The 136,020-nt window shown below is 42.1% G+C and overlaps 4 protein-coding genes across 7 annotated transcripts; 2 read left to right on the top strand and 2 right to left on the bottom strand.

The window, feature by feature from the left end:
* Window positions 1–60,449: 60,449 nt before the first annotated feature.
* Window positions 60,450–62,397, bottom strand: BAG5 (BAG cochaperone 5). The gene is made up of 2 exons (XM_088539629.1): window positions 62,331–62,397; window positions 60,450–61,836 (listed from the first exon to the last, which is right to left on the bottom strand). Exon 2 carries the CDS (start codon window positions 61,806–61,808, stop codon window positions 60,456–60,458), a length of 1,353 nt encoding a protein of 450 aa, XP_088395755.1. The 5' UTR covers window positions 61,809–61,836; window positions 62,331–62,397; the 3' UTR covers window positions 60,450–60,455.
* A 92-nt stretch (window positions 62,398–62,489) lies between these two features.
* Window positions 62,490–69,985, top strand: COA8 (cytochrome c oxidase assembly factor 8). Its single transcript, XM_088539755.1, has 5 exons — window positions 62,490–62,620; window positions 62,843–63,179; window positions 64,362–64,425; window positions 66,766–66,856; window positions 69,561–69,985. The coding sequence occupies exons 1-5, from the start codon at window positions 62,490–62,492 to the stop codon at window positions 69,664–69,666; spliced, it is 729 nt and encodes a 242-aa protein (XP_088395881.1). The 3' UTR covers window positions 69,667–69,985.
* An 11,885-nt stretch (window positions 69,986–81,870) lies between these two features.
* On the top strand, window positions 81,871–120,521 carry KLC1 (kinesin light chain 1). Of its 4 annotated transcripts, none has more exons than XM_088539624.1 (16): window positions 81,871–82,004; window positions 95,208–95,469; window positions 97,137–97,367; window positions 99,502–99,580; window positions 101,324–101,549; window positions 102,077–102,164; window positions 102,885–102,986; window positions 103,658–103,831; window positions 103,997–104,096; window positions 104,992–105,041; window positions 105,128–105,195; window positions 105,992–106,100; window positions 109,493–109,627; window positions 114,946–115,076; window positions 118,759–118,825; window positions 120,202–120,521. In XM_088539624.1, the coding sequence occupies exons 2-16, from the start codon at window positions 95,209–95,211 to the stop codon at window positions 120,265–120,267; spliced, it is 1,887 nt and encodes a 628-aa protein (XP_088395750.1). In that variant the 5' UTR covers window positions 81,871–82,004; window position 95,208; the 3' UTR covers window positions 120,268–120,521. The 4 variants fall into 4 exon arrangements, with proteins under 4 accessions (XP_088395750.1, XP_088395749.1, XP_088395751.1 ...); XM_088539623.1 differs by having other exon boundaries at window positions 109,493–109,654; XM_088539625.1 differs by lacking the exon at window positions 118,759–118,825 and having other exon boundaries at window positions 109,493–109,654.
* Window positions 120,522–127,824: 7,303 nt separating this feature from the next.
* XRCC3 (X-ray repair cross complementing 3) lies at window positions 127,825–135,603 on the bottom strand. Its single transcript, XM_010225171.2, has 7 exons — window positions 135,473–135,603; window positions 134,984–135,121; window positions 134,221–134,433; window positions 129,615–129,769; window positions 129,156–129,368; window positions 128,499–128,545; window positions 127,825–128,102 (listed from the first exon to the last, which is right to left on the bottom strand). The coding sequence occupies exons 1-7, from the start codon at window positions 135,558–135,560 to the stop codon at window positions 127,847–127,849; spliced, it is 1,110 nt and encodes a 369-aa protein (XP_010223473.2). The 5' UTR covers window positions 135,561–135,603; the 3' UTR covers window positions 127,825–127,846.
* Window positions 135,604–136,020: the final 417 nt, after the last annotated feature.

Below are 136,020 nucleotides of genomic sequence, written 5' to 3'. Positions count from 1 at the left end.
GGCAGCAGGCTGGGGGAGCTGTGCCCTCCCCCGGGGTCCCTGCTGCCAAAACGTAAGGGAGAAGGGGGGGATCTACCTGGGCAGGCAGCAGGACACTGATTCAGCGTGTCCCTGCGCGGAGCAGAGCGTCCCCGGGGCCGTGCCACCTGCAGGACAAGCGGCAGTGACCAAGAGGAGCCTTGTGAAACACTCAGAGGGCTCCTACGCCTCGCTCTTTAGCTGCGCTTTAATTAAAGCCTTGCAGATCTGTATCTTTGTGGCTGTCTCTTGCTTGCCCGTTGGCACAACAAGGTTGTTTTCCTCTGAGGGTGGTGATCACAAATCCTGCTTTCACACCTTAAAGGGGCAAAGCAGCAGAAATGCTAAGCTCACTATTCTCCATTTCCTGGCCCAGCTTTGGTGCTCGGGGAGAGGCGCTGGGGAGGAGATGATCCTTCCCGGGCAGCCCTGCGGTGCTGCCCAGCGCATCTGTGCTCCAGGAATGCTGCTGAGCGGGATGGCAGCGACATCCCGGTGACTGGAGAGGAGGGTCTCGGCGAGGCGCGGAGTCTGCACCTGCCTGTGGATGGAGCGGCCTGTCAGCAGAGCGCACAGGGCTGCGGGGGCGCGTGCGCTGGGCACGGCGTGCGGTCGTGCCTTGGAAGGTCCTTCTGGACAAACGCTGGGGAAAACTACCCCCGTGGCTGCAGTTAGCAGAGGTTGGTGCCCCAGGCTCCCCTGTGATGCCTGCAGGAGCTGTGCGGCCTCCAGGAATGAGGGTAGGGAAGGGAGTGCTCTCGGAGGCCCCATTCCAGGGCTTTGCCCCCTCTTTGCCTGCACAGAAATGAGAGGTGCAGTAAGAGCAAAATGGGAGAGCTGGTGTTGTAGAGCCGTGGTGTTGCACCAAGGTACCGGCAGCAGTGATGAGTCAAGGAAAGGAAGGGGTTACACAAGTACCACAAAGTCCTGTGGCACCATGAGGGAAAGCACTGAACGTGCTGCTGGCCTCCCCAGCGATGTGAGGAGCTCTGCTGCTCGGATGGCAGGAGAGCCAGATTGTGTTATTTCCTCTCTCCCTACGTGATAGCTTCTGAACTGGAGTGAGTTCACATGAGTATCAATGCAGGGAACAAATAAACCTTGAACTAAATTGCTAAATAAAAAATAATCCTCCCCGTTGATATCCAGCCCTTTACCTGTGTTATCTCGCCCAGGAGCTCTGTGTCCTGTGCCTGCTCGGCACAGTTCGCAGGAGAGCAGCAGCTCTGAGCCCAGGTTAGCTGGCTGAAAGCTGGTGGAAATGCATGCGGAATCCAGCGGGGAGCACCGGCCTGTGGTGGCTTCAGGCTTCCTCCATGTTTCTGCCTGGTGGCCTGGGCAGATGGACTGCGCCTCTGGTCCCACCTTCTGCCCTGCAGCTCAGAGCAACAGAGCTGCAGTGTTCACGTGCATGAGCTCCAAGGCTCTTCCCGGCTCTCCAAAATGACTGTTTGCACGACCACGTTTTTGGCTGTTGTGGGCACTTTTCTCTCCATGCAACTGGTGTCCAGCAAGATGGGGAGAAGGGCTGTCGTTTGGCACCATGTTGGACATGAGGACACAACCGTGGTGGCTCTGCAGGTCAGGCCGCTGTGAGCAGCCGGCGTGGGCCGTGCTGAGCAGCTGCACAGCATCCTTCATCCCTCACGCCGACGAAGACCTCGGCCGGAGTTACTCCAGTGGGGGCTGAGTGGGCTGATACTAAATAGTGTATATAAATCCCTGGGTGGTTCTTGAGGAGGAGGGTCTCAGGAATGGTTCCCCTGGAGCAGGGGAGAGGTCCTCACAAGGGGTCCCCGTAGCCACAGGAGAGCACCAGGACCTCACAAGGGGTGAGTTACCGCTCCCAGAGTCGCTGGCTGAGTAGTCAAATTAGGGAATTATCTTTTTCCACATAGCATTGATATCACTTCAGCATGAAGCCCGGATGCCTGACTTCCTGTGGTCATCCAGAAGAAACCATGATCCAAGTGACTTCCTTTGGATTAGGCCCCATGCAGAGCAGGAAACCCACAGTACCGTTTTTGCCTCTCTCTCATGCTCTGGGTGGCTGCTGTGTTCCCCCCGTCCTTGAGGCAGAAGCACAGAAGTACATTAGGAGTCGCTGCCCCAGAGCGGGGTGCTGGGGATGCAGCCTGAGCGGTCCCTCAGCACGTGGAAGGAAAGTTTGTGGTGCCAAAAGGCTGAGCTTCTGGCATTCTCAGCAATGGGGATAACTGCAGTGTTTCTGTGGCGCAGGGAGCTATGGCGTGGGTTCTTCTTTAAAAGCAGCTTGGTTGAAGCTGCAATTCCCAGTCAACTTGCGCTCAAATATTAATGGAAATCCTTTCCCAGGCTCTCTTGCCACCTTCCTGCTAGCCTCCCTCCCCTCTGCAGGACCACGTCTGGCCAAGGAGAAGCTGCAGGAGGAAGACACAGGAGCCCCGAAGCTCTGCTCAAGCTGGAGGGAGCAGGAAGGCGCTTGTGGGGCAGGACAGGCGCTTGTGGAGAAGGCAGGAGCAGCCTGGGGGCAGCAAGGAAAGAACGAGGAACCTCTGCTTCTCCCTGCATCACCTGCACTGCTGCTATGCGGGTCTTGTAAGGGAGGCCTGGAGCCCTTAGTAGCCGAAAATCACGCTCCAAAAGCCACATACTACCTGTTAGAAAGTGCTTTTTACATCAATCCCCACCATGCCTTAGAAACTGTCCATGAAATACTGCTTCCAAACAAAAACTCAGGAGCCACTTGTTAACAGGATCAGCTGGATTTGCGAATCAAGTCTGCGTGGAGGAAGCAGAGAGAAGCAGTAAAAGGGCAGAGAATGATTCCCAGGAGAAGGCTCCTCCGCTCTTAAATTTTTTTTCAGAGAAGAGAAAGTTCTCCAGCAGGTTCCAGCTGTTCCCCTTAAAAAACATAGATCAGAAATGCTTGTTATTCTATGTAGTCTGGTTACCTAGTCCATTAGTCTGTACATCTATATTCTTTGCCTTTCAGTGCCTCAGTTAATCGGGCTGCTCTAACAGGCAACAGCATCTCTGGGATCCGTCCAGATGGTGTGAAAAGGAGCCAAGGAGAGCAAAAAAGATGTGTTTCGTTCAGCCCTAGGCAGCTCCTTCACAGCTTCCAGCTCCTTCTGGGGAGAAAGGGCATGGGCTCAGAGGCAAGGTGCATGCCATGTGCCTCCCTAGGAGAAGAAATGCGATTTTCTTGCATGATAAATCTCCACACAGGGCATTATTTCTGCTTCCTTGTTCCTCCTGGAGCTTGATTTTGATCCTGCGAACGTTTCCTTGGGGAGAAGGAGGGTGTTTGTAGAAGCGCTGTGGTAGGAGACGGGAGCGCAGCGCTGCACGTGGCACCGCGCTCGCCTGCCTCCCTGCTGCGTCGCTGCCGCGTGCGGGCGGGCAGAGGCGGCCCCATCCTGGCGACCCGGCCATTTGGTGTCCCTGCAACCTGTGGTTTTCCTGAAGCAATGCAGAGCATCTTTTAAAGATGAAAGAAGAACGATTTCTCAAAGAAAAATGGATCGACATCAACTGACTTCCCTAAGCGACCGCCCGTGTGTCCATGGCTGGTTCTGGGCGGACTGCGCAAGTCGCGGGCCAGGTGGAAAACAGGAGCAGAAGTCCTGGATCCAGGCCCTGCTCTGAGGTTTACGCTTCCTTCCTAAACACCAGTGCTTTTTCCAGGCTGGGCAGTGATCCTAAAGTCAAACGTCCTCCCACTCCCAGGCAGCTTCTTCCAGTACCTGAGCGCAGACAGAGCGAGGTAACGTTCACTGTGTCCCAACTCATTACGGCTCCGGAGCGTGCAGCCTTATCAATGCCTAATGGTTTTCTGAAACTCTAATTCATTTCACTCTGTAGCCATTTTCACTAATTAGCTGAATTAGTATTATACAGATTAAAAAATGTAAATCCACCTCTTTGAATTAGAAAAGTGGCTTTTCTTTTTTTAATCCATATTCTATCCCAAGCCTACAAATACACATGCTTCATAAAAAGCAGCTGCTTATGGTTGATCTTATAGCAGAGAGGATGATTTAAAGAGGCTTATATGCTTCATTGTTTTTACCAGGGCTGGAAAAAAAAACAAGTTCCGTGTGAATTAGAAGGGTCCCTGCGAGCTGAGGTTGCAGGGTTTCAGGTAGTTTCTGTATCCAGAGCATCCCTCGTGGTAGCTAGCGGAGCTTTTGGGGAGTCCCTCTACTCAACGATCCTGCTCCACTTTTCTGGCAAAGCTGCAGAGCTCCTGGGCTCTTCCCCAGAGCCAAGGGCTGCTTGGTGCGAGCCAGGCTCGAGCCCTTGTTTGTGCTTCCAGCCCGGCCGGGAGAGTCTTCCCGCCAGCTCCAGGTGCCCGTCATGGCACATTTGCCTACTCGCGACATGGGAGGTTTTGGCTTGGATGTTGTTTCCTAAACATTCAAAAGCCTTTGAAAAGCCGAGAGCTTGCTCAGCTGTGCCCATAAGCATCCAAACGAGGCTTGACTCGTTCTCTACCCCGTATTTATCCTCCACGTGCACTTGTTGCTATTCCACAAGTGCTGCAGCCCACGAGAGCAGAGCTGTGCGAGAGGGAGCTGCTCACCTACCACACAGCCGCGAACGAGGCCTCTTGGTGCCCCTTCCCAATTTGTTGTCAACCAAAAGGCCAGGATTTTGCACTCCTCGCACTTGCACTCCTCCTTTTCCTCCCCAAATACGAGATGGGAGAATGGGAGACTACTCCTAAAATGCCTTTTTTTTTTTTTTAATTTACTTATACACATTAGGATTTTAAGCCATCTCTCTGCCTCTGGAGCCGTCAGTGTCACAATAGTTGATGACACTGCTCTTCCCTGAAAGGCCCCACAAAATTGCAAATCTGTTTTGCTGCTCTTGACTACAGCTGTCACTGGCATTGCAGCTTTATATCTAGTTACTAATAAATACCAATCTTCCACTTTATATATATATATATATACACACACATATATATATATATAAAGCAAGAAACATACACCACAATTTTGATGAGATTTTCAACAACCCAGGCTAAAATTGGTGTTTATGTGCTCGGAGTTTATTAAAAATAATTGCTATTTATGCACTTTTTTTGGCCTTTTTACCAATGTAATCAGCATAATATGATTGTGCTGTAAAAAATTTTCAAGACTCCAGAACTTCTCTGCCTTTCATGCAGAATAAGCATGAATAAATTAGTAGATTTCTGAATCTCTTAAGTCAACAGCATTGGAAAAAAAAACTGGGAATGCCCATCAGTTTTCCCACAAGAAGAGAGAGACAAAACCCAGACACAGAAGAAAAATGGCTGTAGATGTAGACACAGGTGAGAAGTCTTGACTGAAGAAAAACAAAGCAACTGAGCTCTAAATTTACTTTTTCTTCTAAACACTTCAAGAATAGAGGCCCTATTCTAGCTTTATCTTGATCTTCTGCAGGAATCAAACATCACTCTGTTAGAACTAGTGATATAAGCCGCTCTGGGGTAAAAAGAAAAATGTAATGTAAGTAAGTTATGAGGATTAATACTGAATTTCCCCACAAGTTAGTTCAAGTACATCCCAGAGCTATGACGTCAGTAAAAGGGAAAAACTGTGACTATCTTACTGGGAACGGAACCAAAAGTCACTCTGCCAGTATTGGAAGACTTCTTCATTCTCAAAGGCTTCTAAAAGCTTCCTCAAGGGACAACAATAATGCTCTAATAAATATTCTAGCAGATGATGGAGAACAATAACAGCTGGTCCGAAGATCACTGCAAACAATGGAAAGTCCCAAGCTGATTTATTCAGTCTTGAACCAAGTCCAGGATTCACAGAATTTCTGAGAAGAGGTAAAACCAGCCGGATGCTTGCGACAGTGGTGTCAGTGCAGGAGGAAGCTTGAACGGCCCCGTAGCTCAGGTGCCTTCCAGCAGCAGCCGAGTGTTTACAGGCTGTGCTAGAAAAGTCTCTTCGGTCGTGGTGCTGCAGAGGCTGCTGCCCTCCCAGTGAGACCTGAGGTGAGGGAGCAGCGTGGGCAGCCCTGGGGAGCTGTCTGCAAGCTGCTCTGCAGGCATCTTCTCGCTTAAACCATGATACCGCCGATGACATCGCAGCTTCATTGAAGAGGTGTCTTCATGTTCCCTTTTGCTTAGTCATAGGCAATCAGGGCACCGCTCTGACCCCACGGCCGCCGGTTTTATGTGAGGTCTCTTGGTTGAGTTCCCCGGCGCTGAGCTAGTCAGGCTGCAAACGGGGCCTTTTGGGCCGGCTCATGCTCTGCTTTCTGATCAGATCTGATTAACGTCCACTCTCAGGGCGCACTTGGGGAGAGACCCGGGCGCCAGATTGGTCTAATTATTCCCCCTTATAATCTTTGCACAAGGCCTTTCTTGTTGTGCAAGAGCAGGAAGCTGTCACGTCCCTCCCCTCAGACCTTGTTTTCATACCCAGCGCAATTAGTGTTAATGAGGAGATTTCACCCATGGCATCAGACGTACTCTTGGCTCATCATCTTCAAAACATGGATTTCAAAGGAAAGGAAAGGCAGCTTTAGAAATGTCTGAAGAACATCCGGGAGCTGGAGGCTCCTTTTGGCTACACCGGGGGCTTTCGCCGCTGCTCCGAGTGGAAAGGGCTTACACCATAGTGCAACCACAGGGGAATGCAATCAGGAACTAACCAAATCTTAATATCTACTTTACTTTCGTATCTGTGTCCCCCTTCTCCATAAAAAAGTATTTGGGAAGGCAGACAAGCTAACCAGTGTCATTTCCTGGAGGCTCCTTCCCCAGTGATGCATCTCAAAATCTATTTCAAAACAAAACAAAAATCCTAATTTACATGCGACCGGAGTTCTAACAGTAGAATTGTTTCTTTATTCAGAAAATCCAGCTGGAGAAAACATAAAATTCATCCTGTTCCTGAGCTTCTCACTAGGTACGTGCTTATTTTATCACATTGCAGAAAACTACACAACCTTTTCTTCTTGGACGGAGGGTGTCTGTGTGTATGTTGCATCAAACTCTTTTGCCTAGTTACAAGAAATTCTCCTTAAAATAATCCTAATAACCCTTGTGCAGGCATGTATATTTTAAGTGCAGCCCTGTCCCAAATTCCCCAGCCTCCACCATGTAGCTGCATTAGCTGAAATAAAGCTTTTCCCACTGCGTGGCTAAACCCTGCTCACAGGGCGAGCAGAGCGCCTGATGCCTTCTCCGTGTTGGATACCAAATCCCTCTGGAATTCACATTAATTTATGCAAAGAGTCACTTGGAAATACAGCATTGGGCTAACAGCCCTTGCTCCCCTGTTATTTCCATGCACAGGCTCCAGCAGCTATGGAGCGTTTATTTAAATCTCACCCACAACTTTGCATTTTGGTTTCATTTTGATGTGCCTGTTTTCTGATTGTTTGTTTGTTTTGTGTTTGTTTTTTTGTCCTTTTGCCCCTTTCTTGGGCACCCTCCCTGCTGTGTGATGCTACCTGCACCCTGAGGCTCCGCGTCATCCCCGGCTCCACACGTCTCCCTAAGACCAGGGCAGGTCACTTTGTGCCCCAAAAGGCACGTTGGCACTTGGGAGTGCAGTCAGCAGCCTTTTCTTTATCTCCTTAATCACCTTTATAGTCCTACCTGGCTGCATCATGTGCTGCAAATTCATTACACATTACTTAGGAATGAGGGGGCGGGGTATTTTTGCATCTAAAGGTTTTATTTGGGGAGAACAAAGTGACTGTAACTTAAGCACAAACAATCCGTCTCCATGATGGGTTTGCGCTTGCAAGCAAAGGATAGAGCAGTGACAAGTGCAAGCAAAGGATAGAGCAGTGACACAAGGTCGTCACCTGAGGTGGAGCGAAGTCTGCGTCGTCCTCCTGAGCAGAAGGAGCTCAGTGCTCCACGCGTAATCTGTCACCCTGCGGGAACTGATAAAAGATTGTGTCAGCAGGGGACAAAAGGCTGCCACGTTTGCTCAGGTAGCGCTCGCCAGGTGAGCGTAGGTCCCTGTGCACACAGGGACTCGCGTGTGTCCCTGGCACCGCCTGGGACCCTGCAGGACACGGGTTCGAGCAGCAGAAAGCAAAGCCAAGGGGGCTTTATAAAACCAGCGTAAGGTTGGTTTATTTAATAACTTCATGTGTTTTAGAATGCTTGTTTAGGCTGAAATTAGGGTCTGGTGTAAGTAGCTCAGGCCTATGAAGAACATTCAAACTTTTTGGAAGACAGGGCATGATCTCATAGAATTCAGCCTTATCTCTGCAAGAAATATGCACTCGGCGTTCTTTATCCTTTTGGTAAATGGAAAGTAAACTATTGAGAGGCCGCTGAGTTGCAGCAGCCGAGCTCAGTCGTAACGCAGACGAGCTGGAGGCCAAATCAGCTTGTGTGAGGCCAGGCTAAAGAAGGAGCCGTGCGGCCCCGTCCAGCGCACGTCCTGCGGCCTTCACCCGCGCCAGCCGCCTGCGTCGCCGCAGGGGCCCTGGCCAGAGAAAAAGCTAAGGATGTTCGGCATGCTCAGCTCTCACCTGCTAGACCAGTTATTAGAGGGCCATAGAAAACCCTGTCATGGCTTTTATTTGGTTTTAACTCATTGTGCTTCCCAACCTTCCTATAAATCAGTCTTGATTCTTCTTTCTTACCATTTGTAAGGACCTTATATAAACCCAACTGAAAAAATACTAAAGTTCCTCAGATTTCAATGAGCACTGGATTGGTCCCAGGAAGTTCAGTGGCAGGTCTGGGTCTCGGTTCCATGATTGTCATCAAATCCTGGCATTTCAGGTCCCCAAATGGATGTTTAAACTGTTGACCAAGAGTTACTGCTCAGCTTGTTCCCAGGTGTTATGGAGCTGCCAGACCACAACCTGAGTATCTGTTACCGTCTGACACTGCAAGTTAATGAACAAACTGTTCAGCCATTTTCCTCCAAATCTTTACAAGATACAGCCTGTTCTCAATGCAAATAGCAAGAATCTCAATTTTTTTTTTCTCACAGCATGCAGAACTACATGAAAATATCTCTTCCTTAGAGCTGGAACTATGAGGAAATATCAGCAGGAAATGTTAACTTTAATTAGAAGAAAGGAAAAAAGCCCAAAAAAGAAAGTTTGCATCTTTTCAAAAAGGAAAATTTCTTCTTCCATGGGACCCATAAGCATCAGACCCAGAAGACTCAACTCCATATAGGCAGCTTTGCTGGATTTTCTTTCTATGTTCTTCTTTTAAGGTCCAGTCCAGCATCTAGTAGCATGGACAAAGTGCTATAAACCTCTGAATTCTGCCGGCCTGCAAAACCTTGAAGATTTATCATTCTCAATGTATTTTTCTCAGCAAGAACTGTACTTTTCATTGTAGGTTTTAATGAGCTATAATGTCGCTTGTGTTTTCGGACACCCTGCTGCGTGCTCAGCAGAACAAAAGCAGTATCCAGGATAAGATCTTTATAAACCTGTTCCCCTTGTTAAACAAAGAGGACTTTGATTCTACTGTGACATTGCATTTGGTGAAAACTTTATTTGCATATGGGCCTTTCCCTTTAGCCTAATAGAAAACTCTATCGTTGACCTTCAAAGGCTTTTGAATTCATGTACAGTGCAGAAATGGCAGGGAGAGCACCTGACTGGCAGTCTGTTTACTAGACCTGCCACTCCTGGCCCGGCCTCAGTTCATAACCTTCATTTATTTCCTGCACACTCGTGGCTTGGAGTTTCACCACCAGCTCTCAATGATTTGAAAGCCTCACAGCCCCAGTGCAAATGGAGGGAGAGGTGAGGGAGATGGATTAAAGGACGTTGTGGGATGTCATCGGAACTATGATATCTCATTCTCTGCCAATATTTTATAGGGGGCTATTTCCTCATCTGTTTGCCCTATGCAAATACTTGCTATCAGCAGATAAACTAGCCTGCACCTCCAGACTGTGATTAAGGTGCTGGTGCTCAAGGTGGCACAGAGGTAGCATGTGGCACCACGCAGAAAAACAGGTGGATTCCTTCTGCATAAAAAAATCATTTGTACTATGTGTAAGGAATGCCCTGCTCAACTCAAGTGAATGATTTAGCACAACGCTTTGCAGAGCACCACAGCCTGGACCCTCCAAGCTAGTCAAAATGAGCCCAGTTCAGGACTGGCAGGGAGGCAGGGTTGGAAATGTGGCCATAATCCCTTAAACCCCCGGGATGCCTAATGGCCATGGCAGGTCTGGGAGGATGGTGAATTAAAGCAGTCCCAGAGAAACCTAGTACAAACCTGGATGCTAATGTTGCATACAAGAGATGCTGAAGGTCACCAGTTTCCTCTCTTCTGAAGACAATAATTGGGGACCAACTTCCAAAGCTGCCTTGTATTAACTGTTTCTTTCAGTGGAAATACGCCCAGGATACAGGGGTTGGATCTAACCCACTGATGTCCTTGGAAATCTTCCCGATTTTATAGCTTCTGCAGAAATGGGGATAGGCAGTGCTCTGCAGCAATCTTTTCCATGTGTCTTTGGGATTGTACCTCCCCCTGGCAAGGGTACCCCCTGGTAGAGGTACCTCCCCCTACCTTTAGTTTGGGATCTTAATCATTAGGCAGGAACAAGACTAGCTGAAAGATCTTTCACCTTCTTGCAAGGAGTTAATTTTCTCCTCGTCTAGGGTAGACGTCACCCATGAATTGTCATCAGCTTCTTACCCTCCTCCCGGTCAGAGAGAGGCTTAATCACTGCTTGTCAAGTCCTGTCTCTCCATATTTCAACGTGCTAAATTAAAACGCTGTTATTTGCTCCCTGGGCAGCCAGTAATAAACCAGAGCAGCAATCAATAAACCTCCTTAGCTGGAGCCCAGGCTGCGGGCGGAAGCGTTGCCTAAAGCAACGGCGGCAGGAGGATAAATCCTTGTCCCCGCACCGCGTGTGCGCGTGGCAGCGTGCTGGGAGCCCCACCAAGCCGCAGCTCCGCAGCTGTGGTCAGCAAACACTGCCCGGGCACGCGCCATGTCCCCCTCATCCCTGTGCTTGCTCCGGCTGCTTCATTAGACCGCTTTGGAAGCGAGCAAATGTCATCATTCTCCCACCAGCCGTCCCCCTGGAAGCCGGAGGCCGCTGTTCTTACAGGCACTTGACCTTTGGTCAAGGCTACTTGGCTGTAATAAAGCGAAAGTGGGAGTTTCTCCGCAGCGTTCCCTGCTGCGGTTAAGCCCAAAGGCGTTGGCTGGACGGGGCAGCTGCCTCGTGTTGCAGCTTGCTGATTAAAGTGAGGTACCCAATGCTTCTGCAGGCAGCAGCCTAAATAAAGTTAATTCTGCTGGTGACACCACCAGTAACTGGTGTGGAAAAGGGGTGGTGGGTGGCAAAAACTACCATGTGAAAACGAATTTTTTAAAGAAAGGAGAAAAGGTAATCTGACCCTGACTTGTGCAAAAGGCTGATCAATAAATGCTGTTTTCTTTACCTGCTCTGAGCGAATCAAAGGATGGTTGTGCTCAGGCCTGGGCTGAGGCCACACTCTGCACTGGACATGGAGGGTCCGTCCTGGTGCAAAGGCAGCAGCCTTTGCCTGGAAAACGGGACAGCAGGCATCAGCTCCACGACTTCCAGCCCAGAGGTGTCTGTGCAGCATCACTCCTCATCGCGTGCACTGACCGGCTCAGGGCTCTGCTCCGGAATGGCTGCGTTGAGCACCGCTGCCCGGGATGCGCAGGCACATCCCGAGGTGAAGGCCACCCGCTGAACGGGGTGACATCGCTCCCTCGTCCCTCCCCAGCTCCGGGCCCTGCCGCAGTCCCCTCCTGTGCCGCCTCCAGCGGTCGTCAGCCTGTCCGTGGGTAACTTCAGCTCACTGCAACAGCAGAAAACTACCCCAGGGTGGGCTTTTCCCTTTTCCCTGGCATATTTAGGAGCTAAAGCAAATCACGGCAGGGCTCTGAGCCTGGCACAAGGAGAGCTGTGGGGACACGAGCCAGCAGCAGGAGCTGCCCCTTGGGGGACAGTGAGCTGCCCACAGCAGCTCCTGGAGACCAGGGTCGTGCTGGGCAGAGCAGCAGTGCAGCCCCTGCACCGCCGCCTCCAGCACAAGAGCAGCTTGTTCCACAGCCTGCGATGGAGAAGGGAAGCCCCATACGGTGCACGTCCCCACGGTCACTGCTCCGTTTTCTGCCCACGTCGGTGGCCCTTGCCAGCCCGGGGATGGATGCCCGCTCAGCTTTAGGAACGGTGTTTCAGAAAAGCTGGTACTGTGCCAACAGCAAGCATTTGAGGGCTTAGGCCTTGTATTTATCTGGTTCCCAAAGCTTAATGTTGGTGTCTCATTAGACACAATAAAAAGGCATCAGCCATGTGGAACAGGGTTGCGTGACAGCTGATTTACCCCAGAGGCATTTGGGTAATCTCTATATTAATTACATCCTGGTTTGTACATTTTTGCCCAGTGAAAACTAAAAAGAGTATCTATCCTAAGCCCATGCAGAGGCGTTTTAACTCCCCTTGAACACCCAGAGCAGTGAGAAGTGGTTTTCTTTCCTGTTCTCTCTCTTTGGGTTCCTAAATGTGCCTGCAAGTACTTCCATTTGCTCCCCTTAATCCCCATACCTTTTTTGATACTGTGAGGTTTGATAGCAGTCTGGAGGAAGTGTGTTTTTCAGTTCTTGCCTTATCTTTCTCTGTAAGCCCTAAAAATAAGTACTCAAAAAGTCCTTGACTTGGTCTGTACAGCAGAACAAGGCAAATTAAGATTGTGGAATGATGCTCTGCTCATAGGAAGCTTCAGGCTTAAAATCATATGCTATTAAACATGCAACTGTCCTGTGGGTAAATAAGGCACTTCTTAAAGGTAAAAGCTGAAAGGATTCAAAATTGAAGAATACAGCTGAGATATACTCTCCTGACTGTGTCTCTCACTTCATTTTGATAGCCTGAAATGGCTCGATGGACTTCTTTTAGGAGTCTGTTTTGGTCTGTGTTGAGCTCTGTCGATGCATCTGCCACTTAGTCATTATTATTTTATTTTGCCTTCATTATTTTCACTCTGATTATCCCTGTTGGCCCAAACCTAACATGACAATTGTCTTACAAACTGAAGAGTCAGGTCAGAAGTCCTTTCCAAAGGTCTCTTCAGCAGAAGAGGGATCTCTGGGGGGCTTTGAAGCAGATCCTAAGCAGATATGTGATACAACAGCTGCAAGTATTGGAAGGAAAAAAGATTGTAGGGAAAGAGAAAAGGAAACAGAAGGTTATACAGACTGCCCAAAATATCCTCTCATTCCTGCCAGATTTTAAGTCAGTTTTGTCTCTAAGTGTAATACATGTACTAGTGCAATTCTAAGAAGCGCTTTTTCTTGGCCTCCTTTTCCCGTTGTGCTCTGATCTCTCTTGCCTTGACACTGGAAGCTGGGAGCAGGTGTTGAGAGTTTGCGTTTGCAGCTGCCAAGGTGGACAGAATAAAATAAAGACAATCCTGGCTGATCTACTCGTATTGCACAGTGATCAGCTGTTAGTGAAACACGTGGCTGGTTGCAGAGTGCTGCCCCATGCACACCCCGAAACCAGAGACCTGCACACACGCGTGGAGCCCCCCACGCTCTGAACCAAGCTTTCCTTCTGCCTCCATCTTCTCTTGCAAACAACCTCCAGGAATTTCCAGTTCACATGACAGAAATATTCCACTGTGACAGCTCTCAGATACAGCCCAAAGCCTGCGAGGTGCTACCATGGTGCTGACTGGAAGAAAATATGCCTTGTCAACTCAGTTCTCAGGTGACAATAAGTGTCACATGAATCACAGAGATACCAGTCGGAGAGCTTTATTAGTGTCAAGGAGAATAATGCAGAAGAGAAGGAGTGTGGAATAGCACGTGCAGCCCACTCTAATTACTCCTGTCAGAAATAAGTAAATGAATCGAAGCAAGAAAGCGAACGTGTGCAAAAAAAGAATAAAGCTGAAAAAAGCACTCCTTAGTCCTTGATGGAGAGGGAGGCAACCCGTATTGGCAGACAGGAGCATGAGCATCAGCAAGGAAAGCTGAGTCTGAAGTTGTGTTGGCCACACACTGCCCTGTGTGTCTTGGGCTGCGGTCAGTCTCTCCTATGGAAAGCAGGCACGGTGCTTCTTCCTTTCTTGGGGTTTCTTGGGCCAGCGGTGCTCTGCCAGGCAGTTGCCTCCTGCAATATCTGCATCTGCTTGTCCATCTCCTGCAGGGCTCAGCGTTTCCCCCATTCCCTTGAAAGCGGTGGGAATGCACCTCCAGACACGTGTGCTCTCGTTGGGGTGCTGCTTGACTATTACTACTATCCATGCAGCAACTAGCTGGCTGCTTCCTGTAACCCTGTTTCCCAGGGAAGCATTTCCTATGCAAATATCCCAATAAATTAGTGTTTTTTTAAACAGATGTTCTGTGCCATGAACCTTTTCTAAGATGCTCTCTTAGCCCCTGCAACTCCTGACCTGAGAGAACTTCTGGGAGAGCATTACAGCTGAATGAACATATACGTACATATATCTCAGGGAATGAGAGACAACAGCTGTCGTGGCAGTGTTCAGAAGACTGACTAATCAGGCCAGTTTTATTTTTACAAACTAAACTTTTCTGATTTTGTTTGTAACAGAACACTTCTTGCCAACGGTTCATTCTTACACATTAGTAGTCATCATCACTGCATCCAAAACCTTTAGTCTTTAACATGTGTACCCTAAAATAGCTGTGAGTGCACAGTTTCATGCAGCTGATGCCATGGAGCTGCTGACTTCGGTCATTGGTGATTGCTAGTCACAGAGATTGAGGTTTGAGAAGGGCAAGGTGGTCCTGTCTTCTATCTGTTTGGATTTTCCACAGTGTGCCTGGTGATTTTATGCTATTTCCTCACCTGATCCCTCAAAGAGAGATCTTCTCTACTTCTGATCTTGCTTATTTGGCTATTGGATTTGCCAGTCACTCCTTGTGCGCATTTGGGAGAAGATCCATCACACATGTGACTCCTGTTCCTGTGTTGGAACAGCCTGTAAAAACATCATATCACAGTATTATTCATGAATGCTCCTCTTTCTATCCCACCATATTCTCCTCACTTAAAAGGGTCTCTGACATTATTGCAAACCTTCTAGCTGAGAACTAGCACGGCTGTAGCCCATCCAGGAGAGTTTTAATTAAACCACATGACCAGGCTCTTTTACTCCTCATTCTGGCAGCAGAAATACCATCATGTTCTGCTAATACCCTCTGCTCTGGAACAGCAGCAACAACTTGGATTCTGATTCAGACTCCCCACATCCAGGAAGGAAGGAGTTTTTCACAATCTGATTCAGAGCCTCCTGATGCGCAGGAGAAGGGCTTGTTCCAGCCTTGATTCATGCTGTTGTGATCTGATTCAAACCCTCCTGGCCCAGCACGCATCTAGGACTGTGACTCACTTGTCCGTGTTCAGAGTAGGGTAACTTAAGACCTCCAGGGATCATCGCTGGTCTGACCTCTCCAAAAACACTTCTGTTCCTCTCGCTACCTACTGGGGTGACATGCTACTGCCCAGACACTTGGGATGAGGTGTTTTGAGATGAACTGTGTATCAGACCAATGCAAAGAAGCTGTAAGTTCAGAGAACATTAGGATATGAGGATATCCAGGTTGAAGTTGCTCCATGAGTTGGTGCTAACCCATCTTCGGTCCTTGCCGCACTGACAAGCTGTTGCAAGAACCTGCCTGACATGGTGTCAGGTTTGTTCCGTAGTCTCTGCTGGACTGATGCCATTTGTGTCCTGCCTTGAAGGGTTTGATGAGCTTTTTCAGTGGTGCAGGATTGCTGGGTTTTGTACATCTTGCTTACATTTATGTGACCAGAGAGAGGGTCTTTAACTCATAATACTTCAGAGAAGCAGACTGAATGTTCCTTCCAATTCAGATCAGTCTGGGCCTCATGAGTTCCTCTAACAACTCGAGCGTATCTAGAGCGGCAGCAGACACACAGACCCAGGCAAAATTTCAGTTCTTTACTACAGGGTTACTGGAGTCAAGGCTAGTGAATTGTACGATAAAATGGAACAGAATTTATTGGCAAAGTCCCTTTGGCTTCCCCAAGACTTTCCCCAACTCATAGCTACTCATAGCAGAAATAATGAGAGAAGTCTGTGAACTTCAGCAGCTGAGCCAGGACAACTGGAACTACTTGGATACCAGCAAGTACCAGGACTACAGCTCGGGCTTGTGGAAACTGTTAGCCGGCAGGTTCTCTAAAAGGACCAATACTGCTCAAAATCAAATACACGTAAAAAATGTCACTAAATGTCAAGATATCTGAACTGTCCCCCTGGGGGACTTGGAGTCAAGAAGCAAAGAAGAAAGAAAAGGGGATGTCTAATGTCAGCTGTCTCTGGCTGTTTGCAGAAGGCAAGGGTGAGTGATTCAGCCCTCTCGCTCTTGACGCTCTCGCAACGCTGAGGGCTAAAACCTCCTGAGCAGAGAGATTTGCCTTCTGAAGCCCAGGTCATAGCAGAACCCAAGACGTGATGAGACTAGTAAGCACTTTTAAGATAGAATTTCTTATCAAGAAATACACAGTTTCTCTCCGCTCTTTGATTTTGCTTATGTAGAGTAGTTTCTATTTCAGAAAGGGAAAAAATGCCTGGCACGCCTGGACGCACTGTTCTGGGCTCTGGCTGAACACTCATCATGGAAAGAGGCCGAGCTTCTCCTGGGCACTGGAGCCCCGCGATTGTTTGCCTTGCTAAAAAAAGGGATCGTAACTTCTCTTAACCCTGAGGTCTCTGGCATTTTCCACAGACAAATCCGAGGAAGCCGAGGCCGCGGAGCTCTCCGGCGTGTTTATCCCTCGCTGAGCAGGAACAATGCGCTCACTGTCGTGCAACGCGCAGAGCAAGGCACTGTCTCCGCTCACGGAAAGGACAATTCCCACTCTATGGGAGCGGAGAACAGACGGGCCCGTGTGTCGAGGGTGGGCTTGCTGGTGGAGCCGGTGTGCCTAGGAGCACCGAAACGCCACCCACCAGCATCGCCTCAGAAACCCCATCCCGGCTAAGATTCGGGAAACTCCTTACAGATCCTTGCCCTTTCCGTCCTGGCCACGTTTCACTATATGTGGCAGGACCACGGAAGAGGCAAAACTGCATGTCAAGGGGAGGTATGAAAACACACTTAAGGTCTCAGGAGGTGTGTTTCTCCCTTGCTGAATAGCCTGTGGGATTTCAAAACATGACAGAGCCTTTGAGACTTACTCCCAGTCTCCAAACAGTTAATGCGAAACAAACTGCGGCCTGGTTAAGCAATTCCTTTTTACACGATGCAGCTGCAATTTGTTATTCACTGGCATTAGAACCAAACAACTTGGAAGTAAAATTTTTAGTCAAATCAGGACAGAGCTAAACGGCCAACTATCCCGCTACTATGTCTGCCTTAAATGCACTTTTTTCCAGATACTGACGCAGGCTTAGATATTTGCATTTGCCCGCTCTTTCTTAGGCGCCCAGCATAGTTTTGCTCCCCCAGCTTTCAACACGAGAGCTGTATTAGCAAGCATGCTATATTAGCAATCTATGCAGTTCTGTTACCATTTTCCTCACTGAAAGGACATGTGCACTGCAACAAATCACTAATGCAGCTGGAGTACATCCATACCTCAGGGCCTCATCAACAGCAGGAGTAGCAGCGCAGCTCGGTAGTAGTTGCCGCACTTCCAGCTACATTCGACAACCTTGGGTGACCTTGCTAACATTTTAAGCCATGCACTCAGTCCCTCTGAGCAATCTGCAGACTAAAGGTGAGCTGTATGTGGTGAACAGGTTTGCAGAGCTTTAGTGCCAGCCATGGTATTTTGGGGTAATTTTTTTCCTGAACCTTTTTTCAATGGCTTCAAAACTGGAAGTTCGGGTAGAGCCGAGCTACAGACAGTCAACCTGAACAGTCAGACAAGTGACTGATGGTGGGTCTGGGCTGAATTCACAGGCTGCAACTCCATCGATTTATCCAAGTGTAGCACCACTGCTTTCACTGCACTATCTGCCTGTTCATGCTGATTTTCTTTCTGGCCCATGCACTCAAACCCATTCTGTTTAAAGGGAAACACACAGCAGCCCTCCATCCCCATTGCAGCTGCATCCCAGCCTGTCTATACTTACACCTGAGTCCTGAGCTCAAGTACACTGAAATCAAGGGGGTCTGCACCCTGCGGAGGTCTGCCGGCTTGAATTCACTGCCAGGGTGCTTTTTAAACTAAGAAAACTGAGATTGGAGTATGTTAATGATGGTGCTTGGCATCAACTGTCCATCTCTGGAGGTTTGAAGGTATGAGAAAAATCTTGCTTTTTTTTTGTTTGTGTGAAATAAGAAGCAATCTCACCATGAGCGTTAGCTAAGGAGGGATTAGACTCCTCTTCTTGGAGGAGAAAAGTCCAAGTTTAGTTAGTAAAGTCACTGTCATCTGCGTCTCCTTCTGCTTCTTTTGGTCCGTTAGATGCAGCTTTCCAGCCCTCTGCTCCAGCCTGACCTTCACCAAACGACCCTTGCTCAGAGCTGACTACTCTGGATCACGCTGTCAGAGATCTCCTTCCTTCACCAGCTGCATAGGAGCTGATTTATTTGCCCTTCAAGAAAACCTTCTTCCTCTGGACATTTTTTCTTCCCATTATCCAAACCTTTGTTTCCTCTACCCTGCCTGGTAAATGCTATTTATAGCCACAGCTGCTGATGTATCTTCTTCCCAATAGCAGGTGAAGAAGATTCTTGTCACAACACATGCTCTAAAAAATCCTAAGAGAGAATCTGTTTTCTGAAGCCATTTGATGCTACCTGTTTTTTGCCTTGCAGAAATTTTAGTGGCATGCAAGAAATGACCGGAATTTTCCTGGGAGGAGGGTAAAGCAATGAAAATTAAAGGAAAGAGACCGTGCGAGATTAACTTTCTTATGGGTCATCTCCTTGAAGCATCTCACATCATGGGCACAAGAGAAAGAGCACAAGTGGGAAGGAGGAGAAGAAACACCCCTTCCAGCAACAGCTATCCCAAGCATGGCTTTGAGGCGCCTCTCTTAGCCCGGCACACTGGAGGTCTGTCCACATTTGGAGAGCTCTGGCCGAGGGCCGTTAGTTTGATGTAGCTCTGACACAGCTCCAGATTCGAGGTGACATGGTGTGGCCACGCAGCAGGTCTGGTATCCGGCCTTCAGCCCATACTGCAAACCTCCCGCTCTCCCATCCCTGCATCTACCCCTGGGCAAACTCTTACAGTGTCAGCCAAACCCACGTTGCAAAGCCCAGAGTTCAGCTCTCTGCCCACCCCGAACTGGCATCACGTCTGCAGGGTTTGAGCTCTGCCCTTCTGGGTCTTCCTGCCGCAGAGCTGTGCTCACTTCTGAGTTTAGGCTGCACTTCCTTCCTTTTCTGCACAGGTCCATCTTCAAAGCAAATGCAATTAAAATTGAGCCGTGTGCTAAAACTGACTGTCTTGTTCGCAATTGCACTGCAATTATTTAGAACTTTTTAAATTTAACCTAGCACAACAGGGCCTGTAGGCTCAGCTGCATGACAAATGTCTGAAATTAAGAAGTCTGTCATTGGCAAATTAAGACGTTTAACAACGTTAATGACTGGACTGAGAAAGGAGAGCAAACCTAACTCGTCTTAGCTTTAAGGGATCACTTTTGCCACGTGGAAATTTGCCAATGCAAGGGCAAGGGCTCTGTATGAGCACCCTACCTACCCGCTCCAGCTTCAGCCAGACGGCACCGCTCAGTCCAACTGGTCACCAGCAAGGTCAGACCGGGGCCCAGGTCAGCCCAGAGCTCAGCCTTCCCATGCACTGATTGCACGAGTGTACTGAGGAGCAACCTGCTGCACAGCGAGCTGTTCTCAGGCCTTAAAAGCTTTGCAATTGCTCATAGTGTCCAGGAAGGAGGGAATGAGCTGCAATGCTGTCAGGAGAAGGGTCAATAAATCGTGCTCAAGCAAATGGCCAATCTGATTACGTCCTCCACTGGCTGCGGTGTTATGAGCTTCATTCCAGGTACTAATGCGCTACAGCAATTAGTTTTAGTTCAAGTGCCAGGCTTTGTGCTCAGGTTCAATGTGCTGGGATCTCGAGTGAGACTGACAAGATGTATCATAGCTCTGGGAGCTATCTTAATAACACTCCACTGCCAAATATTTTAAAGGGATGGTCATGCTAAGGAGATGCCCCAAGGTATTTGCTCTAGAGATAACTTTTAGAAGACCCTGGACCTAATGTTCCACAACATACATGGGGGCAACCCTAAAAATAACAATGAAAAGAGCAAAGCATATAAAGATATGGTGCAAAAGAACAAAAAGGAGACATTGCCCTGTTTCCTGAGAGACCAGCCATAAAGAAGAGCAATACACTCCATATAAAACAGTAGCAAGTTTATTCTAGAGGGAGAAGTCAAAACAGAGCCTGTTCCTGTACACTGTTAAGAAAAGGTCTCCAGAGTGAGATAGTCCATCAAGAGCAGATGAATCTCTAGACAGGGGCTGAAACCACAGCCAGTGTATTCAATAGGCCACACAAATGTGGGATTCTCTAGGTAGCAGTGCCAGTCGTGCGCAAGCAGCCCTGCCAGGACACATTTATCAGACATTTTAGCCTACAGAGCCAAGCCAGCATGCCAGTCTGCAGGCATCACCGGCTGATATCAATTAGGCAGCAGTTGTAAAGCACTCTGTGCCCGGGAATGCTACCACGGATAAGCACTCACGTGCACGGCTGTGCCTGTGACATATCTGCTGCTGGTACTGGCTGAGGTGATGGCCTCAGCTTCCAAAAGCTGCTCTGCTTTTGGGGCCTTTCTGCTTTGAAAAAGCAAGCCTAACATATGAAAAGGTCCTGAGAAATACCTGGGAAAATATAAAGTCTTTAGTGTCATCTTGTGCTGGAGTCCTGAAGCCAGAAGTGACAAGACTCACCACCCACTTTCAGCACCAACGCGGCCCCAGCGAGAGGGGCTGTGAACTGCTCCTCGGCAGCGGGGAGGGGACACAAATGTCCCCCGGCCGCCACGGGAGCAGGACGGGGCGCAGCGTGGGCCGGGGAGGCCTGTGCCCTTTGCCTTCCCTCCGTGCAGCGCCGGGACAGGCGGCGCTTGGCCAGCACGTTGGGTGCAGGCGCTTCCCACCCCGCTGGCAGGAGCTGCCCCAGAGCACACGTCTGTTGTGCCCAGCACCGGCCCCACCAGCGGATTGGGGGCACTTTGCTGTTCCTTGGAAAAGGTCCATACGCCCGGAGGGGCTGCAGAAAGCACAGCTCTGCCGCGCAGCTGGGTCCACCTCGGTTGGCATCACCTCTCCCGGCTCCTTGGGGCTGGCACGGGCTCCTCGCCTGCCTCCAGCCCTTTCCCAAAGGAGACGCTTGTCCCTTGCTCCTCAGAGCATCCCTCGCTGCACCTCAGCTCCAGCAGCGACCCTGAAGGTGACACACGAGGAGGCCTCCGGCCGTGATGAGCAGCTCCTGGCAACCAGCCCTGCGCGGGCGCCGGCCCCAGCCCGGGGCCAGGCAAGAGAAATTCCTGCTCCCCTCTCCTTTCCCAGGCCTGATTTGCATTTTGGGTCAGGCAAGTGTTTCCAGCAGCCTCATTTCCACAGGGGAGGATTTTATTCAGCCCCAAAGTCCTTCCCTGCCGTTTATTTACTTCTTTCTCTGCGCCCTCCTCCCCTCCCAGCCCTTTCCTGCATTTTGCCCATCCCCTTTGGCTTGTGTGGCTGCAAAGGAAACAGTTTCACTTGGCTGTACTTTCACTAGGACATTTCAAAGTCAGGCTGAGATTGGTTGTAAATGAGGGTAGATGCCAGGCTCCTTTTTACTACATGCAAACCTACTAGAATAGCAGTGAAAGCTGTAAATTAGGTCACCTTTGCACAGGAGCTTCCCTAGCCTCTGCTCGAAGCAATGCTGTGCAAAACTTTGCTGACTATCACTTTAAACCTATCTGGTGCACTTTTACCCCAGGGACTCAAGTGATGCAGTTGGAGCTCTCCCAGGGCTGCCCCGTCTCCTATATAGACACAGGGTTTGCACTCTGGATCCTCTGAGGCTGCACAGCCTGAGGCAGGAGCGGCTGCACTGCTGCACCCCAGCGCGGGGGCCTGCAAGCCAAAGGAAAGAGTGAGTGTGAATATGGGGCAGGATCCCGGCCCGCAGAGGAAAGAGGCTGCAGCCAGCAAAGACGGGCAGGAGCAGAAGCATCTCTTGGATCGATGAGGAACAGGCTGAGTTGCAATGCCAAGGACTGAGGTGGCCCGATGGGTCTCCCCTTGGAGTACAGGGGTCTATAGAGGCTCAGAAGAGCCTTTTTGGATATAACTGATGAAGCAAGAGGGCTGCTGGTGCCAAGATGACGCATCTTGTGCCTCCAGGCAGGACAGATGTCTGGCTGCATGTGCTCTCTTGCCAGTTAAACCACTACTACCTTGGCTTGCCATTTGAAAGATGAGGCCAGGTCCCTACTCCCTGAAATGGAAGATTAGCAACATGATTTTGGAAACCTGGAAGCCAGCAAGAGGGGATAAGAGCAGGCAGTATTTCAATTCCAGCGTGAAATATTCCCATGGAAGAGACTTAGTGGTCTTGCATAACCTTTCTTACTTTGCAGAGCACTTGCTAGTACAGGAAGGCTCTCCCCCTGAAGCTGCTTCTCAAAGGCTTTTCTTAAGACACACTACCTTCAGCCAGGTCTCACCTATCACCCCAGAGCCCTGGCTCTAAAAGCGATCAGCAGTGAATTCCCAGAGAAGAGCTAAGAACAGAGCAAAAATATATGATCCTTCCCCACCCAGCTTCCACAGACATGTCCTGGTTTAGGGGTGATTTCTTTGTATTTAATAGCCCAGGGTGTATTTTCCTTTAGTGAGTTGGTCTAACTGCTTCTTGAATCCATGTAACCTTGAGGCAATGTATTCCACCCTTTAAATATGTGTCTGGTGAACGTGGCATCTGCCTCATGCCTGTCCTGAGCCTGCCTTCCCTTAGCTGCCTCTGAGGCTCCTGCGCTACGGGAGACTGCAGCTAACTCAACATTTGTCTCGTGCATGATTTTATATCCTTTGCATGGAGAAGGACATATTGCAGGTTTATGCAAGCAGCTGGGAACAAGGAAAAGGAGCCAGGCTACCTTGCAGGAGCACAGTTTGGGTCTTTTTGAAGTCAGACTCTGTTGCTATCACCTCTTTTCCTTGATCTCTTCTTCTGCGACTGCCCTGTTGCCAGTCCTTGCTCCAACCCCTAGGACTTCTCCAATCCCTCCATTTTCCCAGCCGGCACCTGCTGTCCCCATCATGGCCTCCGCCACCCCAAAGGAAAATGTGTGGATATCAGATGGAAGAGATAGGGTTGTGAGGAAGAGGCTAGAGCTGAGAGGAACGCAGATCTGCAAGGCCAGCAGCACCCATTGGCCTGGGCTCTGCCCTGGTTCTCACCTTGCCTTTATGCAGTTTTTTTCCATGACTGAGACCTCGCTCCAGGGCTGGGGACAGGTACTCGGCAGGGAGACGGAGAAGGAGGAGAAGAGTTGAGCCCACAGCCATTCGGACATTAACACAACTGCAGGAACACGAGAAAAGTAATTAGCGACTTGGCACGGTGCTTGGGAAAGCTGAAGAAGGACGTCAGGAAGAGGGGCCAGAGGATAAGCTGGGAAGCAGAGATCAGAACAGGCGAAAACAGAAAGCAAAACAGCCCGAAGTGCCTCTGGGTCTGAAGGACAAAGATGTCGCAGGGCAGGCAGCTCCTCTGCGGCTCGCGGAGCAGCTCGAGGCACCTGCGAGGCCTCGCCGTGCCTCAGGGACCGCGGCTGTGTGGCACTAAAGGCTTCTTCGGGGATCTGAAATCCCTTCCAAACGTGACTCGGCTCTGCGTGCCGCTTGTGCTGTTTCCATGGAGATGTCACGCCAGGAGCGGGAGCGAGGTCCACGCAGGGAGGGAGGGACGGGCAGATCTCACTCTCTTTGTGCATCACGGGTCTAAGCAAGCACAGGGATATAAATTAGCTGCAGAAATCTCCCCACTGTGCCAACCTGGGTCACTTCACATGTGGGCTCCCCTTGGAGCTGCAGCAACTTTGGGTGCTGTCAGGAGCTGTCAGCTCCAAGGCCGTGATGTCCCTTGCTGCTCCTCAGCTGAGCTCTCCAGAGGCAAAACTGCCTCAAACTACACGAAAGCACCCACTTTTCACCTTCAACAGCAACAGCAAAACCTTAAATTTGCTTAAACTGAAGGGGGGAGCTTCAGCACAGATTACAGAGGCTGCAGGTCCCAGCTCCCTCTTGAGCAGAGTGACCTTGTCCTCCTGGCCTACTAGAACCATGGTGGGTTGCAGTTTGCAGCTAGAGGACGGACAGCTTGGCCCTTGCAGTCGTGTTTATTTGCAAGATACTGCTCTATTTGGACGGAGCCTTGGGCAGGATGTGGTCTGTAGTAAACACAGGAAAACAGCTAAAAGTGGAGTTGAGTGGAAGGCTGGCTATGGTTTCAAGTTTTAATTAACGTGGCCTCTCCTGGGGTGGCCTGGGATCCGGTAAGTCCTGACTGATGAAGGAAGGTATGTTGCTGAGGGCTTCCTCTTCAACCTGTTGCGCGGGGACCTTGGCGGTGTTAATGTCCTATGATAAAAGGTCTACTGTCTTTCATGCCAAAGAAGACTGCAAGTAGCTCCAGGAAAACATCTGAATGCATTTAAAGGCTAAAGGAGAGCTTTGATAATTTTCTTGGACCTCAAAATCAGATGTGTATTTTAGCAGGAAACAACACTAAGCTTTGCAGTATCAGTTTTAAACAAGCCTTCGTAAATCCAAGTGCTGCTTCTCAGTCAGGGAATAGTGGGGTTACTAGACAACACCACGGGTCGTGTGTTTGCTTCTTAATTTCCAAATTCCTGTGCTCAAAATGCCTGAAAACCTGTAAATGTATTTACCATATAGCACTGCCCCCTGCTGTGAATTCATCATTCCCACACATTTCATTCGTAGCAAACCCTCCTGATCGAAACACCTGAAAACCTTTGTGAGATGGTGAGACATCAGCTCACCCACGAGATGGTGAGACTTTTAGAGCCTATTTGCCTGCTAGATGTTCTGTGGTGCTGTCACGAAACAGAGGTTTCCTCAAGATGTTAAATAGAAGAAAGGGCAAGAATAGAACAAAAGGGGTGTAACAAGGGACAAGGAATTAAGCAAATGTATCTCCTTACCTAAAAGGAATCTCTGACTGATACCTGAGAGCTGGAGGCATCCGAGCTGGTGGCAGCTGCAGATGAGGCCTCTGACCCTGGGGCTTATGCAGCCCCTGGGACACGTTCTGTGACTAACGCAGCAGCCGGCGGCACCGGCTGTGCACCCTTTGCTGATGCAACCGGGGCAAGCCAATGGGCACGTGAAGCGCTTGCCTGCTTTTAATGTTCAGTGCCAATGCAGAAAAAATGTATTTCTAATGCATCATTCTATTAGAAAGTGCATTGGATTGAATCGTGCAGCCACAGCATTCACGGAGTTGTGTTCATAGACAGTGGTGGAAGAGGCACCACCAGAAAATCTCCAGGCGCTCACTGGGAGCAGCACGGTGGGTACCATGCCCACCTGGCAGATGCCATCAGCCCTCCAGCAGTGTTTTCCCCACTGCCTGGGACATGGAAATGCGCACCAATGCCATTCCAATTGCAAGAACCAAAGCCTCCTGTGCAAGTTTACTTTTCGCTGCAAGAAACCACACCTAAGCCAAGCAAGTTTGAGGCTGGCCGTAAGCTCTTACAGTGCGCTGCTTTTCTCAGAGTAGCCAGGGCAAGTATTTACAGAGCCTTGCCTACAGTTTAGCCACATTCAGGGTAAGTCTGGTTACTCAGAACTCAGTTTTTGGTAGCTCAGTCTGTCACTGTGTGACTGATTTGTCTGCAGCTGTTTTGCTGGAATGGGTAATTTTTACGGTGGATAATGTATTTCAAAGGTGCCCTCATGTCATGGAGGTGATTCTATTTTTCTCATTTCTGCACAAGAGCACAATCATGAAAGGCTCAGTCCTCCAGCTGCTGAAGTCCATCACAGCTTTGCCCTTGACTTCAGGAGAAGCTGGAGCAATTTTTAAGGAAAGAAGAGAAAAAGATCTGTTTGCAAGAATGAAGCAAATGCACATAAAGTAATTACTCAGCGTAGAGTCCCTGTTAACATCCAAGCTGCAATTGCAATGTTTTTGTAAACAAAGGCTACGAAGAGGACAGGAAGTTTCGGAAAGTGCATATATACTAGATAAAAATGCAATTAGTGTTTGCAGGCTCTGAAGAAACTACCAGATGTCCTGGCAAAAATCTACCCTGTAGTAGATCGTGGAGTATTGTATGTCAGCCTGTAAAAAGACTAGTCAGATACTGCCCTGATGGGCAGATAAGAATAAGTGACTGTTTTAGCGATGTTCACAAAGCGAAGCCCCAGGGCACGTTTCCTGCAGAATAGCAATTCCGCCCACACCACAAAGACATGACTGGAAGCTAAGGAAGGAGAGAGAAGGGCTTCTCACACTGCTGCGACTGGCACCTTGTGCAAGTGCAGACACAGACCACTCACTCTAAGAGGGGCTTTTATACCTAGGGAGATTGGCATGGCACCACAAAGAGCACCACAAAGAGCAACGAGTCTCTCAGTGTCGATGCTTCTCCTTCAGCTGCAGCACAAGCGCCAACCTCAGATCTTCGGTCCTCCTTGAGAAGCTGGTTAACGCTGGCTCTGGAAAATCACTATTGGAGCTGGTAAGTCATCCAAGTCACCACAAGAGCCATTGTAGCATTGTAGCATTTGGGAGACTCAAAGTTTGATTTTGCTTATTGGGACAGTGACAGGTGCTGAAGAATGGCTCTGGTGGCCTGGAAAAATCACCGAGGTGACACAGTGCAAGAGATGTATTTCTATATCCTCTGTCCACTTTGCCAAACCTCTCTTTATCAGACAGTGGAAAAGAAAGGAGTTTTTTCAGCTCTTCTGTCATTTATTTTTGTTGATATGAGTCACTGCTGCCATTAAATTAAGTGCATCCAAGTTATAGGAAAGTGAATTTATTCAGGGATTAAAACAGGTTAGCACAATGCTGTTGAAAAATTACTTAGCTTGCTGCTGCATCAGAGCTCAGCGCTGACCTGCCTAAGTATTTCTGCCCAGGAATAAATACAGGCCTAAAAGTCACAAATGAGAAGACAGCTGGAAGGATGAAATGAAGAAAGCGAGACTGTCAGCTGCCTCTCCAGGGACCCGGGCAGCTTTGAGCTGAGCCCTGCCAAATGAAAGAGAAGTCTCATTGCTGGGCTGTACAAAATAGCAAAACCCAGCTCTTGTGCTCCTCCAGGGTGTATGATAGAAGTGGTAAGCAAGGGAAGGATGTGAGTGCTCCAGGTCAACACTGAGGCTCATGTGCTGCCAATCTCTGCTCCCCAGCACCAGTCCAAGGAGCAGCCAGGCCCAGACTGTGCCCAGCGCACCAGGAGACAGGCAGCACGAGTGGCCTGGCTCTGCTGGGCGGCCTGGTGACGTGGGCCTGGCTCTGCCGTGCGGCCTGGTGACGTGGGCCTGGCTCTGCCGGGCGGCCTGCTGACGTGGGCCTTCCCGCTGACCCGCCACGCTGCTAGCTGTTGGAGTTGGACTTTACACACGTATCCATACGGATCCATACTGTGTCTGCTACACAGGCAGATTAACTGCATAACTACACTCATCTTTGTGCCAGTAAGAATAAATGTTTATCCTAGTATTTGGAAACCCTACTTTAACCACTGTGTGCAGTTATATTGCCGTCTCCTTTAGTGCATCAGCTATATCTGGTATATCTGCTATACAGGTGTATCCGCTTTATGCCAGGATAACTGTTCTTTTTCTATAGAGTATCATTTATCACAGTAGAGGTTTTTTTATATGAAAAAGCTGTCCCCACTTTACCTGTAGGGATACAACTTTTTTTATGTGCACAGCTTGGCACAAGGTATCTTCCAGGTGACAGAGATATGGAAAAGCTCTTTCATTTCAAGAGAAAGATGCCTACTCATGCCCATGTGCTTTGCTGCAGGAGAGAAACATCTTCCTCCAGCAGCACCAGGGAGCGACCACAGAGCAGAGCCAGGAAAACAGGGGACCTCTGATGTGGTGAGAGATTCTTTGGAGAAGTCAGACTTCTTCTCCATCAGGGACAGTGGAGTTGTTTACTCCTTTTCTGCTCAAACAGGGAATAATTAAGGCAGCCCCAAAGCCCTGCCTGGTTTACTTGAGTCTGTGAGGGGCTGAATAGCTCCCTCGCGTCTTGTCCCGCTGCCCCAAGCCGCCCGCTCTGGCTGGTGACAGGAGGCTGGCGGATAACGGATAACAGGTGAATGGCCCCGTTGCTACGGATACCTCCCAGGTGCTGAGGAGGCATTTGCTCATTGCACTCACCTGAGGGGCCTGACCACAGCTGGGGCTGCCCTGGACAGAGATCCCAACCCCGGTCCTCCAGTGTCCTCGTGAGCCACCACTCTGCTTCAGCCTTTCCAGCTTTGGGGAAGAGTTTTGCTCATGTGGGTTTTGCCTTCACGTTATTTTGGGGAGATTTAGGCGGTGCAGCGAGTCAGTGGCGTGTTCAGCTTCTCTCTGCTTGCAGAAAGCCTCCCTGCATCACCAGCCCTCTAAGTGCTTGCTATTAAATTATCCATCAGAGCTGCTGCTGCAGGAGGGAGCTGATTGTGCCGTCTTTGCAAAGGATATAAATAGCCAATGTCGCATGAAGCAGCAGCAGAGAAGGCTGAGGTGAGGCTAGCAAAGGCAGCGAAACTTTTCCCTTGACTGCAACTGGTTTCTTCACCTTCTGATTGCAGGAATTAGTGGGAAAAAAAAAGCTCTCATTTCTGTATGATTCGACTACAAACAGTCAGACTGCAAAGAGTCTCAGTTTATACTGGTGACCTGCACCCGTTAATAGGGAAGGGGACACTAGATACCACGTGCTTCTCCTCAGCAACCCAAAAGCTCTCAATCATGAAAACCCTGCCTGTTTCCTCAAGTACTTCCAGAGAACAGCTCATTTTTTTCTTTAAATAAGAAGCCATCCAGCTACACTGAGAGCTGACAACATCACTGCTGCTCATCCCCTAGAGATGGCTGAGGCTGCTCTCCAGGATTTATTGCCGGCTGGTGTACCTAAGGGCTTCATGATAGAGGGTTAGTTCAGTGGGAAAAGCAGCAGGAGCCCCGCTCGGGGGCACGCTGCTTAGCCGAGGCTTCCCTGCAGATGTGCAAGTTCATATCATGTCTGGCCCAGGCTTCAGCTTCTCAGGGGCTGCAGCTCTGCATGGGCAGGAGGAGGCCCCCGTTCGCAGGAGGGTTTCGGTAGGCAGCAGAGAGTGAGGTGCATGAGTTTTACCAAAGTGCAGGCTTTGGGTGATTAGTTTATGCCTTTCATGTAGCGAAGATGACATGCTACCAGAGCAGAGGAAAATCACATCTCCTCCTTCTCACTGGTGGGAGGGACCCGTGGAACAAATTGCAGGGAATCTAAACCCACACCTTAGGATTCAACAGCATCTCAAAAAAGAAAAAAGGAAAAATAAGCAGTAAATCCTTTACACTTCCTTAGCACCGCGTGGGAAATCAGGTTTGGCCCAAAGCACACACCTGCTTGACGGGGAAATGTCAAACCCAACGGGAAGGTGTTTGTTTAGGGCACATTACCCCCTCGCAGTACGGAGCGTGTGAAATGGCAGCACAGCCGCAACACGCGGCCCCCGGTGCGGCTGCACGCTGCCCACAGCCCCTGTGCCCCTTCCCTGGGGCAGCGGCACCAGCCGCCCGCCTGCGCTCGTGTCCGTGCGGCCCAGGAACTCCAGCGGCCATGGAAGCACATCCCAAATGTTCGTGTCCGAAACACCGTGGACGCCACTGGAAATTGGGCCGAGCTCCCAAGTGCTTCTTGTACTTTGGCCCGCACGGCCGCACAAGCCCCGCAGCACGTCAGGCTGTGCCTCATGAGAGAAGAGCCTGTCCGGACCTGCGTGGGTGTCAGTGACGGGGCTGGACACACACACACATCTGCACTCGCAGCCCGGAGCCCCGGCACGGAGCCCGGTGCTCCCGGCACGCGGATATTTCCAGGAGAGAGGTGCTAAGGGTGCTGCGAGCCATGAGGGCCCACAGAGAGCCCGACTCCGTGTGCAGAAACTGTGGGAATCTGCCTGCTTGTTTCTGTGACTAACCAGGACTTATCCAACCCCAGGAAAGTTTCTTCGCTGATGGAGACGTTAAGCCACGGAGGAGAAAACGCAAACAGTTCAGAAAGATCCTGGTTTGCTAGAAGTTACAGCTGCAACTTGTAAAGCAAATTGCCATGGTAAATACGTATTAGTAAGGCTGAATCATCTCCCCATCCTCTGCACATTTTCACTTTGACATTTGTTGTCCTTTTTCTTCTGTTTAATGAGTGAGAAGAATACATTGGAAACTTGTGTCGGTACATCCTAGCAGTTGAAAAACTATTATGAAGAAAAGAATACTTAAAACAGCTTATAGCTTATCTAGCTAAAGATAGCACATATAATGATCCCTTTAGTGAAATGCTATCATGATTTCTGGTCTTCTTTGTAGGAAATCAAAAATAAATAAATCTGAAGAGCTAAAGCTATTAACGCCTGATTTTCTTTCTGCCTTTCATTGCCATCAGCTTACATCAGTACGTATAAATTTTGACATTTCATCTTTACATATTTTGCATAATTCTGAGATGCACTATTTGGGAGTTTAATGAGATCTGTGGGAAAGACAGTAGGCATTTGATGCAAATATATTTTACAAAGTTGGCAATTGCCATGGTTGCGCTTTCTGTTATGAGCTCTGCTGGCCCTCGCTCCAAACCATTACTAATACCAGGAAAAAATTGTCTTTCTGAATAACTTCAGTTTGGCTCCTTCTCAATCCTAAGAGCACCAGCCCTGGGGTGAGGCAAACAAGCCACCCTCTGCTGCTAACTGGGTATCTTTGCAGTGACATGTTTGTGGTGGGCAGATGACCCGGCTTCTTTTTTAAAATGGGAACGGGCTGTTGCAGAGCCAGGGCCAAAGTTACTGCTCGTAACTGAACCAGACGCTCTTCATGAGCCTAAAGGGCATTGCACCAAAATATAGTGCAACACCCAAAACCAGCCTGAGGTTGGATATGTTTAATAAAACCTTAAAGGGAAAACCAAATAAACCAAATGACGACTTTAAGAACATTTTCCTCCAGATAACATGACATAAATCACCTGGAAGATGTGATTTCCTGCAGAGCACGAGGCAGGGCCAGGAGCCACCTGTCTGGGTCTGGTCTCTTCAGCGCTCTGTGAGATGATGACTAGTCACAGCACCAAGTTAGAGGTTAATGCCACCTGCTGAATTACCCACCTGTCCTGCAATGCACCTGCAGGGCCTGAAATAATCCCAAGGCAGCCCCTGGGGCACCTGCCTTGCAGCTGTTTGCAAGGTAATAACAAATCAGACTCAGCAGAGATGCTAGTGGAAGAGCAAGGGATACGTCCCTTGTGGCAACTAATCTTCCAGCAAGCAAAAGAGCTGAGAAATCGAATGCATCAACTAAAGGGAAACATGTTCAACACAAGCAGCAGGCAGTGAATGGGGGAGGCATGGTCTGAATCAGCTTTCCCTACTTTTAAAGCAATTTTAAATAGCCCACGGGTACAAATATTAATAAACAGAGTGCACAGCTGGTAACTACTCAGATTTGGCCTGGCCCCTTTGCGCACAAGAGGAGGAAGATGGGCACAGTCATGTGTGGCTTCGAGGGAGTATTTGAGAGGGGACATTTCCCATGAGCTATTCAATTCGTTATACTCGAGTGCCCTTTTATTTACAAGGCGGGGAAAAAGGAGCACTTGCTTTCAAGCCCAAGGAAATACTGTAGTCTGGTCCTCCTTCACTGAATAGCAGAGTTCAGGTAATTCACAGCTCAGAATTATTACTCTGCTTTTTGCAGAGAAGCTCTGCACTTGCTGCTTTGCTCAGTGCTTGAGATGTCACATTTTTCCCAAGACACGGGTGCTGGCAACATATCCACCCCAGGCCTTGAAGCCGTATGAGTTGCTCTTCATAGCTCACAGGTACAACAGGCGCCCTTGGGACCTCCTGACATTTCAAGCCAACATGGAATAGGAAAAGCACATTGAACCACCCACCAGCTTAAAAAATGAAACCAGCTGCAAACTCCTTTGCAAGAGCATCCAGAAAAGAGCCACTATTAACCAGTCAGCAGTGCCATTTGTCCCCAGCCTGGTCCGTTCTCGAGCTTTCACAGCAACCCCTCTCCATCATGTCACTCGAGCAGCGAAGGGGCATCCTTTGGAGCTGAGAAAAGGCCGCAGCAGCAGTAGCCGGGGTGATTAATGCTTGGCCAAGGGCCCTCCGTGCCGGGGAAGGGGGCCCTGCCGAGGCCTCCCCCAGCGCGCCACCCTCGGGAACGCTTTGAGCTCCCATGGCGCTCGCGGCGCACAAAAAGAGAGCTGTGCGCTTGGCTGGCTCCGGACGCGGCTCTTTGTGCGCCCTCCCGTGCGCTGCTCGCATCATTCACAGCCCTCGAATAAAGACGACCTCTCACAGCACAAAACAGGGGGGGAAAAGGGCCTCTCTATTCAGCGGGCGCTTGGATTAGCATACGGACAATGAAGCCCTTCCCTGGAAGCCAGAGGAAGAGATAAATAAATAAATAAATAATCAAACCACACATTTCCTGCAAATACAGGGTCATCGAGACTTGGACCCGGGAACTTAGAAAAACAAGTTTAGCAAGAAAGTGAAGGAGCTTTCCCCACATGCAGTCACTTAATAACATCATTCGCCCCTCCAGTCCAAGCTCCCCATTGCCAAGCTGGATGTGCAGCTGGGAAAATGCAAGCCCAGAGCAAGGGGCTACCAATCGCCTCCCGTCACCCTCATCCTTCACTGAATGCACTCGGACCTAGCGGCCAGGGGCACTGCAACGTGGACTGGGGCATCCTCCAGACCCGACCTTCACATCATATTAGTTTCCAGCTGAAGTTCCCCCGCGTCTATGGCAAGAGACCTTGTGAACAGGGGTTTCTACTTGGGAAGGCTGAGCCACAGCAGAGTGAGCCCATGCCTGAAGTTAGCCGAAGGCAGCAGACAGGGGATGAGACAGGTTTTAAAATTAAATTCCAAACTGTATTTAATACAGTGTTACCACCTCCAGCAGTTTTATCAGTGCTCACAGTGCAGCTGCTGCCTTTCTGCAGGTCTCAGCTCCTGAAACCTTCTGCAGGTTATGCGGGTTATGCCAGTTCCTTTCTTGTCCCTTTCTGATGGAAAAAACTGAAAACGTGGCCTGGGTTGTCATCCGAGGGCTCCAAATAGAAGGGAACAAAGGAAAAAAAAAAAAAAAAGAAAGGCAGCATTTTAGGTCTTGTGATTTTTGAATCTGTCTCATTATTTCTTCATCTTTGAAGCTGGCTATGCAATTAGTAAGCTGAGCTTTCCACAGTCTCTGCTGTGTTACTTGAAAGTTTCATGAGTTCCTGTGAAAGCTGCAGCAGAAAAATGAATAAAAATACAAAACAAAGGGAATTGCTGAGCTGGCATCTGCTTAATCAAGTGGTCTGGAATACTTTGGGGCAGTGACTCTAACATGCATCAACTCTAGCCACAGGTTTCAAAGGTGATTGTCATTACCCTCATTCCTGGAAGCAGGAAAACTGAGAGGCAAAATGTCTTGCTCCGATGACGGGGATTGTCACTGGGAGACTGGGGAGTGGGACATCACTGTTTTATGTAAGATGTACATGGATATGCATCCACATACAAGGCTGTGGCCTATTTAAGATGTCTGGCAGTGGCTGGCCTTTCATGCTCCATGGAATGTTGCCTGAGCAAAGACATTTCCTGTCATGTGGGAAATTTGTTGTTGTGTGGACTTCAACTGGCAGAAAATGAGCCATTTCAAAGTTATTTTCATAAAAACCACTTGTATGTTCCTTCCAATTTTCCCTTCTTCTGGATCTCTTTCTGGCACCTCATGCTTATCTGATTTGTTTCTGTTTATTTCTAATGTGGAGGGAATTAGTTTAATGGTGGGGAGGGACACTAACTCATGCTTACCTGATATCAGGTATACCTGATATACATGATATCTGCTGGTCTGGACCATCAGTGGCCCTGTTTGAGATGCAGCAGATCAATAAAAGGAATTCAGGAAGAGATGAAATATGATAAAAATCTATGTATGTGACTGCAAGAAAAATCAAGTATCTAAATCGAAATGAAACAAAACTGAATACAGGGACTTCTGAGCACGGAAGCCGCTGAGAAAAGATTATCAAAAACTACTTGTTTTTAAGGAATGTTATTAATGTCAAGGAACTCTTTCCATCCTTAGAGAGATTCTGCCTTTGCTTCATTATGGAAATGCCTCCCTCAGGCCCCAGCTGTTTGGTTTTCTACCATAGATGCAGTTGGCCCAAAGGGGATTGATTCATCACCCCGTGCCTCCTATGGCAAACCAGAGCAGACAGCACAGGCTGGGGAACACTGCCCGAAGAGCAAGGCTCTCCCAAACGCGTCTCAGGCAGGACTCTGTCATCAAAAAGACGCTCATATGCCAGTTTCTGCTTCCTCCTCGAGCAGCCAGGCTTCCTGACAGCAGGCAGGAGGTTTGGGAAGGTAATTTCTCATGCAGAAAGTTTTCTGGAAACATGCTCCAACAGGAGAGAAAGCCAGCGCATGTGCTTTTATGACACTCATATGACACTAGCCAGGGTGCAGGCTGCAGATGAGAGCCACATGAAAAGGGCTTTGGAGCCTGGAAAACGAGCCAGACAAAATGCTGCGAGACTCAAAGAAGGGAGTATGCATGTATCATGACATGCCATCCATTGCTTTTCTTTGAGCATTCCTGTATTAACCACTGAGCACAGCTGGGAGTAGAAGGCAGGCTTCACTATTCTATGTCAGTAATCATGACAAAAAAAAAAAAAAAAAAAAACAGGAAAAGGAAAAAAATAAGAATAGGCCTTTCCAACTAGGAGAAAGGAAACAAGCAGAGAAAGACTTAATCAAAAAAAAAGTAAGGAAGAGAGGTGAGACACCAACCTTTAAGCAAAGGCAGTGCCCATCTGACCCTGGGTATATGGCACCTTATAAGTACTTAAGTGACTTAGACAAGATGATTAACTTCACAGCTTACATGTGCCATGACTCTGGGAGACGAGCGGCAGCAAGGAGCTGGATGTGAAGATCTGACTTTAGCAAGGAGGATTAGCACAGCACCAGGATTACCCAAGAAAACCCATCCCAGACGCAGCTGAGTTGGGTCAAGCGAGCAGTTGAAGCTGGAGGCTCTTGCCAAAAGACTCAGTCACATAAATACAGTCTGCAATGCTACACACCCATGTGACTCAGGCTCATAACATTTTAAGCTATTCCACAATAAAAAAAGAAATACAAATGTGAAACTTTTGCAACCAAGAGGCCTTTGCAGCCATTGCAGCAATTGCAGCGATGTCCAGCACAGCAACTCATCCTGCAGGTTATCCTGCCCGGCCAGCAGCTGAATTCACTGCATCTTTACTCTAGTCCTCTGTTTTCCAGTGGAGATGACTGGATACTCAGTGTTTCTGGGCAAATTTGCCCTCCCAAGCCCTGCAGCTCTGAGCTGAGCTCTGCTTCTAGCTGGAGAGCACAGGGGCCAGGCGGAGGAGACCTGGCATGTACGTGCAGGCAGCCAGAAGTATTCCCAGCAGAGGATGAGCTCAGCGCTGTGTCAGGCAGGATGTCAGGCAAAGAAAGTTGGGAGAGGTTTGGGAACGGCGATTGCTCCCATTCTGTGGCTCACTGTGAAAAACCACAGCCGTAGGAGGAGGTATTCTGGGGAAGTGGCCCAGAGCTGCTGCTATTTCTCTTTGCTCCCTCTTCAAACAATCTGCAGCCGTTGTGCCATGAGGGACTGTCTTGCAGCACCTGTCCTGAAGGGAAGGGCAGAATGAGGGGTCCTGTGGGATGAGAGCAGAGAAAGCGGTCTCTTCCCAAAGCAACAATGGTTTCCTCCACAAGGAAGAGCTGCTTCAAGCTTCAGAAGGGGCTTAAAGGCTCCCTGAGAAGGTTAGTGGTCACAGACTTTCCTGCAGGCTCCCCAGCCCTGGCCGCCGCACGCCTGAAGAGAGGGATTCCAATGCAGTGCTGTACAGCGTCAACCTCCTGATCCTGGAAAAGAATGTGCAAAATCTGTCCTTTCACTCCCCAAAAATATTCCCTGGACATTGATACCACAAAAAACAAGCAACGGAAGTCTGCTGTAGCAGGGTAAATTTGCACAGTATTTACAAACATTCATAGCCATAGCATAGCAAAACAAATGCTGTCAGTGCTCAAGAAAAACACAGGGTTTTCTTTTCCTCGTGCACAAATATTTGTACTGTCCTGCCATTGAAAGCTGCTGACTCTAAGCAGGCAAGCAGCCCTGTAGCCGGCTGTCCAGGGCAGCCCAGAACCTCCGGCTTTGCTGCATGCAGAGCTACAAGCTCTGTGCAAGCACGGAGATAACGCCCGGGCCAAACCGGGGCCAGGCTGGTCCCCACAGTGCCACGCTGTCCCCTGTGAACGCACTCTGCAGTGGCTGTTATCTTTCCAGAGGACAGCAAAGTTATGTTTATTCACGATAAAACCCCAAAGCTTGGAGGGGGGTTTTGCTAAGAAATAAAAATAGAGTTTCCACTTCATTCACTGGGCCGTATGGAATGTGCTTGTGGCGGATATACGAGGGAAACGCAGTGAAAAGCTGGTGAGCTCTGAGAACATGAGCCCGCAGAACAACCCGTTCCCCTTCCTTCTCCTGCCTCTACGGCATTAATAGGGATTTGCACTGTTTTGCACTCCTTTTCCATCAAGAATGTCACCTCGCCATCCCCCTGCGTGCTGGCTTGCTGGCAGCCCCCAGCATCTGGTGCAGGGCACTGGGATACGGCCTCTTTGAGATGCTCACGGCGACTAGGGGAGCCTGCCCTGCAGCTCCCCACTCCTGCCCGCCAGGCCGGGAGTGGAAAGGAGGTCTTGACTCCGCGGTGCCTCCATTTCTATTCCTCCCAGCCGCAAGACACAAACACTTAGCAAGGAAAAAAAAGCATCCCCCACTGCAAGCAGACCCGAGCATCATTTACACAGTGTCAAACAGCCCCAAACGATACAGAAATTAAGGACCTGGCAGCATTCGGAGGCCACTATCCAGCTGCGCCTGAAAGGGGGCCGGGAGAGATGCCGCGCCGAAACCATCCCCCTCTCTTGTCCCGGGGATAAAGGAGAGGGAACAACCAGCCCTGATTAAAAGCATTTTTCTAAAGCGCTCTCTGCATGGAAAGATTTGGTTCAAGGAGCATTAAAATCACGGCTGTCAGCTCGGAAACAAGGGGCCGAGGGAAATGCGGGCCAGGGGCACGGGTTGCCATGGCGATGCCGCAGGCCCCGCTGCCTAATGGGCTTTCTTCCCAGGAAACAGCGGCACAAAACCTGCCGGGATGAGCATCTCCAGGGAAAATCCCACCGGCTGCTTGTGGCCTGCGCACGGAAGGGCCAGTAAGGCCCTTGAAGACCACGTTTTCTCCCATATCCAATGACTCTGCACTCCTTGCTTTCCAAAAGCAAAGCACAACTGTCGCTCAGCTATTCCCCGTAACATTCACCATGCTAAAAAAAATAATGGTATTAACTAAAATAATCATGAGTGCTGGCTGATCTCCTTCTGCTCCTATCAGGGGAACCTTTAGGGAATACCAGGGATTCAGGGCTTACCTGGAAAAACCTGCAGCATTGTGGAGTAGCGAAACGTATTTTATCTTAGCAAAAAATCTAGGGATTGAAACATCAGACAGAGAGAGAGGATGTCTCTCGGCTTTGGCAGAGCTTCATTCAGTGACATCTGACAAATCACATAAATCCCTCTGTGCTTCAGTTCCTCTGCACCACCTGTAAGCTGGTAATATTATTAGAAGTAATTATTTATTTTCACAAATGCCACAAGATTTAAGAGTTTTGGGCTACATTTTAGTGATATCATCTATAATTTATTATAAAGAACTGTCAGGGAAATGTGTGCATCTGCATCTTACTGCAGAGGGTAAAAACCTGGCATATGACAGGGAAGATTTTCCTTCAGTCCAGGGGCTAGGCTTTTTATGTTCTGGAGCAGAGAGATCAGAAGTAGCTCCCTGCTAAACCCAGGAAATCCCAAGTTATCACAGTGGGTAGCCCAGAGCAAGCCCAGAAGTCTTAAAGGGTCATGAGTTCAGGTTTAACCTGCTGTATTTATTGCCATATCTGGATCCCGCAATTCTAACACTGCTCTCTCTTGATGCAGCAGTAATTAGTGCATTGGCTGAATACAACCTGCACTTATTATAAAAGACAGCTGCGTTGCTGGGAGAAAAAAGAAGTAGAACAGTTACATTATATTAAGGATAAGAAACCGTGCAGAAATGACTTCAGACGAGGCAGTAGAGGAAAACAGTAGGTGGGAGCTGAAAGTCCCGCTGCTCGTCCAGTTCACTGCCACCTGGGACAACTCTGCCCTTTCCTGGGTTATGTAAGGCGATTACTGCCCTCACCGTATTAAGAGGAGAGTCAGAGCTCCTAATTTTTGGTTTCAAAGCCAGGTTTCTGCAACTGAAATTGGAGAAGCGTGAAGACCCATGCATTGGTGACATATGTAGGCTCATCTCAGTTACAGTGAATTTTTAAAGGTTAATTTCAAAGAAAGGAAAATAAAATGACATGCATGTCTTCTGCTTCTCGCTGTTAAATTGGACCAGTCAGATTTAGAAATCCCAGGAAATCTATAACAATCCTTCCTTTGTCACTGTGGAGCGAATCTATAGTAATGTGGGATTTAATGCGAGTAATGTAGAATGTAACAATACATAAATTTTTAATGGTTGTGACGGTGAACATAGAGAGGAACAAAACAAGCTCACCAAGGTCGCGCAGGAAGCCACAAGCAAACCTGCAGTGATTTATTGAACTTCAACACCAAAGTTCGTTCTTAGACTGTTGTGCTCGGCTAACTAATATAATACTTGAAATTCAGAAGTCTGTTTAAAAATATATGAGCATGGAGGTAGAGCACAGCTGCTTCACTGTACCCAGATGTGTAGAGGGAAAGCTCATATTGGCTCAGCAACACTGTTATTGATAGCAAATGCTGCAGGACAGTGTCCTTAGATTATCTAGATGTGTTTTGGTTGGGGGGGATTAGGCCATTTCTGGCAGTTAGTACACAGACAGCATCAGTTATTTGATTTTCTGAACCAGGAGCCACACATCTTTTTATTAAAGATTTGTCCTTCAGAGCAACAGCTGGAGGAGAGACTCTACTCCCCAGCAGCTCTCCAAGCTCAGAGTTACAGGGAATCCAATTGAAAGATTCAACTTGCATGTGATTAGATCTTATTTGCATAAAAGTCAGTCTTTTCGTTGCTATTTCTGACAAAATTACAGTTCTTTCCTTCACCCTCAGATTTACACAAATGCGTTTCTCATTTTGTCACCTTCGCTTCCCTCCAGTCCTGAACGTCAGAGGATCAAGGGATTATCTATCTGCCTTACTGGTGCCTGAGGACTACCTTGGGATACTGCTTCCCTGATCCTCTCTGAAATCTTGTATTTTGAACCAAAATACAATGGTATTCTCTGAATGGCCAGGGCTTCCCTGCATTCAGAAAACCTATTCTTACAGCAGATCTGAGGACTTAATCCACTCAGTTTTACTCCCCGAAGATCCAACCCAAGGTTACGCAGCGCGGGCTCGTCTGAATGCATTCATGGACTGCCACAAAGCCTCCTTTGGCGGCGGCGAGAGCAGGGGAATGTTACAATGGATGAGCTCATGCGTTCCCTGCAACAAGCCCGGCATTGTGCAGGCACCGGGGCCTTGTGAATGGCAGCGAATTCACTGAACATCAGGGGCCGATGACGTAGGAGTTAAGAGCTGGGTTATGCAGTATATAACGTTATTTCCAGTGGCCGATTGGTTTAAAAAAAGATTAAAACATAGATTTTGCAAATATGCTGGGCAAGGAGGAGAGACTGAGCCCTTTTGTGCAAAAATCTCTCAGCCCTGTTGTTCTCCATGCATGAGCCGTATTTGCTGGGACACTGAAGAGCCTGCTCTTGCTTCCATTGAAGTCAGTTCTGAAATTCTGCCTTCAAGAAGTAAAACTGCCATTTTATAGTCTGCAGAGCTGTTCCACAGCACTAATCAGTTCTTCATTTTCATCCTTCAGTTGCCAGAGCTTCAGGCTTTTTCCATAGAAACAGTTATGCACAACCAACACACTAATAAAGTACTGCTTCACTGATAAACTACTGCTTGTATATAAAAGTAGAAGATAACTTATTGCACAGGAAAGGCATTTTAAATATTATGCTTGGTCTAGACATATAATCCTAAAAATAGGTCCATATTGAAGTACTTCCCAAGTGAAACCTCAGGCAGAACAATGCAGGGAACTGCAAATACAGTACTTAATACTTCAATTAATAAATACCACAAACTGGCTGAAGAGGTTAAGAAGGGACTTATGTGCAAAACGTGGAGACCATTAATTCAGCTTCCTATTTTGAGATTGGCTTGATGGTAGGAGATTAAAACAGAGACAGAAACAAATTCAGAACAGAAGCCAAAATATGCTCATTTACTACAGAGAACAATTTGTGGAATGAGTCTGCTTAGGCAAAAATGTAATAAATATTTAGATAAAGAAACATTATGAAAGCATGGACCTGCTGTACGTCTCTTCATGGGCCTCCTGCGTTTTGAAACAATGAAATAAATATAAATGGTTTAGGATGATTCACTCCTCAGAAATATATGAAGGGTGTCAACTTGAAATGATTGCAGCTCGTGAAGTTCTTGCATTGCTGAATTTTAGGAATTTCCTGCAGCCCATGAGTGGTTCGAGGGACACCTGAGCCAAGCAGCATACTCAGAGTGCCACCTCCTGGCAGCCTGGCTTTCCTCTCTCCATTCTCAGAAAACATCAGGGCTCTCGATGATCTCCTTAAGGATTTCTTATGCCCTTGCTTAAATTACAAATGCATATTTGCTTGCAGAGGCTTCGTTGGTTCTATAGTCCTACGAGCTGTTGCCAGGTTGGTAAAGCAGGTAGGACGATGCCGGGTCTTCAGCAGGTGTGTGTGGGGACAGAGGGGGTCACCTGGAGGGGTTGGGCGCCAGGGAGTGCCCTGGGACATGCGTTGTCCACCGAGGACACACCTGGGAGCCCATCCATTGCTCTGGGTCACTGCTCACATGGAGTGAGCTGGGTGCTTTAGGGAACTGGAGGCCTCCAGGTTTCAAAAGATATCTATTTACTAGGTGCTCTAGGTAAATTTGGTTGAGCAGGAGGGATGGACCAGATGATCTACAGATCTTGCTTCCAACCTTAACGATTCTGTGATTATGTGCCTTAAATAAAGGTAGCCTTAAATCCACTTTTGGCTGATGCCATGCACCTAGCAGCAGGTTTTGGCAGAGATGAAGGTTTGCTTTTCCCCACCAAGGGCTGCAGCCATGAACTTGCTATTTGAGAAGGGAAGTTCAGGGACATCTGGGTCCCCTTCAAGACAGAGACACAATTCACCTGATTTTTTTACAAGGATGGAACTTCACTCTGTTGTTCCACATCAACACCTGTATTGGCTAACAGCCAGTTACACGTACTGCAGTTTGGCTTTCTAACTAGAACCAGCTATCTTAATTCCAGCTATTCCCTGCTGCAGGGTGTGTAAAACAGGAATGCTGCTAGTGTATCAAATAAGAAGGCGCAGAACACTGGTTTGTCAACTTGCATATCTCTGGCTCCCAAGAGACACTGCAGGCAATGCTTATGTACGTGAAGTCATGGCTGTATCATTCCCAGAAAACACTAAGAAAGAAACTCATGTTGTATTTTTTTTTTTTGAGGAAAAAAAAAAGAGAAAACACTATATTTAGTCTTTAAAAGAGTGTTCCTCATTGTTCTAGTAGGGCATGAAGCTGGGAAGAATTCAGAATAAATATTCCTGGTGATATCATTTGTAGGAAATGAACATCTAGTATGATCTCACTGATATAAGGGTCTCTGAGGATAAAACACAGATTCCTTTAGAACCTTATAGTCTCTAAGGAAACTGGAAGAACCAGCATTCTTACAGGCAAGGCCTGTCAGAGGAAGATAAATATCCAAGCTGTCATACAAAAGGAAACGACGACAGCAGCGAAATTTTGGAGCAGAAGCCCAGAAAGGTGCAGACAAGATTTCCATCCTTTCATGGGTGGGACAGCATCATTCCACCATTCCTCTCCCACCAGGAGACAAGAAGTTTAACAAGGTCCTCTCCCCAGCAGAAGGCAGCACAAACCTGGAGCTAATGCAGTTGTGTCCAGCCAATTCAGGCAACATCAGCTCTCGAGCAGCTCCTCTGCGAGGAGCATGTGTATCATCCCACCTTCTTATAAACTCCAGAGACCATTGCCTCTAAGTAAACACAACTTTCCAAACAGCGCTGACAAAATAGTTTGGGGGGATTGTATCATAGGCCTTTTCTATTGAAAATCCTCAGTAATTTTATGCATTTCTTCATTCCCATCATGCTAACTTTCTTGCAAAACTGTCCATCTACCCACTCATCACAGCTCAGCTCCTTTTAATCCCCTAAAAACATAGTGTTTTCTTTAACAGTAGCTGCTGGCTCATCCAGCTGGGCACTAGCTCTTGTTGAGCCTATACTCACCTTCCAGGAAACTTCTTTTCTCCATTCTCTTTTGAAAATACTCCTAAGGTTCTCTTCAGGTCAATGTTCCATTTATTGTCAAAGTTATTTCCAGTTTGGCATTACACCCTATGGACATATATCCTATGAATGCAATTATATTTGCATAATGGATTCCTGCTACACATTTCGATTGTTGTTCATTGGAAAATTCCTGACCTAGAGCCTTTTTCCACTCAATTTTCACTTTAAATTTGCCTACCATCGCAGCTATTCAGAGTAAACTGCTCTGTGCTGTAGTGTCTTCTGTGGTCTTTCTCCATAGCCAAAATTCTCCCAGGCTGCCTGTGAAGAGGTACTTGGGAATGACCTAAAAGGACACTAGGTGTCCTTATGGCAGCTGGTTACCCACACAGATCTCAATGTGATGGTGTGAGAGATGGTGAGCAACTCAATAGCCCAACAGCAGGAGATGCTCTCACAGCCTGCACCAAGGTCCCTGAGCAGCAGAGCAGATGGGGACTAAAAGCATCCGCTGCCTGCCCTCCTGACCTCGTTGAAATTACTCTTGCCCTGCAATGCATTATTCATACACCAAGAAAACCTGTGGGACCCTCACAGTGCCCTGGTGTGACAAGCCTCTGGCAGCTGTGGCGGGGGGAATTGTATTTCTCTCATTATGTATGAATCTACTGGGACTCGAGCTCATGACATCCTGCGTCACACAGAGGTTACTGGCACTGAAAAAGCTATGCTGTGTGTCACGCTCTGAGATTAATTAACAGACTACTCCATAGCCCAGTTTCCTTAGCTAGCAAAAAAAAAAAATCAGGATGTAGTGGTGCTCATAGATTTCCTCCAATGTGCCTTAATATCACAGGTCACCACAGTCCCTCAATAAGGTCACCAAAATATTTGGCAAGGCTCTCGTGTGCTCAAATACCCTATGAGAAGAGTATGACCAGCACAGCTACCAGCTGACACGTTGTTCTTCTTTAAAAATCCTGAGGTTTTAATAAGGCCCTGGAGGCAAAAGGGAAGGAGGGGACGGGCCCATCCCAGTGTGTGCTGGGGAGACACGTTGTCCTGAACTCGCTGAGTGTTTCTGTTTTCTAATGTCCTCTCACCATCAAAGCAGCACTGGGAACACAACTGCCAGCTGAAACGCCTTGTCTTCATGCAAGCCAAGGCAAGTCGCAGTGATGCGAGGCCTGAATCTATGGCTGACATCATTTCTTTCCATTAGTGCATGCAAAGGGCCATAGGGCATCTCTGGAAATCACGGTGCTTACTTCAGTGGAGCTGAAAGAGAAACCTGCAGCAATCTGCTCAGGAGCCATTCACGAAATCATGCAGCACTTGCCTTAAAGGTCACCACTGGCTCCAGGGGCAGTAGGGAATACTCTAATGTACCCACACAGTAGCAAGATACTAAAGTATTTCACAAATCTTCCTACTGCAGAACATGCCTGCTGACTCTAGGCAATGAGGAGTCTGCAAGGAAACCCAGATATATCAGTCCAGCTTGGGGGCATGTGGATATATGCACAGTGAAGGTACAAGAAAATGCTGCAGACAGCTTCCAGATTAGGCATCACCAACATTTAAGTAAGCCAGCCTGAAAGTTTTCATAGAAAGGCTCTGAGAAGCCATGCTGTGATTCCCTTTAGAAAGGGAAGATTTCTCCCCTTTGCATGAGCTGTAGCAACCTTTTCTTGTCCAAGGTGCTGGCTGTTTCCCTGTTTCATTTCTCCACACAGAAAGTTAGAAGAGGAGGTATGGCAGGGTCACCCACACAATCCACACAGCCCAAGGACCTGGTGTCCTAGACCTGCAAGCTAGGCCTCGCTGCACTGTGTCTGAAGGGTCACGCTAGGCACATCCCTTCCACTTGCGCTGATGCCTTCCTGTGCTCATCCCGCCGCTTCCTCATCGGGAAGTGGAGGAAATGGCAGTGGCGTCTTTGATAAATTGCCTTGGAAAGTGTGAATGCCAAAGTGCAAGTGAAAGCTTGCTGCTGCTCACTGTTCCTGGTGCCAGCCTCATTCCTCGGCAGGTGAAGTAGGGCCACTGGATTTGTCCTTCTGGTTTGCTAGCAGCTATGCCTTCAAAGGAGAGCTAAACATATGTGAAGAAGAGGACCAGTATGCCTATCAATTACCTTTAGTTTAGTCCTCGAAATAGAGCTATCCAGCATGTAATGCTTTCAGATTCAGTCACTGGGAAAAACCCAGGCAGACTCTGTCCGTCCTTCCCACCCACACCACAGCCTGGGTCCTACAGCACCAGGAGAGAGCAAAGATGGGAATCTCTTCCCTGAGGTTTGCAGTATCTCCTCTCTGCCCCTCCACCCCAGTGACAGAATGACATTCTGCTCTCGCCATTCACCTGGTCTCCCTTACCCAGCACTCAAAGATCCCGACACACATGCAGTTTCAACCACAGCCAAAGCTCCCTTCCCTTCTGCTTCTACAACAAGTAGTCTCATTGCTCAGAGAAGGAAAACTCAGAGCAGAAAGACTGTGAGATTGCAGAGGGCATTCACTCAAAGGGCTGTCTGCCAGGCCACCAGCATCCACTCATGCAATCTGCTCCAAGCATCCAGTACCAGCAATCTAATCCAGTGAGCCTGGATTTCATTCTTTAGTCTCCTAAATCACGGCCATGCAGGATGCTGCAGGAGGCAGCTTGGAGGCCCCCATCACTCGCGAGGCACTAGAAGTGGCACTAACTTGCTACAGGACCTTTTCCAGTCCAATGGGAATTCCCATCAGAGATGATTCATGACTGTCCCTCATCCCACCTAGACCTGGGTGAGGAGCCCAGAAGCCGATGAGTGTTGGAAGAGAGGAGAAAACATCATGGTTTCCCCACTCTGCTTTTAGGTTGTTTTAGTTCAAAACAAAATGTGAGGGTGACAAAATTTGTAGAGATAGCCACAAAAGATTTTTGTTTTGTTTGAGACTGCCCAGCACAAGTTAAAAACACACTTTTTCCTCCAGAGGTATGGCTAGAAGACAAGCAGTGTTCAGCCATTCAGCTGAGCACGTTCTTATCAAACAAAAAGACATTTTTTTTACAGAGAAAAGCTCCTGAATTTGGATTTACTTTATCAAGATGCCAGCTTGCACTGGCTGCTGTAAAGAAAGTCAGAATTAAAATCCAACCTTCATGCATTAAAAGTCACACTGAGGAGGGTAGATGGTGAGGATGTAAAAATTTCAACAGTGAAGTACGAGTAAGGGGGAAAGGAGCATCGAACAATGCTGTACGTGCCCGTGTGTGACTGGGCTGCTTCCTCTGCTAAGCCACGAACAGCACTATTTTTATCACACTCCTTGGTGACCCAAATACAGCAAACACACCACCCCAGAGCGGTCTCCGCACAGGCAGGGCTGCGGTGTTTGTTTTTCACAACAACCTCCCAGCTCAAGCGTCTTCAGCACCTCCTGAGAAAACAGGGCCAATCAGAATGAGGGACTCTTGGAGAAATGGGGAGAAAGCTCTTGTCTGAGGACGGTCACCACCACAGGACCCACTTGGTCCTGCTGCGGGGGGTAGCTTTGATCTGGGCCACTGCATCCCAGTGATGCGCTGGGCCTGTCCGGGCTGGGGATGCTCCAACTCACATGGTCTTGGCACGAGAGTGCCCAGAGATAGAGGGGAACAACTCACCATAACCTGGTCCTGAACAATTTTAGTCAGGAATCTGCAAAGTTGCTCCTGGCCATGGGGTCCCAGAAGAGGGTAGTGGGAGCGAAAGCAGCTCATTTGAGGAGGGACCTTGAGAGGCTGATGGAGGAGGTTGGATGAAGCAGTGCAACAGCCAGAGCATGAGGAGCTCGGGCCACGGGCTGCATGCACATCCAGTGGCTGTGGGGCTGTTTGCTGGCGATAGCGAGGCAGTGGCGCTGGAATGGTGCCCAGGGTGTGACTGCCAGAATATCGCCCCAAATTGAGGTGTAAAATCGCCTCCTTTTACTTAAATGCTATAAAAAACAACTCCAAGTAGTGCTGCCCTTCTCCATATGTTGAACCAACTGCAGCGGAAGGAGGAAATTGGTCTCTGTGAGCACACATCAAAGAAAACTCCCCAACAAATATTTCACTGAGGCTTCCTGTCCTCTATGCATAGCCTTAGACAGACCCATGTGTGTGTCAGCTGGAGTCACAGAGTCTCATTCCTGTGGCCAGAAACTACTGAGACCAATAAAGTTTGGCTGAAATTTAGTCTTGGGATATTGAAAGGAGCTTTTTTAACCTGAACCTGCTCATGTTCACTGTGCCTCTTATTGCTTCTCCTACCAGGTACTTCTGTTAGGGTTCTTAGAAAGCTATCTCAGGCGCCAGCATTTACGTTGATGGATTGCGTCTGAGAAATCTACTCAGACCAAAATATGCAGACGCATGCCTCTGTTTCCATTTTATTTTCTCCTCTTTGCAGAGTCACAATCTTTTCTGCACTGAGAACTAAATGAGAGCAGCTGCAGGGTCCCATCTGAAGCATTTATCAGTCATCTCCCAGCCTGTCCTCTGCAGGCACTTAACACCACTGAGTTATCAGCAGCCTGTAAACATCCGCGGGTGGTTTCCTGGTGCGGTGAGCAGGCAGGCTCTCCCCTTCCTGCGTGCCCAATGCTGCTTGAAGGGAGCAGGGGCTGGAGGACTTGCAAGACGGCGCCTCTGAGAGCTTTGAAGAACCAGCAAAAGTGACGTGAGAGGGAAGTCAGGGTTGAGCCCTCACTGAATAATTGAGTTGAATCCTGAGCTTTTTCCGGATTCACAGGCAATAACCCCTCTGACTCTCATGCCTAAAAGCAACACTGCCAACATGCCATTAATGTGCATCTGATGTACTTGTTTTATTACTTTTTTTTCCTGAAGAGGTGAAGTTAATACAGGAGTTAAAACCCTGCTGTTGCAGTAAGAGAGTAGGGTCAGTTATAAGAGCACTCATGAAAGTGGAGGAGCTGTGTTTCCTTCTCAGCTCCCATGACAATACAGCAGGCACTAGGTACTGCAGCTTATTTGGGGACATGTGTCATGCGCTCCAGTTATATATAGAAAACAGCAGATTAGATGGCGCCCAGTTTCTTTCAAGACTCTCTCGGGATTTAGAGTGTAAGTTTGGAGCCCGAGCAAAATCAGCAAGTGCAGAAGAAAGGAGCCAGAATGGAATTTCCCATGTGTGTGTTTAGTTCATGCTCTTAAAGGCAGGGATCAGAAAGCACGAGGATTTGGAGCAGTGTACAGAAATAGAAGCTGGTACCATCCCTCCCCCTTCCTTCCCAAACAAAACCTACTTCCACCAAAATGGAAAAACACTGCAGCTAACAGAGCACATGGATTCGGGCTTCAAAGCAGAAACATCTTGGTGATAGGAAAAAAGACACAGCAAATATCAAATCAGAAAGAAAATCCAGGAGCTGCATGAAACACTGCTAGGTGTTGCCAGGTGTTCTTCCACCCACGGAGAGTATGAGAGATGAAACAACCGGCACAGAGAGTGATCTGCAGCCTCTGAGGAAAGAACAATTCTCCATGGAGACAAAAGACATTCCCAACAGCTGGTACAATGGCCATAAGCATCTGAGCTACCTATTGAAAATAAGTGGGGTGTCTAAATGTTGGACACACAGAAGGAGTTTGCTTTCACCCATATAACTTGCATTAAAAGACTAGAGCTATTTATATATGGACCTGGTTCCTGCAAGGGGGCCAATGACTTCCCATTCCCACGGGAGGTGGGTGCCTGCTGAGAATTGACTTTTCCTAAAGGGTGACTTCATTTAAGGGAAAGGCTGCATTTAAGCAGAAGTTGGTGAACCCAGACAGGGACTGTGGTATGGAGGTTTGTACAGGTAGTTATGTACCTTATAGGAGGCAGTTAATGAACTTAGAGAGAGAAAAGCAAACATTTCAATATCTACATTTAAAAAGTCTTTACAGAATAGACTCAGTGACCTGAAGACTGCTTTTCTCTTGGGGAGGGCTTCTCTGCTGTTTTTTTAGTGGCTTATCTTAGCAGCAGGTCCACCCAGAAGTTCAGAGCTGAGGGGCACCCACTTGCCGAGGGTCAGATCTGAAGGGAGCACTGAAATCCAAGCAGAGAGTCAAGCTCAGCCATGGGTTCAGAATAAGAGATGATCAAGTCATGCAAGGCCAACTACCATACTCTCTGGTGCCAACTCCTTAGTATCAGCTCTTTACTGTGATGGGTACTGAGCCAATACACAGACAAATACAATCCCTAACTCAATCAACTGTCAAGTCAAGGAACAGATTTCATAAGATTTTCCCAGCCTTGTAGTAGTGATCACCACCTACACCTGTGTTCTTACTTTGAAATATTACTGTCTTCTCAGCTAGAACACAAATCAGAAATATAGAGTACACAGAGGAGGCTTCACCTTAAAATACAGCCCGACACTGAGTAATTTAGGAGATGAAATGCATGGAAGAAAACGTATTCATTGCCAATGAGCTACACAAGCCTGTAAAACCCCAAAGAGTGCTTTAATAAATCAAAAGGTGAGTATGCCATAAAATAGAAGGCACTCCTATTTTCAGCAGTTGGACATGTAAAAACCTAAGGAGGGTGTGGGAACCAGGAGAAGAGTCAGCAACATAAAAAGAGCCAGATTTTCACAGGTTTCTAGTGGGTGGGGAGATCTTCATACGTGCTTTCTTAGCGCTCTATTAGAAGGGCCTGATTTTCAGGAAGTGTTTAGGAAATACTGTTGAATACAAGGCCTCTTTTGGAAGTTTCATACTGAGAAGCTTTGATTTCTTCAATGAAAGACCTTCCCTCCAGTTGCCAAGCTTTATACCTCTGTGAGGAAACGCTAGCAACTGAGCTATTTCTGCCTGTTGAATCACAAAATTAGAAAGAGAACTGAAAAGGCACTAGGGGGTTACAGGCTTTTCAAGCATCCACATAAATTAATGGCACACAAAGTGGCTAGAGATGACCCATGTGGTGAGATCCTTTCGGAGAGATCACCTTCCAGAGGGTTTTTTGTGTGTATGGGTCTATCCGGTTGGCCCAGCCTTGGTCAGTGCCTCGCGGATGGTGCCAAGGAGGCCTGCCCGGCTCGTGGGGCCGCGGTGCAGCAGGGAGGCTGAATCCCTCCAGGCCAATACGTGCGCTCTTGCTCTCGCCCTCGCTGCAGGCAGACGCCAGCAACGTGAGTCTCACCCGCACGTGTGCGATCAGACAGGTCTGGGCCACGCAGGATCGTACACCAAATATGAGTCAACAGTGTGGTGCTCTTGTAAAAAAAGGTATTCTTGGCTGCATATATAGGACCGTAATAGGTAAAACACGAAAGGCAACTACTGTGCACAACTAACTGCTAATGGCTTCCCAACTGTAGCTGTCTGTCCTTTTTTGGGAACAGAATTCAAGAAACAGGCCAGTGGTGACCATCTATAGGAGAGCCGCAAAAGCAACAGAAATCTAAATAACGTGACCTGCGATGGAAGACTAGAAGTTTCTGGATGCTTAATAGATAAAAGCAGACACTAGAATTGGATCTAGGGAAACAGGCATTTTCTAGAAATAGTAAGGGATTATTTATTTATTGCCAATTAGCTCTTAATTGTTCTCTAGATTCCTGGGGACAGATTAAGAAGGGGAAAAAAAAGTCTGTATTATTTAGGTGAGATGAGAAAAGACTCAAGCCATTAGGGAAAAACATGTTAACTATACAAATAGTAAAGACCTGGAGGATGTTGATTCTCTGGAAAGTTTAAATAAATATTGGTCATTCATGATCTGTTAATGTTAATCCTGTCTTGATACAAAGGTTTTAATGAGATTATCTCCTTAGATCTCTTACGAATTTCATTTCAAGTCTGTGACCTAGTGCCAGACATCTGCTTTCTTTTCATTTTATTAAAAAGTACCTTAATTTGGTTATTATATGGTCCTGAAGAGTGTGCTTAGACATAGTCAGTGAAGACTTGTTAGAGGAGGCCATCTAAATTTTAAGATCCTCTGCACTAAGCACAGGGCAGCCTTGTACACAGGCTGGTCTCCAAAGGCAATTAGGAGCAAGGAACAATAACAGCAGCTGAGCTCTCAAGAGTGCTCTGAAATTAAACCCAGCAATGTCAATGAAAGCTGCTGAGGCCATGATGAAATTGGCAATTTTATATTCAGCACGGGATTTGTATTATTTTCAGGAAATAATATAAATGTGGATCCAAATATTGCATGAGTTTAAAAAGAAATATTGAATAACTTTTCATTTATTGTTTTCAAAAAAAGTAATCAGCACCTCTGTGCATTAGGCAGCTGAATTAAACTACAGTTTCAAGTTTTGAGGGTATTTTGAGAGCTTTACCTAAATTAATACATTAACACTGCAGCATGCCTTCTTGTCTACAGTGGTTTGATAGGATATCACAGCTATTCTAAAGTGGATAATGTATTATTTTCTAAAGAAGAATGATATATGTATATATATGTGACATGTACTTGCACGTCCACAGAAGACTTATCAACGAAAGTACTCAAGTACTCAAAGGAACCCTTGGGATAGTCGAGTCCAGGCAACATATAACCTCCTTCAGAAGCTGACCCTTCCCATTTCCAGCCTGGCTAATTTATATCCCTTGGTGTTTCTGTCCATGACGTCCACTAGCTTAAGTAACTATTTTTTTTCTTTGATATTTTTCCTGCTATTTAGAGAGCAATCACATTATCTTTCATTTTGCTGGACTATGAAACCCAACTCTTCCAGTGGCTTCCATTAAAACATGACCTTCATTTTCTTGGTCTTTTTTGCACCCATGCTGGTCATTAGGCAGTAGCTTGTAGTGATATCTCTTTACTATGCAGGGCAGCAGCGTGTAGGAATCGTCCAGCAAGCTCTCAGCATGTTAGTGACACAGCTGAAAACAATGCTGCAATGACAGCAGAAATTTCCACAAAAAGTTCTGCGCAGCTTCTGTGACTCAAGGTGAGCTGAGTTAAATATGGCAAAGGTTATATTTAACCTTTGTTAAATATAAATATTGCACCTGCTAGTCTTCAGTCATGTAACATCACCTGTATAACATCATACTTGAGGTAACATAGTCAGCTGCGGTGAACACAACTACATCATGAACAGGTGGACGTGCTGGGATGGGGCTGTCACTGTATCGCATGACCAGAAACACTGCACTAGAAACTGGATAGTTACTGAAAGTCCAAACTTTTTCCATATTTAAGTCCTTGAGATCTTCAGTGTAGGTGACTGGTGAATGGTTTGCTGTATTTATCTGAATTCAGCCTTACAAGATGAGGTCAAGAAGAAATTTTCCACTGTATACCGATGTGCTGACTGAATCCCAGATTATTTCGTATTACCAAATCTTTAATGATGCCCTAGCTGCTTAGCAAAATCTGATTAAAATATTGTCAACTTTGACCTTTGCCATCATTGAATTTTTGGAGGAGATGCAGGCTATCACAGCTAGGAATATCTAGGCTCTGCTGTTATTTATATCAAATACGCAAAGATATATGCAAATATTCATTTGAGAAGTTAAGATTTTCCATAAGGATGTAGTTCCAGTGTCATTGTTCTCTTTACAACAACATGACAGAAATCTGTTTTCTTGTCTCTCAGGAAATTTCCTTTCTCCACCTTGTCCTTTACTTCCATCATCCTACTGGCTTTATCAGCAATAATAGTATTTTTTGACATTTTATTGGTTAATCTTTTAACTTCTCATGTTCCTTTTCTCTTCTCAGAACCTCCTAATGCCCCTCTTGTTATGTACCACATAGGAAGGTCACAAGAATTCTCCCTGCTGTCTTGAATCTCAAAGCATTTCTTTACAATTGCTGGAGTTTTGGCCCCCGAGGTCCATGAGGCAGGAGCTCATGTGGAGCCCATGCCTTTTTGGGAGGGGTCCGTGTTTGACCAAGTGAGCTCGAGCTTTGCCACTGGATAAAATCCGGTACCTTGGTTGTAAGGTGTCCAGCAGGACAGAGAGAAGATTTGGCCTTTGTTGAAGTGGGGAAAACACTGGCCATTAAGAGCACGTAAGAGCATAATGTACCCAAAAGAGCATAATGTTATGTGCTGGAGGACAAAATGGACTAGGAAAAAAATGGAAAAGTTTGCCACAGAAACAAATTAAAGTGATATAACAAAAGGCAGAGATAATATGTCAGTAACACAATAGATCTGTGACAATAACCCTGCATGCACAGCGGGATTGGACTAGATGATCTCTGAAGGTCCCTTCCAACATTAAAGGTTCCAATGATTCCAATAAGATGGCTTCTACTCCGAAAACAGGGATGCTGAGAAATGCTTCAAAGCACTGAATTGGACTGAGGAAATTCTGAGGCTCTGGTGACTCAAGCTTCGCAAAGCAGCTGCCATCTTTATTGCATTTGAGTGGAATTCTTTAGAGATTATTTGCTCTGATTGCTGTTAACTTATTTAGGCCTTGCAGAGAGCCATTTTTCTGCTTGTATTCTGTAGACTTCCAGAATTACTAACATGCTTTTAGCAGCTTCCAAAAGGCAACAGCTGTTGGTAGATTTTAATTTGCCATACGTATTGTTTTCAAGTTTAGAACTTGAAGAGGGTTGGAAACCACAGTATATTGGCCATGTGAATATTTGCATGTGTATATATGTCCAATAAGATGTTTTGAGGCTTAATAGATTTTTTTTCTTAAGTATTTTTACTCCTAATAATTAAAATCTGAAAGCACATCTATACATTGCATCAACATAAAAGGTCCTTCTAGAACAGGGGTAATCTTTCATAAGCTATATTCTGGTTTAAACTATTTCAAAATATTTGTCATGAGTTGGGATGGACTCTTTATGGGGAAGGTTTAAATTAGGTTGAGTACTATTGGACTTGCCTGAATCAATCCACGCTTTCTGTCAAGTGAAATGATCAATGTGATAGTTTCTCATCTAAAAGTCAGTCTACTTACATGTGGTTTCTTGAAATAACAATGCGTCTCCTGTAGTTGAAAAAAAAATACCAAGCAGAGGTTGAAAATATTTCCACTCTTATTCTGCAAGTCACTTAAAAGTATTGAATGTTAGAATATCGGGATGGCAAAGCCAGCCGAGGCATGAAAACAGTGCCTTGAAGAAATTTAAGTACACAGTTCAGTATTTTGCAGTTACACCGACATGAACTTTTTTAGTTTTCCTTTGGAACAATTCATTAACTTTTGCAAATATGAACTCCTACTTGATGTTAGAAGCTTTACCCTTGGATACACTTACAACTGTCAAAACTCCTCGTCCCCACCACGCGAAAAATGGAAAGACCATTAATTATTTGCTTTGGATTCACAGAGGAGATTTTCTGAGGAACTGAGACTGTCTGGATATCTTTGCTTGTTAGCCAAATATACAGGAGCTAAGAGAAAATTCAGCCATGGCCTATAAATATCTACAGACTACACACTAGGGGAGAAGAAAAGCTTCTTATGAATATGCTTATGCTGGAAATTAGAAGGTCTCTTAATCCCCACAGCAGTGATGCTTTGGAACAATATTTCACTAGAGTAATGAGTAAAACCATTTTAAGATGAGGTTTGATTAGTTGCAAGGATCATCACGTGGTTGTCTGTGACAACAAATGACAGGGTGTGTGGGTCTATTCATGGGTGCCTTTTCAAAACTCAGACTTACTTGTCACAGAGGGAACTTGGGGATACTGCGTAGTCCGGAAAGTCTGGCTTTCACTTGGTGTCTGCAAGTGAACAGAGGTCATTCATTAGTGCTAAGAGGAGCCTGAGCAATTCAAATCTGCTTTTCATGGGCTGTTGGCATGATGCATCTAGAAGGTAAAAGATGGGCATTTGCTTGATAGCAGGCTATAAATTGATTTGATTAAGAGAATTTTATGATGAAAATTCTTTAAAAATGAAATTCAGTATGAATGATTACACTAATAATATTTTACTTTTTCTACTGTGTATTTTGCCACCCCTTCCGATTATCAGATTACAGTATATAGTCTTTGTTTTTGTGTATCACCTTCTGCCAAGCACATGGATACGGCAGTACCAGAAATTTCAGAGAAATACAGCAACTATGGCATAGTGGCATTGCACTGTAGCAGTGCGATGATGCCATCCACTCCAAGGATGCATTAGGGCAAACTCCCATTAGCTAGAGCTTGAATTATACCCTGGAGTACTTAGGATAATGGTGGAAAATAATGTTGATCTCAGGGCGTAGGCTAAGTATGGCTGCAACAAGGTGAGAGGGAGCAGAATGGAGCTTTGCTTGCTTTTCTCATACCCCAAAACTAAAAAAAAAAGTTGGGCAAATAACAGCACGTCAACTTTACTAATACTTTGTTTTGCTTTCGTCTCTTTTGCGGGGGGGAGGTTAGGGGTGGTGTCATGATCACAGAGCTTTTTTCTGTATCAGTTCAAGAGCTAACACAATTTGGGAGCTAAGCAAGGCAGCTAAGGAGACTATAGTGCACCAGTGTCATGAGATGCTTTTGATTAGCTTCTTGAAATACAGGTTTCCTGACAAGCTCCTCTGGTGCAGAAATTTGTCTGGCAAAACTAACTGAGGAGAAACAGCCCAATTAGAAAAATGCATTGTAATTTTCTACGTCTAGTGGCAAACTCTATTAAGATCTATGTTCTATAGGAAGAGTTTACAGACTGTTACTTTTGGACCTGCCAGAAAAGCACCTGAAACTGATCTCTGTTTGACATCCACAGAACCAAATGCTCCAGGAAGAAAAGATAAGCCTTGTGCAAGGTCTTCTAAAAAAAAAGTCCTCATCCACCTCCTCAGGTAATGACCAGCCTTCAGCATACGTGTACATGTTTACTAATGTAACTGCAAGTGTTATGTACAGTATTGTTTCATGCAGCAAGACAGAATGACATCCAGACCAACCTACCACAAGTACTTGCCCTATTTTACTCAGCAAAACCTTTAAACACAACTTCTCGGGTTAATTTAATATTAAAAAACACCCAGTAGGCCAGCACTCCAGGGACTCTTCCACTGGGATCCCACCTCCACAATGAACGTTCACAAACAACAGGAGAATAAGCACAGAGCTGACTCACAGACATCAGCTCTGCACATTTGCTTGTGTCTCTGCTGGCAGTTTCCTCCAGCAGGATCAGATTTTCCAGAATCCTGCCTTTCAAATGGCTCCTGCTGGCAGACACGTTAAACCCCCAGGCCTTCTACTCATGAGTTCAGGAGAGTTTAAGCTCAGAAATAAAGCATAGCTCACCTGCAAGTTTCCAACTGAGCAATCTTCCAAGGGAAAATGGGTATATAGGCTATATGGCTATATGAAAATAAAACATAGATATGTCGGAGTTGTTTCAGATAAACCATTTCAAGTACTAAAATGTGCCTGTCCCAAACACAGGAAAATTCTCAGCAAACAGCTGAGGATTCTCAACAGGGACAGCTGCAAGCTAAGCAACACCTGGAGCCATTGCCCAAATGATTTTTGCACTTCAAAGAATGCATTTCCTTTAAATAAGCTATTTCTTTAAAAGGCAGAGAAAGAAAGGATAGGCGACTTGTTTCATAAAGCAACATTTGATCTTTATATTCCTCATTCTTATCAAAGGCCTTTTGCAGCTGTGAGTTCTACATTTTATGTATTGGTCCATAAAAACACCTGTGCTTTTTACTGCATGGAGTTGGTATAGAGCACATTACCACAAGGCTCACTATAAGCAACTGGTTTATTTTCCCCACATGATTCTTCTGTATTGCCTTCATCCTGTTCTCACGTCAAAGTAGAAAATTCCTGATTTGAAGGAATCTTCCTCTAAAGACTGAGCTGTGCAGAACTCTGGTCTAAGGAGTTACTGCTACTGAAAAGCTCAAAACTTGTTCCCAAACCCACGGGCAACCCACTCATTTTGCACAAGCTCTGTCCCGCAACCGACTTTGATTCATTAAAACCACAGAAAACTTTATCCTCCTTTCCTTCGCCCCTTTATTTCCTGAGCGTGTTTTCTATGTTCATTTCCTGTGGTTTATTCAGCTGAATCGCTCCCAGGAGCTGACCAAGCAGCAGCCAGCACAAAACAAGCAGCTCTACAGGCAGAAATACAACTTCTGGTCTCGGCAGCAGCTACCTTGGCTCACTGCATCTTCTGAAGCCAGGATGAGCCACATCATGTGAACATGCAACATCTACAGCCTAAAATCAGACGAGATGAACTCCTTTGGAGGGGCCTGTAAACTAACCCAAGCTACCTGGGCACCAAAGCAAAGGAAGAGATTTCTTACCATCACCTTTCACCAGTCTGAGAGAAAGTCTCCTTCAATGCAACCAGCAAAATATTCAACAGCCCTATGTGTTTTTGCAGTGATCATTTGACTGAAGCCCAGGAGTATGCAAAGCTGCCCCTGGAGAATGAAAAATGCAAACGACGATTGCCATGATTATATTAATGCCAGGTTGAATGCAGAGAAACCCAAAGACAGCACATTTAGCAAGCACAAGTAGGAGCGTTTTCCACAAAGAACTTTATTTTCAAGAACACAGCAGTAAAAAAAGCAAAGTTTGAAGGAAGAAAAGAAAGTTTTATGTTTATTTTTTAGTAAAAACGTTTTACTAGGAGGAAAGTCATTTACATTCTGAAACACACATTCAAAAATAAAGAAAGAAAGGCAGCAGGGCATAACATTCAATCAATACCTAGTACAACATAATAAGATCTGTTTATTAATGATCAGGAGAATAACACTGCAATATTTATTCTTAAATTTGTATATACAAATGCCTATCATACACAGCAATAAATGAAGACATAAACACCATAAAGATCACATACAATAATTTCCATATTTAACAAAAGTTTTCACCCGTAACAAAGATTTCAACTGTAACAGAAAGAATATTTTGAGTGGTAAACAATAAAAATTAATACTAACAAACTACTTCAAAAAGCAGCACAATAAACAAAAACTCATGATGTACAATTACCTCTCTCAAAAATATTCACTCATTTCTTTTGCTCCAAGGTAGATCACACAGCCCACAAAAGTTAATATTTCTTTTACTAAAAAGCAGGCTTTTGCAATTTGGTCCATTTACATTTTGCCAACTATCTTAGGGTACCATACCAGAAAGAAAAGAGTTGTGTCCCCCTCAGTCTTTGGATACAAAACAGGAAAATTACATTCAGTGCAAAAGCAAGATTTCTCAAAATATTCACATTCTATTGGTTTAGCCTATTTAGTTTACTATTTTCATTCATGCAAAAATTGCAAATTAATCCCATTCCAAATGAGGATTTTACCATCAATTTTAAATGCTCAATTGATTAGACTGCAGAATAATGGAAAAAAAAAAGCTTAATCCACATGATATTCTGCTACTGAACTCTATTAAGTTAATCAAAATTACACTAACCTTACACATCAGCTTCTTTAGAAATGCAGGCTTAACTATAGGTTCAGAATAGTGAAAAGATAGTGAAATTAAAATAGAATAGCTCTTAAAAATATACTTACTTATCTTTACACAAGTGTCAAACATTTCTAAAGTTTCACATGACCTCCAAAGGACACAGACACTAAAATAATTGTTAAAAAAACCACCACTTTCAACCACCGCAGACCTGATAGTAATATTGAATAAAAGTGAATAATATTATCACATTATCAAATCTTTAAACTTCCTAAAAGCTTAGGTATAAATTAGAAGTTGCAGTTCAATCATGTAGTAAAGCTTGAAATGAGTAAAATATTTTAGGTGTATAACATTAATAATCTGTGTTGGCTACATAATATGTAAATATAGATAGAAATTTCACCCCCCAAAATATTTTTTTTTTAGTAAGGAGAGATAACTTCAACAAGGGTAGATCTCTAAAGAAGCAGGAAAAATCCTCCAACAAATGTTCTGGTATTGCCAAATTGTGTCTTAGGTACTGTATTAAATAAAAAAATGACTGTTTTTGTCAAGTAAATTGCCAAGAAATAATCTGTATAATCACAAACAAAAATATTTTCATACTCTGAAGTTACACAGCCTTGTATCAATATCTGAAAGCACATTACAGAGTGAATATTCTCCTTTTCTTGGCAAAAAAAGACCTGCACAAAGTCTCCAGTCTCCACATCAATACATCCATTTTTGAATAGAATCAGTATTTCCCAATTTGGTGACGGTCTGCTGGGTCTCCAAAGAACTGTCACCTCTTATATTATGTTAACTTGCCATATATTATAGTAGAATCATACATAGGATATTTTAGTAGGTAAAGATTATAGCTCCATCAAGGTGCCAGTCAACAACTTCTATGTCTACAAATGGTGGTGCAAGTCAATGGTGTCATAAAGGCACTTGTCTCTCACAGAAAGTATTGTCTTCTCTAAGCAATTAAAAATATATCTAAAAATAGTTTTAATTTAACATCCAAAATTGTTTATACTCCTTACAATAGTGCAAGTCATCATCTACACAACAGTATTTATAAGTTCAAAATGAAAGACCTAAATGCAAAATGTCCATGACTAAATATATATTGATCCGTTATTTCATCTTAATGCCATGCTCTCAAAAACGCCGGAGAACACGCTATTGTGGAAATGTTATTGATACTTGCAGCCACAAACAAAACCGGAGGCTCACACAGCAGTATAAGCAAGCTGATTTACTAAGCTGCTAAAACAATTAAGTGATGAGTTACAAAGAGAGACATTTGCCACAAGTCCTCTCCAAGTCACGCTTGAAGCCACACCTGACCTGTATGAAATACGTCACACACATTTAAGTCATTAGGGACATTTTTATAGCTACCTAATTTTACAAAAATAATTCCAAAAGGCCCATTCATATCAGGGTGACTATTTTCTTTCCATCAAATGTGAAAAGGCCAGTCAAAAACAGATCTAACAACACAGTTTAAAAAGACATCTAATTAGTCCCTAAAGAAAGTTCAGTGCAGGTTTTGATAGTTTAGGGAGGGCAGCATGAAGCCCTAAAAATCCTGTTTATCTAATCAGATTTTGTTCTCCAGGTCTCATTTACCTCAAAGCAAGAATTTGAGGGAGGATCCATCAAGAGAAGGGGAAAAAAAAAAAAAAGAAGCAGATTTGCAAACAGAAGGGGACAAAACAGACATAATTACAAGACCAGGCATAATAGGCTTTGCTTGTGCAAATGCTAATTTGAAGTAGGCATTGTAGTTCTGCTAAGTAAGAAATCTAAAAACCCATAAAGCTGTGCTGGATGGAATAAAGTACAATTCAAAAGTCAGCTTTTTTTTTTTTTTTTTGCATTTAATACTTTCCAACTTAACAACACATTACGAGTACATCAAGACTACACTGAACTTGTTGGGTGCAGCCTCATGCTTAAACACTAATTTTTACGTCCAGTCTTCTTCAAGCAGTTTTGCCAGTCTTGTACCATAAGGAAGTTTCTGTCTCTTTGAAAAAGCTGCATTCTCTAAACACTGCACCAGATTATTACAAACAAAAGACAGAAAGAAGCCATCTGATCAAGAATTAAGTTATTCCTTCAGAGAATCGCACTTTTTGCCGGATGGCGGTGACCAGAATCGCTGACGAGGTACTGACAGTTGCCATGGCAAGTGGGTAAGTGCGTGGGAGAGCAGACATACGGCCAAGTCAAATCCTTATGCAATCGCCGTGATTTAGCAAAAACACCACACCACCTGCAGCCACGTGTTGCCAGAGGGACTATCAGTCTGCAGAAAGTGCCAAAGGGAAAAAGAAAGGTATCTACTGCTAGACTATGGCTGCGTCAGTACTCCCATTCATCTGTTTTCATGTCCAGATAGTAGAGAATATTCTGTGCCAGCTTTACTGCTTGCTTTCTGGCAGCCTTAACGCGCTCATCACCTTGTGGATCAACAGCATCAAGTGCTAGAAGTTGCTTTGTGAGAAGCTCTTCCAGCCTCATGTAGTTTTTATCCGATCTGTTTCCATCAAATGAAATCACCTCCTGCTGAATTTGAGACAAGTTTCCGAGAACGCTCCAAACTGCTTTGTGAGACTGATGTTCAGCAGCTGTTTGTTCATGATATATTTGCCTTTTTTCAAGTGCTTCCTTTAAATCAATATACGTTATGAGAGTTTGCACTTCTATTACTGCTCTTCTCCTGGCTTCTCTAATACACGGGTTTTTCTCCGGACTGACTTCATCTAACTGGGCAATTAATCCTTGCAGTTCTGCTTTGGATCTTAAATACAAATCAGAAGCATTCTCTGTTTTTAAAAGTAAAGAATTAACTTCCTTCATTTTCTTGCGGATTTCTTCTATTTTAAGAATGGACTGATTTTGGGCCAAATCATAAGCATGGGTAGACTTTGCTTCCTCTTCCAAGTCCAGGTACTTTTGCAGTTTATTGATCTCTTCAACTACTTCCTTTCTGTAGTTTCTTATTTCCGTGCGACCACAGACATCTAAGGCATCCAAATCAGCAATCAAGCCTGTGAGCACACAGGATAAGTGCCTGCAGGTATCATTACTATTCACTCCCATTAGAAGAGCAATGAGAGTTCCTCTGGCTTTGTTCACATCACACATTACAGAGTTAATTTTGGAGACAGAAGGATGCGCATCATTAGAGAGTGGCAGCGACAGTTGCTGCTTTACACAGCTTTCTATAATCTCCTGAACAGCACAGACTTTTGTCAGAGTGCGATACCTCGCTTTGCGTAATGAAATTTTCCCTCCAGTTTTCACCTGAGTAAGCCTTAGTACGATGTCCTGAATACCTTCTTCAAATTCCTCGCTTACGCAGTTGCCTCCTTTGTAGAAAGGTGTAATCTCACGCTCCACAAGCATCTGTGCTTCCTTGAAAATAGCCTCTATTTCCAGCCTGCGGGGATGGTTTGCGTTTTGCTCCAGCTCCTTGAGCAGCCTCTCTGTTTCCTGAGCCGCACGCTTCCTGGCTTGCTGAATATCGCCTTTCCCTTCCGTGTCCACAGAATCGATTTCAAAGAGCTGCTTAGTAAGACTCCTTTCCAAATTCTTATAATCTTTGTCGGAAGGCAAACCGCTGAAGACGGCGACCTGCTGCTCAATCTCCTTGACTTCCTTCTGTATTTCATGCAACCGTTTGATGGAGGGGTGTTGGTTACCCATATCCATGCTCTTCCCGCATCCACCTTCGGGCGAACTGAGGAGCAAGAACGGCGTTAGGAAGAGGCTGGGCGGGCGTTTCACGCCCTGCGCAGCGGCCCGAGCGCGGCGCCCGCTCCAGCTCCTCGACCCAGGAGGGGCAAAGCGCCGGCCTGCGTTTTGCAGCCGCCCCGCGCTTGTTCCGCGCCTCTTCCACCCGCTCGCGCCGGAGCCGGGGGGTGACACCGAGCTCTGTCGCCACCGCGGAGCGTTTGCTCCGAGGCTCCGGCCTCCCCCGCGCCGTCCCCGCGCGGACGGCGGGTCCCTGCCCGGCCCCGCGCTCTCCTCAGCCGCTGCCGCCCCCGGCCGCGACGCCCCGAACGGGGCGGGGGGAGGACCCGGGCGGCGCCCGCGGATCATAAAGGGCCGTCGCTGCCGCCGCACAGGCCCTGGGGGCCGGCGAGGGCCCCGGAGGAGCCTCCCCACCTCCCCGCGGCTCCCAGTGGTGCCGAGCCGGCCGGCCCGGCCGCCTCACCTGCTCGGCCGCCTCACCTGCTCGGCCGCCAGGCCCGCTGCCCGGCGCTGCGCCACGGGCCCAGCGCCGCACGCCCCGCCTCGCCGCGCTCCGCTCCGCCCCGCGCGGCCGGCCCCGGCCGCGAGGCCCCGGTCGCGCCTCCCCTCCGCGGCGCTGCCGTAAAGCGGCGGGCGGCGATGGCCGCGAGGGCCGCCGTGAGGGCGGCGGGCGCGCGGCGCCGCCTCTGCTCGGCCCAAGGCGGTTGTGGCGGCGCCGAGCGGTCCGAAAATGGGGTAAAGCGGCTCGGTGCGGTGCGGGGTGAAGCCGCGTAAGGCGGCGCGGTGCTGCGCGGGGCGGCGGAAGGCTCCGGGGCCGGGCGCGGTGCCCCGGGGCGCGGGCGGGGAGGTGGCGGCGCCCAGGGCCGCGGGGCGGAGCCCCCCGAGGTGCAACGTGAGTGCTGTGAACGAGCCCGAAAGCAGTTTTTTCGGAATTGTTTATCGTGGTTCGCGGCTGTCGGGAGAACTACAGGTTCCTTCGCTGTGTTTTCTAGTGGGTTTCAGTCAGCGCGAAGGCGCACTGGCCTCAGTGAGGCTTCTCCTGCCGCATGGAGGGGACTCGTGTCGCGCCAGACTCCTTTACCAGTGTCTCGCCAGGGGCTTGTAACTCCTCCATATGTGTCTTTTCTTAAGGTACCTGCATTCCGCCCGCCACCGCACTCCCGCAGCGACTGGATCGGGCCACCCGACCGGCGCTCCAACCTGCGGCCCATCGTCTTCCACGTGCCGCCCGACGAGTCGCGCCTGGAGCGGCGGCTCCGGGAGCTGCGGCAGGAGACGCAGGCCTGGAACCAGCGCTTCTGGGCGCAGCAGAACGTGTCCTTCCAGCAGGTGAGCGCCCCACGACGCCCGGCTCCCCGCGAGCCCGCGGCGCCGGCCGCACGCGCTGGCGCTCGGCACTCCTGGGCCTCGGTGGCCCTGCAGTGGGGTGACCTTGAGCCGCGCTTCCCGCTTGACAGGGCTATCCCAAACAGCCACCTTCACGAAACTACCTCATAAACTACCAAATTCTGCCTGCAGTTATTTATTTCTTGCTTTTATTTGATATTACTTATTTCAATAGGCTCTTTTTTTTTTTTTTTTTGGAGAAATTCCTTTTGTCATTAATTTTATTTTCAGTTTGTTCAGAGTGACTGAAAAAACTAGAGAGCCTGTGTGTTTTACTGCTGCTTACTGCAAAAAAAAGGCTATTTACTGTTTCATTTCCTATCTTACACTTACTAAATTATAACCTTTTGTACATGCAAGACTACAATATGTGACTAAAGCTGCTGTTGAAAAAGATCAGCTTTTTTGTGCTATCATAACTAAGAGCTGTAGAGAGTATAGGTAAGATCACCAAGGATGAGAGAGGTGTCCTGTTGCACTGACAGTGCACCCTTAACAAGGCTAAAAGTGGGGACATTATTAGTCTTGGTCTTTCTTTTAAGTAGATTGTACCAGTGGTAAGGAGACACTGAATTCTGCTGGAAGATTAGTGGACAGTACATACACCATTACTTGTGATGATTTTTGACAATCATGTCCTCCCAAAACTCACAGAGATCTCACAGTAAATGGATTTTTTATTTTTTTTAATTATATAGGACTGCTTTTTGAATTTGAAAAATTGAAATGCTCAGTAACTCTCTCTCTCTATATATATCTCAATAACTTCACTTTTTAGTGATTGCATGTTTTTCAGCATACTCAAATCCTAAGATACATAGGAAGCCATCATAGAAATTTGTCTTTTGTAAAACTTTGCAAGATCTGGATCCTGAAGTTTGGCTGTAACTTCTACAAATAAGTTGTGCATGTTTCAGTAGAAGACTTGTATGAATTAATTGATGCACACAGTAAACATCTAAGCAATAAAATTATTGGTGTAATTACTGGATTCGGGAAAATGTTTTATTGACATCTCCAAGTACAATGAGTAGTATTAAGCACTAAGCTGGCATGTGATTAAACACAATGGTTAACTTCAAGGACTGAGTACATTAAGTTCTAATGTGGGAAAACATATTTTAGGAAAAAGAAGAATTTGTTTACTCAAGACTGAAAGCCAAAGGTCTGAAAATGAAAGATGAAACAGGTTAGTGACATCTTTTTTTATAGTTTAGGATACATTCTCAATTCTATTTGCCCTTGATTTCTGCTAGTTTATTGCTGCCTGTGTCCTGTTGCAAGTAGTACACAAGTAGCAGGATCTGGAAGTGTTTTCAAGAACCCTAGCAGAGGAAAGGAGCTCTTAAAAGCTGTACAGGTCAGATGATCTGCATAGTTTCTCCCACGCCCTCCACTGGAGGGAATGTGCTGAAATCCTAGCCAAGTACTTCCACCATTCTGTAGTTAAGGGTTTTTTTGAGGTTGTTTTTTACTTTTGCACTGCATCAACCCAATGAGTTAGCTCAGCTAAACATACCCTCTTTGCCCCAAGTGCATATCGTGGTTGGGTGGGTGTATTCATGCTCTTCAGCCTCAGGTCCATAGGATATACAACACAGAGCATTTTTTCCTTGAGGGGAAAATAAGGCAGCTTCTGAGGAGACAGCAGCTGCTGCTCTCTGGCCTTCTTTGCCTTAGGAAAGCTGCCTGTAAAATATTTGCCTCTCTAATTCGTTATGTGAAACTGAAAAGAAGATGTCTTCATAATACAGTGAGATGGCCATTGTAGAATGAGCTTGAACATTTTGCTCATAGAATAAAGATCTGTTTAACAGAACATCTGCTCTGATGCTCAATATATCATAGACCTTTATGTTTCACTTTTATTTATATTCCAGTGATCAGGTTGTGAAAGTTGAGAAAGCATTTTAATTGAATTTTGTGTTATTAAGAAAAAGGTTATTTTATGTTGGTGTTCTGTTTTTATTTTTAAGCTTTTTTTTTTCCTCCCTAGAAGCAAAAGAAAAAAAAAATAATAAATTCGTACATATCTTAAAATAGTGTTTGGTGCATATGTTGGAGTAATTGTTTTGTTCTACCAAATGGGCCAGGTGATTGGGTCATACTGGAGCAAAATTAATGCTATCCACAGTCTACTAATTTGGAAGTTTTCACTGAAAACATAAGATACTTATTATGTATGTGTGTGTATCTCTCAGTAATAACCTATATGTATGTACAGTTGGAACAATAGTTATTTCTTGTATATATGTGAAGGCTTGGTCAGTTCCACTGATAGCGGAATAAAGAAGAAAAAATACATAAAGCTGTTAAGCAGGCAGCCTGCAAATAGTCGTATGAGTTTACCTCATATCCATTTTAATATTTTAGATTTGGAAATATTCATGTAGTTGTGATCAATAATTTACATTTTGATGATAAATCTCAGGAGCTTTAAAGTGAATTTTGGAACTCCACCAAGTTGAATCTCTCCTTTTTCTGTCTCCCTTATCCTATCCCCTGGGACATTCAGATTTTATTCTAATTTTGGGAATATCAAAAGTGCATGAAAGTTTATACAGGAATTATCTCGCAGAGGTCAGGATATCATCTGGTTCTCTAGCTGCTGCTTCTGTGCTATAGCTGCAGATCTTCCATCATGATCTGCAGAGAGAATCAGTTTTCTCTTATATTCAGCTTCATATATGAGCATATATATACATACATATGCTTTATATTCTTGGATTTTACATATTATATATAGTTATTATTCATGCATACATCTTCATATGCAGGACCTCTCTTGACCTTACTCTTCCACAGGAGAGTTGTCTTCCCTGTTGTTAGTAAATTAGACAACTTGGAGCATATATCCTCTGATACTTGAAATTTAACAAGAGCAACAGAAAGAGTTGTACTGCCCTGTCTGGAACTTGGGAGTGTCTTGTTAGTGATGTTCTTGGGGTTCCTTCTGCATTTATTGATTTCATCGGCGGGGGAATTCAAGTTAGTGTGAGTGTTCTCCTGGTGCTATTTAGACTTCACCCCTCTGAGAGATTAATTTTATTCAAAGTGGAAACCCTACTAGATCACTTCCCTTCTTTGACAGCGGATCACTAGCTTCCTAATTGAAGACCTTATAAATATGGTCACCTTCAGAAGCAAAAAAATGGCTTAAGGGTTGACATGCCAGTTTCAAATGATTACAATTTTTAATCTGCTGTGCTCCCTATATATGTGCTCCCTATATATATATATATATAGTAACTTTATAACTATAAAGTACTATATACTATACTATATATAAGTATACTATATATATATATATATATAGTATATATAGTAACTTTTTATCTCCCTTTTTTATATATATATATATATATATATATATATATATAAAAAAGGGAGATAAAAAGTTACTAATTTCTCCATGTTTACAGAAGAAGTCTGCAGGACAAAGGAACCAGACCTAGCTTTCCTGCCTCTGAACACAGTGTTCTCACCACAAAAGTTATCTTGACAAAGTTATGCTAAAAATTATTTACAGGTCAAAAAATGACACTGAATGCAGAAGAAATGGCTGACTTCTACAAGGATTTCTTAAGTAAAAACTTTAGAAAGCATATGCATTATAACAGGTATGTAGATGGTTTTCTTGCTGATGTGAATGGCATAAGAGCAACAGAAAAAAGGAACTTTTTTTTGCCCCTAATTGTTGAAATAGCATCTAAAGCTATCATCTTAGAATTTGCAGAAAGATTTGGGGAAAAAAAAAAAAGTGCTATTACCCTTTGAGAAACTTCTGCAGTATGATTTGGGTTCCTTTATTATCTATGTGGAAAGGTATTATCTTTTGTGGAAAGGCAAAACTGATATCATTCTTGTCTTCATGACAGAGACTTCAATGAGACAGTCAGACACAGTATTTCTTTTATGGCACAGTTTTTTTTTTCATATTGCTAATTGAAACTGATAAATATATGGGTAAAAGGATTGAGACTTCAGACCAAGGCTCTGATTGTTTTTAAAATGCATCAGTTAAGGACTAGTAAGTGTGGTTCTTCTCAATATAAAATTTTCATGAGAATAATATTTAGTATTTTTGGTTATTGTTTTTATTATTTTGCAAGCTTATATTAAAAATGAAACTGATAAACTTCAAGGTTGGAGACTGCTTGAGCCTCTGAACACTTTGGCATCATTTGGGTAGTCTCACATCCACTCTGCCTCTTCACAGTGCTTACTACATATCAGTGTAGCTGCTTGTGCAGCAACTTGAAAAACTGCCCCTGGAGATCTGAAATAACTGAGGGGAAAAAAACTTGCAAACACATTGCCCAGCAAAGGACGGGGCACTTTTGTGGGAGGGCTAGAAATGAGGAATGAAGGGGAACTAGGGAAGGATAATTCTTCCTCCAGTTTAAGCAACACAGCCCACTGAATGTGAAATAACAACCTCAGTGTCTTCTGTCTGTTGGACTGAAGGAGTTTTGGTCTTAAAGGTATTAGACATTCTTGGGTGCTTATGTTTTAACATTAGCAGTAGTTATACCACCATTCTACTTTATCTACAACAAGTTGTGGTTTAAAGTTCTTTGTGCATGTTCTAGATTTACCATAACAATATTATTAAAAAAATTAAGGGAAACATTTAAAACAAATGCATGCAATTTCCTTGCTTGTAGCAAACCCCAAAATATAAGCAACAGCATGAAACCAGTGAAAACAAACAAACCAAAAAAAGAATATGATTGTTCAAAATGGCTACGCTCTGTCACCTGATGGCTAAGCAAATAGTTCCATGTCAGAACTGGCCGTCAGAGGCCATCATAGTGCAGGCGGTTGGGCTAGGGAATCTCAGGAGGTCCTTCCAACCTCAGTCATTTCGTAGTTCTGTGAACTGATGGCTGATGTCCCATCTCGATCTGATTCAGGCTCTGTTGCTAATTCCTGATGTCTGTCTGTCCATTCATCCTCCCCCTGCCCAGCTGCTGCCTTGTTCATAAAATCGGGTAGTGCCAGTTGCATCATTGCAGCATAGCCTAGAAAACACAGGAGCTTATCGTAGGCATTCTGACTTTTGAGGAGTTATATCAAAAAAAAAAAAAGGAAAAAAGTTTACACATTTATCCTGTGTTCTTCCCCAGTGTTGTTAACTGGCCTGAAAACAGTGGCTGTGGAAGTGTAATTTCTAAAGTTTAGTTAAATTGAGACATTGACTGCTCGTAGACTCCATGAGTGCATGTCCTAGAGAGCTCGGACTAGAAGCACAGTCTGGTTAGAAAATCAGAATAAAAAATTAAGAAGGAAATAAAAAATGAGACAAAAAATGAGAAAGGACAGTTGCAATGTCATCGTGATATTTTGATTTAACGTGACTTTTTGGCGGGTAGCTCCGTGCTGCTTGTCAACATGATTCTGGATCCTGTCCTTAAGGGAGGCTGATACCTAGGGTTTATGTTAGCTCTACCCCGAGAGGTTTCCCGTTGACCTAAATCCCTGTCTAACCTTCCCTGCTAGTTCCACAATAAGCACATTCTGTTGCTTCTTGTGCAGCACTTCACAAATGGAGGGGGAGTGCTTATTGGGAACTAGAAGGACATGATTGAAACAAGCCCTCAGATGTAAAAGACTGGTATAGATTCTTATCTGTATCTCAATTTGATTCCAAAAGTCATGTGTGCTTCATTAAAACTATTTAAAGATATGAAGACTCTAACTTTAGAAATATTAAGGACATCATTTTTAAAACAGACTGAATTAGAAACCGTATGTTTGCCATAGCTGGTTATGTAAGTTAGTCTTTGAAGTGTGATTTTATTTTTCCACTCTATGGGTAGCAACCGTGTCCTTTCTGACACATACATCTTCATACACGCACAGCAAATCTTACCCGTAACACAGCACTGTATTACCAGAACAGCTTTGTAACCACCTTTCTTCCTGAAATATCTGATTTGGTTATGGTGATTTTAGCTTACCTAAATTCAAAAATAATTTATCATAATATTACTTACTCCTTTTTTAATTTTTACAGTTAAGCTCTGAATGGTTGTAGCCGCATAGTCTGCATGTCATCTGTTTGCAGACGTGGATATTTTGCATTGCATGACTAATCTACAGATTCTGTCTAGCCAGCTACGTAATAGAAAAATAGACATTTCCATGGGTTATTTGGTACTAATTAGGCCGTAAAGATGTTGCCATAGAGAATAGAAAAAAAAAATCATGTCATCATTGAATTGTTATTTGTCAATGCCAAAGGATATTTTAATATAATCATGTGCCTTTCTCCTGTTTTTGTTTTGTGCATTTGTTATTCTCCTGTCTTTGGAATAATAGAGATTGGTATAAACGTAACTTTACTATCACATTCCTCATGGGTCAAGTAGCCCTGGAGAGAGCTCTGAGATGGCTTCGCTGGAAAAAGAAAGATATTGGAAATTAGTGTTCACAGCTCCGTGAAGAACATAGTACTGTAACTGTTCATTTGTTACCTGTAGTGGTGTTCAGAACCTGAGTATCTAATGCAGTAACTACCTTCATCTGTAAATGTAAATGAAAATTGGCATCGTTCTTAATTTATAACCACTATTTACATTACCTTTGGTTTTTATTCCAAAAATACCTCATTTTTTTTCAATACAAAACATAACTATCTAAAGCTGTCCTTTATTTACATTAAACTGGATGAATCTCAACTGTCACAGTTTACCTCAAAGTCAAAACTCATTTTAAAAAAGTTACAACTGTACAAGGATATAAAAGATGTTCTGCAACAGTTATTCTCACTAATACAACATGGTCATGTAAATATGTTAATGAAGAAGGAATAAGTATGATCTGTGAATCTACATAGACGCTACGTGATTTTGTATTGTTCATCTTTCAATGTGATCAAATCCCATTGTTAAGGAATACTTAAACAATGGTTTCTTGTAAATGACTAAGGCAGTAGAATCTTCTTAAATAATTTTGTTTTCTTTGGAAGAAATGGATTCCCCTTGGACAAGAGTTCTTCAAACCTCTCTTTGGTGAAGATTTTTAGCTGTAGAGCAGTAAAGTAGATGCACTTAAAGGAAACTGATACTTGGCTGTATATTAGTACTAAAAAGCAGTGATTTCTACTGTTTCACTAGGTTCTTTAACACACTCAAGCAAGTTGTTTGAGGAAGATTTTCTAGCCTCAAGGGAGGCAACCTGTATCACCTAGATAAATGCTGATTTTAAACAAAATCTTAATATTACAGCCTTGTATCTGTCCTTTTAAAAGTCCATTTCACACAGTGAAACACATTGGTCTTCTGATGCAGTGCCTATTAAGCTGTTTCTGTTTAAAAAAAATGTGTGTTTTCAAACAAAGCATCTTTCCCTGAAGTCATGTTGTAGGGAAGGTTCTGATTTTGGAAATGTCAGGTCAGTGGCAATTGGCCTGTTTTTCATATCTAAACATGACATGATTTATTTATAGGCTTTTTCAGTTGGGGAAAAAAGAGGTTTGTAATAATAAATTGTAACAATTCTTTTGCAAAATAAAATAAACTTTAGTTTTATAGTAATGGATTACATTGATGGACAGCATTGATACAATGATGATTTTGTTAGTCACTGAATAAAAACAATCATATGTTTTCTGAGATAACCAGTATTTCTAAGAAATACTATTTTTGAATGTTATTTACTGCATCAATACTGTAAAATAAGTGCATATATATTTTTAAGTTTTCAAATGCTCTATTTACTTAGAAAAAGTAAATTATTGAAATAACTGCTGTGGGTGTGTGATGTGATTCTCCAGGACTTTAAATCATATCTTACAGCACATAAGCTTTTACCATGATGTGGGTACATGCTTTATTAAATAGTCTCAGTGTTAAAAGAATGGTTGGATAAAATACACAAATAGCTTTAATGAGGAGATGAGAACCCCAATGAACTGAGCAATGTTTATACCTTTTGACAGCCTATGCATAAAGTCCCTAAGGTACAGTTTCATATATGCTTTAAAAGGATAGAGGTCAATCAAAAGAAGCAGTTTCATCGTTTCTGAGACGTCCACTTGTATTAACACAGACATTTCTGTGTTTGCCAGCGGAATCAGATCAAGAAATGTAACCATTACTAGAACTTATCCAAGGAAAAGAGTGGTAGAATGCAGTAGGGTCGGTGTGCTTCATCGTGCAGGTATTTGAGTGCTGCTGTTGGTGTAAGGCAAGATACAGGAATCATATGTGGGTTTGAGATTAGGATTGCACTGCAGTCAACTCGCAGTGCCTGGGAAATTACTTCAGATCCCTATTCGAGTCTTGCACTGCATCTGGGCCTCGTACTGATTGTGGAGATGCAAATAGGAGCATTTTAGTAACAAAATGACAGCTGTGAAATCCTCTTGACAGTTAGAAAGAAATTTTGAGTCTCATCTGAAATTGAGTCTCATTACCAAAACTACATGCACTTACTAAGATAATTATATTTTCTGAACAGCCAAAGGCTGTATCATTTTTGCTACCATTGCATTAATTTTGGTGTTCTTTTCTTGACTCAGAGCATTTGTAATAATGCCAGGTGCTTTTAGTTATTATCGATCACAAATCTTTTATGCATCAAGCAAGAATTAGGAGCTCCCACAAACTACTGAAAATAAATTTTTTATGTATACAGAGGTCGGCTACAGTGACTGAAACGGCTAAAATAGATGAAAGAGCAACTTCACGGTGCATATTTTCTGAGTATAGGAGAAATGCTTATCATTTAGGTATTTAGCTAATCCTGTCAGAAGGAACAAGCAGTATTTCATATTTAGTATTGTCAGCATATGCCTTTTTAATCCATCTCCACTCTAAGAGCATAATAAAGCAACAGAATCCTGGAATTATTCAAATAACTTCAGATGGTTTGAATTAGTATGAGAAATGGTTATGTGCTTAGAATACATATATATATATTTTGCTGTTCATTGAACTTCTGTACTGAAGCATTAATTTTGACAGAATTAGAGAGGAGAAGGAGGAAGTGTCAAATGGGAGTTGCAAGGCAGACTAAAGGTTGGTTTGGAGTCATTGTAGCACCTGTATGTATGATTAATAGAGAAGAATCTGTACATCTCAAAATAATTTGAAATAAAATGCATTTCTCAATTTTATTATGAGTTTTAAAAGTGGTGGTAATAGCTACTGAGAAGGATTTCTCCTTCGGTTAAACCTTCTCTGTTTAAATGAAAATAAGAAATCAGTTCCATGGTCAGATTTGTTGTTTAGATACTTAATGCTTTTTGGGCCTGTTTTAAGGTGACTGTTGCTTGATTCCTATTTCCAGCTTCCACTCTCACTAAACAATGACGGTATCTAATCAGGTGTAGCCACACAGGCCAGTCAGATTTAGTCTAAAAAGAAAACCAATTAGTGTACATCCTGAACAGAGCCCAGTGGCCTTTTTTTTTTTTTTTTTTTGCATAAAAACTGGGAGATTGAAATGCTTGCAGGGAGGAATAATATGTGTCTGGAACTGTAATATGCATTAATAACGTTTTCATATTGAAATTGATGTCCATTGATTGCTGTAATCAGAACAATAATCCATTAAATGAATATTCAGCTTCATTCTTCAAAAATAATAACAGAAGTATACGTTATTTCCTTTATTAGTTTTATTACTTAAAGAGAGTTTTAAGTACATGAACTGTAATGAGGTTGAAAAGCAGTTATTAATATTCATTACTGTATAAATCACTTTTGAGCCTTACCTTTGCATTCATTGATGGGCTGTAACATTCACCCATGTATTGTGAGACTTAGCTGATTGATATCTCAAATAGCAGATGCTGTGGGAGAGCAAAAGCCGTACTGCTGGCTAGAAATAGTAAAGGTTAAAATTTCCATGATTCCTCTTTAAGTGTTACTCTATTCAAGAGAAGTAATATTTTATACTATTACCTGGAGTCAAAAGCAAATGAAGAGGTGTAGAAGGTATGTAAATGCTCGGTGAGTTGTGGTTCCTGTTCCACACAGCTTATTTTGTCTTACCAGTTCAAACCACGTGCCCGTGGAACCTAGCTGCTTGCTCTTTGAAGACACAGTATCCTGCTTTCTGGTGCACGCGGGTTCTTGCTGCTAGAACAGGGGGTGCTCCGAACGGGCTGACGCGGGCAGCGTTTGCAGGGAGGCTGGACGCGGCCTTTGGCTGCCGGGGCAAGTAGTGCTCAGCATAAAGCGGAGCAGCCCGGAGGCTGCTTACATGGAGCAGCGCGGGCAGGACGTCCAGCCGGCCCCCATGCAGCCAGGAGCTGCTGGCTCGCAGCGGTGCCCGGAAACCTGCTCGGCCAATTCGGGGCTGCGATGCCTGAGCCTACGCGAAACACAAGCTGCAGAATCAGCTCAGATTCAGATCACTCTTCATGCCTCACTGTTGAAGAGCTTCCTGGTGGCAGATTCTAGCTTTGTCTTTGTGATAAATCCCTGCCCTGGAAAATCTTTCGCATGGAGATCCATGTGTGGCTGTTTTTAAAGGCTTTCCTGAAAGGGTTTCCTGAAAGTTACAAATTTTCATTCTAGAATGATTTGAATAATTAGAAGTCTGGATTCTTCCTTTTGCTTCTTATGTTTTGCAAAACAGATTTTGTAGTCAAGTCTGTATTAGAAGGAAAGCCCATGAAGTGAATTGCAGATTTCAAGAGATTAATCTACTCCCTTGATTGCTTTCCAGCTGTTTTATCATTATTCTGGAGTGTTAACATGGAAAATAGATGGTATGTCACTGCATAAATATTCTGCCACAAACCATGTCAAAAGAGTTCTGACTTCAGTAGCTGTAGACACTATAAATCTTAAGTGAAAAAAAAAAAAAGCTTCTAGAATGGAAGGGGGACGGAAAAAGAAAATGGAAAGTTCTAATTAATACAGAAAATATTCATTGGAAGAAAATATTTTTGAATGTCTCTTACACTTAGCAAAATAATATTCTTAATATCACTGGAACACCTTCATTTTCCTCAAACCTTATAAAAATTTCCACCAGAAAAAAAAGAATACAGTACAAAATACTAAGCTGACTATGAGATGAGTAAACAGCCACAGGTGCCAATTTGTGTCAAACGAGACGTCGGCTCACTTCAAAGAGAAAACAGCTCTGCCAGAGGACATTTTAGAGCTGTTTTAACTGACAAAGAGATAACTCAGAATTAATTCATTTGCTGTGCTCCTCTCTGCTGCTGCTTCCCTGGTGTTCTTTTTTCCTGTACTGGGAAAAGGGGCATCTTTGGCTTGGCACCAGGAGCCTTGCTGAGCACGACTAACAGTTACCACCGTGCTGCAGCCCTAGGTTTAATTGAACTAGTCTGTGGTCCCGGGACTGGGTAAAGCACAGGCTGATGCCAAGAGCATCTGGCTAAGAGTAGCCACTGAACAAAGTGTATTTCCTTCCTGGGAAGATTTTCCTGAGGTTTTTGAAGCATAGAAGGCTCACATTGTTTCTCTAAAAGTGGCAAAGCAGCTTATAATTTATTGTCTTGAGTCTGTAATCTTACAGGTATTATTTAGTGGCCACTTCCAACACCATACTCAATTTAACATGTAATTAATACTGTCATTTCAATTTTTAGTTCTATTATACATTTCTACTTTGTTATTAGCAACAACTATGACCCAATGTAGCTCATAATCAAACAGTTTAAAAAGGCAAGTTGAATTAATGGGGATGCCTGCAAAAGAGCATCCCAGTTGTCTTTGGCTGCAGAACAAGTGGGATGGGAAATGACAAATGTGTGAACTTCCCTTTAAAGAACTCTAGATTGCCTCCCGCACCGATGCATTGCAATAAAAATGGCAGTCACATTCTCGTTGTTATGTAGTTAATTAAAAGAATGGAGGGGACGGTAAGTTGCTCTCCATGATAGGTAGGTTTCTGGTCACCAGCCTGTTCTGTGAGTCACGAGAGCTTTCAGATACATGGTCATGGAGCACTTTGTGGGTCTTCAGCATAGAATAAGAAGTGTAACACTGCATAGGCAGTCCATTTCACTTTCAGGTCTATTTTATATTATCCTCTTTGCTGCCAGCCCTCTCCTAAGGTTTATTGAGGCATGTTTCTGTTTCCTGTTAGTTACATTAGTTTCAATACCTAGGTTTTGATATTTCAGCTTTTATGAAAACCTAGTTATTATTTTAAATATTAAGACATTGTTTTATGCTAGAGTATACAGAAAATCTAAAAACTAAGCAAAAATATTTCTCAAATAACTGAAGAAGTAAAGAACTCATCCAGATAGGGTAAAAATCCAGGGGAGAGCTTCTTCTTCCCAGAAACCTGAACATCTTTTCTTTCCTTGTGAGTGCTCTCTGTTCCATCTAGGAGGAGGATGAGAGAGAGAAATGTGTTATGACAAGGCTTGGATGATCTTTATGGAGCACTTTGAGGGCATACTGCACACTCCAAAGTGCGTATCCGGGCTTCCAAAGGATCCTAGTCTTTTATGTCATTGGACAACTCAAAGTGTCACCAGCTGTACCTGACAACTTGTCCATTTCAGACATCCGCAGGTTCCCAAGGCCTAGCCATACTCTTATGAAGCCAACATGCCCTTCCATTCAAGGGGCCAGAATCCAAAATGAAGGAATCTGATCCATGGCCTCTGAACCTAGAATAAATGTTATCCAGAACTTAGAAAGGATGAACAGGATGATCTCAAGAATGATCTCATTACAGTACATACCCGCTGTGGGAATAGGGAGGCACTGAGGGATAATATACACCCCACCCTGGGAATAGGGTCATTTCTCCTTACCCTGAATCTGCTCTGCTTCCCAGGAGACAGGATGAGTAGGAACAAAATGCCCAGCACATTAGTTTCCAACTGATTCTCAGAGACTCTGCCCTTCTCAGCTCCATGCAATGTGAACTGTCCATTTAGCCACAGGCATATACATGAACACAGTTTCTGCAGAGATATAATGGGCCGTTGGCACAGAAGCTCCAGAAACAGTCGTCACTCAGCAAAAACATTTCCAGAGGGACAAACTGTATCACCACAATTTCCCCCATCCAATGCAACTCACTAATTATTTGGCTTCAATAGCCTCATAACCAGAGCAAGTTCCAGTAATGGAAAGTGGATGTAAAATGAGCCTCCATAATAGCTGAGAAAATCTGTCATCTCACTCTGCAAGAGCAAGACTCCGGAGAACAAATTGCAACAAACCTGATCGTTCCTCAGTAGGGTTTGTTGATTTAATAATAATAATAATAAAGGCTAAATGAAGTGGTTATTTGCAGTACTGTTGATATGTAGTTCTGTCTTGTCAGTAAATGCAAATTTCTAATTGGGCAAGGTCTCATACAGGCATCCTTTGTGGTTAGTATTCTTTGTGATTGGTATATGCATGGGCTTTAATATAAAGCAGCATCTGAAAAGTCACATATTCCTTCTTTTATAAATGTACTACGGCATCTTAGTGAGAATCAAGTGAATAAATCTTCCATGTCCCTCTGAGGAAGCACCAATTACCTTCATGCTGAGACAAGATTATGTCTTGGTCTGCACCTCTGTCTAGTGTCAATAGAAAAGCGAAATATCATTCTTATGCCTTCAAAAATTCTGGAAAAAAAATCTTATACTAGTAAATGAAATTGTCCAAGTTTTACACTGATGTGTGAGTGAAATTAAAATCTAGCACAGTGTTTTTGAAAGACTAGAGGAAAAGCAATTTTTGTAGTAAAACTCTGGAGAACTTCATGAGAAAAAAAAAAAAAACACCTAATATAAAGCCTCCTTCCTCATGCAGAAATCCCTACTGTGATTACCTCTATTACCAAAGTAAGAGCCTCACCTGATCTTATTGCAAGTAATCTGACAGCAGAGCCTGCTGAGCCAGCAAACCTTCCCAGCAGGATGCTGACAAGCCATATAGGTGACAAACACCTGGTGTTTAATGAAGGGAATGGGAAGGGGAGAATATAAGTGGTAATAATGCAGCCACTTATTGTATTATGTAGGCAATGTTCTTACTCTAGTAGCAACTAAGATTAACATGATGTTCCTCCAGTTGGGTGCTAATGTTGATTTCATGTGAAGGCTTTAGAATAATGTCTGCAATGGTTCAGTGACTATGGGAAGTGGTTAGAAAAGTAAATGTAATCTGTGACTCCTAAGCAATGATTTCTCGTTGTCCTAACCTTGAATGAGCAACTGGAACCAAGAAGAGAAAAGGGAAGAACACTGAAAAGGGAGAACATGGAGGAGGAAAGAAGGGGAGCTCCCAATAGAGTGATGCATAAGCACTCAAAGTTGTGCAGAATTAATGGGGAGGAGAGATCCTCTCTAAGAGGGGAAGGTGCTGGTGGGTGATGTAGCAAAAGTGGTGCTGACTGCAGACTGTGGAAGCAGACAACAAAAAAAGCTACTTCACCTTTGAATTAAATGACAGATATGGAAGGAGCAGAACCACCGCAAAAGCAGAGATTGCTGGTGGTGTGAAATACATATGAAGGTGTGCGCAGAGTGGGGCCCTCCTCCTTGGATACAGCGAGGGGGATACAAGGAGGGTAATGGAGAGCTTCTGAGGATAACTAAACTGATGGAAATTCTGGTGTTTAAAATATCCTGGGCAATACTGGCGCTGTTTGTGAATTCATATAGCATAGAGTGCTATGGTTTGTCCAAGGCCACAATTCTCAAGAAATCTGTGACCACTAAATGCTTTGAACATCCACAGAGTGGAAATTGGGACATAGAAATGCAGCTGTGTTGCTGAGACTGCCTAACACTTTTCTGTATGTTTATATTGACGTAGCAAATATTGACAAGCAAATTGTCTAAAAGTTTCTAGCATTCATCTGCTTATTTTAACTCAAATAACTGAAAAATTTTGTCTGGTTTTATGATGAAAATGTTTTGAAGGTAATTGACTAAGCCTTTCAGTATCCTTTGGGCTTTAATAATAGCATTGCTGTGTAATAGCTATGAAATGAACAGAATTATTGGCATTGAGTAGCAAATGTCAATGTCCACAGTGAGCATCTTACTCTCTTTAAGAAAGTAACAGAAATTAACTAACGAAATAACCTGTTAAAATTTGCATGCTTTATTTGCTTGTTATTTAACCGTGCATAGAAAATGGCAGAGAAAGGCACACTGGCTTTCACTTGTTACAGCTTTTTAGACATCCTCGTGGCTCTGAAAAAGGATTCACTTGTATGTAAATGAAGCTTATTGACTTGGGGAGCAGGATCATGAGCAGCGTTTGCTTTACTTCGTGCTTTATGCTATGTCCAACAGTCAGTTCCCTACAAGTAAGGTCAGGCATTTAATCTAATATCTAGTAATAAATCCGGGCAAAATATAGTCCTTTTACTCCAAAGTCTCTGAACTCCATGATAACAAGGTTGTTCTCCATGCATTATTTAGACTAAAACTGTCTGGAATTAGGTACCTGACACTTTCGACTCTTGTGGTCAACAAAACATTAGTTTTAGTTTGCTTTTTTCCATATGAGATTTTTTCTTTTTATGAATTATAAACTAAAAGTTTATGAACTGCCAAGTGATCATAATCAAGAAAAAAACAGGTTACTGAATCTGGCAATACTTATTTCCATATTTACTATTGCTGGTATGCTTTTACATAGTATTTTAGCAGTGGTTGAATGTATTCTAATTTAGTGCTTTATGATAGCTCATATTTACAAAATGAAAACATGGATTTTGCAGCTCTAGGATTAGACTTTAGGTTAGATTTAAACACTTTTGTCTCCCTCTTCTAGGAGGGAAGATGCTCTGAATGTAAAATTAATTTTTGGAATGACACTGGTAAAATGAAACACCCCACGCTTCTTAAATTGAGTTAATGTGAATTTCTCTATAGAGAATTTCTCTCTTCCTCTGACTGTGGATGTCAGTCAAACTGAACTTGGAGTTTGCTGTGTGTATTTCTTACACCATTGCGCCTCAAAACGTAAGAGCTTTGTGCTGCACTAGCTTAAAAGGTTGCTTTTTTCCTCCCACTGGGAATTACAAGCCTTCTTTTGGGAGAGGAAGGAAATGGCTATATTGAGGAGAGGAAAAAAAAAATCTGGCAGTGTAAATAACATGTTTGGGGGGTTAAATATCTACTGAGATGTCTGCAGAAAACCACAGTGACTTTGTTTGTGGCAGATAAAGCCTATTCTAGAGACAGCATGTCTAGATCATTCATCCTAAAAGCAGGGTACATAACTAGTTCCCTAAGAGAAGATGGAAATGTGGGCAATAATACAGTTTTGCTGCTGGAGGAACTTGTATAATTCCTATGTAGATGGGACAGGAAAAACAAGATCCAATTGAGGAGAAACTCCTATGGTATTTGCAATCGAGCAGAAGCTTGAGAAGAAATGTGCTCACCGCGTATCTCTTGCTTCCACTCTTCTACTACAAGCCATAAACAGAAGGGAGTAAAACTACACTTTGGTTCATTGAACAAATCAACCTTCCTGCACCAGGGAGCTTATAGTGCATGCTGCTTATGCAAGAAATCACAAGCGTTCGTCATCAGCCAGCAAATTATGAATCGGGGTCATAACTGGAGTAGCTGCTTTGTACAGAGATGCTTGGAGCTCCCTGGGGTAAGCAACTAATTACAGGAAATATTTTAAAGCAAATGTGTGATAGGAAGAAAGCAATGAATATTGTTTATTTAAAAGACAGGAGTGGTTCCTTTGAATCAGTTCCCTTGCATAATTATGTAAATAGGACATGTTCTATTTTTAATTAAATCTCTTGCATATTCATGGAAATGCTGAACTTGTGGACCCAAAGGCATAACTCTTATTTTTAAAATGTAGTTTGTATAAAGGAATGCCTTTAAATTCTTTCCTTTTTCCCCTTTCACATTACCGTACAATCACATACTATTACACATGGTTAGCCTGACCTGTTCCCTGACTTTCCTGTCAAAAGTACCCTATAATGCCAAACCATTAATATAAAATTGTCAGAGGAATGTTGTTTTAAATGGAGATGGGAAACACAAAACCTGCCACTCTGAAGTACTAGTATTACAACTGTTTTTGCTAGAAAGCCACATCTCTAAGATATGAATCAGCAGTGTTCTGAAGTATCCTTCAGTTCCCTCAGCTTTGCGGATCCCACAGTAACTCTGTGCTTGCAGTCTGTAGACAGTCCACTTTGTCCTGACTTTAGGAGATGCTCCTCTTAGGCATCTATGACTTTCTCTTCCTGTTCCACCTCTTTCACTACAGCATGAGCTTTGATTCCTTTTTATGTCTTCCTGCTTCTTCTCGTTCTTGCTCTGCCACTTTGTAGGTTTGTTCGGTATTATGTGCGCAGGCAAGTACATGTAAGCTGAGCTTTCCATGTATATTTTAGTGTACCGCTTAGATGACATGTTTTGATTTAACAATATACCTCCACATGGTCCCATGTTTATGCTTCATACCTGTACCTCCTGTAGGAGTTGCATATTGATGCTCAGACAATAAAGCACCATAATACCCTGTCTAGACTTTACTCCTTCATAAAGTTGTCACTGTTCTGATGATTCCTAATGCACATTTTACTCTTATGTTGTATTTGACAGTACCTTTAGTATCTTTCATCCCCAAACCTATTTTCTTAAATTTTCCTTCATTTCTGGGATCAGCTTCTACCCAGCAGAACTAAAGCAGTATGAGGAAAGCCCCCTGACCAGCCTTTCTGCTTTAGAGAAACAGGAAGTTGTAAGGAAATAGTTGTGGTGAAACTGAGCGTTACGGTGAAACTTTTTTGTTTTATGAATAAACCCATATAACTAGAGATCTCCCACTATGTTCAACATGCACTTAAGATGGTGTGGAAGTGCACTAACAGCACATGAGTCCTGGAAAGGAACACAGCTTTCACAGCACTTGTCCTTCAGCCTCTGCTGTCCATGGTGTGACCTGTGCAGTGACCGTGAGGTGCTGGTGTGATGCAGATCCTATAACGTATGTGAGCTCCTGAAGTGCTTGAGAAGGGAACAGGAACTTTGTATTTCCTACTATAACTTCTTTGCAGGTTCCTAAACCTCCTTCCAGAAGCTGTGTGACCATAACCACGGCAAACACCCACCGTGGTAGGCAGCACCGAGCCCGTGGGGTGGGAGCGCTACTCAAGTGCTGTGCTCAGCCCAGCTGCACCCTTCACACCCACAAGGTGCCCGAGCCCGGCTTAAGCGCCGGGCACAAGCGCAGAAGCGGCAGTGAGCGGCCTCGCACCTGAGCCCGTGAGCTCCTTCCCTCAGCGGCCGTTGGGCGCGCGTGACCGGCCGTTGGGCGCGCGCTCTGCCCGCGCGCGGCCGTTACCCTCCTCAGCGGGGAGAACGCATGACGTCATAGACGGCGGTTGGGGGGGGGGCTTCGAGAAAGAAGGGCGCGCGGGGCGTTGTGGGAGAAGGCGCGGCGGCGCCGCCATGTTGCGCCGGGGCGGGGCGGGGCGGGGCGCGGGCTGCGGCGGGGCGGGCACGGGGCGGCGGCGGGGGCTGCCTGCAGCTGTCAGCGCCCGCGCCTCGGGGCTGGGCCCGGCGCCGAGCTCCGCGGCCGCCGGGGCGGGCCCGCGAGCGCATCCGGAAGGGTCGCGGTACCCAGCGGCTTCCTCTCCGCCTTGCTTTTCCTCCGATTCCAAAAGAAAGGAAAAATAAAAAAAGGGGGGAAGAAAATCCCTTTTCCTTCCGCCCGCCCCTCGCTGACATCCCTCTGCGGCCGCCTCCTCTCCGCCCCCGCGGGCTGCGCGGCCGGCGCCGCCTGCGCGAGCGCTGCGCACATCGCCGAGCCGCAGCACCGAGCGGTGAGTGCGGGCGCCGCCGCGCCCGGCCGCTGACAGCGGCGCGGGGGGTGGGAGCGGGGCCTTGGGAGCTTCTTTTTGCCTTTTTCCCTGCGGCCTTCCTGCCCGCCCTTACGCGAACAACAAAAGGCTGGGCCGGGCCGGCAGCTGCTGCCCTGCGGCTCCCGCTGACAGCCGGGCCCCGTCGTGTGCGTTGGGTTTTTATTTTATTTTTTTCTTGGAGGGTTGAGGATGTTTTTCCGTGTTTGGCCTAAAACGGTGTGAGTTGTGATCACCCTGGGGGGAGGAGGGGGACACCACCCCCCCGGCGGGGATGGCGGTGGCTTCGCTTTGTCCCCTGGCTGGCGACCGTCCGCGCCGCAGCCCGGCCGGGCGCCGCCCAGGGAGGGGACCCCGGGGCGGGAGGCGGGGGCGGGGGGGTCCTCGCCCGGCTCTGCCAGGGCCACGTTTTTACACTTTATTTTGCCCATTCGAGCCCAGTCTGAGATGGGGAGTTGGAGAAGACAGCTCGGGTTTTGCGGTGATACCGGATTTATATATTGCAGGGCACCAACCCGTGCTACAGTCTGAGGCGGTTCTCGGACTTGGGTCTTGGCGCAGGAGGTATCTGCAGTTGCAAAATAACGAAGAAAAACGTAGATTACGAACATTTAATTCCTGCGCAATAACCTTAATGCGTAACTGACCTTATTGACATCTTCGTTCAGGCAGGCGTTAATTAGAAAGACCTCCCAAATATTTTCTCTTTTTGGCTTTGTGTTTTTTAATGTTGTTAGGTAGCAAAATGTCTGATCTGTAGGTCTGTCTAGCAGTTGTGTAGAGTCACAAAAAAGGACTTTTTGATTCTTTAACAAATGCTTTGTTCTAAGCGCATTGGAGCACATTTTAATGATCAAAGCAGCATCGCCTAGATTAATACTACTAACTACCTTTTTGAAGGCTATTAAATCAATTATGGTGCTTTTTTTCCCCATTAATCATTTCCTGTAGTGTTTATAACTTAAATGTAACAACAATATTAATCTGAATTTGGAACCGGAATACGGAATTGGAAAGTAAAACCAACTAGAAAAAAGTGAAATATTGTGTTTTGATTTGCCTTGAACTACAAAGAGGTGAGAAAATGTTACTTGTGATATAAAATACTTTCACAGTTGAACATAAAACAGTATTAAGTGACAACTTCTAAAATATAATTGTAGAATTCTTGCTGTTGGCAGAAGGTGCAGTAACAATTACTCTGGGAAGTAATTGTCTCTTTCTCTTCCCCTTTTGTATTTGCACTTCACTAAAATAGGAACTTATGCCCAAAGGGTGTGCATTGGAAAGTTAAAAAGGAACCTCAAGATTTTGACAGTTAAGCATTTTAATTTAAAAAAAATCTTTTTCTTGTTTTTTTTTTAATTCAGCATTGATTTTTGAACCCTTTTGGAAAATGGCTTTATTTTAATTGATTTTGAATCCTAAGCTTCAGTGAAACGTGATAGAGAATAATATAACCCTAGGATTATAGCTATAATTGGAAGTAACACATTCAGCATTTACTGGCAGCAACAAGAAAATTGATCCATTTGATGATTCTGAGCACAAAGCCTTGTATTTGTAAGCCAATGGACATTTTTTTTTTCTTTTTGTGAACACATAGTTTGTTCAAGCTATTTCCCTTAAAAAAAAAAAAAAAAAAGCTATTTCCCTTAAAAATGTGGAAATCTCTGTTTAGATATGCTTTTTATGTTACGCAGAGCCATGTGGGGAAATGCAGAGAATAGAAATTGTCAGTTCCTCAGAGTCATACAAGAATGCAGTATCACTTCTGCATCATGTTGCAGTTAAAGTAGTGGCAGCCTTTCTGTTGCCAAAGGGTGATGATGATGGGAATAAACATCCGTTAATGAGAATTCTAACAAAAATTGGGTTTAAATTCCATTCATTTTTTTCTCATTTAAAAAAAAGCTATCATATGTAATTAAAAAAGGGAATAAAAGGGTTATGCCTGTCTCCAAAACTGTGTTGATATGATCTCATTTACTGTTTATTAAATTACTGTGAGATGCTAAAAGTGGCCTATTAATAGAAAATGTTTTTCTTAAAATATAAGTCTTTGTTTGATGAAAGAATTGTGTACTAAATTGTAAATTAATTTTGCTGGAGACCAGAATAGGATCTATTGAATGCTTTCTGACAAACAAAAATCAAAAATAATGCTGTATAGACCTGTATGTGGTTTAAGGCCAGTTGCTGCTTACTCTGTTTATGAGGAACTTTTTGTGATGATAGCATAAAAACCCTCACTAGTGTGCTATTTTTAAACCTTATATCCATCTCTCTATATACTTCTCTCTATATATAGTCGTATGTGTATTGATATACATCTATACACATATATGTATGTTATTTAGTTGTGAGTTGGGGGAAATACTGTATCTTCATATTCAGTTCCAAGTCCATTTAATGCAGCTCTTGTTTCTCTTGAGACGTGGATTTCTGCAGTTCTCCTTCCATCTCTTCTTCTGCTTGGCTTCTGTGGCCAATAAATGCAGTTGAGTTTATTCTGAAATTAACAGCATATCTTCAGATGCATAGCTTGTGATTATTTTAACACTTAATTGTACAAATATTTATAAAAACAATGTTTAAGAGGAGTAGAAACAAGCAAGTTAAGCCAAATTAATCAATGAGCATATTCTGCACTTTATTTTAAAAAGTCATGGTGACAGACAGTGATGAAACAAGCATGCTAAAACGATTTATATAAACAGGTTTTTTAGTCTGTCTACCTCAAGGTAATGTTAAGTATGACATGTCTTAAAAAATGGGATGTGATCAATTCCATTGTCAGTGCCTTTGTCACTTAGTACAACCCCAAAGAAACATTTTTCACTGTTTAATGAGAGCATTGTACTTATTTTGATCAGATTTCAAAAAAAAATGTTTCTATTTCACTATATTAACTCTTATTTTGTTCCATAAAAGGGCTTTGAGCATAAAATGCCCAATAGATGACTTTATTCGTACCAAGTACCAGTCAAAGACAGTTTTTTTTTTTTTATTTTCAGAAGTTTTTTTTTGTGTGTGTTTGTTTTCAGTATTGAACCTGGTAGCAGTTATATCCTGAATCTCATACAGCTTCAGGTATTTTTGATATACAGAGGTTTTCCCATTAATTTATTGGGTGAAATGTTATTCCTTTCTGATAGCAAGCTATAAAAATAAGTGCAGTTTCTTTGAAAAGCTTAATCAGCAAGCAGAATCAATAAATGCCTGACCAGAAGAAGGTGCACTTGCGATAGCTTGCATTCGCTGAGATGCTTTTGCTGTCATCACTCATGGGATTTGAGTAGGGCACTTTGTTAGAGGATAAAGGCAGAATTATGGATCTTGTTGGTGGTAGAGGAATTTTTGCCGCAAGGTCTTGTGTGAGGTGCTTTGCAAACTATGATGACGTTGTACTTGTTTTGTATTTTGTGTGTGTGCATGTGCTAGACAGTTGATAAAATTAGTAATGACAGTCTATAGCAGATAGGCAAGCGTGAGGACGAAGAGTGTGTGCTTTCAGGAGCCACAGTCTATCTGGGACTGTGAACAAAAAGCTGCTTTTCAGAAGGCAAATGCTAAAGCACTGTTCATACTAAGTATTTTAATTTGCCTCATATAATATAAAAAATTTAATTTCGGATACTTGATACAGGTTTTTCTGGATTCAGTCAGCTAAGAAAACAGATGCAAGTAATAGTATCTGTGTGTTGACTTAGTCATTATGTTGTCTCTTTGAATCCAGCTTGTCTTCCGTGGACTCTGCTATTTAAATCTATCACTGCAGTATGAAACAATCTTTACCCTGGAAGCTGTGTTTTTACATGCAAGTGGAAGTGATTTTTTTTCCCCATTTTTATTGATCTTCTTTCTTGCTTGAAGGTAGGAAGACCTAATAATGTGTATTGGCCATTGATAGCATTTGATCGTGTGATCTTCTGTTCCAAATAAGCTTTCTCTCTTTGTCCACTGAGCCATTTCGTAGTTTGGTTCCTTTGTAAATATCTGCTATAACGCCCACTTATTATATTGAGATATTGCTCCTGGGATTACACAACAGATTTAGTAAAATTATAAAGTCAATTTAGCAAAGGATGTAACTAATCAGTAATACCAGTTTCTGTAGAGATTGGTCAGGCTGGGGTGGTGGCAAAGTGTACCATATTTTCTATGTGCTTTTAACCTTGTATTTGTGTGCACCCCAGAAAAGAACACTCTAAAAGGTAATGCTGCACTAACATTTAGAAAGTTGAGAAGTTAATTTTTTTTTGCTAATAGTTTGTATCTGCTTTTTTCATATTGTGTTTTACATATATTTCAGAAAACTTTTATAGTTATATCCAAAATCAGTCATCTTTATCCAAATCTTTATCCAAAGAATGATACTTAATCTCTTGGGGAGTGATTATACTGTTTGCATATCTTAATCCTTTGTGTTTTTGCATTATAAACACTGATTTCATGTTAGCAATACAAGATGTAAGTAGTAGTTCACCATCTCTTTAACAGAATATTATTACTAGTATTTTGTAGGAGCCTATTAATGTTCTTCGACTGGAAACAGTACAAGTTGTTAACAGAATATTAAGATGACTTTCAGCGTGACGTTATTTGTGTGTGCACCACTCCGCAGTGTAGAGGGTGGTGATTTGAAACATCCAAGGTATTTCAGCAAAAGCATCTTAGCAGTATAACTTGCAAGTTTGCTCCCTTGCAGCTGGCAGTAGCTTGAGTGATTTGCAAAGCATTTGGTTTGGTTTATGGACAAGCAGGGCAGGAAGAAAGATGGGGTCTCTGTTGAGGGTGATTATATTTTTTTCTGTTTTGTTTGTCTCTCCTTGAATAGGATATTGTACTTAAGATTGAGGGGATGTTTATGAATGTGTCTTTATCAAACAATGTAAAACTGAATGATGTATAAAAGTCACAGTTGTGTCTTCCTTTTCCAACTTGAGTAGCTTTCATTTCAGACAGACTGTAGTTACTCTCTCATCCCTCTTTCTTCAACATGTGTGGATTTTGCCATATGCTCAGCTCCAGGGACGTTGTCCTTTTGAGGGAAAAAGAATTGGTAAAAATCATGAAGTCCACTGAAATCATGATGTCCGTTTCTGGCATGGAATTCCTCTGCATGGAAGATCCAGGAATGCTTTATCATTTGTATTTAGCGTTCTTCTGGATGCACCCCAATTAAATTCACCATAATGGACCTAGCTGCTGTGAAACATGGAAGGCTACAGGAGTCATAGTACGCTAGCATACTGAGAGCAACCTGAAGGTCTTGCTGGAGGAGCAACTGAATGAATCATCAGAAAGATGTGGTGATTTTGAGGAGTGGGGTGTATTGGGTGGGCTTGGTGTGCAAGTCCAGTTGCTTTGTTAAGGCAAAATTATGTTTAACGAAGAGGATGTGAGGAAATTGTTCTGTAATGGTCTGTTTTCAGAGCTTTCTGGAGCACAGGATACTGTTGCTTACCAGGTGTTTCTGGTGACTTAAGAAATCATGCAAAGAAGACAGATAAGGTTTTTGTTAGGGTACTGCTGCATGTTTAAGCCTTGTGTCCTCATTTTTCAAAGATTTATCTGTCTCTTGTCTTTATAAAGGGCAAGAGGCATCACAGGGTGACTTTGACTAAATGTCCCAGTAATTTGCTCTTACTTAATCACATTTCCTTCCTCTTATTCAGAAAAGCAGTAAAGGCTGATTCATGATCGGATTAAATTACTCTGCTTTTAAGTCTTGTTCAGTTAGTATAATTTCTGTAACAATACTTTTATACATTCTGTAAAATCCACATGGAACATGAAATTTTAACTTAAAGTACTGCTATTAGAATAAAAGTAACTTTTTTTTTTTCCCACCTGAAGGAATCCGTGCACAGAGCAGGCAGAGAGCAAAGATGCCCAGCATATGTTTAAAAACAACAGTCAGTGGGGTTTGAATTACAACGTCTGGTTGTACCTTGTGTTAGACTCAGTTTCTTGACTCAGTTTCTTGATCCTTACCCAGTTGTTGTGCCAGCAAATGGCCTGGAAATGTGCAGACTGATTTGAGGAGGATGGGGAGAAGTCCACTTACACATGCAGTAATATTAGAATGTGCATGATAATGTTGCTTATCATGGCAAAAATGTTTTAGGGAATAACTGTTTATTTTGCCCTCAGATGAAGTAGTAAAGGGATGCTTTAAAATTTAAGTTTATCCGAATGATATGGGTTTAGGCTTCAAGAGTTTATAAGTAAGTGTTGCACGTTATGGAGTGGGTAACAAGGAATTGATTGCCAACCTTGTAACAAAGTGAGCCTCTATTGTGATATATCACATACACAGTGAATGATGTAAGGCTATTTTAGATGGTTGCATCATTTGCTACACTTCGTGTGAGATGAAATCTGCAGGGTAGAAAAGGTATTTTGTTTGGTAGTGGAGATTGCCATTGAAAGTACTAGTTTTGGTGCAATATTTAATGGGATAGAAATAATGCTCAGTATTAATGAATGCATCAGAACTATTAGTTGTGCAGCTTCTTTTCTGTAGTCATCTTGGAAGAATTTGGTTACTATTTTTGTCTATTAATAAAAGAACAGGAAAAGGAAAGTCTCTCTTCCCTAAGGCTTGAAGGCAGAGGTGTATTTTACTAAGTGTACCTCTAGTTTATCTTGCTAAGGTAACTATTATTTACTAAGGTAAACTATTAAGTGGCTTCAAAACCAGATTTAAGGTGTTTTTTTTTTTTTTTTTTTTTTTTTTTTTTTTTTTTTCATTTAAAAGCTGGTCTCTCCCAAAGCCATGTTAATGAATGTTCCTTTTATGTATGAAGAAGGAATTGCTGTTTTTCTTACTTTGATACAAACGCTCTGAAGCATGTAAGAGTAATATAACCTGTACTCAATGTAAATTGAGCCTATGCAGGAAGCTTTGCTGACAATGGTAGGAAGTAAGATATGTCCCTCTGCAATCTCCTTCCATGCCTTTTTTTAAAGGTTTGGGATATGCCATGAAAAAGTTGATTTCGTTATGATGTATAGCTCTGATATTAGGAAGTGGAAACTGATATATTCTTTAATGTTATATGGAAGTGTGGGGAACACTCCTGTGCTTTGACATAAGCGCTGTTTAGAATTAAGCTGAACTGTTGACACAGATACTTTGAATTATTGATAAAGGAATTCATGTCCCAAAGATAACAATAAAATGTAAAAGACTAAAGTCAAGTTAAAAAAGTAGATGTTTTGTCTTAACTCTTAGCTACTTAAAATGGCAAGGTAATATGTATTTAAAAGTATTTGGTTATAGCTCTGCCTTTCTATTCCAATCTGGAAGAGACTTTTTCACCAGCTGTATTTCTTCTGTGAGAAAAAGGTCTTATCAGACAAGACTAAAGATTCACTGAAAGCATGGGTGCACAGGTTGATAAGTGCATGAAGAGCCAAGTGACATTTCCGTTTAAAAACGTAGATTCATAGAGCCGTGAGAGTAAAAAGTGCAGGATTAGATAATGAAGATGGATTTGTAGCTCAAACTGTTTTGACTGTATTTATTTAAAAATATAGTCCTTTCAATCCACCTAAAATAGGTAATATATGGACCATGTCTTTATAACTACAAAATACTAAAACAATACTTTTTTCTTAGAATAATCATCTGTGTTTTTTTTCTCAATTAATTCGACATTTTAATTTTTAATGACTGTGTGACTTAGTGTAACTTTAGTGTAACTAAATATGATTTTTTTTAAATCAACTGCTGTCCAATGCATTTAGAATAATTTATTCTGCTTTTGTGTAATTATTCTGAACCATCATGATCATGCTGTTAAAATGTGTTTTTAACTTACAGTTGTCGCAGTCAGGTGTGTTTTGTAGTTATAAGCACAAGACAAATCCCGTGTTGTGCCAGTTTTTTTAGTAAACAGGCAAAATGTTCTGCTTCCTGAAGGGCTGCTTGTGACTGCTCTTTTTAGTGCTCCCAAGAAATCATAGAATCATAGAATCATAGAATGCTTAGGGTTGGAAGGGACCTCTAGAGATCATCTAGTCCAACCCCCCTGCATACGCAGGGACACCTAGAGCACGTGGCACAGGACTGCATCCAAGCGGATTTTGAAGATCTCCAGAGAAGGAGACTCCACAACCTCTCTGGGCAGCCTGTTCCAGTGCTCTGTCACCCTCACTGTTAAGAAATTTTTCCTTAAGTTCCTATGGAATTTTTGATGTTTCAGTTTCCGGCCATTTCCTCTAGTCCTATCAGTGGCCACCACTGATCCTGGTTTTGGAGAAGGGTGACACGTAGTATTCGCTGTTGACAAGGGCAGGAGACTGAGATTTGCTATCATGAGCACCTACACCTGTTCTTGGAAACTGCATGGACTTAACTAAGAAATAGGCACTAGAGCTCATTGCCCAGGACTACCAAGCAATGGAAGAGATCTGTGTATTGTTTTATTATTTCAGAAAAGAAACGTGTGTTGATGCTACTGCAGGCCTGTGGATATGAAATAAGTATATTGTTTTAAATTTAGGATGAGAAAGGTGTGTACCACCAGCTTGTAACACAGTAGCCATAGGGACCCTTCCTGTAGGAACTCCTTTTGGTGTAGGTCCTCTAGACCCCAGTTTGGTCTCCTCTACCACATTAGAATGTGCACTTGTCTGCCCTGCCACCTGCTCTAGCTCTGCTAATCTCTGATATGATTACAAATGAATAGAAAGGTCTTATTCTCATCCAGCGTAATTTGAAACCTGAGATGAGTAGAAGGACTTGGATATGTATAGAGAGAATATTTTTCTTCCTGTCTCTCTTCCACTCCCTGCCACCTTGCCTGCATGTGCTGCATGTGGACTGATGGTAGTATCCAAACAGATGCCACATCTTAAAGGCTCTCAGTGTTCTTAGGATAGACACTGTTCAGTGGTCTATGAGTCTGTTCAGAGTATTTTTAGTACTCTAGTAAGGTAAAACATAGTGGGTGAGATACCTCAGAAAGGGAAGACTTTCCTCTTACACAATTCTTACACAACTGATGGCAGAATTACTGATATTTAGGGGAAAAGGCTACCTTATCTGAGAATCTCTTTTTCTGAAGCAGTATGTAAGCAAGAATGACAAATGGGATTTGGCTGTGGTCTTGGCCATGCAGCATTACAGCTGCATCACCAAATATGATTGACTCTCAAGGAGTGTTTGGAAGTCGTGTGTTGGTAAGTCATCAGAATTGTTTGCAGTTAAAAGGGTATAGAATTAACTACCCTAGGGTGCTTGAAATGGTAGTTAAAATACATCTGTTTTAAGTACAGAGGGATTTATGCTAGAATAAGTTTTCACTTGATAGGACGGCTTATATAGTTATACGATACTTTTATGCCACTCTAAGTTTTCTGTTTTCCGGGCTTTGCTGTGGTTTCTTGAAGAGAAATGTCTGGGTTTTGATAGGTATTTTTGCATCTATTTGCAAATTAGGAAATGTATTTTACTAATCTACTTTTATTTCTATTGTTTTTTTTAATATCTTCCTAAGAGTCTGAAGAGTTCCCTGAAAAATACGACTTTTACTTTTATATCAAAGCAAATTGCATGTTAACAGTGTTCCTCAGCTAAACCAGTATCCTCTTCACTTAAAATTAGTTTAATACAGTGGATAAGCTTAATGAAAGCCCCTGGGTGTTCCTTGAATGTGTGATGCAGTGTTTTCTCAGGACATATGCGATTGACATTAAATAATGACAGATATCTTTTTTGTATTATTTGTCTTGTATATCCTTATTTTAAACCACCTCGTAGGGCAGAGTTACGTATTTAGGGTTAACTCTTGAGTTGAAGGTCAACAGGAGTACAATAAGGTTTTGTGATTCAAATGTTTAGTGGTAGGAAACAGTGAGTCCAGTGGTTAGTTCTTTCTCAAGTAATTTGTCTCCTAAAGGACTTCTCAATGCTTAAAGTTGATTGCCAGTCATGTGCAACTCCATCATCTATCTACTTTGGATGAATATTTAGGGCCTCTAATATGTGCTGCTATTTGTTCTCTTTAACTGAGTTATTTTTAAAGTAGCTTGTGTATATTTGTGCTAGACTGTTAAGACAGTTTCTAAGATTGCATATTCAGAAATTTGAAGCAGGACAGAAATGCAGCAGTTTTCTGTTCATAGAAGAGTCAGTGAGAGTACCTTCTAGCTGACCCCCACTGGTACCTGCTTCCAGGTGCACTTCAAGATTTTCTGTTCTACAGGCACGTGCGTGTGAATCCAGAGATCATGTGGTAAAGAGCATGATAGCATGACAGTACAGCTAAGTGCTAGATATGCCAAAAAAAGAGAATTGACCCTTGAACACCTACTGAACAGCTATATAGCCACTCTCTTCCAAGCTTGCTTATAATAGTGTCAGACATTAATATATTGGAATAAAATTCCAATATATTAGCAACTATTAGAAATAAAAGCCGTGAAGTAAATTAAAAGACTGCGATTAAAAATCTATTATGTATTGCAGTAGTGGAATTGTGGTAGGGGTGTGTGGTAGTAGAAATAGCCTCATAGTAAAGCAGGTATCCTAGAGTTCTTACTTTAAATATTTTATAAATTTCTTTGGAATTTGAATATTTCTGACTGCAAACCATAACAGCAATATGTTCAAACTGGAATGCTTCTTATCTGAGTCCCTTTACAAATACCTTTCTAATTATACAAGAGACATCCTTTGGTGATTCATTCTCACCATTTCTGACTAGCATATGTCACTGTGGGCTGCCTTGTTAGGAAGAGGTGGGTTAATTTAGTGCTGACATCCCTCACGGATGCCTGAGGGACCTGAGTAGTGGTTTCATTTCTTTAGTGCCATAATAACCCTCCCAGTGGACCTTCCTTGGTTGGCAATTCTCTTTTTAAGCCTGCAAAGCTTGCGAAGTTTTCAGGCTTGTCTGAGAAGGCAGGCTTCTCCTTTATGAAGAAGAGCAGCTAAAGCAGTTGGTAATTTTTCAGGATTGTGCAGCCCATGAGATAATGAACAGTGTTTGGATTTGAGCAGGGATTTAAGGACTTTTAAGTTGCAGCTAATACAAACTAAAGCAGGTGCATGCAATATTTAGGGAGCAAGTTTTTTCATGTAACTAAGGAAAAAACCCGGACTGACCATTGTTAACACAGCAGTGAACTGGACTTTAAATCTATAATTCCTTCTCTATAGCAGGTGGAATTTGCAGTGCAGTGGACAGTATGCTGATGTCAGGATAGGAGCAACAGGGATTTTGTAAAGCCTTTTTGACTATAAAGCCTCCTTCTGTAGGGATAAGTAGAGGAAGAAAGATCTAACTGCTCTAGAAGGTAAAAACAGAAAAGGTCGACAGGGAGAGGGCCTGTCTCTTTTCTTTGTAGGGTTGCATTCCGTACCTTTATATTTTTGATTCATCTTCGCCTATGTAAGATTTTCAGCTTCAGGCTACTCAAAACAAATCATAATATAATGTATTCAAATGTGATATTCTTTGATAAATTGGAATGCCTTTTTATGAAATATATATAAACATTCAAATAGCATGAAGGTGTGATGCTATTCTTAAAAGATATTATAGGTATTAATCTTATTCTAAAAATAATCAGATCTGGTAGAATAATGAATTACTCTGTTGTCTTCCAGTTTGTAAATTATTCTCCCAGTCATAGTTTTACAAAAGTGTAAACAAAATTTTCTGCAAATACTTTAAAAGATCACTTAAATGGACATCTGAGGACATTTTTGTAGAAATGTTTATTGCTTTCTTTTTTCACTAAAGGAGAATTTGCCCCATGTTTTCCATCATTAATGATCTTCCCCAAAGACTATTAAACGTTGAAACAAGCAGAAAAAAACGTTAGACAGGAACAAATGATCACATACTTTGGAAAGCTTCAGAAATAGAAAAACTCTGACTACTTAAAAGTCATATTTCTTTAAACTTCTCTAATATGAAATGAAATCATCTATTCATCAGATGTCCTCTGCTATTTCAATTTCCTTTTGATCAAGGGGTCAGTGCTTTGCATTCAGAATGGAAATTGTTAATTTAATGACATGAAAGCAGGCCAGATTATAATTAGGGGTGAGCTATTTGCTCAAGTTGGATAACTCATAACAATTTCGTCTATGACTGTACTTGTCAGGAGCGTTTATGTACAAATTTGGTTTATCTGAAAATTTCACTTAAATTGGTATACAGATTTTTTAAATTATTTTTATTTTTAGAACAATTTTAATACACATCTGTACACTTCTGGAGTTATTTTAGTCTAGCTGTGGAAGTGCATACAATTTTTTTTTGTGTGTTAAAATGTGGCAGGCCCTAGTTTGCTGCTTAGCCAGATTGCCTCCGTTTTCAGACAATAGATTATTGCAGGATAAACTCAAGTAGGATACAGCTCCATGGTGATAAATGGATGTGCTTTTTTTTTTTTTTTTTTTCCTCTTCATTTACATTGCAGGAAGCCACGGCAGAAGATAATTTGAGTGTGAGTGAGCTCATAAACAGTGAGCTACCTCTTTTTATAGACACACAGACGTGTGTGTTATCAGGCTAGGGTAAGCGTTTGCCCTTAGGTTATTGGGAAGTAGTGCGTGTGTGGATGGTTGCTCATGTGACAAAGTCCTACAGCGCTCCTACCATGGTCTAGTGCAGTTTAGCTAATTTGCTTTAAATGTTATTTTATCAAAACTTCCCCAAGTGTCTTCAGCATAGAGAAGTTGTAATTTATGGCTTTTGAAGAAATCTTGACTGCTTTACAGTCTCTTCATTTTAGTTTATATTTCCTGGTACACTTGAAGATATTTATATCATGAAGGAGTAATGCCTCTTTTTTTTCTGTTGTTGTTACGGAGCTTTTTTCTGGTAACATTGTAGAAAGGACTCAGTTATTTCCGGGTCATTTGTCTGTCTGTCTGTCCACATTGTTAGACTTGTTTGTCACTTTAGTAACAGGACATATGATGGTAATAACCTAGGTTCTTAAGCATCTTTTAGGAGGAGGATTTAAAGGAAGGATTTAAAATATTGCAAAAGTTGTGTAAAAGTACCGTTATATTATCAATATAACATTCAAATTCACATATTTGAATAACTAGTTAAAGGAAAGTTTTATTACATTATTGCGTGTTCGTCATTTTATTTTGACTTTTGGGTTAACTAATGTACTCTTTCATTTCAGAATGTATGAAAACATGTCCACAATGGTGTACCTAAAGGAAGAGAAGTTGGAGAAGCTCACACAAGATGAAATCATTGCAAAAACTAAGCAAGTTATTAATGGACTAGAGGCACTGAAGAATGAACACAATTCAATTTTACAGAGCTTACTTGAAACACTGAAATGTTTGAAGAAAGATGATGAAACTAATCTGGTTGAAGAAAAATCAAACATGATTCGAAAGTCGCTGGAGATGTTGGAACTTGGGCTTAGTGAAGCACAGGTAAAACTGGAGTAGAAATAAAGCATTTCAGGCTTTGACTAAAATTTTGATATTAAAAAAAAAAAAAAAAGAAAGCTCATTGTTTGGCCTCTAATGAGAAACTTTAAACAGAGATCAATATTTAAGGACTTATCTTTACCTTACTAAGTATTAAAAATGAGCCGAGACATTTATATTATTATCATATGTTAAGGAGGAAGACTACTGTGATTAAGCAGAAGTAAATACTAGCTGTTACAGAACTAATTGTGGCATTTGGTATTAAAGCATTGAAGTCCATAATAGATCTCTTTTTGACTTCAATGGGAAATATATTTCTTTTTGGTTAGATTTTTCCACATCATTAGTTGGGTCATGCTTGAGAAGTTCAAGAATGAGGCAATATCAGCAAACTTAAATACTTTTCCAAAGGCTAAGAATTGAATACAGAGCCTGCAAAAACTTCCACTGATGTTTCAAAGAGAAAGAATGGATACATGCTATGGAAGCATGGAATTAAACCAATCCAATCCCTGGCCATCATGGTATGGTGGTATGGACTGTCAGGCTTTAGTGTTTAAAAGCTTTCATCCTATGTGTAGGATGGAAGGACTTTTACATGGTATTGGAACTCTGAAAAGCTGGTTTTGGTTCTTGACTCTCTCAGATTAGGTAGTTTCAGTTTCAGATGTTACTGCCCTGTCTACCAATCTGCTGTTTTGTAAACTGTGGCGACTGGAGATCTGAAATGTCTGCACATGCAGCCCTCGTTAGGAAAGCAACTGTGCTTTGAGCAATTGCTTGTCAGACCTGAAAAGCCCAGTGTTTCTGTGCACTTTGGGATGTCACAGTGCACAGTGCGATCTCCCATTTCTCTTGCTGCATTTATACTAGGATATGGCAATATTTTCATGAATACTTGTAGATATGTGGATATGTTGAGGTTAGTGTTACTATCATGAAGAAAAAAGAGGAGGAAAAAAAAAAAGAGGGAGATCACTTTTCTGACTGTTCTATTTTTGTCCTTAATGTGGCTTCACATTCAGACACATCAATTGTCTGTGCATTTGAATTTGTGGTATATATAAGGTGCTTAAATTTAGTTCAGTTCCACATTTAGATTTAAATAGTATAACTGTGTCTTTGAAGTATTATTGTATTATTGTTATGTTGAGGAACTGATCCCTATAAGCTGCAAACATGCATGTGAATCCTTCTCTGTCTGAAAATTGCTGAAGCAGAGGTATGGTTTAATTCTTACAGGGAAGGTTGTCTTTGTAATTCTTGTAATTTGTTAAAAATATACTTAGTTATAACTATAGTTATACTATATTAGTAGAACAAAGGTTTCTGTTTCAGTAATCTAAATTTTAGTTCATCCTTTTTTATACATGTTAACATTGCATATAATATTTAAGGCTTTCTAAAGCAGTTTGTCTTCAGACTTTGACTTCAAAAGTTGCATCACAAAAAGTCATTAATAAAGAATTCCTTCAGACTTGTTCTGTCAGAACAAATGGTAAATATATTCCAGTACAGGGAAGGTGAACACCAAATAGGTGTGTATAAAAAGGTAAAATCTAAACCAGACTTCACAGCTGACAGAGGTTCTAACTATAAAAACCTTTTTGTGTTAAATAAGGACTACATTTAGAGGACATATTCAGAGGATATTTTCTGCTTTTTAGGTAATGATGGCATTGTCAAATCACTTAAATGCAGTGGAGTCAGAGAAGCAGAAATTGCGTGCCCAGGTTCGACGGTTATGCCAGGAAAATCAGTGGCTACGGGATGAACTAGCCAATACACAACAGAAACTACAAAAAAGTGAGCAATCTGTGGCTCAACTGGAGGAAGAAAAGAAACATCTAGAATTCATGAACCAATTAAAAAAATACGACGATGATATTTCACCATCAGTAAGTAGCTGTTCAGTAAAAAGTAGTTTATATTTGGATGTATGTTATAAGATGCCTAATGATCAAGAAATTTTGCAAGTCCAAGTTTTTTATTTGTGTGTGTGTGTGTATATATATATATGTATGTATATAAAATTTGTAACAGAAAAATAACTGCTCCTAAAATGTTTACCTTGTACCAGTGTTACAGGTCACAATGGATGTGACAGATTAGCTTTTATTTATTCATTTACTTATATTTTACTGCATGTAGGTGGTGATAAAATAGATATGAGGGTGAAAAAATGCTGAATAGTTAGAATCAGCATTAGCTGAAGAGCTGAACTCGAAGCCAGATATTTTCTTTTATATTTCCTTTGCTGTTCAGTGGTAGTATTGTAAGTATGTACAGGCCTTGGCTTATTTTTAACTGCAGGAAAAACAATTAATTTTGGTCCAGTGAAGCAGTGTCTAGCCTCAGCATCTGTTGAGAATGTACACTGAGATAAAAAGTCTTTAAATCTACTTTCTTGACCGTTATGATCTTCTGCATATTTTCAGTTGCTGCTTACCGTTGTGTTAATAACATGTATTTTTAATTTTTGAGAGAAAATGGATGCAATTTTAATTTACAGAAATAATTTACTACTAAAAAATTCTTCTAACTCATTTGTTCTTCATATTATCTTTTTATTTTGTTTCTTAAATTGAATAGTATTGCAGAGAAGGATCTTATTTGGTATGTTCTAACCTTCTCAGTCATGTCTTGGAAAGAACAGTTTTTCATAACAAAGTATCTCAGTATCATAATGAGGGCAAACACATGCATTTTAGTCATGCCTAACCAACTACTGGACCAAATTCTTTCTAACATAGTGTGAGTTCTTTTTAGTCAGCTGCATGCAGATTTTCTCACTCCTGTTTCATGAGGTGTTGAAATCTGTCAGTGAAGCTTGTTTAGTACTGTTACTGAACTGTTTTTAAAAGAAAGGGTAAGGAGGGGGAAATACTGAGATTTTGATGTGCTAAATGTGAAACTATAATCTTTGGATGGCCTAAATAGAACCATTACTTGACTTGGACTGAAAATTTGAAATTTAATTGACAGATAGGGACTAGGCAAGCAAAGCATCTTTATAGTTTCAGCAGTTATACAAACAGTCTCAGTTGACGATCTTTGAAAACAGTTGCAGATATCCACTTGGTTAGAGCTTAGAAACAATACACAAAATTGTAATCTTCTCTCATGACATCCAGCCTGTCATCTACTGCTTTTGCAGAGAACTCACTTTCCAACATAGAATATATGTACCAACAGCAGCAATCCCGTTTCTTTCATCTGTGGAAAAAGATGTTGAATGGGTGTAAAGGGCAGGGGGGCAAATCCCTGGTGTTGGGTTTTCTACTTATGGAGATGGATATTTCTGACAACTTCAGCTATTTGTTTGTGTAGGCTGTAAATATAGGAAATGGGACTGAGAGTTCCTCTCTTTCTTTAATTGTGGGATTTTGAATGATTTTTGAATGTTAAAATTTTTATATATTGATGAACTGTGCTGAGTTTTAATATGATATGAGAATGGAGCTGAACTTCCTTCCAAGGGGTTGTGTGTTTTTTTGATGTTTTGTTTTGTTTTACTTTTTGAATCTTATGAATCACAATTGCAAAGTGTATTATTAGTGCAGGAACTGATTACTCAGAAACTGAAATGAAGGAATTAAAGTTGTTGGTGCAATCTTACTCGCCTTTTGGAGATGAATCTCCTTATTCCTCTCCCTCTTGCAGTAATAATTGCATATATGACCTCAGAATTACTGTGCACTATAGTGTATATCTTTGTAAGAGTAGCAAATGTGTTCTTGGGTGTTAAAGTTAAGACTGAAATCTAGGAGACCTGATTTCTATTCTTGGATTTTTTTTAAGATGTCCTGTATTTCGTTGGGACAGAATATGTAAATGCATTTGGACATGAAACTGTCCTTAAACTTATATGAGAATCTTATTCTTGGCACTTCCTATGTTTTGACTGTGGGGTTTCCCTTTAACATTGCTGGTTAAAGAAACTGTTCCTCCATATAGAACTTTATTTAAATATTGCATAAACCTCTAATTTAATAGTGTAACAAATTGTTTGGGTTTGGGGGTGTTTTTTAGGAGGATAAAGATACGGATTCCACCAAAGAGCCTTTGGATGACTTATTTCCAAATGATGAAGATGAACAAGGACAAGGGAGTAAGTACACTTCAAATTACATTGTTAGTGTGTTTCTGCAGTACTGAAGCTGCAAATGCTGTTCAGAAATTTAATAATTCATATGTAATGTGCAAAAAGCTAGAGCAAAATGGTGATTGTCTCTTGAAAATAGACATATATATTGAATAGTCCTGTATACCTGCCATCAAAACTAGATTTTTGAGGGAAGTTTGCTATCTGTGGCAAAGTTCTTGGAACTCTTTTTGGAGCTAGATTTGTTCCTTGGTCTTGCGAGTCCCTGAATGGAAAAAAGCTTGTTTCAAGTGACTGAGGCAGATTCTGAAACATTGAAGCTGCTTATTGGTCTGCCCAAGCAGTGAATTCTATTAATTATCACTCTGATTTAGCATTTCGGGGCAGATTTTGATGTGAAATCTTTCTTATAATCTTTCAAAGCAATCCTTTGTTTTGCTAAGATCGTCCTCCTTATTCCTCACTCTAGAAGCATTGTCTTCAAGGCAGAAGGATTGGTGAATATGGATACAATGAAGTTTGAGGTAGCAAAATTGTGACATGGTCGTAGGAAAGGCTTCCTTAATGATTTTTTGTGCTTTTCTTTTGAGTGTGAAGCTGATATTATGCAATGGGTTGATGTATATGCAGTAGTGTAGTGGTTCTTAGTTGATAAGTGGCTAAGCCAAAATGTCTGAAGGACCCCTCCTTAGTAATCATCAGCCTTGAATTTCCTTCATGGACACACATAAGATGTGGTCTCGATAGCTTGGCAGGGAAGACCAGCAATGGAAGGAAGACATGAAGAGGTTAGAATAGTTTAATGTTGGTCATAAACTCCATCCTGAGTTCAAACTGGCTTCCCAAGAATTTTGTGGTGGGAAAGTTGAGTATCAGAGTTATTTTTACAGTAATATAGTCTATCCCAAATTCTGCTCCACAAAAGAGAAGGGTGTCAATTTAGTAATTTATTTGAGCTTCAGGAAAAATGCAGAAATATTTAAGTGCTTTGGAAGGCAGTGACTGTGAGCATAGGTTTGGAATTGTATGATTACACTGACAGAAGGCTTCCACTTGCTATAAGAGTAGTTTGCTTAATAGAAAGGAGAGAAAAAAGGGCAGACTCACCACTGTCCTGTCCTGTGTGTTGGCTAGAATTTACTGCAGGAAAATGTGGCTAAACCCAAGGATTTATAGATCCTGTCAAAAGGTTGAACATGGCTTTGATGCACTGCTTTTTCTCTTGTAACTGTTATTCATGGCATCCAAAGGGGTGTGTTTCGTTTTTTTTTGGGTCCTTTATACAACAGCCCTGAGCATTTCCTGGAAGGTATGGCAAACAAAAGAAAACAAAACGTGTGCTTTTGGAGAGGAGAGTGAAAGATAAAGAACAGAATCCATTCAGCTCCATAGGGAGTCTTGGATATTTTTAAGTTTAAAATTACAATATGAGATATGTTAATAGCTTGCTGAGCTGGAATAGCTCATCCGTTTCTTCATCTGTTTTTTACATTTTGTCCCTCTAAGTTAATAGAAGCGTGAAATACTAAAAGTCTCTTCATTCAGCTAGGATAGAGTATGAAGAAAAAAACTGTCCACTGCTGTTACTGTTCGAGAGATTGTAACCATGATGAAATGTATTCTAGTGCTAATGTCTGGTATTGAGGAAATCTAGCGATTCTAGTTCCATGTCATTGATCAGTAACATTAGTTGTTTTCCAATTGCGGTTATCTTTTTAAGTAACTTAAAATCTCGTGTATTTCTTCCAGTTCAACAACAGCACAGCAGTGCAGTTGCCGCTGCCCAACAAGGTGGCTATGAAATTCCAGCAAGATTAAGGACCCTTCATAATCTTGTTATCCAGTATGCTTCCCAAGGTAGATATGAGGTTGCTGTACCACTTTGTAAACAAGCTCTTGAAGATTTGGAGAAGACCTCAGGTCATGATCATCCTGATGTTGCCACCATGTTAAACATACTTGCTTTGGTGTACAGGTTTGTATTCTGATGTAGAGCTATATCAGCTATCTAAGCAGTTAATATTTGACTTTAACCTGTTAATGTTCGTCTTGGTTGATTGTTTTGATTCATTGATTTATTTCATCACTATTTTTGTAAAGCCTTGAGAAAATCTTTGTACATTTCCTTACTCTGTATGCTTCCTTACACTAAAAGTCAAACAAATTGTGGAATTTTTGCCTATACTCTTGTTTTGAGAAAGGCACTGCTTTTGAAACTGTTCCTCTACCTTTTTTTTTCCTACCGAAGAGCATGTAGGTTACCCACTTCCAGGAAATGCAGGGTTGTAAACTGGACAGCAGTGTAGAGGTAGTACAGTTCTAGTCCTCCAGCAAAATACTTTACATGTTAATGAATCAGAAAGTTAAAAACTGAAGTCCATAACTGTGCTCTTGAGTTCTTCTTCTCTGTACTGGAGTGTTTAGCACAGTACTGAAGCCAACCCTTATTTTTTATGACTTTCTGAATCTCCAGTATTATTAATTATGATATTTTAAATTTAGGGACCAGAACAAATACAAAGATGCAGCAAACCTGCTGAACGATGCCTTGGCTATCCGTGAGAAGACTTTGGGCAAAGATCATCCAGCGGTTTGTATACATGCAGTGTCATATTTTTATTTACGTTTTTCACTGATTATTTATTTATTTATTTTCAACTCATTCTAATGTTAAACTCAACAGGAAAGTTTTTAAGACCTGGCTTATCTCTAAACAGTACAGGTAGGAGCCACGATATGATATATTTCATTTTCTCTTAAAGATTTAACGTGCTTTCTGAGCATTGTATTTGATTCTGTTTCACGACAAATGACTTGCACCTGATTTTTTGGATCAGATTGCATGGATTTTCTATGTGAAATTAATGTGAAGAAATAATTGCTCACTCAAATGAATTTAATAACTCAGATTAAAGGTGAATGTCTGATCTGTTTTACTTTTAAATGAAACATAATTCAAATCACGCTTTCATATTCAGTGTTTGAAATGAATGTGATACCTCACTTTATGTGGGTTGAAGTGGGGCAAATCTGAATATAGATTTGAGAAATATCTTTTTAAGAGTAGAAAGTAAAAAGAAAATGTGTATCCATTGTGACATCTGAACAAAGTCAAAGTATTCCTTTTTTCATGCTTTTACATATATGTGCATTCAATATATTTTTTTTTTTCCTTCACTTGCTTTACTTCAAGATCTCTTCCTCTGCCATGGAAGATTTAAAAACATCAATGCATTGCAGATATATTTATTTTTCAGGTCTTTATACCAGCAAATTTCAGTGTAATTAATATTTCTCTACCTGTTGGTAGGTGGCAGCAACTCTAAACAACCTTGCAGTACTTTATGGTAAACGTGGAAAGTACAAGGAGGCTGAACCATTGTGTAAGCGAGCTCTGGAAATCAGAGAAAAGGTATGAGGAAAAATACAGCACCTTTGAATGAATAATTTTGGGCGTGAAACATTTTGCGTAGGGAGTATGTGTGTGCGTGGTGGGTGAATGGGCTGTATTTTGGTAAGGCAGACCTGCCAGAGAAACCGTAGACTTGGCAAGAACATAGTAGTTACATCTGTAGTGCAAAACAACGTTTGAATCCCCATACTCTTGCAGAGACTTTTGAGAACTCTGGTAATATTCTGAATTCTGAAGCCTGTCATAAATCTCCTTGTCTACCTTTCTTCCCTCTGCCTCCTTCCCCTCCCCACTGAGAGAGAGGTAATCTTGGTTTTGACAAGATCTTTGAAATAAAACAGAAACATAATTAAAAATTGTGAAGTAAATTATTCTAACTAGGTGGATATTCGTTCTAGTTTGTGTGATTGAGTGTTTGTATCTCCAGCTTTTTCATATAATATAATGTAATCATATTACTTAAATTATTCTTGTTTTGAGTTGTTCTGTAACATTGTCAATTATAATTGATTTGAATAATTTGCATACTTTTTATATGCAAAGTTTGCTTTCATCATCCTCATACTGTAGTTGAAGAGGATGAAAATTTAAAGGGGCTTAAACATAGTGCAGTTTTAAGCCCTGATACAATGATCGCAGGATCTTTTAATTGTGAGGTGTTTCATTTTTAGGTCTTGGGGAAAGATCACCCTGATGTTGCCAAACAATTAAATAACCTGGCTTTGCTATGCCAGAACCAGGGTAAATACGAAGAGGTAGAATACTATTATCAGAGAGCACTGGAGATTTACCAAACTAAGCTGGGACCAGATGATCCAAATGTTGCAAAAACAAAGAATAACCTGGTAAGGTATTTTTAAAGTAAATCTAAAAATAGTAAATTCTTTTTTTTTTGTAATGGATTGATGTGTATGTACCTTTGATCAGCATTTATTGTATTTATTTTTTTATCAAACTAATTAGAACAATGTGCTGATGTCTTTCTTTGGGGCGGTGTATTTTGTTTTTAGGCATCCTGCTATCTAAAACAGGGCAAATTCAAGCAAGCAGAAACTTTATACAAAGAGATTCTTACTCGTGCTCATGAACGGGAATTTGGTTCCGTAGATGGTAAGAAACTTAATCCCTAGAATTTTTTTTTTATAATAGAACTGAGAATCTGTGGGAGATTAATTGTACCTTTATATCTCTTCAAGCAGGCGATTTTAATTCTCAAGGATGAAATTATAGATGCACTAAAGTACTGCAAAACCTATCATAGGAAAGCATTTAGATTGCTCAATAACATTTAATTCAAAATGAGGGTTTTTTCTGGCATGTAGAATACTTAATAAGTTTATATTTTATAGACTGGATTTCTGCTTCATTTATTTTATGCCAAAGAGAAATACCAAATTTGGTAATTTTATAGAGACAGAAAACTGCTCATCATTTTCCAGTCACAGGAATAAATCAGTACCGGATTCTTGATGACATAATAGATAAACTGATGAAATGATCCATTGAATCAACCATTAAAACAACAAAAAACTGGGGGGAACAACCTTAAATTGTAAGTTATACTGTGTGTTGAAGTTAAATGCATTTCATCATCTGTATATCACAGTGAAGAATCTCCACTGCACTGCATGACGGTAGTGATGTACCATTTACTAAACGTCAAAACAGTCGTTATGATAAAAGACATAAATGTATATTTTCTAACAAATAAGTAGGCACATGCCAAACTGTATCCTGATTGTATCCGTGTATCCTGACATCAGAGCTTCTAAGAAGTAACTCTGTTTCTAACGTCAAATAAGAAAGGACAGTATTGTAAAGCTACAGTGATGAAGAGTGTGTGTTATTTTTCTGTTGCTGCTTTCTGTTGTGTGGACAGTAGGTTTTGTTTAATAGTAGTAGTGTTTTAAGTGTGTGGTTCTCAGCTGTGTGGTAGAAGGATGAAAGTCAAACTGAATATTTTGCAGATTTATAGTATAATATATTTTCTTTTATGTTTCATCAGATGAAAATAAGCCTATTTGGATGCATGCTGAAGAAAGGGAAGAATGCAAAGTAAGGACATTGTAATAAAACTTTTGGGGGAGCTTCTACTATTTAAGATGCAGATTAGTTAATTTTCTTTTTTACTTTTGCTTTAGGGAAAGCAAAAAGATGGCTCATCTTTTGGAGAATATGGTGGCTGGTACAAAGCTTGCAAAGTTGATAGGTCAGTGTTTTCTTTACAGGATTTTGACCATGGGGTAATATCCAAAAATGCAAGGATAAAGCATATTTAAAAGCTAAGCAAAATCAACAAATGACTTATGGCTTTTATTTGCTACAAAACCTACAGTGTTAGAAGTTCAGGCCCAATACTGGCTTCCAGGAAGCCAATAGTGTTTTCCAAGTCCTGAGGCTGCTCTTAATCTAGGCCAGGTAGATGTAGTGAATTTTTCTGTCACCCGCTGTCACCCACCCACTTTTCTAATGTGAGACTTGTTAACAGAATCTGCCATATTTTTCCCTTCATTTTCATAGTTCAACTCTAGCGTGAATGCACAGAAACTGAGAATAGGTACTAAGTAAAGGTTGATAAAAGGAATTGCTCATTTGTTTTATGACTAATACTGCAGTAACAGATGCTGTTTGAAATGACAGCGTTTTTTCCTGGAAGCTTTGCAATTATTCAGCCTGACACACTCAGATTGAATTAAATTTTCATCTCTGGAGGTTGTGTCTGAACAACACAAGCCCAAAGCACCCTGTTTTTGTGCTGAGTGGCTCTAGAGACTAGTTACCAACATTCAGTTTCAGGGCTGTTGACTAATCGTAGTGGGAGCTGTTAATGCCCTTTGAAAAATGTTATTTTTAAAAAATCTTGGGTAAATAAAGTATACTTCAGAATAAAATTGTATAATAGAGGTTATGATGATTCCAAAATATTTAAAATTTAAGTTTATATTAGTTTGTAAGTTGAGAAGAATTTAATGTGTGTGTGTATATATACTTTTTTTTGGTGATAGTCCAACAGTTACAACTACCTTAAAGAACCTTGGGGCACTTTATAGACGGCAAGGTAAATTTGAAGCTGCTGAAACGTTAGAAGAGGCAGCAATGCGATCTCGTAAACAGGTAAGCATGAGAATTTCCCTTGATGGCCACAAGCAGAGATGATCATGTTCAGATTTTCAACCTAATTTTACTTATTATGCTTGTACAATGCTTTTAGCTGTACAATATTGGGTGCTTTTTTTTTTTTTTTTTAATGTGTTCTGATATTTGCCTTTGTTACTAAAGAAGCCTTGGATTTCAGTCTAAACTGTTAACAAAATGACACCATCTTTGCTCTTGCAAACTGGTTAACTGCTAGGGCAGTGACAGCAAATACTCAAGCATGAATCAAAACAGGAATGAAATTATGTGCAAAATAGCAGAAAATGCTGTCTCAGCCAGCAGTCCTCAGCTGAGTAAGTGTCCTAGAAAAGCTGTAGCTAAAAGAAAGTGGTCAGCTTCTGGCTGATGGTGACTAGTCTAGTATAGGAGCTGCTTGTTTCCACTGCTAGAAGAACGTTAGAAATTTATCGGTTACTGTTTCTGGTTTGCAAACTGATGGAATGCATGTTACTACTTGAGAGGGACTATTCTAATTCTTTTAATGTGCAGAAGTTCTGCACTGTCTCTGCAGTCTCAAATCTATTTTTTCAAGTAACTCTTTCTCACTGTCTCAGGAGGTTCTCGCTGTCAGGAGGTGGGGAAAAGACTTATTTCCTACACTTTTAGATTATTTGATATATGATGTCTTGTGTAAAAGTATATGAGATACTGAATGAAAGAACAGCAAATGAGGCTGTTCAGTTTAAATTGACAAGCAAAAAAAAAGAAAAAAATGTAAATGAACAGAACCCAAAAGTTGTAAAGCTTAAGTTCTAGTTTTTCTTTTATTTCTTTTTTTCTTTTTTTTTTTTTCTTGTAGAGGGGAGCTTTTGTTTTTGTTTTAAAAAATTGTGTCTTAATGCTTATGTATAAAATTCTAATTGTAAATTGAAGAAAGCTGGTCTAGAATGGGCCCACAAAAAATGATGGACCATGTCTTTATGGATAATGATTACTTTATTGATTTTTTTTAATTATTATTATTTATATTTTTATTTTGCAGCGGTTCTTTGATATATACGGTGTTGTCAAATCTTTCTTCCTTAAAAAATGAAAGAAAACTAGTGAACATTTTGCACATGAAAGGAATGAAGAGGAATGAAGCCATTAAGATAAAAACATGAACTGGCAGGAAAATTCTTCATCAAGAAAAATTCAAGGTGGAGGGGGAAGAGTGGTTGATACAGTCACTTTTTTCTTTTAACTCAGAAGTATTTTTAGCTGTTTTTTCTAAAAGTTCATTTTGATTTGTCTTTCATCCGAATGTCTTTGAAAAGAAGAAACGTGTATTGCCTCTTAAATAAAATTTTTGATATGGTTCCTAGTTTTACTGTTATCACTACACAATATGATTCTTAATAAGAGTAAATACAAGCAATAAGAGTAAATGCAAGGCTCTGCAGAGCCTGCTGGAGACTTGCTGCCGCTACTTTACTTATACTATGTTTTTGCTGCTACTACTTCATTTTTGTTAAATATGCCTCTGATTTGGTATAATTCACCACCAGTACCATAGTATGTCACATTAAATAAAAGAGGTAGGTTCGGACATGTTAGGATCAGTGCAATCTTTTTACCAGCTTTTGACCCCACCTTTCTACTGTAAGTGATTGAAAGACAGCAGGGTTAATGCACTTCGCCTTGTAAGCTAAAAGCTAAGAGGTCCCCAAGCTGCTGTTTCCAGGCTAGGAAAAGCACCAGTCTTGGTCTCCTGTGTGTGTATTTTGTTGAGTTTAGCTGCTGGATGTGCTTGCTTGATTTTTACGGGCTAGTGGAGGTCTTTCCAGGCTTGCTTGATTCTGCCCTGTAGGGGCAAAGTGCTTTTCCTTATCCCTTTGGCTTTTTACATGTGAGGGAAGTAAGAGATGGTAGCTTTGGAAGAGAGCCTAGAGTCCATATGTGGTATTTGTCCTGTTAAGTGTTGATTTGGGATATCTGTTATGCTTTCCATGTTCTGTATGCTAAAGGGTCTGGGAGTGAGGCCTTTCTGAGTTCACACTTCTTCATTATCTGGGTTCCAGCCGCTTTTCTTCCCCATATGCTTCTGGGAAAGTGAAAATACGGGGCCATTGTGTGTTAGTTTGTGCTTCCTTTTGTATTGAATTCCATTTGCTAAGGCTATTCTGCTCTTCAAATTGAGGAAAGCAGCTGGGCAGGGGGGGGAGGAGGTCTAAGAACCTGATTTCTTCTGTCATATAAAAAAAAATTTTTTTAAAAAAGCTTTCAACAGCCTTCATTCATGTAGTTGCTTTATATTTAGATGTGTATGTGTCTGTTCTGCTTTTAGCGCTGCCAGTAGTTTGCATTCCAATCAGTAGTAGTCTAGTTATTTGTTCCTGGTTGCTGCAGTGCTTGCATAAACTAACAAAGTGCATTTGTGCATTTCTTCCCCCTTTTTCTTTTTTTTTTTTTTTTCTTTTCTATTTTTTTTGACTAGTTGATCACTGTGAATAGTAATGTTCTGTTATTAACACATTAGTGCTTACCAAGGTGGGCCATTCTGAGCAGGTGATTCTAAAGCTGGACAATGAAAGATGCAGAATATTTTCTTATCTGTAAAGCACTGAGTTAGAATCTTTTCCTGTCAGCAAAGATTGTGATTTATTATCAAAATGTGTACAAGGGAAATGAACAAAGGATAAACATCATTTTGAGCTTTCCCGTTTTCCAATTATTTCTAGCTTCTCTGTTATTGATTTTAGTCTTTATTTTTAATACAAGATTTTCATCTAAGGTATTTTAGCAGTGTAATATATTTAAATGATTATTTGGTAATCCACAGGCATTCTTTAACTGAAGTGGGCAGGTTGTGTTGACCATGTATCTAGTCTGTTCTGTTGAGCTTGCTTTCTACTCAATTTCCTTCTGAAAGATAAATTATGTTACTGTGCTGTGTCATGTGTCATTATTTTCTGAACTTCAGTTTCGGAACTGAAACACAGGTGTGAATAGATTATTAGGTATTCAGACCTAATTCACCTGCAATTTTTCTTTTTCAAAAGGTGGGTAAATATTACAACATTTGATAGGTGGGAAACTGAGGCTTGTGTTGCCACTTGGTGATACAAAATTGCTTGAAATACTAAGCTGGTGGCCAAAGGAGTTCCGCTAAGAGGCACACACATCTTGAGGCTTTGAAAAGCAGCAGAACTGGAAAAAAGAGCAGTTCCAAATTCAGCATCTCAGCTTTTCCTCTTCATGCTACATTGGTGCCTGCAGAGTATAAAGGCAATTCATTTTGCCTGAGCTTTGGAAGTAGAAACAGAGCAATGGAGTTACATGCTTGGTTGACTGCCAGTACAGTTCTTGTTGTAGATCAAAATTCAGTTTGTAATAAGATAAACCTTTTTCCATTTTTTTCTGATTCTCAGGGTCTTGACAATGTTCATAAACAGAGAGTTGCTGAAGTGCTGAACGACCCTGAGAGCATAGAGAAGAGGCGCAGCCGAGAGAGCCTCAATGTGGATGTGGTAAAGTACGAGAGCGGTCCCGACGGAGGCGAGGAAGTGAGTATGAGCGTAGAGTGGAATGGGGTAAGTACAGTACACAGTTGAAGAAAGCAGCGTAGATGAATTATCACCATAACAAACATGGTTGTCCATTCACCAGCCTATTGTTTCTGCAGGAGTTTCTTGTTTATCTACTTTATATTTTTTAATTTTATGGAACAATTGAGAAATAAGGAAGATTATCGTGCTTTTTGTAAGAATTTGTAAAAACAAACAAACAAACAAACAAAAAAAGCTTCTTAAATTTTAAAAAAAATCCTTTGTGTTGTTGTCCTCAATAGTAAAATTTCCTTAAGTATTCTGAGCAGTAGTATTTAGCTCTGATATGGTTAATGCTGATTGAGTGTCTTGGTATAGTCTGGTGTATCACTAGTTTCTTTTTACTGGTAGAAAAATTCTGGCAATTAACTTTAGCTTTTGTCGTTTTGATGTCATGTTTGCCCGCAGTTTAAATGTTCTTTAAAAAAGCTGCAGCTGCCTCAGCTGGAATAGCAAAGAACACTTGCCATGGAGATACATTAATATGTTTGTGGTTTGAAAGTAAATGAAATCGATCGGTTTAGAGTAATTCCACTCTCCTCACCCAACCTGCTAGAAGAAGCAATCTCTCTCTTCAGGCTGATCTACAGTCTATTTTAGTATGCAGTGCCAATATGTAACAATGTGATAGTAGATTCACATTTCTAAAGTGAAATATTAATATTACTTTCCTGCATTAAAACTTGAGTAGAGTTGGGACTTATTTCCCTTTGTGATCTCTGGCTTCAGTGCATAAGCGCATCTATAACATGATTAAACGTGCGTTTTTCTAACTGTTATTTTACTTTATTTGAAAGACAGTGTGAACTTTCAGTTATTATTTGCTTAGTTGTTTGCTTTCGTCACCAGCTTTCCCGTGCTTCATCCCATTGCTGGCAATGGGATATGTGTTGCACTGTAAACTAACTCTCAGCTGTAGTTCTGCTTAAAATTCCTCTGGATTATAAAAATGGTATGTTTGCCTGCTTTGCTTTTTGGGAGGGGAAGTAGCCTACTTTGCAGGACAGAGTGTTCTGAAGTTTCATTTCTGATACAGTTGCTATTAGTAATTTAGCCACTCGTGACAAAGTTTAGAATTTCAAAGATATCCTAGATAAAACTTACACTGGTCAGTTTTAGTGGAGAATGTTCTTTTCATCTCTGCTTTTGTCTCTTTATAATGGTTTTCTTGGCATTGGTGCTCTCTCTCAGTGCCATGGCAGTCAATCAGCATGTATTGTGAATAATACTGCATCATTAATAAACCCAAGTAAGGTTGGATAACTCCCTTTTATTCTAATTTTGCCCATTCAGCATTAGAACTGTGTACTGTACTCCTCCCTTTATTTCTGCTATACTTTGCATGACTATTTGTTCTAAATGGATAAAACTTTTCATTAATGACATTAATTAATCAAGCATGCAGGTTTTGGATTGAAAATGGCTTCTGGAAAAGCAATAGACAGTATTTCTAGGTCAATATTTGAATGAAACTCAGTGATAAAACTGTTCTGAAAACCTAAACTTTAACCACTTAAGGCCTTTTCATCCATCATTTTTTAAAAGTACATTAAAGTGGCATTGCTTTATTCTGATTTTCAAGATTTACAGTTAATACATTTTTTTTTTCTCTTTGGAGAAGGTATTTCATATTACATGTCCTACATAAAGTGGGCAACTCTCTCTCCCTCCACCCTGCTAGTGTTTCTAGCTTAGTGCTGTTCCTCCCTGTACTTACGTGGTGTAGATTTACCCTCCTGTGTTTCCTCCAGACAAAATATTCTGATTCACAAAGTAACGTAGCCTGCCTTTCCCATTTAAATTCTGAAGTGCTGAAGCTGACTTTTGATCCTGGCTGTCAGAGAGAAGAGGTAGAGTATATAGAACAAATTCCATCAAAAAGTTTTCAAGATCACAGATCCTATTGTAATTAAGTGACTTCTGTATGTAGAGCTAATCCCTGTATGCGCTCAGGGCTCTATAATGTCTTGCACTTTATAAAAAGAACTAAAATACTTGTTAAAATAGATCTGTCCCTAAGTAGTAAAATGAGCTTTCTAATTGAGGCTGTGGAGTGCCTGTTCATGTGTTTCTTCCGAAGTCCACCTCATAAAGTTAACAGTATATACTTCTAAATGCAAAGAAATAGTTGATCTTAAAAATTGAAGTTAGAAATTTGGAAAACTGCCCTTCTAAATATTTTAGACTGTTTTTCACCCTGAGATTTTTATCCCTTTTCATGTTTTTATATTAAAAAGTAAGACAATGGGGGAATATATAACTGGTGGGGTTTTTCGATTATTTTTTTTCATTTTATTTTTTCAAAATTTGATACAAACAGTCTTAATGTAATGTTTGTAGCATAAAGAAATATGTTTTTTTATTCTAACCCATACCCCTAAACAGGCAGGTTTTGGGGCACACAAATCTATTTTTAGGATGAAATAAAAACAACAAATTTCAATACCATACAGGAGGTGAGAAGAGTTGCTGTTTGACTGAAAGTACCAGCCTGTCAGAGGCTACGTAGTTGGTGGCTACAGAGTAAGGAGGCCATGGTGGTGGGGAGGGGTTGGGGAAGGTAGCAAGGTGGGTCTCGTTCCCTGAGTGAAATAAATATTGACAATTATAAATTGCCCTTAAACTGTGCATTTCAGATTTTTGGTGGGTGTACACTAGACCTATTTTATTACTGTTATACCTGAGCTCATGCATGGTGTTCGTGTTTTGTGAATCATGCAGTTAGTGTTTAACTTAGCAGTCTACTACTTTTATTTCAGATTAGAAGACAAAATGCCCAAACGTATCAGCTTTCTTTTTTTTTTTTTTTTTTCCCTGAGCATACTCATATAGAAGTCAAATCAGTACCTACCAAATGTCTCTACCAAGTGTTCACTGGACAGTTATGACCAGAACAATATCCTGGTTTAAGACCATAAAGAATATTTAGACTTATTATTGAATTTTGATGTCAATTTAATGCAGTTTCATTCCTAAAAACATTTTTTAAAAGTATGCAATTTATTTTGAAACACGATTACCCTTTGATTGGATTCTAATGTTCAGATCACTGTTAGTGAGGCATTTTGCTAGTTAAGAGCATTTAATTACTGATAATTCCAGCTGATCTAGGTAAAGGCTCTAGAACAGAAATCTGAAGGAATCGGTCATGATTTCTGTACTGCCCGTGGGAAGTTGGTAAATGAGAAGGGGGTTTCTGTGCTTTCACCTGACAGACTGCACTAGGGAAAGTAGCAAAGCTTCTGTATCGATTTTATATATATTCAGATATATATGTGTATGCATATATATGGGTGTATATGTGAGTACTTTTAACAATGTTCAAGAGACTAAAATGACAGTTACATGGATATTGTTTCCTTAAAGGAATGAACAGATTTTTGTCTGGAGGTTAAGGGAAGACCTTGTTCTTTTTTACAGTTTTTGGTAGAGAAAAATTTCCTAACAGAAGTTAAAGCTGAAATGAATGCACCTTGCTCTGTTCCTTTTTTTCTTTGATTTTTTTTCCTTTTTTCTTTTTTCTTTTTTTCCCCCTCATTTATTTTTACTTTTGTTTTAGGATCATCTAAAAAAAATCCTTTTCTCATACACAAAATGTATTTATAGTATTTAAGCTCTCCTAGTTAAAAATACTTTGTAGAAATTAAAGAATGCATGGCATCTTCCATGCAGTTTGGTATGTTGTATTAGCAAACTAGCCTAACCTTTATAAAGATAAACCTCAAGATAATTGCAGTAGCCTGCACTTTGTACTTAAGTGCAGTCAAAATCCAAATACTTGTTGTGAAAATCGTTTTGAATAGGACCTAGAAATACTGTAAACGTGATTGTTCAAAATTGAAAACTGTTGAATTTTTCCCAACAGTTTCATTCAGTTTTTCTCTCTCCGTTTCTGTCTGACAGGCCTAGATGCCTTTTGTGATTCTTATACTGTCTCCTGCATGACGGGCGTGCACCATCTTCAAGCTTTAACTTCTCTCTCCAGTACTGACTGCTGTGTTTTAGCAAATCCCTTAAGATCCTTGTCAGAGCTACACTTCCTTGTAAACTGGCCATTCCTTCAGTGCTGGTGTCTCTTTTTGGTTTTCTATTTCTGTACATGTGTAGCTTTGCCAGATATGTATCTAGTCATACAAAATGTTACTACAACCATATGCTCTGTAATACATAGGTTAAAAAGTAACAATGAACTTTATAAGTAGCTGTTCACTGCAGGGGAAAAAAAAAAAAAGTAGTTAAAAGTATCACACAAGGTATTATTGAAATGGCATGATGGTGATCTCTACAGGGGAAAAAAAACAAAACAAACATAAACATAAGGCATGTTCTTCAAGTGCTTTAAAATGTATTTAGAGACCTATTACGTGGTTAACATCAATATGGAACTCTGGATGTCTTCACTTATGGTTATTCTGAAGTAGCATTGCTGTTTAGTCTTTGTGTGAAATTTTAGCAATTATGCTTTTCTCTACTAATCTTGGTGGTCAGTGATTTGTGTATTTGTCTTTCTAACTTCTAATAAACTCACTCCAACTCAGGTGTCTGTCTCTGCTTAGTAGTGCTTTACTTTCTCCTTTCACAATTCTTCCTTTCATAATTGCCTAGGATTTCTCTGAGTAGCAAGTGGTCACTTTTAACCTTACTAAACTGTTCTAAAGAGTAAAAAATTATTTAAAATTGTGATTAGTGGAAATTTCTTTGATCAGTACAGCAGCGTAAAACACGAATGCAGTATACAAAAAGTTGCTCGTCATGTTTTACATTTACCTTGAATGGAGAAAGGTAAAATGATAAAAGCAATTTAACCATATGTTTTTCTGATCAGAAAATGTTTTGTTTAAAAATTTGATGAGTAAACAAACGTGTTTCAAATAATGCAGATGTTTAGCCAAAATAAAAAAAGTTTTGTTCTTGAACTCTGGAATGCTTGTGCTTGGGGCTTGTCCTCTGTTAAACTTGGTGCACTCACGAGAAAGGCAACATGGTGATGGTGGAATGTTAACGTGCTGTGGGCTTTGTTTTAATATGGATTATGGCTTGAGCATGCCTTCACGTACCTGAAATCCTTGCTACAGTTTCACAGAAGTATTGTTTTTATTAAAATAGCAGCAATGCTCTTGGTAAAGTTACATCTATATGGTATTTCTGTGTTTAGGTAATAGTGTTAAATCTATATTAGCAGTAAAAAAATATTTTGCTCAGGTAAATATTTTTCACCCAGGTTTGAGGGAGGGCAACCACCTCTTTCAGTTTTACATTTCTTCAATTTTTTTCAGGATGGCACTGGATCTTTAAAACGCAGTGGTTCCTTTAGCAAACTTCGTGCTTCCATTAGACGCCGAAGTGAGAAGCTGGTTAGGAAGCTGAAGGGTGGAAGCCCACGGGACGAGGAACCAAAGAATCCGGGGTAATTATCCATTCTTAGCTGTGCGTTTTGGTCTTGTTCGCTGTCCCTCTGCAGCCTGGTGTGCTACATGGGGCAGTGTTCTCTGCCGAGCTACCACTGTGCATCGTAGACAACTCTAGTAAACAAGGAACTTCCCTTCTTAAACACAAATTGAAATAATTCCTTAACCGTATGATGGAAGTTCTTTAATGGCTGAGAAAGTGTATTTGCTTTCAAGAATTAACTTTAAGAATTTTAAGAATTTAGCTTCAATTTTAATTTTAAGAATTTAAGATATTTTTTAGCAGTATATTTTTCTTCTTACTGCTCTAGCCATTTTAGAATAAAAATGGTCTTGTAGTATTGATGTTAATAAAGGACAAAATTGCCATTTTCACACAGGAGTAAAATGTGGTAAACGTTGCTTATATTTACAATAAAAGGTATAATGGAATAAGCCCCAGCCTTCTTGATGTAGCTTAATTTGTTTGTACTGTTGTGAGCAACATGCAGATGTGAGCAAAAGAGGTTTACTGACTTGAGCCCTTCCTGTATTCTAATCCTAATATTTTGCTGTTTTTTTTTTTCCTCACTCTGGAAAACTTGACCTCATTTATGTGACAAGAGACTGCTTGAAAATACGAATTTGAATTTAGGTTTTCAAAAAATTAGGTTGGAGAACTTGAATTAACCTCTAATGGAGTGAATGAATCTATGTGTCATACAGTAAAAATGATAATAATGGCAACACATGAGACATCTGAGTGGTATAGAGACAGGTTCTCAGTGTATTTTGCTAGCACTCCAATCTGACGTGCCATGTACAGTCACAATTGGTACTCTTAAGACTTTCTAACTGTCTTTCTGAAATACCTGTTTTAGCGTTAGCCTGGTCTTTAAAAGTTTTTTTTAAATAAAAGTTCATGCTTTTCTGACAGAGACATGATGGTGAATGGACTGAATCAAATTCAAGGTCAAAACTCACTTTGCATTTATTGATATATAGTTAAAAACTGTATCTGAGGCGATAGATTAAGCTGTGAAACAAATATGGCCAGGAGTAAGAAAATACAGAGTATTTTAGAGAAAATGAGCAAATGGAAGGGAATTTCCAATGCAAGGGAATGTTCCAAATTGCAGCAAAAGGAATTTCCTTCTTCTAGCTTTAAGTATTAGAATTTATACCTTGTTTGTGTGGCTTATTAAGCTCTGTGTAGAGGTCATACATCCTAGGTCAGGTGTATGTACATGCATGTACCTTACGCATATACTGATAGTTCATTTTGCTTTCTCTCCACATTTTGTGAGATGTAGAAAGGATTTTTGGTTTCCCGAAAGCCATTATTATGTAGAGCTTTTTTTTAATTTTTTTTCCTGCAGGTAAGTAGCTATATGACTATCGATGTAGAAGATTATGCTTATTTATAATTGAAGACATATGGCTTTACAGTGTCCTTAAAACTGCTCTGATTAATTATTGTCTGTACTTCTGCAGTGTTACTTGAACAATATAGGCATAGTTTATCCACGTTAACATTAATTATAATCGCATCTGTATCACCAGTTGGTGTTTATTCACATGAATATGTTATTGTAAAAGAAATCTGAAAGTATAATTTTTGCTTTTTTTGATTGATTAAACAGAGGTAATATACAGTTTTTGTTATGCAAACCTTTGAGTTTAGTGTGTTTAAAAGCTGTTAAAAGCTGAATAATGCAGTACTGATGATAGAAAAAAGCTTTGTTGTTAAGTTAAATGCCTCTCTGTTACCTCCTGAGAAATGTTCTTTGAACATAAATACCTCAGGCATGGTGTCAATTCTTTGATCTATTTCAAATTTTTAGTTCTTTATAAACAATTAGCTGCTTTAATGCTGTTAGATTTGTTTTCCCACTTCTAAAAAATATAGAACAGTAGAGTTAAGCTTTGTAATAAAATAATTTTAAAAAGTTTTTTTTATTGTTATTATGCACTTGTAAAAACAATGCACGTGTCCTTGTGCAACCAAATTTTATAGCATGAAGGGAAGTAAAATGTGTTTGCCAGACTAAATTTTTAAAGTATGTTAATTTAAAAGAGAGGGAGGATGAGGAGCTAGTATCACTTATGATGAGAAATACTTTATTTTTTGTTAGCATTTCAAGGGCCTAAAAATTTTATGTAGATTTGTGTCTATGGATTTTCTATTCCTTGAGGGTTTCTCCGTAAACCTTTATGCTTTTTTGAGGAGAGATTTTTGTGGTGTTCCGTACAATCTGTGTGTTTTACAGATTTAACTTACTTTAACTTCCATATATAACCTCTATTGTACATGTTCCTGGAAGAAATGAGAGGTGTATATTGTGCATGATTCACTGCTTCTGTGTTGCTAACACTTACGTCAAGTATTTTAAACTGTGTGCGTTCTGTCTTCTGAAAATACTCAAGTTTAATGCTAGGAAAACATGATAATCCTGTCTTACAGAGCTATTTTCTGCCTTCAGTAGTGCTTAGTTTCATTATTCTGCTATGTCTTTGCTTTATAGCAAGCATTTAAAAGATGCACCTGACTGACCAGTAGTAGTCTTGCTTTAGTGGCAATAAGGGCAGGTTAACACCCAACGTGCTGTGTGTGGATAAACCTTTCCCCACGGCCGGGAGCACGGGGAGCTGCCCCGGGCCGTGTCTGCGCATCCGTAGGCGGGAGCGCAGGATCAGCACCTCCGGGTGCGCCCGGAGCCCCCGCGGAGCCGCGGAGAAGGACAGGCCAACCCGGCACCTGTTCTGGGCCACGTCTGACCTCCTGCACCCCGGTGTCTCCGTGCGCCCACGTTGTGTCCACCTGCTGGAGAAAAACACATAGGACCAATCTGGAATTTCAATATACACTCTCCAAAACATTTTAATGTTAAACGTTGTGTATGCTTGAGCACATTTTGAGTAGATTAAGTAGCCATTATTAATAATCGTCTCAAACATTGATAGGTGTTACTGTTAATACAGTGGTAAACTTGGTTATCAATGGTTCCTGTCCCCTGAACATTGATTTTTTTTTTTTCCTCATCTGATAATTTGAGGAGAGTATTCTAGGGTTGCTGTTACCACTGCCTGAAACACAGTGCAGCCAAATGCATGACCAGAGTTCATAACAGCAACCATCTTGTAGCCCTTTGCTTTGAAATGCTTAAATAAAAGATTTAAAAATGATTTTGGAAATAAATTTTGGAGATCATAGAGATAGTTGAGGCAAAAAGTACCAAACTGATGTTTATTAGAGCATGATAAGTGCCGCCTACATGACAAATTTGTTCAAATTTCACAAGTTTTTCCTAACTTATTTGAATGTTTTGGTGCTTTTTGTGAGAAGTTGCATAGACCAAAAATGAGAATTATCTAAGTATAAATAAATACAAAGTCGCTATACTAATTTGTGCTTTCAAAACTAAAATTTCATCTTGAACTGAAATTAAGTGTATTGCATGAAGTACTAAGGCTCTGAGTAGCTTGTAATTGGTTTTAAATACAAGTTGGAGCCAAGTAAAAAAATAATAATAATAAAATAAAAAAAAATGTGCACGCTCTATCTTGAAAGGTATCCCCAGGCCAGACTTGGGCCGTCGTTAGTTCTCCCTGACGTACGTGTTGATGGTTGTGGTACTTGTGTTTCGAGGTTGCAGCTGTTCTGATCGGTTTATCCTTGCATGTTCACTGTCCTGGTTGCAGCATGAAGCGTGCCAGTTCTCTGAATGTTCTTAACATGGGTGGCAAGGCTACTGAAGATCGTTTGCAAGTAAGAAGCCCTACAATATTCTTGCACAAATAGGTATCTTTAGTAGGGTTTGGGATAAAAAGAACATGATAAATAGCAAAATAGCAAACTCCTAGTTATTGTGAAGATCCCGTTCAGGAAGGTGCTTTAAGCATATACTTAAGACATGTAAGTAATGACTGCATGCATTCTGCTTGGTTTTAGCCAAATGCTTAAGTCCAGTCAGTAAACAGCAGGCAGCTTTTATGATATCAAGCAGACTGTGATCTAGGACCCTGTAATTATTACAATGGATTTGAAACTTCTGGAATCTTATATTCTTGTAACCACCATAATTTTAAAAACAAACAAAAACAACGAAACAAAACTTTCAAAGCTCTGTTATTAAGTATTTTTGACTTGAGCAGTTTTATTGCACAGGGCCCAGTCATCTTAACTGCTCTGTGTTCCCAAATTTCCTTTAAATACAACTCCTTTTTTTTTCCCTGAGGTTGTTGAGGCTCTAGAAATTTTCCTGACCTGTTATGCTTCTGCTAAAATCCAGACCTCTTATTTTTGCCTAACTGTACACAGTGTGCCTGTTCCGCTCCTTCTCATTACTTGTTTTTAACCTAATAAGTCACTGTTTTGCATATTGTCAAAATAAGCTAGTTGTGTTTTATGTTCTAAACACTGTTGTGCATTTTACTAACACAGTAACCACAATTAATTTTAGGGAGATTTAACTACTTTGGCACTAATTAAACTTTTACATGAGAATCTTCATCACTATTTGCCCTAAAGTAGTAAGAAGTCCCAAACTATGTGATTCTTATTTACTGTTGTCTTAAGTATTACCTGAGTGAATGGCAGAACTTTTAGTGGCTATGAAATGTATGCAGCTTTTTACTGAGAGTGAACTTCAGCCAAAACAGCAGCCACCAGGGTAAAGCATAATTCTTCGTAGTGACAGTGTTAAGATTTCAAATTGTTGTATCTTAGGTGCATTAGAATGGGTTCTCAGCTTATAATTGATGTTACTTCTGAGTGAGGCATACAGTGAGGCGTATTACTAATAGTAAAATCAGTAATAATTTTTGCAAACTTCAGACTTTACTCTCTATGGGCCACCTTGTCAGTTCTCATAGATGGGCAGTTGTACTTCTGGTAAGATTCTTGTTAGGATCCTAAAGGGTGTGTATATTGAGATCTGTTTAGTATTGTTAGGTGAAAGCAGGGATATTTTTAGTTAGATTACATCAAAATATGGAAAAAAAAAGTCCCTATATAGTGTAAGCAAATGAGGTCCGTTTTCTGTGTTTTCTCAAATTTGTTTCTTCTTGCTTTTTAAAATTAGTTTTGTGCTTATTTGCTTGAAATATTTGGATAACTGCCTAATTTTTTTTTCCTTCACACAGGAACGAAATAATTGTCTGACAGACTCGAGAGCTCTGAGTGTCAGTCATACTCATTTGGCGCATTGAGATTCTTGGACAGAAACTAGCTAAAATTTCTTTGTGAATAAAGAAGCACTGAGTCCTTCAAAGCTTTGGTTCCTTATCATTATGTATAGGAACATCTAGTTTGTTGATTTTTTTTGAAGGGGGGAGGCAATGGACTGCTGTTTTTACTTTTCTAAACAGTGACAATTTTAAATAGAGTGTTAGTGAATATTTTCTTCTAAAGAAGAACTATATAGATAAATATTGCTCATTGCACTGCTCCCATCCATGCTACTTATGTTGATTCATTTAATAGATCTGAATATAACAGCAGCCAAAAACTTGTAAAAGTACAAATGCATTTAAAACATACCAAAATGCAAAGATATTTGAAAAGGCCAATTAAATGAAATGTGTAGCAATAAATATACACAGTGCTGGAATGAGAAAAGGATAAATTATGTGCATTACTGTATAAATTCAGATTCAGCATACTGTAGTGGTGGGGCTTCTTGTTGTACCACTGATTATTTAATGTTAGAGACTTTATCTGGTAAAGCAGCACTTAACCACTAGATCGAGCTGTTAAATTTTGTATTAAAATAAAGAAAGTTTGGGGTTACCTTATGTTTAAACAGCATGAATAGCAATACCTGTGACAGCAAATTTGGTAGCTGTCGGTGTAAGTTTTCGGGCACAATAGGATTGGAAACAGGCCAGTTAATGCTGAGCAGGACAAACGGAGAATGTTTTGACCTTCGTCTTGTGTGGTTGAGAATACGGAAGCTTCGGACTGCAACTGTCCCAGAGCAGCTGCCCTTGCTGTTCGGGAAGCATCGAGCCTCAGGTTGGTTCTTGTCCACTGGAATTCACAGTTCCATCCTCGGCTGCAGAGAGGGCTCCGGCTTTTCCCCGCGCTGATCCCGGATCCTGCCTTCCTGCGGGAGAGCTGCACGAGGGCAGCGGGAGCGAGCGCAGGCGGAGGCGGCGCGCGGGGCCCGGCAGCGCGGGGCGCAGAGCGACGTGAGCGCACGCGCGTGGGGCTGCGCTCTGCGTGCGCGGGACTGCTGCCCAAGCCGCTGTGCCAGCTCCAATGTCTCATAGACGCTAGGGGTTCCTTTGCTTCTGTGTAAAGCTGGTCATTTTGTTCATCTTCTGTAAAAACTCCTTTTCATGTGAAGTTGGATTAGAAAGTAAAAAAAAAAAAAAAAAAAAGAAACAAAAAAAACAAAACTGCGTGCACAAATGTATTTGTGGTCATGGTTGTGTAGCTGGAAAATGCAAAACAAAATTGCCTTTGGAAGAGCTGGAAGATTCATCCAAGGTTAGCACCAACCGCAGGAGGAAAAACAAAGGAACTTGAACAAGTTATAAGGTTTGAATAGGCTGTAAAGAAGTCCACAGAATTAGTACTTCTTAGAAGTATACGACTGGCTTTGCATCTGTTTGTAAGCTGTTACAGTAACTGATGCAAAAGGTGGTTTATGTAATGCACTTGTCCATGTTTACTAGGAGGTACCTGATTAGCATCTCGTTAAAGACAGTTGCATATGGTATGCCTGCTATAAAGAGTGTTTGCAAATGGTGAGATATGATGCTGCTAATATATAGAAGTTTTTAGCACAGAGTAGTGCAATTCATTAATGAATTTGAGCAAGAACAATTCATTGCTCAGTTATCTTAACAATATATACTCGCGTAATGTATACTCTTGAGTTTTAATCTTTTATTAAAGAGCTTTTATAAATATATATTATATTTTTTGTTATTTTTGGTTTCGGAGTTTTTGGTTTTTTTCTCCAGTAGAGCCTGTTATTTGCAGCCAGGGGCGAGTTGGTTTCTGTGCAGAAAGGCTGAGGGAAGCAGCCCTGTCCCGTGGCCAAGGCAGGGGGTGCCGGTCCCGGCGCGGTGGCGGGAAGCCCCGGCCACGGCTGCTATCGCCAAGGTCACCCTGTGACAGGGAGTTACCTAAAAGAAACGGAGGAAGTTGGGTTTGAACCTCTGTCTTTCAAATTCAGAGGCAAATCTTTTTGCTGCCCCTCTCTCTCGCAAAAAAAAAAAAAAGTAACTTCTACAAATAGAAATATTTAACCATGTCAGACTAGCATAAACGTTACCTTTTGAAAATTTTAGTGTGTGTTTTGTTGACTGTTACAGGAAACTTTCTCATTTAGGGCTTAAAATAGCTTTTATGTTTGGTGCCGTTACTAGTACTGTGCTTTTAAAAGTGCACTGGAAGATGAGGCTACGTTGTTTGCCTGCTGTTTGCTAAACAAATCCTCTATTTAAGAGACTAAAATTTTAGAGAAGTAACACAAATTTCAAGACTGTTCTCTAATACGTAGATCATCAAGGATGATGGCTAAATGCTTCTGTTGAGACCCAGTGTACTGCTTGCTGTTTGAGAGAAATTTGGTAAAGTATGAAAAGAAATCTTAAGGCTAAGCTTCCTTATGTTCAGATCATGAATCAATTACTGCATGGACATGATTTGTATATATTTAAATTTCAGGTGGGCTTCTCAGTTGTCTTTTTTGTAAGATTTTTCTGAAATCCCTTTATTCCAGTTGTGGTTAACAGTTGGCAAAAAGTGTGAAAATGAAATGGCCGGTTGGCCATGTAAATCCTGGATGTCTTCCGTAACAAACCTGATAAAAAGATTAATAAAGAGCGTCAAAATTGACAGATGTCGTCAGGGAAGCTGCAGGCGTTGGCAGTAACTGCTTGCTGTTAATCTGCCCCGTTTCCCTCTGTTCGGAGCAGTAGGCGCCAGCTTTACTAAGGAGGGGATGAGGAGCTCAGACTAAGGCAGTCCGGGAGCCTCCCCCTGGGCTCCCAGGGGCTGCTCTTCTGGGCTGGACGGGCTCACGTGCAGGAAGAATCGTGCAGAGGTGGGTGCCCTTCCCCTCTTACCTGCATGGTTTTGCACCGATTTTTAGCAATATCGGCAATATTTATTTGGAGCGTAGAGATTATAAAATACACAAGTGTTATATTTTACAATAATAATTTTCTCCTCTTCCAGGGGAATAACTGAACTAATGGTGTGTGACTTCTGGTAGCAGCACCGTAATGACAGCACGTAGCAGTTGATAGAATGAAATAACCAATGGACATGATTCGTAAAGTTCGTATCTTAAAATACAACAGAAACCCCGAAGCTCCCCATGAATGATAGTAATTTCAAATGGTTTCAGGCTTGGGAAGTATTTGTGGTTACATTATATAGTTTGATTCCAGCAATTTAGCAAATAGGGTGGTTGTGTTGTGAATGTCCAGCAAAAGGATCGTGCAGTGCTTCACGTACAGTGTGTTTACAGTACCTGATAGGCTCAAATTAATTGAGGTTTCAAGATGCAGGTCATATTTTGTCTGAAAGCTGCTAAGAGAGTTGCATTTTTGGTAATGGCAGCCTGTACTGAGAGAATAAAGCTAGAAAATGGTGAAGTTTACAGTTTTATTTTAACGACTTTGCATTATCACAGATATACTTTTATAGACGTATGGAAATAAATGTTGGCTTTTCTAAAAAATGATTAATTTGGGAGAAGTTTTGAACATCTGTGCTTGATTATTTCAAGCTATTTACAATAGTCTCAGTGTTCTGAATAGTCAAGGTCAATAATTTAAAAAAAAAAAAAAAAAAGCACAATTGCCATCTGGTTGAGCTCAAAAGATCTAAGTTTTTGAGAAAATAGAGGTTTATTTGGATGGAGAAGTGGCAAAATGTGTCTATAGTCTGTTTTTCTAATAAGAGGTATTTGGAGAATCATAGCTGACAGATTTAATACTTCAGCTACATCGAAAAGCTCTTCAAGCTGCTCTAGGGCTGTACAAGCATAAAACAATGAAGTAAAATAGACTAAAAACAGTATATGGTGTGGAAGAAGGATAATAAAATGTCACAGAGCAAGAGTGATCCTTAGGCTCTCTGTATTCATCAGCTGCACTCGAGCCACGGTTGAGTCTTCAGTTCAGATGTTTGTTGACTGGAGTGTTTGCAGGCTGTGATATAATTACACCATGTAGCTTGGCTTTGATGCAATCAGTAATGGTAAAAAAAACAACCTAAAATCTAATAAAACCAGCAAACCATCTTTAGTAATGTCAGATTATTAATCCTGGGGAAAAAAATGGTTTTTTGATATGTGGATCTTGTATTTAATTAAAAAAATATCTTCTATCTTTGACTTTACGATGCTGTAGCTTGATCTCCATGTGCACTTACTGTTTGTCACAGCTATGGCAGAAGCAATTTGGATTTCACCTGCTTGTTCTTACCCCATAAACTTTGAAAATAAAATTCTGCAAATGTCACTTGTAACCAAATAGCACTTCAGAGTTATGCAGTCAAGGAACTTCTAATGGGATTAAACTTAAATCTGTTTTACTACATCTGTTTTGTTAATATGTCAGTTGTGTAAATTTATCTTTGCAGAAAAATAACCTAGTTTGACTATTTTAGTTTTCCAAAGCAATGTTTCTAGAACTGCATATTATGTTTCTGCTGAAAAAGCCCCTTTTTGACTTCACTGAACTGTAGATTAATCTGAAGTTGTCTTAAAAGTTTCTGAAATGTCACTTAGCATTTATTTTGATTTGTAGAAAATAAAATATTTAAACGGATTTACAGGATAAAGATGGTTATACTTACACATTCTAGAATGTAAATCTTTCATGTAAAAACTACTTATTTGGATTTTTTTCTTGTATAAAAGCAAATCTCAATTGTGAAATCCAAAGATGAATAAAGCTGTATAAAGGGAAGGTTTGTAAATAGAGTGCATTTATTACATAAAACCACTACTGCAAAAGCCATGATTTCAAAATGGAGAATAAATGTTGCTGCAAGACTTTGTGCAGGGCCGGTAGGTGGATACTTCTCAGAATAACCCAAGACATCCAGTCTTCACAGGCTCTTAAACTCCGAAAGGGAGGGACCGTTTAACTATTTTCAGTAAAACTGCAAATTGCCCCAGAGGAGGGGCTGGTGCCACCAGAAACGTGGTGCTCCGTGACGTGCCAGGGCTGCGGGTGTTGTGTGACAGGGAGGGACTGCCCCGGTTTCTAGAAACCATGGACTGAGGAGGGCAGCTGCAGAGCCGCAGGATCCCAGAACGGAGACGGGAGACCTGCGAGCGAAGGGAAGTCGCTGCTTCCAGGGAGGCCCTGGAACGAGGCCCTGTCCGAGGAATCGGCCGCCGCCTCCTCAGCCGTTCCCAAGCTTTATTGTCGTAGGGTGTTATGATGGCAGGATGTGCAGCACCCTGTGCAACATCCCAGGCCCTGGCCTGGAGCAGGCCCGGCTGCCTCTGCTGCCTGTGCTGGTCCTTGTTAAACTTTGTTTCAAGGAGCAGGTGGGACATTCGGGGTAGCCAGGGCTCTGCGTTGCAGCAAGTGTGAATACACAGAATGACCTTTAATTCTTACGGATGGATTTTATTTAAAAAAAAAAAAAAAAAAAAAGCATGGTCAGTTTTGAATACACAGAGATGAATAAGACATTTTTAAAAAGGCCAGAAAAGACAAGTGCAGTTATGCTCTTGCAAAACATCTCAAATGTCCTTCCCTGTGGAGTTTCCTCCCGCCAGCACCAGGGCTGGCCTGTGGCTGCTGTTCTGCAGAGCCTCCCCAAGACAGTCCCAGCTCCATCCCATCCCCTGCCTCTCTTCCCTGCTTCCCACGTCGGAGCCAGCTGCTCCTGAGGGGCCCCTCTAACAGCTGCCCTGGGTCCTTCCTGCTGCCCGGCTGCAGGGCAGGACACAGAGGCCTCCTTGAAGAGTAGGACTGGGGGACAGGGGAAAGGAAGGTTTCCACCAGGAAACAGCTGTCACTGATCTGAAGTACTTGAGGAATGAAAAAGGAGCAATTCTGGATTTTGCTAAGTGATGGCACTGAGGGAAGATGCTCAATGCCCTCACACTGCTAAAAACTTCCTGAATACAGAAGTGGGGTCCCCTGTACTCACCCTAAGGGGATTTTTGTTATGGAGACTGTGGAGAACGGAATGTTCTCATTCAGCCTTTCTGCTAATGGAGCAATGTAACTTTAAAGGAAAACAAAAGGCCAGAATGGGACAGAAACAGCCTTTATGCAGGAAAGCAGGGAGAGGAGAAAGCGCTGGGACAGCATCTGACACCAGTAACACCCGCAGCAGGGCAACATGAGGGCTGATGTCTTTGGAAAATGCACTTAAGTAATGTTTAATCAGGCTTTCTCTTTCTTTCATCAGACTATATGAATATAATGCAAGTGATGGCTAGAATAAAAGGAAACTGGTCCCTGAAAAGAGAGTTGTGGCAGTGTGACTGGAGGCAAACAGCTAAGGGTGCCATTCAGAAACACAGTGAGATGTAGCAGCAGCCTCGCTGTAAGGACATGCAGCAATCACTGATAATGCACAGAAATAAGTGGCAGACACCAGCAGAGTCTGGTGCATATCAGAAATAGCAAGGGAAAAAAAGGAAAGCTGGTTTAGGTCTGATAACCTCAGTAGGAGACTGTCAGGAAAATGTTAGACTGATACCTTGATGGGTAGAGAGAGACGGAGCACCAGGCTACACTAGAGAGCTCGGGGTGAGTTGCTTTGGGTTTTGACCAAGCTAATGCAGAGAGGAAGAGTAAGACAAGGAGCCCACCCTGAGGTGAACAGCAAGGGCGAAAGTCCCTCAGAAAAGAGACATGCTCCAGGAAAGGAGGAAAACCAGAAGAGAGTCAGGAGCACCAAGGGCACCCTCCAAAACACAGCCAGCAGCACAGCCCAGCCCGTGAAGGGAGCTCATGCTCTGAGAGCGTCTGGTTACCACGGGTGAGATGCAGACCCAGGCAAACACGAGGGGCTCGGGATGCGCTGGTTTGTATGCAGAGAAGAAGCTAAAGGGGCTTCTGCTGTGACGAGAGCGAGCCGGAAAGGGGGAAGCGTGGCCAAAGCACGGGCTGAAGCACGTCCAGGCCTTTTGGGTCTGCTTTGCCTCTCGGCTACTGTCGCATCTGTGCCCTTTTAATCCGGTATCCAAATGTGGAAACACACAGAAGTTACTTGAAGTCAGCTCAGCCCACACAGTCCAAAATCGGTAAAAAGTAATTTCATTAAAATTATAAAGTAGTTCAAGGGCTTTCTTCCTGTTTAACATTAAGAACGAGTGCTTCTGTTAAAAAGAGGCCGGCTGATTTGTGACAAAGGCTATTTCTGAGGTACTAAAAATAGAAAAATGGCTACACTTCATGGCAACATGAGGACTAGAAACACAAGTAGGTAGCAGTAACTGGTTGAATTTGAGCCTCTTTCCAGTCTGGAGGCAGAAAAGGTGGGTGATTGCAGTTCTCCTGTTCTAGAGTATTGTGCTATTGAAAGAATTAAAAGTTAAGTCTCCTCAACACAGGACTCTCGACATCACACATTACGCTCTCTGCCTGCCCACAGCTTTACGCTCCTTCAGAATCCTCATTCTCATGATGAAAAGCTGAGGATATATCTAAATACAGAAACAGCAGCTTTTCCCAGTGGAAAAGCAGCTTTAAAATGTACGGCCGTGCCACCTGCTGTGTATTTGAGGATCCATTTCTCATCCATGAACAACCGCGGGTTACTGCAACTCCTCCTGTAGCAAAGTAAGTTCTGTCAACTTTTGAAGCAGGATGCCATACTATGGAATGGATTTATTCCTTTCACACCTTCCAATTTTACTGTATAGTAGCAAAAGGATGAAGGGAGATGAGGAGCAAAGACGACTCTTAAAGTCCTCAGACCTCCAGCGTGCTGTAACGCGGCTCCGGATGACTGCTCCGGCTGCGACACTCGGCTCACCATCAGTCTCATCAGCAGTTGATTTGCCCAGGTTATTCCAAGCGCTGGATAAACTCTGTTATCTGCTGTACTACAGGAGGAAACATTACAGATTTCCACATGTATGGGTTTAATATGAAGCATCTTGAGTTTGATTATATTAAAAAAGAAGTTAGAGCAGAAGCAAGACGAGACACAAATCCTCCCACCATGCTACCAAGTGCAGCAGCTGTGAACTCCAGGGAGTTTTTACCCTAACATATTCCCTGTGGTAAGGGACTGCCCCATAACTGCTTACTATTTTTTTCCCCTCCAATTTACAGCATTTACAGCTATTACTGCCCTCCAGCAAATACAACTTGTTGGGCACACCCACCACAGCTCTTAGTATGTTCCTATATCTTCCACGGGAGTTAAAGAGAAATCTGCTGGGTAATTGTCCCTGTGTTGGGCAGTGCTGCGCTTCACGTGGCAGCAGGGCACTTACCTACAGCTGCACTGAGCAGCTTCTGGGTCACTCACTGCATCCGTCACCTACACCAGAAAAGTAACATTTGAAGTTCACTGTGGTTATGCATTTGGTTTTGGCAAAGAGAAGTAAAGGGAATTAAGTCAGTAAAATCCAAATCATTGAATCATATTTATGAAACCCTTATTCTTTCAAGGCAAATTAAAAGGAGTTGTGAAGTATTTCCTTAGTTTACAGTGTTTCAACAATTTAGCTAGATTAAGTTTATGTGAAGGTAGCTACTATTAGATGCTGAATCTGTTAAAACTAAAGAAAAACAACCCACCAACCCCACCCCTCACACCATTCCTCTACTTTAGTTAGTAACGGTATCTTTTTATATGTGTAGGTAAGAGGTACTGATACCCAAATCTCCAAAAGGTCTCTAATTCCCAGCGCATTTACTACTTCTGAAGGCCTGTCCTGTCATGCTTAAACGATATTCTTAAATTTTGAAAAAGTTAAAATTTACTAGTTTAAAGTAAACTAAAGAAACTGGAAGTTTCTACCTGTCATTAAGACTCAAGTTGTCGGTGTCCCTTACAAAGCAACACTTACTGCACAACTGTCTGCACAAATCCTCCCCAACAACGATTTAACGGCCCTGCAAAGCAAGAAGGATTTTTGATGTCATACCTGGTTAATGCACATTACTGGAGCCCGGAACCTAGTGCTTAGAGTGTGCAGCTGTGCTCCAAACGTCTGCAGGTACCGAGCCTTGAGCACGGAATCCGAGACCCCGAATTCGCAGCGGAACAGAGCCGCGATGGAGTCGATGACCACGAGCCGCACCATCCCTCGCGTGAGCAGCAGAGACACCCTCTTGGTGATGCAGTTGTGGAAGGTGTCCTGTCACAAACCACCAACATCTCACATTGAAGCGCTTCACGTAAGAGTTTTAAGATTAAGATACTAACTGCAGTTCTTATCAGTTAAATGTAAGCTGATAAGAGGTGCTGATCATACAGTGAGTTTGTGGATCTGTAAATTTTGCTGGTAAAAATGTTTAGGAAGTGCCTTATGGTTTTATCCAGAACAAACAAACAAAAGTTATAGCGTTATAATGACTTATTTGCAAGTTGTGCCACTACTTACTAGGTCTGCTGCATGCTCAATGAAAATACTGTTTCCAAATTTGATTTTCTGTATGATTTCAGCTGGAACGTCCGCCCGCAGCTTCTGCTGCTGATCTATGAGCTGCTGTAGTCGCTTGCTCGGGAACGCGTCTTCCGTACAAATGTAGACTGCTCCTGCAACCCAGGAAACAGCCTCGGTTACGAAGCCACGGCTCGCACGTGCACACATGGTTTGGTTTTAGCAGCACACAAGCCGAGCGGTGCACGATGCACTTGGCCACACATACTTAAAACCCTCCCTGCTTCTCTACACAGCTCCTGACCCGCCGCAGAACGAGCACGGGCAGAGGCTGCCGGGCGCCTGCTGGAGCGGGAGCAGCAGCCACTGTTGCTGTGTTGCAGAATTAGCTAGAATTGTCTGAAAATATAGCTAATGATTATGAGATAGTGCCTAAGGATTAAGTCCACTCACTGAAATGCTTCAGGCTGTTATTGGAGCTTGGCAGCATTGGACATCTTCAGTATTTCCACCCCAGAGGTCCATTTTCTGCTCTCTAGGGAGCAGAAAATCCCGTTTCCAGCTGCAACTTCTCAACATATTCCACAGGAAAAAAAAAAAAAGGAAGCTATATCCAGGAGTAGGAACTGGAAGAGCACACTGTGTTCTGGAGGAACACAGAGTTCCATTAACAGAGTTCCATTCCAAATAAAGATATTTTGCTGACAGACACCAGCATAACACAAGGGACTGGATTTTGAGAACTCGTTTAGAAGAGACAAGTATGATCATAAGCCTGATTTTCTTGAAGACTAAACTTGCTTCTTCAGCTTAGCCTTCCCCTCTCCTCCACCATAAAATTTTTTATAAATCATCCTACTTTATTGGTGAAAGATCAAAAAACTCGTTATTTTTCTAAAGCTCAGAAAGTCTTGTTTTGTCTTGTTTTTAAATATGCAGAAAGCTGTCAGCTAGGGCAATGACTTTCATCCATGACCATGATTAAAAAGCGTTCACCTTTGAGAGACAAGATTTAAAAGCCTTCCTCCTCTATTAACAGAACAGAAAATATTTCCTAATTATCCAGTCCTTTCAAAGGACATTTCCACATCCTAAATTCATCGTTGACAACCCTTCTGTTCCGCCTAGGAACACTTTCAGAATATACTTCAACACTTTTGCACTTCCTTCGGCTCTGCCAGTCACAGCCTTTCTCACTAATATGTTCAGTCTGCCTTATTAATTTCCCATGCTTCGTTACATACTGCTAGTGATGCCAGAGGGAAGTGAGGGTTTTTCACAGCTTACAACATTTGACATTGTATGAGGACTAAAATAAAGCATTATTTATCAGAGCAGTCATGACCTGGTCATGATTCCTATACTATAACACACACACACACAATAGCACAAGATTGAACTACAAATGGTTTCTGTATTTTTCCCACTTATTACTTAACACACTCCTAAGCAAAGTCCACACACTCCTATGCAAAATTTTCCATTTCATAATTTCTAAAAAGCCAGTGAGTCAAGACAAATTTCTAATCATGGAATCAATTCATGTGATGTATATCTAGCATCAATATTTGCTCAGATAAAGCAGTAACATCTTGCAACACTGGAGCCAGCAAACTCAAATCTTTATGCTGCAATGCAGTTTTGGATAAACTTGCAGGGTGTCGGAGGAAGAGGTCGGGGAGAAAGAGATGCAGCTCCCTTAAGCCCCCATGATTCCGAGTTCCTGCTAACAAAAGCCAGGCTGATTGTGCTGGCATGTCTTAAGACTAGAACAGTTCCTATATACAACATTCTGGACCTCTCATCTACCATTCTTATTCCCAAGAGGTTACTTTCTGCACAACACAGCCCTGAAAAATGGGGATTTGCATAGACACTGACTCACCCAGAACATATCTGCTTTCTAAAGTCAGACCTGCCTTAAGCAGGACGTCCTTCGAACTCTCCTCAGTTTATGTAAGGGTGGAGTGTTTGCTATTTGAGCCTGTTTATGTCTATTCAAATCCAGGCTCACACATCTAGATAGATGAATATTATAAAGCTTAGATATTTGCCTTTCAATCCAGAGGTATTGCACCATTCAATACATTTCAAAATAAAGAATACAACATTCTTGCTGGAAAATATATAAAGAACTATCTGGAGACAAAAAAAACTGTAAAATTCTACTAAAGACAAAGACCTTCCTCACAGAGAACATCAGTGCAGTAGTGGCAGAAACGACCATTGTAAAAGCAGAAGACAAGTATCAAGCAAACACACTCAGCTGAGTCTCAGTTTCACAGTTGTATCTGATGAGCAAGTAAGTGAGGGCAAGGCAATCCTGCAGCTGCAATAGCTCTAGGTCAGTGAAGCAAAGACCTGGTCCTTTCTGAGCTGCTGGTCCGGCAGCCTAGTTTTAAGATACCTGCCAAGTATATTCACTCCATCCCCTTTATAAAATCAGGCCAAGGATTTTCACCCCGATGTTTCTTGAGAAAGTTAACCCCCACAAAGCACAGTGGATGTATTAAAAATACAAGAGGTGCTTTGTAGCAAAGTTACAGCAGCTCAAGTTAGAGGTTGTCAGTTCAAGACTGACAAGTGAGCTCAATAATAAAGACAAATGTCAAATCATGAAGCCAAAGCACTTAATGTTCAGTTATCTTGGTGATAGGTAAATTGTCATAACCTAAATAAAAAGAGGACACTAGTGCCACAAAAAGAAATGGTGTCATGCTATTTACAGTTTACTAAGAAGCTGTCAACACTGGCAGCAAATTCAGAGTCTGGGTATTTATCTCTTTTGAAGGGGAAGCTAGGAGTCACTCTGAGGAAGTTGTCCTGAATGATCACACATGCATCCTTCCCCGTGGAAGGGCTACGAAAGAAAAGAGAAACTAACTCTTTTAGTGCATTTCAGTGCTTTACTGTCATTTAGGCTGATGACAGTACTATACCGGTAGCTGACAAAAAAAATAAAATAAAATAAAAAAAATCTCAGAACTTGTAAATGATCTTCAAATAAGTGAATGTAAGCATTTCCAGTCCTAGAAACATGATCTACCATGCACAAAACTAGCTTTGTTAGCAAGAATAAGTAGCAAACATCTTTTCCAATTCAAAATTCTAATGTAGTTATGAATTTGTCACATAATACATTATATTCATGTATTACTTATAAATATGGGCATGTAAATTCAGCCAATATGCAACAGACCATAACTGACATTCTTAGAATGGCACAAAGATAACCTGGAGGCAAAGGATGCCCCAATTTTGGTTTGCTGCCAACCTCCTAGCACAGAAAACTGTAAACAAGGATAACACAAAGTCAAATGAAATAAATGCACAATAAATCTTTACTGTTGCAAGAAATGTGTTTTAACATCACCACCTAAGAAAAGGAAAAAGTTTCTAGCACTAAAAAGTAACAGTTCCATAAATTTAATCATTTAGCAAACTCTTAGCAAGGATTTTTATCTTCTACTGATTGAGCTAAACATCTGCAATAATTAGTAAGCATCACTGTTGTCATTTCTCCAAGTTTTCTAAAGAAAAAAGTCCTTCATTACTTTATTTCCTGTATTTCTATATGTGAAACACAACCCTTCTCACTGATGAACTGTAAAAGAAACAAGGCTGTGCAACACCCGCCAATTTGGCATCCTTTTCTTTCCTCTTTCATTCTGGGGTACTCTAATTTTACAAAACAGTTCAATAAATCCAATATATTAGTTGTAATACCGTGAAATAGAATTTTAAATTTCAGCTTGACATAGATCTGCTCTGATGCCCTACGATGATAATCTGCTATGCTGCATCTCCTGCTAATGCATCTCACAAAGACAGGTACCATTCCTTAACTGTTTCTAAAAACAAGGGCATCTTGATGTACTTATACTATAATCTAATTAGACTAATCAAGATCCTCAGAAGTTCTGTCCTCCCAGTCTTCCAAAAACGCTCTGCTCCTCTCCCCCGACAACGCACTGACAGGGTGACCATCCTACCCACTGGTGTTTCACGACACATTTGGCAGTGGGTGAACGGGGGATGCAACCACAGTGAAGTGGTCACAATAGTGCCAAGCACCAAGAACAGCCACCATCTCCACGCACCAAGAACTACAATTTTGTGATTTTGTAACTCTAAAGGAAAGATTTTAGAAACAAAAATATTCAAAAGAAAATATCAGAAGTTGCGTTAAGGAGATAGGCACAGTTAAAAGCCATATTCAAAGAAAAAAATCTACCTATTTTCACAAAAATCGGACAAGTGCATATACAAAACATTGCTTTCCTCAACTAGATTTCTATCAATTTTACTCTGCAAATCATTTTAATTAGGGTAATCAATGTAACTATTATTTGAAATTTAAAACTTCTAACTGGGAATATATACCACACACCAGATGTTTGTGGAAGATTACCAGTTTGACAAGCTTTGGGTTCTGGTGTGACTTGAGAAGTCGATAAACAGTTGTGGCAGTGATGGTTTTCCTATGCTGTTTGCACGTGCATTCACAGTGCACAAAAACATTAACTTCAACGTGCAGATCATGCTCTTAAGGGCAGCATATTCTCCCAAAAGGCAAATAAACCAGTGTATACATTTCACTACTCACCAGACTCTAATCCACCATATTTGTAAGGATACTGCACACACAGGCACAGCTGCAAACTGATCTGAGTCTTCCCAGCAGAACTTTCTCCAGCCAGTTCTGTGATTCCCACCAAGGGGATGCCACCTTTTAACAGCTTATCCAGGACCGAGCAGCCCAGGCTGAGCTTCTGCTGCTGGGAGGTGAGGTGGTGTTGGTCTCGGTAGAGCTGAAGTGCTGAAGGATGACGGGGGAAAAGAAGGGAGGAAAGAAAACATTCCCCTTAGCATCTCTCTAACACACAGTGATACAAAATAGAGGCTATACATCAGGTCTGTATCTGTACATTCCTCATTGATGGAAATTTAAAATCTAATCTAAAAAATCTAATTTAGCCTGCCTCTTCTCATGCACAATCTATTATATGTATGCCATGTTCAAAAACAGCTTACATTGGGTCCTGTCACCTTTTAGACCTTTTTCATTTCTTTCTTTTTCCTTTCTTGTGTTTCCCATAATTGAATTTAACCAATTATTTTGTCAGATTTTAAACAGGCTTGATCCTGAAGAATGACTGCAGTCCACTTCTATCTACCTAAGGCCATCCTTAGGATAATTAATTAAGTTACTACAGCAAAACCAAAATATCTGCCTCTTCACTTTCAGAATTGTTATGAAATCATATTACTCACTAACTAGAAACCAAAACTACACCTTCTTCCAGTTGCAATGCATTTGATGATTTAAACAGAAGACTTTTTTTTTTTTTTAAGATTAGCTGTATTACCTGTAATCATACTATTTTTCCTCACCATGCGAGAGACTGTTTTCAGTAAATACTGTATATCTGCACTGGAGAGTTTCGTCAATCTTTGCAAGTCTGCTTCAGAAAGATTTAAAGTCTCTTTCACTGATTTTATGCCAGCTGAAATCAGAGGAATTCTTATAAATACTTTCGGTTGAATTACAGTTATTATGCACAAAAGAAAGATTTTCCCACTTCCTATTAATCATGTACATAGAGTTCACCCACTCACCCACTTAATTGACTCTAAGCAGGCAACATTTACTTTGAGTGTATCAAAATATACTATAAAATTGTTTGTAATCATGGAATCATGGCGAGAAGCTTTTGCTTCTAATTACTTACAAGAGTGGCTTATGAAATAATTAATTACAGTTTGAAAATGCTGGTTTATGTATATATGCTTACATCTATAAACATGCAATTATATAAAGGAAGTCCTATTAGCTAGACATTTGCAGATTAAGTTACCTTTCTTAAGGGCAGCAATTACTTTAGGGTTCAAGTCAAACTGGTCCCAATCCATTTCCTGATACAGTAACTGGAGTGAAGAGAGCATCAGCTATTTTCACCTGTTATTACACTTTTTATCAGACATACCTACAATACAAAACATGAGCATGTTTCAGTGTGATAGAGCAATACTCTTTACTTTTTAACAATACATTTTTCCATTATTTTAGAAAAGCAGCTATATTTCAGCACATTGGCTGAGATCTTCTGTGATGGTAGCAAATATTCCCTCAAAGACTTCAACTAAAAATCATGCCGTTACAAATTGCTGCTCATTTTAATTGTATATCCACATAGGGTATTTGCACTGCATTGAAACTTGCAAATGCATTGGATGTAAAGAATTTCAAGACAGCAATTCTTTTAAGAACTCCTCATTTTCAAAGATGAAAAAAAAATCCTCGTGGACATGAAAATTTAAATAATACAGGTCTAGTCATATCCCAAAATTCTGAAGTGTTTTGATTTACTAAAACATAGTTTGTTACTAATAGCAACAATGTTAC

The sequence above is a fragment of the Tinamus guttatus genome, unplaced genomic scaffold (genome assembly GCF_059628265.1).
Source record: "Tinamus guttatus ecotype Peru unplaced genomic scaffold, ASM5962826v1 Tinamus_guttatus_pri_ptg000048l, whole genome shotgun sequence".
Classification (NCBI taxonomy): Eukaryota; Metazoa; Chordata; class Aves; order Tinamiformes; family Tinamidae; genus Tinamus; species Tinamus guttatus.
This window is presented reverse-complemented; position numbering and strand designations above follow the sequence as displayed.

What these genes read in the sequence shown, in the direction of transcription:
- BAG5 (XM_088539629.1), bottom strand. Translation starts at nt 61,808, where the DNA reads ATGGATATGGGTAACCAACACCCCTCCATCAAACGGTTGCATGAAATA.
- COA8 (XM_088539755.1), top strand. Translation starts at nt 62,490, where the DNA reads ATGGCCGCGAGGGCCGCCGTGAGGGCGGCGGGCGCGCGGCGCCGCCTC. An exon ending in GCGGTGCGGGGTGAAGCCGC is followed by an intron (nt 62,621 to 62,842) that starts GTAAGGCGGCGC and finishes TGTGTTTTCTAG; the next exon opens with TGGGTTTCAGTCAGCGCGAA. An exon ending in GAAAATGAAAGATGAAACAG is followed by an intron (nt 64,426 to 66,765) that starts GTTAGTGACATC and finishes AATTATTTACAG; the next exon opens with GTCAAAAAATGACACTGAAT.
- KLC1 (XM_088539623.1), top strand. Translation starts at nt 95,209, where the DNA reads ATGTATGAAAACATGTCCACAATGGTGTACCTAAAGGAAGAGAAGTTG. An exon ending in AGATGAACAAGGACAAGGGA is followed by an intron (nt 99,581 to 101,323) that starts GTAAGTACACTT and finishes TATTTCTTCCAG; the next exon opens with TTCAACAACAGCACAGCAGT. An exon ending in GGAATTTGGTTCCGTAGATG is followed by an intron (nt 104,097 to 104,991) that starts GTAAGAAACTTA and finishes ATGTTTCATCAG; the next exon opens with ATGAAAATAAGCCTATTTGG.
- XRCC3 (XM_010225171.2), bottom strand. Translation starts at nt 135,560, where the DNA reads ATGCTCTCTTCACTCCAGTTACTGTATCAGGAAATGGATTGGGACCAG. An exon ending in CAGTAATGTGCATTAACCAG is followed by an intron (nt 128,546 to 129,155) that starts GTATGACATCAA and finishes TTTCTGGTGTAG; the next exon opens with GTGACGGATGCAGTGAGTGA. An exon ending in GCTGCTCAGTGCAGCTGTAG is followed by an intron (nt 128,103 to 128,498) that starts GTAAGTGCCCTG and finishes TTCCTCCTGTAG; the next exon opens with TACAGCAGATAACAGAGTTT.